This window comes from Lepus europaeus, chromosome 5, assembly GCF_033115175.1.
Source record: "Lepus europaeus isolate LE1 chromosome 5, mLepTim1.pri, whole genome shotgun sequence".
Lineage (NCBI taxonomy): Eukaryota > Metazoa > Chordata > Mammalia > Lagomorpha > Leporidae > Lepus > Lepus europaeus.
In genome coordinates this window covers 119,361,826-119,490,583 of record NC_084831.1, presented here as the reverse complement: position 1 = coordinate 119,490,583, position 128,758 = coordinate 119,361,826, and the positions used below count along the sequence as shown (strand labels likewise).

The window sequence follows — 128,758 nt, the reverse complement described above, 5'->3', positions numbered from 1 at the left end:
AAATCTTAGAAAAAAAAGAGAGAGATTCTAATTGGCTCAGCAGATAGATCAAAGCAAATGTGGGCTGGACCCACTTGTTGATGATTGTTGAAGAAAGTGCAGAGGAGGGGCAGGTGTTGCAGGACAGTGGGTTAAGCTGCTGCTAGGGTCACCTGGTTGGAGTCCACTTCTGATCCAGCTTCCTGCTTGAACCCGTGTGACCTACATAGGAGATCAGGATGGAGTTCAAGATTCCTGGCTTCCAGTTTAGCCTGGCCCAGCCCTTGCTGTTGCATGAATTTGGGGAGTAAACCAATGAATGGAAGATATCTCTCTCTTTTTCCTCTTTCCACTCTGCCTTTCAAGTAAATGAAAATTAAAAAAATAAACGTTTAAAAGCATAGTACAGGCCGGCACCGCGGCTCAATAGGCTAATCCTCCGCCTTGCAGCGCTGGCACACCGGGTTCTAGTACCGGTCGGGGCACTGGATTCTGTCCCGGTTGCCCCTCTTCCAGGCCAGCTCGCTGCTGTGGCCCGGGAGTGCAGTGGAGGATGGCCCAAGTGCTTGGGCCCTGCACCCCATGGGAGACCAGGGGAAGCATCTGGCTTCTGCCTTCAGATCAGCGCGGTGCGCCGGCTGCAGCACACCGGCCGTGGCGGCCATTGGAGGGTGAACCAACGGCAAAGGAAGACCTTTCTCTCTGTCTCTCTCTCTCTCTTCCTGTCCACTCTGCCTGTCAAAAAAATAAAATAAAATAAAAATAAAAGCATAGTGCAAAAGGAACTTTTATGTATTTGAGACTGTAGGAAATTGTCTATTCCTGACATTGTTTTTGTCTATCCCTTGCTTAAGGCAACAGTTTCAGACTTACTGTTGGAATAAACTTTTGTTCAGGGGAAAAAAAGAGTTCAAGTGGCAATTTTATATGCATTTGACCACACTAAAAAAGAATTCTGTCCACACTGCTGTTTCCAAAAATTGACAATGAGAAATTCACTATTTGACAAAAACCAAAGTAATAATGATTTAGACATGAATCAGACACATCGGAATTGAGGGACATTGTACAAAATAGCTACCTGTCAAAAATGTTAATGTCTTTTAGATATAGGGCTAAAGAACTCTTCTAGATTAAAAAATAATTAAGAATGGGGGGTTGGTGTTGTTGCTCAGCAGGTTAAGCTGCCACCTGTGTTGCTGCATCCCTCATGGGCGCCTGCTCAACTCCCAGCTGTTTCTCTTCCAACCTAGCTTCCTGCTAATGTGTCTAAGAAGGCAGTGGGAGATGGCCCAAATGCTTGGTCCCCTGCACTCACATGGAAGACCCAGCCTTCAGCCTGGCCATCCCTGGCTATTTCAGCCATTTGAGGAATGGATCAGTGGATAGATCTTGATCTCTCTCTCTATCTCCTTCTCTCTGTAAGTTTTTCAAATAAATAGATAAATCTAAAAAAAATAATTAATAGACTGCTTTCCCAGGTCATAACAGAGAGTTGGATCGGAAGTAGAGCAGCTGGGACTTGAACCAGTGCCCATATGGGATGCCGGTACTGCAGGCAGTGGCTTTACCCACTGTACCACAGCGCTAGCCCCAGGAAATTTTTTTTTTTTTTAAGATTTATTACTTATTTGGAAGGCAAAGTTACATAAAGAGAGAAAGATAGGCAGGGAGAGAGAGAATCTTCTATTTATTGGTTCATTCACCAAATGGCTGAAATGGCCCGGGCTGGGATAGACCAAAGCCAGGAGTTTCCTCTTGGTCTCCCTTGTGGGGGCAGGAGCCCAAGCACTTGGGCCATCCTCCACTGCCTTCCCAGGCCACAGCAGAGAGCTGGACTGGAAGAGAAGTTACCGGGACTAGAATCCAGCACCCATATGGGATGCCGGCACCACAGGCGGAGGATTAACCAAGTGAGCCACGGCGCCGGCCCCTCCACGGCCTTCTTAGATGCATTAGCAAGGAGCTGAATTGGAAGTGGAACAGCTGGGACTTCAACTGGCCCTTGTATATTGCAGGAAGTGGTACTGCTCACTGTGCCCTACTTTGATAGATTGTTGAGCAGTATCTTCCAAAGCTAAACAATTGCCCATTCCGTGATACAGCAGTTCCAACACCAGGGAGTAGCCAAGAGAAATGAGTACAGGAGTCCAGCAAAGGCATACATAAAAAATGTTTGCAGGAGCACCATTTCTTATAGCCAAAAAAAATTCTTGGTGGACATTGTGGTATAGCAGGGTAAACCACTGGGCACTCCTGCATACCATATCAGAGTGCCTGGAAGTGAGTCCTGGCTACTCTGCTTCAATCCAGTTTCCTGTTAATGCATCCTGGGAGGCAGCAGGTGATATTTCATGTACTGGGCTCCCTGCCATCTGGCTTTGGCTTGGCCTGGCCTTAGGTGTTACAGGCATTTGGGGAGTAAACTAGCAGATGGAAGATTCTCTCTCTCTCTCTCGCTCTCTCTCTCTCTCACACACACACACACACAATGAAAATAAATAATTTTTTTTTAAAAAATTAGAAGCAGCCTGAAAACCCATTGACATTAGAAAAGATGCATTGTAGCCACAGTCTGGAATACTATATGGCAGTAAAGGAAAACTCTCATTCCCAGTGACTTCATCTGATAGACATAATGCTAGCTGAAAGAATCCAGACACACTGAACACATGTGGTGTGATGTTGTGGGCATGCAGTTTCAGAACCTTAGAACTTGCCTGTTCCGATAGAATTAAGACCAATGGGCAGCTGGCAGAGGGTGTACCAAGGCACAGCCGCCAGCTGTCAGCCCATGCTGAGCAGAGCATGGGACAGACGTGACTCAGCGCCGTGGGGTCCCAGGAATGGCCCAGCACCTTCTGCCCAGTGCTGCTGGAGTTCCCCGTCTGCTAAGCAGCAGCTGAGATAAGAAGCAACAACTGTGAACTGGTTAGGTAGAAACAGCCTAACCAGTCAGTGGTGGGATTCCTAATATGATAGCACAAGCAGCCAGGATCATCCTTAGAATCAGAAGCAAGAAGAAACACAGTGGCACAAGCTCATAACTTGTTAAAAACAGCACCCAGGGCCGGTGTTGTGGTGCAGCTGGTTAAACCACTGCCTTTGACACCGACACCAGCACCGCATATGCACAGTGGTTGGTGTCCTAGCTGCTCCACTTCCAATCCAGCTCCCTGCTAATGTGTCTGGGAGAGCAGCAGAAGATGGCCCAGGTGCTTGTTCCCCTGACACCCATGTGGGAGAACTGGATGGAGTTCTTGGCTTCTGGCTTTGGCCTGGCCTGGCTCCAACCTGCAGCCATTCGGTTAGAGAGCCAGTGGATTTAAGATTCTCTTTCTCTCTTTGTATACTTCTCTCTTTCTCTCTCTCTCTGTAACTCCGCTGGTTCACTCTTCAAATTGCTATAATGGCCAGGGATGGGCCAGGCTGAAGCCGGGAGCCAGGAGTTTCTACCAGGACTTCCACGTGGATGCAGGGGCCTGAGCACTTAGGCCATCTTCCACTGCTTTCCCAGGCACATTTGTAGGGAGCTGGACTGGCAGCAGAACAACCAGGACTTGAAATGGCACTCGTATGGGATGCATTGCAAGCAGTGGCTTAACCTGCTGTGACACAACACCGGGCGCTACCACATACCTTTTGAAACAAGGTGGTGGTAATAAGTGGGAGAGAATGTTTCTTACTTTGAGTTTTCTTATTGCACTGATGACTTTAGCAGGACTGTTCTACTTGGTCTTTGTGGAAGGAACAATCCACAGAGCTGTACCAGCACCGCAGCCTCTGCTACAGCCTCATCACCACACCTGTGAATGTATCCTTCCACCTTTGGATTTGCACAGGGATTAAGCTCTTTGGGCTCTTTGGGTACAACAAGAACCAACGTGGTATGTAGATTAATCTGTCTTGGGCGTCCATCTCTGTAAGTCCTTCCACACGGGAGTACTGGAGACCCATTCATATGCAGGAAGGTGTTTTGATATCCTTCTTTTAGGTTCACCTATGAAAGGTTTAAGCTGTAGACACTTTCTCTGTTGGGCTCTTGTTCTGCCCTTGTGTTTTGCAGGTTTGGACAGAAGAAGCATTTTCTTTTCTTTTCTTTTCTTTTTTTTTTTTTTAAGATTTATTTATGTAATTGAAAGATTTACACAGAGAAAGGAGAGGCAGAGAGAGAGAGAGAGAGAGAGGTCTTCCATCCGATGGTTCACTTCCCAACTGACTGCAATGGCTTCGGAGCTGCACCGATCCGAAGCCAGGAGCCAGGAGGTCCTTCTGGGTCTCCCACGTGGGTGCAGGGGCCCAAGGACTCGGGCCATCTTCTTCTGTTTTCCCAGGCCAAAGCAGAGAGCTGGACAGGAAGTGGAGCAGCCGGGTCTTGAACCGGTGTCCATATGGGATGCCGGCACTTCAGGCCTGGGCATTAACCCCCTGTGCCACAGCGTCGGCCCCAGAAGAAGCATTTTCATCAACTGTCGTGTTGAAGATGCACGCTCCCAAGCATCATCTGATAATCACCTCATGTCTCATTCATCTCCAAGTTAGTCATCTGTAATTTTGTTTACCTTCAAAGTCTTTGGTGAACTCACATGTTAGGAAAGACTGAAAAAAATTCCAAAGGAACTATGGTAGCCTTATTGTAGAGAAATGCATTTGAATTGGCATGATATAAAACTACAATAAAATGGAAAATTCATGTACTTAAAATTTCGTGTGCTTATAAAAATTCTGAGTTTGTAAAATTACCTTCATTTCTTTGGCATCAAATGCTTATACTAATAATAAGAAGGGAGGGCCAGTGCTGTGGTGTGGTGAGTAAAGCTGCCACCTGCAGTGCCAGAATCCCATATGGGCCCCGTTTGAGTCCCAGCTGCTCCACCTCCATTCCAGCTCCCTGCTAATGCGCCTGGGAAAGCAGGAAGATGGCCCAAGTGCTTGGGCCTCTGCACCCATGTAGGAGCTCCTGGCTCATGCCTTAAGATGGGCTCAACTCTGGCCCTTGCAGCCTTTTGGGGAGTGAACCAGTGGATGGAAGATATCTCCTTGTCTCTGCCTTTGCCTCTCTGTAACTCTGACTTTCAAACAAATAAATAAAATCTTTTAAAAAATGAGAGGAGGGTGGAAAAAGAAAAAAGTCATAATAATAAAATAATCTTGATACTTTCTCATAAAAGAAGAATTAGGAATAATGAAAAAAGGAAAAAAAAAAAAAGAATTACCTCTGAGGGGTTGAGGGTGGGAAGAGGTGTTGGTTAGGAAGGCACATAGAGGAGTCTCTGAGGGGTGGGGAAAAATCAGATCATTTTCTGGGCAAGGATTCTGGATGTGTGAGGGTACTTCTAAAAGTTCATGGGAAATGTAATTAAGTTTGGTGCAATGGATTTTGAAATCTGCATGCATGGGGCCTTCAAAAAGATCCTGGAGAATTTAACATTGTGAAAAAAGCTACGCATGGATTTCAAAATTTTTATTTAATAAAAAAAACTGTTTGAGAGAGCCCCCATCTACTAGCTCACTCCCTGGGTGCCTGGAATGGGCCAGGGCTGGGCTGGGGTTGAAGCTGGGAGCCGGGAACTCAATCCAGGCCTTCACCCAGTTATCTCTGCCGCCTCCCAGGGTCTGCTTTAGCAGAGAGCTGGAGTCAAGAGTGAGAGGTGGGTCTCCAACCCAGGCATTCTGATTAGGGGCATCCTAATCCATGCCTCAACCACTAAGCCAACCCTCACCCCCTGGATTTTTATTTTTTTTTTTTTTGCACCAAAGTAAACAGATTTAAATTGTATTTTTCATGAGCTTTTTGAAGTACCTTTGTATGCAAATATAAAATTGTATTGAGTTGTACACTTTATGTATGTTTTACCTCAATTTTTTTAAATGGAGTAAATAAACCTAAATTGAGATACCATTTTTCATCTGTCGGGTTGGCCGAAATCCCAAAGTTTGAAAACAGCGTTGTTAAAATTTTGGGGAATTAGTCATAGCCATGCATTTCTGGCGGATGCACAAGTTGGTAAGTCCCATATGGGGGCAATTTGGAATAGATATAAAACTTATAGATGCGTTTTATATATTTTGACTCAGCAATACCACTTTAGGGTTTTGTTTTTTTTTCTTGCAGATACACTGTGTGGAACATGATATAGATAAGAGATTACATATTTGGTGTAGGTATGAGATGAAATATTGTATATAATAACATTAGACTGAACACACATAAATGTCCTTCAGGCAAGCTACTAGCTCATGGCATAGCCATAAACTTAATATTATCTGTCTGCCAAGATAATAAGGCTCTTTCCAAACTGATATGGAAAGAGTTCCAAGGTATATTGTTCTTGCTTTAAATTGTATTTATTTATGGGGCTGGCACTGTGATGTGGTGGGTAAAACTGTCTGCGGCACCAGCATCCCACATGGCCACCAGTTCAAGTCCCAGCTGCTCCATTTCTGATCCAGCTCCCTGATAATGGACTGGAAAAGCAGGGAAGATGGTCCAGGTGCTTGGGCTCCTGCACTCACATGGGAGACCCAGAGGAAGCTCCAGCCTCCCGCATTCAGATTGCCCCAGCTCTGGCTGTTGCAGCCATCTTGGGAGTGAGCCAACAGATAGAAGATATCTCTCTTTGTTTCTCTCTCTAGCTCTGCCTTTCAAATACATGCATCTTTTTTAATGTATTTATTTATTTGAAAGGCAGAGGTACAGAGAGGCAGAAGCAGAGAGAGAGTGAGGTCTCCCATCTGCTGGTTCACTCCCCAAATGGCCACAATGGCTGGAGCTGCTCCAATCTGAAGCCAGGAGTCAGGAGCTTCCTCCAGGTCTCACACACGAGTGCAGGAGACCAAAGACTTGGGCCATCTTCTACTGCTTTCCCATGCCACAGCAGAGAGCTGGATCAGACGTGGAGCAGCCCCGACTCGAACTGGCACCCATATGGGATGCCAGCACTGCAGGCAACAGCTCTATCCGCTATGCCACAGTACCAGCCCCTGACCCATTGAATTATATAAACTTTAGGTGACATAAAACTGGGCTCTTCCCTGGCTGGGGTCAGCTGGAGAGAGACTTGGAAAAGATGGTGAACCTTCTAGTGGCCTTTCTGGATAGAAATACTGTGTTCTTTGTGCCATAACCCTCTGTTCCCCATAGCTTGTATAGAGTCTTTAGTAAACAGGTATTTTTCACTTCAAAACTGAATAGAGATCAAGGTGAATGTGACTTGGATTAACAGCCACAATTTTATTTATTTATTTATTTATTTTTTGAACAGCCACAATTTTAAAGACCTGTGGAGGTAGTGGGAAGGGTTGTATGTGCGGCCACAAGTCCCAGATACACCTGGCCAATTTTGCCCCATGAAGGGAGGCAGGCTGTCCAAGGGATGTTGACAAATTAAGGAAAACTCATGGGAGCTCAGCTAGAATGGTAAAGAGTTCAGAGTCAGATCTTAGAGAAATCTCTCGAGAAACTAGTGATACCACATTGCTGGGACTCCAACATGGAAGAGAAGAAGGCAGGCACTGTTGTTGGAATAGAGAGTGCACAGTTCACGACAGTCTACTGTCCCAGTAGGCATTTGGGGAGTGAAATAGCAAAAGGGAGCTCTGTCTCTCTGCCTCTCAGAAAGGGAGGGAAGGAGGGAGGGAGGGAAGGAGTCCCTGAAAGTTTCCCACAGAACACTGATGACCACAGATATTTCACAAAGGGTTTCAGCCCTGTTGTGCAATTGGACTGCATAATCTCTACTTTTTCCTAACTCAGACTTTCGGGTCTTACCAGTGCTTCTTCCTAAGGGGGCCAATCAGAGGTTACATTTTGCTTCCACTTGCTCTCTGGATGCCACAAACTCCCTGCATCTGGCATTATGGTTTGCATAATGTAGATTGTATAATGCTAACACTTACCTAGTTCTTGCCACTTGCCAGTCAGAGTTCTAAGCATGGAATCAGAAGAATCAACTCATGTAATCTTCCAAAACAACCCTCATGAGGTAGATCTTCTTATGATCATTCCGGGGTTGTCAAACAGCAAGGTGAAGGTGAAGACAAGTTGACTATTTTGCCCCAAATCACATGGGTTATGTATGGCAGTGCTGGGATCTGAACCCAGGCATGCTGGCTGCAGAGTCCAGTGTCTGTCTGTCTGTTTCTCTCTCTTTCAAGATTTATTTATTTGCAAGGCAGATTTACAGACAGAGAGAGAGATGGAGAGAGAGAGATCTTCCCTCCGCTGTTTCACTCCCCAAATGGCTGCAATGCCCGGGGTTGGGCCAGGCTGGAGCCAGGAGCCAGGAGCTTCTTCTGGGTCTCCAAGGGGATGCAGGGGCCCAAGCACTTGGGCCATCTTTCACTGTTTTCCCAGGCCATCAGCAGGGAGCTGCATCAGAAGTGGAGCAGCCGGGACTCAAACCAGTGCTCGTATGGCATGCCAGTGCCACAGGAGGGGGCTTAACCTACTATGCCACAATGCCGGCCCCAAGAGTCCAGCCTCTTAATCAATAGGACACACCTGTCACTTGATAGAGGTGTGTAGTTTTCCAGTTGTAAGCACTGAGATCTACATGGTATTTCAGCCTAACTTTTGCCAACTGGGAATTCAGTGGGATGAGACGAGGCAAGCTGACTATACAACAGCAAAAGTATAACATATGTAGTCCACATCTGGAAGCCAAAGGCAGGCAGTCATACTGGCACAGCTGCCTCAGGTCTAGAAGGGGTGCTGCGTGACGAATGCACACGCTTGATCATGGAGTCTTTGCTTTGGAAAGACTCTTGAAGGGCAACCAGCCTCTCCACTTGCTTGTTGGCACCAATGCACGCCGTATGGAAGTGGGTGGGGCTCTTCCCTATCTGGACCCCTTCACTGCTTCCCTAACCTTGAATCTGAGTTGTAGTCAAGTGGGTGCCTGCCCCCCAGCATTGTCCTGGTAGAATGGGGTCTGGGAGCAGGTTCAGGGCAGGGATCCCTCCTCCAGGGCCTTCTTGCTTCTGCTTGTGCAACAGCAAATTCATCAGTGTCCTGGCCCTACATCTCGGTGGTAAACATCTCGCCTGGGATCTCATTTGCATTCCAACTCAATGAGATTAAATCTTCCTGGACAGCATTAGTTAATTTTTTTTAAACAGCTAACTAATTTTTTTGTTAGATTTTTATAGCTCCTGCAATGTAATTAACAAATGACGTTCGGGCAGCAACACTGGCCTCTGCTGCTAATTAGCTCTGCCCTGAAAGGTATAAATCATTTTAAAAAATTATTATTACTAAATGTACTGCTTATGATAAGTAAATTATCCAAGCTCTTTGACGTAGAGAAAACCAGGGATGGGGGTGGGGGAGGGATGTTTGCCTGCGGCTGGCAGCTCTCCTTTCTCCAGGCCCTGGCCCTGTGGGGCTGGTTGGACTAAGGTTCCCTCTGCACAGTCGCCAACTGGGTCCTCCTACCCCCAGCTGGACTTTAGTTTGTTAAGATTTATGTGAAAGGCAGGGTGACAGAGAAGGGAGAGATCTCCCATCCGCTGGTTCCCTCCCCAGATGCCTGCAACAGCCAGGGCTGGGCCAGGCCAAAGTCAAGAGCCAGGAACTCGATCTAGGTTTCCCATGTGGGTGGCAGGACCCCAAGTACGTGCACCATCACCTGTTGTCTCTTAGGTGCACTAGCAGGAAGCTGAATGGGAAGTGGCAGGGACCGTAACCAGGTTTGCATATGGGATGCATTAGTCCCAAGTTGGGGGGTGGCTTGACCAGCATTGCCACAACTCCAGCGGGGGACTGGCAGGGGCTGGGGACTACAAGGCCGGACTTCAGCTGGGCCGCTCCTCCTCCAGCCCAGCTGCCCTCCCAGCCGGCCTCCCTCTGCCAGGGGTGTCACGTGGGCCGATGAGCTCATGCGTGTGAAGGCCTCTGTCTACTGCAAGGCACCACTGAATGCCAATTATTACTGCTGTTATTCTTATCATCCTCCAGGGAAACCCTGTGCCCTCCACCCCTCGCAAGCCTCCGAGGCACCACCCCTGCTTAGGGGGGGAGGTGTTAGGACTACCTCGGCCCTCCCCTCCATAATGGCTTTCCCAGTTCTTCCTGGCTTCGGGGGGCCTTCCTCGGGAGGAAATCTCCGTTCCAGTGAAAGTTCTCCACCAAGCGGCTTCAAATCACCGACTCCTTGGGCCTCTGCTCACGCGCACAGGCCGACCGTCCCCTCCCAGTGCCCGCCGTGGAGCCAGGCTGCCCCGGAAGGATCTGACCGGCAGTTTCCGACCATTGTCTCGCTCCCTCGCGGGGGCTCCTCGGTCATCCAACTCCCCACCCGCTTCCCCGCCTCACCTCACCGCCTCTCCTCCCCAAACCCAAGTCCCTCGGGACCTGCCAGCTCCCCGCCCCGATCCAGCTGCGTGGGTCCCACCGTTCTGGGAGGTGTGGGAGCCAACATGGCCACAGGGGCCCACCAGGAAGTCGAGTGTGCTGCGGTTACCAGGGCAACCATCTTTCCCTTCAGCCCTTGCGGCGGTTTTCATCCCCAGCTCTTGCTGGGGGGAAAGACTTGACCACACAGGCTCCTGCTCCCAATAAATCAAGGGAGACTGGGACCAAAAAAGGGCGGGTAGGGAGCACAGAGCACCCGGAAGAGGAGTGAGCATGATACAGCCCTTCTTCTCCGGCCAGTCACCACTGGGCCGTCGGGGAGCAGGGCCTTGTCACCTGCACCTCCAGCTCTGGGAACCCACCCCCTACCTCCAGGCCCACTTGGCCTGGACTCCAGGAAGAGGCCTGTGGAGGTCAGCCAAGGGGCCTGTCTGCACTTGATGGATAGCCCTGAAGAAATGTCTGGCACTTTCCTTCCCCATGGGGGAGGTGAAGCTGCAGCCACCTCTCCCCCGCATTCCTGCCTGCCTGCCCAGGAAAGGGGTGGGATGGGTTGCTGAGCAGCTGGAGCAGGGCCCCGGGCCCAGCTGGGCAGCACTCAGCCTGCTCTCGCTCACGTCTGCACCGACATGTGGGATGGAAGGGCAGGGGACAGTCCCCGAAGCTCCACCTCGTTGGTAAGGAATCCTTAGGCTCCTGCACCCCTCAGGCTCTTCCTGTACTAGTTGTAGTATTCCTATCTCATACCAGCCCGTGGGTAAGGAGGCAGGTCCCAAGGTGTGGCACAGATCCAGGAGACCCCAAGGCTTTCAGGGGACAGATGAGGTCAAAGGACTTTCTATTTTATTTTATTTTATTTTATTATTTTTTTGACAGGCACAGTGGATAGTGAGAGAGAGAGACAGAGAGAAAGGTCTTCCTTTTGCCGTTGGTTCACCCTCCAATGGCTGCTGCGGCCGGCGCATCTCGCTGATCCGAAGCCAGGAACCAGGTGCTTCTCCTAGTCTCCCATGTGGGTGCAGGGCCCAAGGACTTGGGCCATCCTCCACTGCCTTCCCGGGCCATAGCAAAGAGCTGGCCTGGAAGAGGGGCAACCGGGATAGAATCCGGCGCCCCAACCGGGACTAGAACCCGGTGTGCCGGCGCCACAAGGCGGAGGATTAGCCTGTTAAGCCACAGCGCCGGCCCAAAGGACTTTCAATAACAGTCACGTGTGATTTACCTTTGTGAAGTGTTGACATTTGCATCAGAACTGCAGAAACAAAACAATGGGGGCAAAAGCGCTGGTGCCTTGACATAAATCAAGACAGTGGCACCAAACTGGTCATTATGTTCCTCACTCCCACGCTTTGCAAAGGCCAGTTTCTCTTTGGAATGTCCCAGATACAGCAGTGCAAGATTATTACTGTGTAATGGGTTTATTATTATCTTAAATGAGTTAATAAATAATAAGGATTGAATTTTAACACAGCTAACGTTGGTAGCTAGAGCTCACATACACAACCCTCTCTTTGAGGCCCTGGATGACTGGGTCCTTACGCTGAAACCCTCGAGCCCTTCTGGGTACTTCCTAGGCTGTTACGAGGTCTCCTCAAAGCTCCAGAGCCTGCACTCCCAGCTCGAGGTGCAGGGTGGACGACCTGGCAATTCTCTCCAAGAAGACACTCTCATGAGAGCCAAGGCCTTCATGGTCTCTGCTCGCAGCAGAAGCAGGGCCCACAGGCCCACAGGCCCACAGCCCCCCTCTCCCGTTCTGCAGTGTCCACTGTGGGGTGCGGGGGACAGGGAAGGGGCAGTGGGTATTTGGAGTTCGTGTGGGCTAGACCAGAAATGGACTCCCCACCCCTTGATTCACCTAGAATGGTCTCTTCATTTCCTCCCCCCAGGGTGGTCCTTTCCCCTCCCAGGCTGGGGGAGGTGACATGGGGAGGGGGGGAGGGCCAGGAATCCATAGCCCAGCCTGGGCCAAGGGGGGTGAGGAGCAAGTGCATGTGTCCACATGGGTGCCATGGAGTGCGACTGTGAGCTCCCAGCTCTCCCGCACCAGTCCTCTCTGAGGTCGTATCTGATGTGTCCACCGGGGTCAGCACACCTGAGCTGTTCAGACCACTTCTCCGATCCCTGGGCAATGGTGCAGCTGCTGGGGGTGAGGCTGAGGCTTGGCGCCTCTGTCACCCCGGCACAGGGCAGGGAGGTGTGGAGGACAGGAGGGCAGGAGGTCAGCCTCGGGTGCTGCTCCCCCGTTCCCCTAGGAGCCAGTAGGTCCGAACCTTGCCTTTGCCCTGGAGGGAGAAAGAAGAGGATGCTGGGGTGGGGACGGCAAGCGAGGCCCAGGTGGGAGTGATGTTACCCACTCTGGGGCCCCCAGGGTGCTGGGGCAGGGGCTTCATTCCCTACCTTCATTTCTACATCTCCTCGAAGCTCCAGCTCAAAACCCTCAAACTCCTCGAGGACAGCCTTGGTCTCGGAAGACAAGTGGATCTTCAGGGCTGGGGAGCACGGAGCGGGAAGGTTAGGGGTGCGGAGAGAGGAGCAGGGGCTGTGGGGTCAATAGACATTCTCCCTCCCTCCCTTGGCCCGGGAAGCCTTCTAAACTCAAAGAAGTGCAGCTCCTCCATGTCGTGTGTGTGCCCACAACGGCGTCGCCTTCACAACTCTACAGGTGCATCGTTTGCCTCCTTCAATTAAATTAAAAGTAAGGCCGGCGCCGTGGCTCAACAGGCTAATCCTCCGCCTTGCGGCGCCGGCACACCGGGTTCTAGTCCCGGTTGGGGCACCGATCCTGTCCCGGTTGCCCCTCTTCCAGGCCAGCTCTCTGCTGTGGCCAGGGAGTGCAGTGGAGGATGGCCCAAGTCCTTGGGCCCTGCACCCCATGGGAGACCAGGATAAGCACCTGGCTCCTGCCATCGGAACAGCGCGGTGCGCCGGCCGCAGCACGCTACCGCGGCGGCCATTGGAGGGTGAACCAATGGCAAAAGGAAGACCTTTCTCTCTGTCTCTCTCTCTCTCACTGTCCACTCTGCCTGTCAAAAAAAAAAAAAAATTAAAAGTAAGTATACGTAGGGCCAGCATTGTAGCGAACTGGGTTAGTCCACTGCCTGCAATGCTGACATCTCACGAGAATGAGTTCAAGTTCAGGCTGCCCCCTTTTACCATCCAGCTCCCTGCTAATGCATCTAGGAAAGCAGCAGAGGATGGTTCAAGTGGGAGACCTGGATGGAGTTCCAGGCTCCTGACTCCGGCTTCCTCCTAATGCACACCTTGGAAGGCAGCAGGTGATGGCTCAAGTAGTTGGGTCCCTGCTACCCACACGGAATTCCTGGACTGAGTTCCTGGCTCCTGGCTCCATCCCTGGCCCAGCCCCAGTCACGTAGGCATCGGTGGAGGGAACCAGTGGATGGGAGTGCTCTCTCTGCACCTCTCAAACAAATAAAAGATAAAGTGAAAACAAAAACCGCCAAAAGCAACTGAAACCGTCTGGTGTCCTGTGTTGCCAGCATTGTTTAGGCTCTGTGTTTTGTATTTTCACACCCCACCCTGTCTGCGAGACACCCATCTGTGAGTGCAAAGGCGGTATACAGCCCCTTATTGTAAAAGAGGCTTAGCATGAGGTGATTTTGCCCGGAAGTAAGCTGACCTAAGTGGTCTGAGCTCGCTGGAGGTGGGGCCGGCTGTGATGCTCACTCAGGTGTTATTAAAGGCCCTTTGACTTGCCCCATATCCCACTTATGACACAACCCCGCGGTGAGCCTGCGAGTATCCATCCTCGCTGTGAGAACTTGGAAGGAGACGAGGCTGGAGCCGAAACAGGCAGGGGCTGCTGCTCGCTGGCATTCCCCTGGCCGCCTGCCCTCCCCCGCTCTCTCTGGGAGGGCACCGTACCTTCCCCGTTAGACTCCATTCTTGAGGCCGTGTTGACCGTATCCCCAAAGAGACAGTAGCGGGGCATCTTCAGCCCTACCACGCCGGCACACACAGGTCCTGAGAGAAGCAAGGGAGGAAGTGGGGCCTGTCGCTGACGGTGTTAAGGGAGATGGGTGGGTGCTCCAGGAGAGGCAGGGGGTGGGGTATGAGGTCCCAGATCTGCGTGCGTGCTTGCGCAGCCCCAGCCCTTGGACTCCTGCCCCCACCGCCAGGGGCCTCACCTGTGTGGATGCCAATGCGCAAGCGCAGCTGCTCCTGAGGCCGGTGGCGGATGCGGAAGGAGCGCACGGCGTCCAGCAGGGCCAGGGCCATGCGGGCCACCTCGCGGGCGTGGAGCCGCCCATTCCGCACTGGGAGCCCTGACACCACCATGTAGGCATCTCCGATGGTCTCCACCTGTGCGGGCAGCAGAGCCAGTGCTCTCTTCCCCGTGCCTGCGGCCGCACCGCACACACCAGCTGCCTGCACGGTACTCACCCTCCAGCCTGCACTGTTTCCTGGTCTCCCTGTGCCGCTGTCTCTGCCCATGTCCCGGGTCTCTTCTCCTAAGACCCCACGTTATTCTGCCTTCCCCTCACCTTCTCTGACCTTGTCTGTCCCTCCCCCTCCTCACTCACACCCTCACCTTGTACACATCGAAGTTGTCAATGACAGCATCAAAGCAAGTGTACAGGTCATTGAGCAGGGTCACCACCTGGAAGGGAAGAGACGCCGGCCGGGAGTGAGGGGACCCCCACTCACCCATTCTGGAGGGAAAAGCAGATGAGGAGGGGCATGGAGATGCTAAGCCAAGCCCACCGGCCTGGTCTGACACCTGTCTTACCTGCATGGGCGTGCTCTCCGCCGACAGGGCTGTGAACCCCACAATGTCACTGAAGTAGATGGTGACGCTGTCAAAGGCCTCAGCCTGGACTGTCTCCCCGCGCTTCAACTGCTCAGCCACGGAGCTGCGGTGTGAGGGCAGGTGCGGGATCAGGGAGCGAGGTAGAGCCGGGACGGGGTGTGTGCGCGTGCGCACGTGGCGGGGGTGGGGTGTCACAGACCCCCCCCCCCCCCCAGGGACTCACTGCGGCAGAATCTGGTAGAGCAGCGCCTCGGCCTTGCGCTTCTCCTCCAGGTAGGCCTGTGTGCGCTCCTCCACTAGCTCCTCCAGGTTGTTGGCGTACTGTTCCATGCGCGAGAGCAGGTTGTCCAGGATGTTGCTGCTGTTCTCCCTGGGGAGTGGGGGCAGTGAGAGAGGAGCTGCACCCCCCCCCCAGGGCTCCCCCACCCAGGCTTAATGTCAGTCCACACAACTGCAGCAGCGGTTGGCGGCAGGGGTCCCTGGGGAGGGCCAGGGTCTGGAACACAGCAGGATGCCGAGAGCAGGGAAAGGGTAGGAGGAAAGTTCGGTTCATGTCTGAGGCCCCAGGGTCACATGTGAAGCCTTGGACACATCAGTAGTTGGTCTTTGTTGGACTTAAGTGAGTTAGTAAGAGATAGAGGCGGTGGAGAGGGATGGAGGGAGGGGCACACAGGTAGCGGAGGGGTGTGTCTGGAAAGGAGCCCCAGTGGGCACCATGGGAAGGGGCGTGCACGAGGCTGGGCTCGGAGCTGCTTGGGAGGCCCAGGAGATGTGGCCCGTTTCCTCTGCATGCCACTGCAAAGTCTGGTGGCCAGTGTGTCAGGTGGGTGGAGGAGCTGTGGGGACAGCTGGCCATGCAGTAGGTGCGAGAGGGTTGCCAGGCTGTGGTGGGCTGCAGCGGGCTATGCAGGGGGGAGCTGTGAGTGGGCTCCTTCTGCCCTGTGGCAGGGGGTGGGGGGGAAGTGGAAGTGTGGGGTGCACGGCGGCTACCAGTGGCGACCTGTTAAACTTGCGTAGTGTCAGGCGGATCTGCTGGAAGGGTGGCCGCTCCTGGGGGTCCTCGGCCCAGCACCGCTGCATGAGCTGCCCCAGCTCCTCCATGTGGCTCTGCAGGGCCAGGGAGGGCCGGAATGGGGGCTGCTCGCCCCGGGTCACACGCTCGATGATCTCTGTATCGTGGGGGAGGGGGCAGCTGAGGGGTGGGGTCGGCCAAGGGTCCAGTGACAGACTGGGGGCAGCCAGCTGGGTCAGGGCAAAGGTGGAGGAGCTGGGCAGGGGACTGGGCACTGGAGGCAATGGAAGGAAGGTCTGGGGCCGCTTCCAGGGGTCCATGTCGCTGAGGCTGGGGTTAGTCGAGACCACGGAGGGAACAGTGGAAAGCATGGTCCTCTTACCTTTGGGGCTGAGGTCCAGACCCTCCACGTGGAAGACCCCACTCCGCAGGGCAATCTCTTGAAGGATGATCCCGAAGCTGTAGATGTCACCGGCCTGGGAGCCGCGGGCGGGGGGTGACGCCATTCGCAGCAGCTCGGGCGCTGTCCATAGCTTTTCTGTGGGTCAGAGGTCAGGAGTCACAGAGGGGCAAAGGGGAGAAACAAGAAGCACGTGGCTGGGGCTGATCCGGAGCCATGGCATGGAGAGCTGGAAGAGGCCGCCTCCTTTCGCCAGGGAACAAAGGGAGCCTGCAGTTGGGAGTGGCATGGCCAAGCCCCGCCGCCCTGCTGGGCTGTGCAGGAGTCGGGGCTCACTGGCGTAGATGGTGTGTCCTTGCTCCGGCTCTGGGTCCCTGAAGCTCTCCAGCCCGTAGTCGGTGATCTTGAGCACAAAGCGCCCGTCCACCACACAGTTGGATGACTTGAGGTTCCCATGGGAGCAGATGGCCCCGTTGTGAAGGAACAGCATCCCCTGGGAGGGGCAGAGGTGTGGGCACGGGTGGGGCCGACACGGTGGCAGAGGAGAAGCCACCTGCCCGCCTCCCCCGGGGGGCCCTAGGGCTTACCTTGACAATGTCATTGGTGAGCGAGTAGCGGAACATCCAGTCCAGGGTGATGCTCTCGTTCTCCAGGATGTCCTGCTGGGCCAGCAGGAGTCAGACTGTGCCCTGCAAGCCCCCTGGGAGCAGGAGGAGGGTGCAGGGGGCCTATGGTGAAAGCTGGTACGCTAGGACGCTTTGGATTTACGCCAGTGCCAGCGCCCTCCCCTACTCCTGTTTTACAACTGGGGCCGGTGGGGGTCAGAAGGAGGGAGGGGCTTGCCCGTCGGGCCCAGAGCCAGGGCTTAGGACCCAGGTTTCTTGACACCCCGACACCCCTCTCACCTGCAGGCTCCCACGAGGACAGTACTCTGTGAGGATACAGATGTTGGGGGGATCGGTGCAGGCACCCACAAACCTGGTCAGGTGTTCGTTCTGCACATCCCGCATCTGCCGGGTGGGGGCAGCATCAGGGGCCTGATAGAGACCCTCACTCTGTTCATTTTCTGCAGAGCCCTCTCCCAGAATCCGCTGCCCACGCCCTCCTGAAGTGTCCACCCTCCAGGGGCCTCACATATGGCCCTTCTCCCCGGCCCCCCCAGAACCCCCCTGAGCTCCACACTTTCAGCCTCTGTGCCCCCCCAACCAGGGGGCGGTCCCCAGGCCACAGCCTCACTCCCCCACATTACATGCTTCAGTTCAAACAGGACTTTGCGTGTCAGCTCAATGCGTTTCCGGTTCACACGTTTCACGGCCACGAGGTTGCCCTGGGCCAGGAACGGAGACGGTCACTGCGTAGAGCCTGGTCCAGTGCCCCTGGAACACCAGTTGCCCACCCTGCCCCCAGGACCCCCCCGCAGCCCTCCGCCAGAGCACACCCCTGCCCCAGGCCTGAGGACCTGGTGCTTCCCTGGGCTCACCTTATAATAGGCTGTCTTGGCAAAGATTTGGAACTGGCCCTCTGTGGTTAGCAAGGATCCGTAGTTGGAGCCTCTCTGAGGAGATAGAGAGCAGAAGGGGCGCTCAGCCCAGCGCCCAGCCTGCACTGTGGTGGCCTGAGCTCTGGACTTCAGCTCCCCCCGTAATCCTCACTGGACCCTCTCTGCTGTGGCCTGGGAAAGCAGTGGAAGATGTCCCAAGCCCATGGGCCCCTGCACCCATGTGGGAGACCTGGAAGAAGCTCCTGGCTCCTGGCTTCGGATCGGCACAGTTCTGGCCATTGCAGTCATCTGGGGGTGAACCAGCAGATGGAAGACCACTGTCTGTCTGTCTGTCTGTCTCTGTCTCTGCCTCTCTGTAACTCTGCCTTTCAAACAAATAAATATTTTTTTAAAAGTTTTATTTTTAGGCCGGCGCCGTGGCTCAACAGGCTAATCCTCCGCCTTGCGGCGCCGGCACACCGGGTTCTAGTCCCGGTCGGGGCACCGATCCTGTCCCGGTTGCCCCTCTTCCAGGCCAGCTCTCTGCTGTGGCCAGGGAGTGCAGTGGAGGATGGCCCAAGTGTTTGGGCTCTGCACCCCATGGGAGACCAGGAGAAGCACCTGGCTCCTGCCATCGGAACAGCGCGGTGCGCCGGCCGCAGCGCGCTACCGCGGCGGCCATTAGAGGGTGAACCAACGGCAAAGGAAGACCTTTCTCTCTGTCTCTCTCTCTCACTGTCCACTCTGCCTGTCAAAAAAAAAAAAAAATTAAAAAAAAAAAGTTTTATTTTTGAGCCAGTGTGACGCTGCAGTGAGTTAAGCCACTGCTTGCAACGCGGCATCCCACACAGGAGCGAGAGTTTGGGTCCCGGCTGCTCTCCTTCGGATCCAGCTTTCTGTTAACGCACCTGGGAAGGCAGTGGGTAATGGTCTGAGCACCTGGGCCCCTGCCACCCTTGTGGGACACCAGGATGGAGTTCCTGGCTCCTGGCTTTGGTCCAGCCCAGCCTTGGCTGTTGCAGCCATTTGGGAAGTGAATCAGTGGATGGAAGATCTCTCCCTCTCTCTCTCCCTCTCTCTCTGTTGCTCTGCCTTTAAACTAAACAAGTAAGTCTTTTCAAAAAAAAAAAAAGTTTTTTAGGGCTGGCACTGTGGCATAGCAAGATAGCCATGGCCTGTAATGCTAGCATCCCCTATCAGTGCACTGGCTCAAGTCCCGGCTGCTCAGCTTCTGATCCAGCTCCCTGTAATGTGCCTGGGAAAGCAGAGGAAGATGGCCCAAATGCCTGGGCTTGTGCTCAGGGAGACCCAAATGAAGCTCCAGGCTCCTGGCTTCAGCCTGGACCAGCTCCAGCTGTTGAGGCCATTTGGGGAATGAACCAGTGGATCAAGTTCCATCTTTCTCTATGTCATTCTTTTTTTTTTCTCTCTGTCATTCTCCCCTTCAAATAAATAAATAAATATTTATAAAAAGTCTTATTTTATTTTTAACTGGACACATAAAGCATATATATCATGGGGTGCAATGCGATGTCCTGATATCCTCTGACCTTCGAAAAGCCCCTCCAGGGGAGACTCTGCAGCTCCCATCATCTTCTAAGAGTCTCAGAGCAGGAGTACGACTCACTCAGGGTCACACAGCAGGTAACAGTGCAGCTGGACTGGAACCTGCTCTCTACCCGCCCCCTCAGGCACAGCTCCTGGTACCCAGCTTTCCTCCATCACCTTCCCAACCCCCCAAACACCAGTGAGCTCACCCCGCTCAGGGTCAGCCGGCTGCCTGCGCTCCGGAGGTGCCGCTCCAGGCTGCTGGGCTGCAGGTCCTCCCAGCGCACCCGCCACAGCTCGGAGGCCAGCTCCTTCTCCAGATGCATCTTCCTGGGGCATGAAGCCTGCGTGTGAGCCCCGAGCCGGGTGGGGGCGCTCAGCAGCCCCTCCTCAGTGCCAGGGGACCCCTCCAGGGCTGAGCAATGGATGGGGGAATCCTACCCCCTGGGCTGGGGCATCAGGAGACCTGCCTTGATGGGAGCCTTGAGGCACTTAGCTCAGTGTCCTTGCTTGGAAACTGAGGGCCTTAACTACTGTAAGAGTGAATGAACCACGGTTGGTGGGGGTGCCAGGTGCCCGGCGCACGCTCCACAGACACTGATCCACCCGCCCTCCGGGCTTTCCCGTTCTGTAGCCTCCCTTGTCCCTCCACCTTAGCCTCCATGGGAAGGCGGGGGCAGGGGCTCATCCAAATGTGCTGTGCTCTGCGTTCAGCACCTGGGACACAGCTAGCCTCGCCGTCCCTGATCGACTACCACGGGCCACCTCCCGCCTGGCCGGCGGCGGGAGCAGCAAGGGAACCCAGTGCCCGGGCCGGAGCCCAAGGCCCTGTGATGCCATTCCCCCACTTCTCCGCTCTTCCTTGGCCTCCCAGCCCCCAGCCCCCGCAGCCTCTCCTAACCCGGGCCCCTTTCTCCTCCTTTTCTTTCCTCTGCATCCAGAGGCTGCTGAGTCTCTTCTCCCATCTTACCAGGCTTCCCTCTGGGTCCCTGCTACCTCCTCTGTGATGGGTTCTCCAAGTCTCTCCCTCCCCCTACACACACACACACACACACACCATTCACCCCATCTCCACGTCACTCACACACACACACACACACACCATTCGCCCCACCTCCACCCCGGCCACAGCTCACCTGTATATGAAAAAGGAGACGGTGAGAATGCTGAGCAGGGAGATACTGCCCACCACAGCCAGCACCTCCAGGGTGGAGAAGTGGTCTGCAGGAGAGAGTCCACATTGCAGCAGGAGAGATGTGGGTTAGACTGCAGGAGGCAGAAGCTTCTAATAGACAGTGAGGATGAAGGGAAGACAAAGGCAGGTGCAGTCTTTCCCCGGGAAACCCTCAGGGTGGGAGAGGAGTCCCGCCGGGACTGCCTTTGGGGGAAAAGGGTGCAGTGGCTCTGGATTGGCTCTGGATCACAGGCCGGAAGGCAAGGGCCAGTCACCTTGGTTGCAGGCTGGGTCCTCATTGTCAAAGCCGCATTTGGGGATGTCGGGAGGAGGGTACCCCAGGGGCCAGTACAGTTTGCGCCCTGACACGGCTACCAGCTCTTGGGAAGTTCCGTTGTAGTTCAGAGCAACCTACAGGACAGCAGGAGTGGTGGGTGGGCAGCGGCCTGAGCTCAGGCCCCTGTCTAGTGTAACAGTCTTGCCTCCTGCCTACCCCTTTTCTGTTTCCAGGGCCTGTAGCTGGCTGGTCAACATTTACCCAGACCCCACTGTGACTGGATACAAGGAGACCGCCTACCCATGCCCAGGGCATTAATGCGCAAGGATCTGAAAACTCCTCGAGGGATTGATAAAGGAAATGCCATACAGAACCCTAGCCCTACACTAGGAGTTTATGATCCTGGTTGCAGCACACAGAAAACAGGAAAAGGTCCCTCCTCCAGGAAGCCTTCCCTGGATGATCTACTCCTTAGTGCCTCGATCCCTTCTTGTTCCATGGCACGCCTAGAGCTGGGTAACGTGCATTCCTCGTGGCCCCTCGAGGGAGGGGGTCCTGCCTACCACAGGGCCGGCTGTGCTCCCTCTTCAGACACGGGCTTCACCCAGGGCGATGCCCGGAAATCCTCTCAGCCTGGAGCTGGGTCCTTTTGTCCAGGGTTCCTGAGTGTCCAGGTATGGAGAGTAACCGGATAAACAGATACCCACGGGGGCCAGCATTGTGGTGCAACATGTTGAGCCGTCACCTGTGACACCTACATCCCATATGGGCACTGGGTTCAAGTCCCAGCTGCTCTGTTTCCTACCCAGCTCCCTGCTAATGGCCTGGGAAAGCAGCTGAAGATAGCCCATGTACCTGGACCCCCACAACCCACATGGGAGACCTGGATGGAGTTCCTGGCTCAGTGCTTCAACCTAGTGCAGCTGCAGCCAATGTGACCATTTGGGGAGTGAACCAAGGATGGAAGATTCCCATCCTCTCTCTCTCTCTCCCTCTCTCCCTTTGTAACTCTTTCAAATACATAAATAAATCTTTAAAAAATGAAACAAAACCAGGGCTGGAGATGCGGGCAGGGGCGACGACACTGCGCCTTCGCCCCATCTTCTGGGCACACACACTTACCCGGAAGGCCCCAGTCTCAGGGTCCATGTCCCAAAGGGAGAAATCAGTGTCCCGATCTCCATTGCTGTCCATTTTCAGGTATCCCATCACACCTGTGGGCATAGGGGCTGATGGCTGTGCTCCGAGGGGATGGAAGTTCTGGGGTGCCCTACTTTGTCTCTCCAACCCCCACCTTCCAGGACAAGGAATGGCCGAAGTGGGGCACTTGGCAGGACTGTTTGGGGGAAGGAGAGGCTGAAGGAAGATGTGGAGGTTCCTTCTAGAATGGGAAAGAGAGTGGGGAGCACCTGTGCTGCTGGCCTCCAGCTGGGGCACCTGGGACTTAGCCCCCTGGGCAGTCCATTCCAGCCTCCTCCGGGCCCTGACCTTGGAAGCTTCGGTTCCACATCCGCTGCGTGATGTTCTCCCCGTCGGTGACAGTTCCCCCCTGTGCCAGAGTCTCGGCCACTGCCTGGAGGTAGAGAAGGAGCCCATCGTGGAAGGATGCTGGAATGATGTTCACCTGCAGAGACAAGCAGGGCTCGGCTGGGTGCGACGTATTCAGGGCACAAAGCGGAGTGCTGTGGGGGAGACAATGAGGGCTTGGGAGGAGAAAATGACACCACATCACAGAGATATTTCCTTACTTAAAAAGATGGCTTCGCGTATGCTACTGCTGTGTGAACCCTGCCAGGCAGCTAGAGCAGGGCATAAACCCCCCCCCCCCCCATTTTACCCTAGAAGACCTGAGTCTCCGAGGCTGAACTTGCTACCCAGCCATTCCATCACCAAGAGCGACACAGGGGCAACGGGAAGGGAGGAGGGGGACTTGGGGAATGCAGAATGCCGAGGGAACGGGACAGGGACTGACAGAGGGCCATGGAGTGGGGGCGGATGGTCCCCGACCCCCTCCTACCAGGCCATCCTCCACCGTGAAGTTGAACTGCTCCAGGGCCAAGTGTTTCAGCTGCGTCAGGAATTCCAAATACTCAGGATTATCTGGCTCTTTATATGTAATGATTTTGGCAGCCTGAGGAAGGGGTCAGATGAGAGAGGAGAGTTTGGAGCTGACTCCAGGCCCCCTGGTATCCTGAGACCCCAAGCTGCTGCATTCTGCTTAGCTCACGGTCAACCTGGGCCCTCCTGGTGCCTGCCCCTGGGCAGGGCACCTGGCCAGATGGCCTCTCCATGTCCCGGCTGGTCTAGAGTACTTGAACGTCCTCCCACCTCGAGCCTGGCTCCTATCGCTTTGTGCTGGCCCGGGGGCTTTCCACTCCACTTGCCCAGCCCTCTGCCCTCTGTTAGACCCTGACACTCACCTGAAAGGCCTGCCGGGCACTGACGTCCCGCCCATCCCCTCTCTCCCAGGGCCTGCGGGCAGCAGGGGCCCCGGCACCTTGCAGGCTCTGCCCAAAGATATCCAGGTGGAAGAAAACATAGTCTTCCCCGCTCAGGCCGGCGTCCAGGGCCAGCAGCATCAGAGTTCGGAAGGCTTCTGGCGAGCTGCAGATGTAGATGACTGGAAGGCAGGGAGTCAGAGAGAAAGAGAGAGAGAGAGAGAGAGAGAAGCCTGGGTCCCGGGCAGAGAGGCCCAGGGGAGAGCAAGGGCCGGGGTCAGACGTGGGCATGACCGAGCTCAGCAGTGCGCATGGGAGAACCGAGGAAGGGGAGGGAGGAGGAGGAAGGAGCAGAGATAGGGAGAGGGGCCGACCGGAGAGAGGTGGGGCAGGCAGGGCCTAGGGCTGGGGGAGGGAGAGAGGGCCAGCTGGAGAGGCCGGGCGAGCCCCGGTGCTTGGGAGAAGGTGGAGGAGGGGAGAAGGCTGTGGGGAAGAGAGACAATGGGGGAGAAGGAGCGACCGCCACCCGAATTGCTCCTAGGTGGTCTGGGCATTGTCTGGCCCCCCCTTAACCCCGGGGAGCTGGGGGAGCCAGACGTCATGAACCCCAATGGGGGTTCCGGGGTGGAAAGAGATCAGGGAGACCCAGACAGGGGAAAGCAACGCAGCCAGGAGCAGTAAGGGGAGTGGGGGGAGGTCGAAGAGCAGACCCTGGGCCGGGCGGCGCGGCAAAAGGAGGGCGGCTCTCACCTCGGCCTTTGCGCCGCACGGTCCGCAGCAGCAGCGTGTAGTGGTCGCGGTCGCCCTCGGCGAACTCCAGGTGGTCCACCGTGATGTTGAGGCGGTCGCGGACCCGCATGTACAGCCCCTCCACCACGAAGAAGCAGGGCTGGTCATCGCCCGGGCGATAGGCGTAGAGTACGAGCGCCCGGCGCTCCCAGCCCAGCCGTCGGTGCAGCGCCGCCACGAAGTCGCCCAGTTTGGCGTGGCTTGGCCCCGAGCGGGTGGTCAGCGCGTACTCGTCCTTGGAGCCGAAGCCCAGCGCCGGGGCGCCGGCCGTCAGCAGCGGCACCCGCCAGTGCGCGGTGAAGCGCCCTACCGGGGCGGCGGCGTACACGCAGCCCGGGCCGAGGAACACGGCGGGCTTGTGCTCCCACTTGAGGTCCACGGCGGCCAGCGGCGCGGCGGTGTCCGAGCAGGCGCCCAGCGCGTTCTCGCTGCTGCCCAGCACCGTGCGCACCGTCCAGCCGGGCAGCGCGTCCCGCCGCGCCTGCGCGCGGGCCAGGGCCAGCTCCACGGCCGGCCCCACGCGCGCCCAAGACCACGGGTACGAGGTGTTGGCCAGCGGCAGCACCACGGCCACGGTCAGGTTTCGCGCGTGGCTGCCCCGGAGCAGCAGCAGCAGGAACAGGAGCAGGCACTGGCGAGCGCCGGTGGAGCGCTGCGGGCCAGGCATGGCCTCAGCGGGCACCGCCGCGGGCGAGCGCTCCCACCATGGCCTCTTCGGTCCTCTCCGGGTCAGCGGCGCGTCCCGGGCATCAGGCGCGCCCGTGAGGGAAGGAACTGGACCGGGGCACGCTGCCCCCTGCAGCTGCGACGGTCACGGCCGAACTGTCCCGGGGACTGAGCGCGCGGCGGAGGGGAACGTGGAGGGGGCCGCGGAGCAGGTGGGCGCCAGGAGCAAGCCGGCTGGGCCGAGAGGACCCGAGCGCGAGCGAGAGAGCGAGAGAGCGAGAGAGCGAGAAAGCGAGAGAGCGAGAGGCGCGCGCGGGAGGGAGGGGAGCGCTCGTGGGCGTGCGTGAGCGCCCGCCCGAGGGAGTGCGCCAGAGGGGCGTCCGGCCGGCCCACGTCTCCGGCCACCCGGGGGGGACCGGCGAGGACCCAAGCCAAGCTGCGAACCCTCCCTCCCGCCGCTTCCCCTCCCAGGCTCCGTGACCGGAGAGCCAAGCCTGATCTTTAACTCCTTCCTCCCCACTCCCAGCCCGCGCGCTGCCCGCGTCCCGGCTGCGCCGCGTCTCCCTCCCGGGCGCAGCTGCACCACCGAGGGCGCCCCCGCCGGGCCGGCCTCGAGAACGGAGCGGAATCGGCGTGGAAGCAGCCCGGGGCGGCTGGCGAGCCACCTCGTCCCTGCCCTCCTGCCTGGTTCCCTGTGGGGGAAGGGGTTGGGCTCTCTGGGGGGCGGGGGGTGCGTGGCGGGAAGGTGACGGGTGTCTGGACGAGGCGTTAGGAGCAGAGTACGAGCCGCGTGCTCGCCGCCCCGTCGGTCTGTGGTTCTCGCTGCGCTCCACGCGGTGCGGATTAGCCGGGAAGGACCGGGCGGGAGGGCACAGTTAACTCTGCAGTTCCCTAGGGGCTGCAGGAAGCGGGCCGAGCCGGTGGGTGGCCGCGGCCAGGGGTGACTTCTAGGGTGTGTTTGTTTTCACGGGAGGAGGATTGTTAAAAAAGGATGGGGGGGCTGGCGTTAGGTGCCCGCAGCCCGCGAGGGTCTGGGGGACCCCGCACCCCTGGGCGCGGCGCGGCTCTCTGCGGAGTCAGCCTGCCCCCTGACGGCCGGCTGGAGTCACGGACGTACTCGCGCCCAGATCGGCCAACTCGCGTTCCCGCCGGGTCTAGCCCGAGGACCTCCCTTGCGTCCAGCCCCGGTGCGGAGGGCAGAGCGACGAGGACAGGCGGTCCGCACCTTTGAGGAGCTCCAGCGGGGCGACTTCCTGGCCGAGCGCCCTCGTCTCTGTTTTTTATCTGATTGCCCGCGATTAAAAACCAGCAGATGCATTTCTGAAAATGTTAAAAGCGTTGGCAGTGTGCAAGCAGGCGGCACGACCAGGCCCCGGGAACAAATGTCCATCCCCTCCCTCCCATCCCGGTTCCTACCGCCCGTGCTTCCCGCAAGTGCCTTACCTGAGGGCTGTCGTGGGAGTCGTGTGTTCTCAACCCTGCTCTAGGAGGTGAGGTAAGGCATGTAGAGTGACGGAGGACAGACACCGAAGAGGCAGTGGGCGACAGATCATGGCTTTGGGAAAGGGGAGGAGGCATTAGGTACTGGGAAAGGAAGACTGTGTGCAAATAACTGGGCTCTGGGTAACACGGACCCATTAAGTGAGGAATTGAAATTTGAAAGAGATACACAAGAGAGAGAAGGAGAGGCAGAGAGAGAGAGAGATCTTCCATCCGCTGGTTCACTCCCCAGATGGCTGCAACGGCCAGAGCAGCGCTGATCTGAAGCCAGGAACCAGGAGCTTCTTCCGGGTCTCCCATGCTGCAGAGACCTAAGGACTTGGGCCATCTTCCACTGCTTTCTCAGGCCATAGCAGAGAGCTGGATCGGAAGTGGAGCAGCCAGGACTTGAACCTGCTTCCATATGGGATGCTGGCACTGCAGGTGGTGGCTTTATCCACTATGCTACAGCGCTGGCCCCAAGAAGGAGGTTTTGGGAGATGACAGTTTGTTTGGTTTGGTTTTAAAGATTTATTTATTTATTTATTTGACAGAGCTACAGGGAGAGACCACTTCCTGTAGAATAAACCAAATGTAAAATGCCAGACCCTGAGTACTGAAAAATTAAGAAGCAACTGATAGGGGCAGGTGTTGGGGTGCAGCAAGTAAAGCCATCACATGTGACACTGGCATCCCATAGGGACAGCAGTTCGAGTCCCGACTGTTCCACTTCAGATCCAGCTCCCTGCTAATGGCCTGGGAAAAGCAGTAGAAGATGGCCTAAGTGTTTGGGCCCCTACCACCCACATGGGAGGCCTGGTTGAAGCTCTGGATCTCCTGGCCATTGCGACCATCTGGGGAGTGAACCAGCTGATGGAAGACCTCTCTTTCTCTTTCTCTGTAAGTGACTTTCAAATACATAATTAAATCTAAAAAAAAAAAAAGCAACTGATAGGTGTTAACAACAGATTAGTCTTGACTGAGGAGTGAGCATGAATTGGAAGAAAGCACAGAAGAATGTTCCTGGAATGAAGTATGGCTATACAGCCGTCAGCAGCATGAGAGCGAGAGAGTAAGATACACAGAGGATACCAGAGAAAGTCTAACACTTCCTTATGTAGAATCCAGGAAGGAGGGAAATAATAAAATCAATATTTGAAGAAGTAATAGCCAAGACATTTTTGGGTAAAGATTTATTTATTTACTTGAAAGACAGATTTACAGAGAGATCTTCCATTGGCTGGTTCACTGCTCAAATGCCTACAACAATTAGGGCTAGGCCAGGCCAAAGCTAGGAGCCTGAAACTCCATTCATGTGAGTGGTAGGGCTCAAATGCTTGGGTCATCTTCTGCTGCTTTTCCAGGCATGCTGGCAGGAAGCTGGATTGGAAGTGGAGCAGCCAAGGCTTGAACTGGAACCCATATGTGATGTTGATATCGCAGGCAGAGGCTTAACTCCCCTGTGTCACAATGCTGGACCCAACCAAGAAATTTTTTAAAAAGCATCAAAAGGGACAGGTGTTGTGGTGTCGTGGGTTGGGTTGCTGTTTGGGCTGCCTGCATCCCATATCAGAGTGTTTGATTATGAAGTCCCACCTCTGCTTCCAATCCAGCTCCCTGCTAATGAGCCTGTAAGGCAGTGCATGATGGCCCAAGTACTTGGGTTCTTGTCACTCATGTGGGAGACTCTGATGAAGTTCCTGGTTCCCTACTTCTGCCTGGACTAGTCCCAGCTGTTGTAGAAGATCTCTGTCTCTCTCTTTCTCTCTCTCTCTTATTCTCTGTTGTTCTGCCTTTTAAATTAAATAAATAAATGGATCACAGACTTTTTTTTTTTTTTTGAGTGGTAGAGCTACAGACAGAGAGAGGGAGAAACAGAGAGAAAGGTCTTCCATCTGCTGGTTCACTCCCCAAATGTCCACAATGGCTGGAGCTGGGATGATCCAAAGCCAGGAGCTGGGATCTTCTTCCAGATCTCCCACACGGGTGCAGGGGCCCAAGTGCCACTGCTTTCCCAGGCCTTAGCAGAGAGCTGGATCAGAACAGGAGCAGCTGGGACACCAACAGGCTACCATGTAGAATGCCGGTGCTGCAGGTGGAGGCTTAGCCCACTACGCCACAGCGCCAGCCCCTGGATCACAGACGTTAAGTCATGGATTCAAGAAGTTCAACAAACCTCAAGCAAAAACAGAAACAAAGAATTCCAAAACTGGACCCATCAGAGGGAAACTGCAGGAAATAGGAATCAAAGAGAAAAATCTGGAAGCCTGGTTATGGCTCAGCAGGTGGAGCTTCTGCTCGGGCGGGCATCCCACACCAGAGTCCTGGCTGCTCCGCCTCTGATGCAGAGCCCTGCTAATGCACCTGGGGAGGCAGCCGAGGATGCCCCAAGTGCTTGGGCCCCTGCCACCCGCGCGGGAGGTCCTGATGGAATTCCTGGTTCCTGGCTTCAGCCTGGCCCAGTCCTGGCCACAGGAACCCACAGATGAAAGATCTGTGTCTCCCGGTCTCTCCCTCCTTCTCTCTCTAACTCTGCCTTTCCATTAAATAAATCTTTTAAAAAATTCTAATCTAAAACCAGAAGTTCCACATCCAGTGAAATGAAGCCATTCAGACAAACCGAAAGCAGGAGCGAGTGAGCCACTGGCAGAGCGGGGCGCTGAAGCAGTGCTATTCCTGCAGGAAGTATTGTGTAGGGGGAGGGGGGCATGAGCGAGCTCCCAGCTACACTTAGTCCTGGTGTGTGCCTTTCCACGTGTAGGAATATAGCCGGACGTAAGTGAAGGTGAGCAGAGAGCAGGATTTATTTATTTTTTTTTTAGTTTTTTTTTATTTGACAGGTAGAGTTACAGACAGTGTGAGAGAGAGAGAGAGAGATGGCCGCTATGGCTGGCGCTGCGTGGATCTGAAGCCAGGAGCCAGGTACTTCCTCCTGGTCTCCCCTGTGGGTGCAGGGCCCAAGCACTTGGGCCATCCTCCACTGCCCTCCCGGGCCACAGCAGAGAGCTGGACTGGAAGAGGAGCAGCTGGGACTAGAACCCGGTGCTTATATGGGATGCCAGTGCCGCAGGCGGAGGAGTAACCAAGTGAGCCACGGCTCCGGCCCCAAGAGAGCAGGATTTATTGAAAGGTGAAGGGATGGTGCAGACACGGGTGCAGGCAGCCGTGTGAGGGAGAACTGCCCCCCAGAGTTGGAGTTTTCCTTTTTTTTATGGGCACAGTTCTATTTAAAAAAAAAAAAAAAAAAAAAAAAAAAGAGGTGTATTTAGTTAAAGTCAGAATTGCAGAGACAGAGCAAGAAAGAGAGGTCTTCCAACTGCTGGTTCACTCCCCAAATGGCCACAATGGCCAGGGCTGGGCCAGGCCAAAGCCAGGAGCCAGGAGCTTCCTCCAGGTCTCCCATGTGGCTGCAGAAGCCCAAGCACCTGGGCCATCCTCTGCTGCTTTCCCAGGCCACAGCAGGGAGCCGGATGGGACGTGAAGACAGACAGCATGGCAGAGGGCAGCTTAGCCTGCTACCACAGTGCCTGGGGAGCCGACCCTTTCAGGGCAGGGTGTGGGGTGCGGCTGCAGCCCGCGTGGTGAGCTCCAAGAAGGTGTCCTCGTGTCTGGTGCGTGATGGAAAGCGAGGCTTAGCTGCATGAGGGGGAGTGGGTGTGTTGAGCCCTCAGCCATGTTGAATCTGCCTGGGAGGTGATGGGAGTTGGGTGTGCCTGAGGCTAGGGTGTGGCAGCCCTCTGCTCCAGCTACCTGCCTCCCACATTGGGAGTGAAGAGCGTTAACAATGGGAAATCTAGATGACCATTAACTTAATAAACGCTACTGTTCTATGGAATTGAAGATATATTGGATCATACACACAGACGCCACACCTACCCAAGAGATGGGTGCACCTGAGCACCAGACTCTCACACAAGCAGCTTTATCCATAGTGGGGGCTGGGGACCGAGGCCCCAGGCCGGGCCCCGTGAGACCCCCAGCCACACAGCCCAGATTCCTGTCTTCCCCTGTGTAAGGATACAGCTGGGAGAAGGAGACAGAGGTGAGCAGAAAAGCAGGATTTATCCAAGGGTGACAGGATAGCACACACCCAGGCTGGGGTCCTCCTTTTCGGGGGTGGGAATGGTGCTCAGGGCCTGATGGAAGATCCAAAGGAGGGATCCTAGAAATCCTGGGATGTTCCTGCCTCACACCTTCACTTGCCAGATACATAGTATTTGCATTTAAATCGATGCCATCACTTGGGCTTTTTGTCCCTTCGTGTCTTCCTCAGCATTCGTTAATGTTGTTAATGTTGTTCCTCCCGGCGTCCCCTCTAGCTCACTGCAAGTTCCTTCACTCTGCTTTGCCCTGGCCGGGGAAGTAGGCCGTTCTGGTTCCTCTGATCAGGGGTTAGTTGGTTCTCCGACCTCCCATGAGTGGATTGTATGTATTCTCTTTTCGTCTGGCTTCTTTCGCTTGACACTGCCCGGGTTCCTCCATGTTTTTGCACTCGTCAGCAATCTGCTCTTGTTATATTTTCGTAGCACTCCGTTATGTACACATAGACCAATTTGTCATCCACTCTCCTGTTGATGAATTCAGTACGGCCAACTCGCCAAGACACGTGTAAATACCTCTGGGTTGTTTCCAGTTCGGGCCTCACTTTTCTGGGGACCACCACAATGGGTTGCAGCCCCCCCCCTCAGTGAGTGAGAGGGGACGCCTAGGAGGAACAAACATTAAGGAATGCTAAGGAAGACACGAAGGGGGCGTGGAAAGGAGGGACAAAAAGTCCAAGTGATGGCATTGATTTAAATGCAAATACCGTGTGTCCGTGTGGCCAGTGAGGGTGAGGCGGGATCACGCCAGGATTTGCAGGAGCAAAAAACAGGAACAGGAGGAGAAGGTGGAAACCCCCAATTTCTTGGCTCTCCTTCTCTGAGTTGTCATTCCAAGACTTTGTCAATTTTCCTTCTAACGCCTCAAGGCCTGTTTCTCCAACCTAGTCCATACTAGGGAAAGTACCTTTTACACGCTGGCGGTGGAGACAGAAGATGCGAGACGGTATTGAAGGAAGGAATACTGTAGCAGGTTGTGGAACTGAGAAATGAAAAACAAGGTTCCTAGCAGAGGATGGTTTCGATCCATCGACCTCTGGGTTATGGGCCCAGCACGCTTCCGCTGCGCCACTCTGCTTCCTGGTGGCCAGCTTTCCACTATTAATACAAAAGGCACTTCACTTGTTCGTCGTTTTAAAGTCTCTATCCAGCGCCACCTAGTGTTGGCTCAAAAAATTTGTAATTACTGTCACGCCTGTTCTTATTGGCCGGTTCCTGGCACGAGAGCCATTTTTTTATTGGTCCATAAGCCCGGTTCTCCAAAGCAAACCAATAAGCATAAGCGGCAGAGCAAGGCGGGAGCCAATCGCGGCGCGTTTTGTTGGGACACGCCGGCCAGACGCCTTTCCAGTTGTCTGCTTCTCTGAGGAAAGGGGCGGTTGGTGCGGCCTCCATTGTTCGGTGTGAAGGGCGCCATGAGGTAGGGGGAGCGAGGTGCTGGAAAGATTGTGGGTATCCGGCCGAAAATGTTGGGAAGGTGGGCCGAGAGGAGGCGGAGGACCGGGCAGGGCCCGCGAACTCCGGGGCCGGGGCCGGGCGCCGGCCTCCGCGGGGGCGTCGTGCGCAGGCCGCCGGGGAGCTTCCCCGCGTGCGGCGCCGGGTGTGCCCGGCCGGGGCGCTGAGCGCCGCTGTGGGGGCTGGCGTGCCCGGGTTGTGGGGTCTTTCTCGCAGGGGCGCTGCGGTGAAGCCGTCCGGCAGCAGGAGGTCACGAGCAGGGGGCGCCGGGCGCCGTTCGGGACGCGGGGTGGGAGGGGGCGGCGGAGGCGGCCGGCGGGAAGCCAGGCCGGGCAGTAACGTCTGTGCATTTCCAGGGGTGACAGAGGCCGTGGTCGCGGTGGGCGCTTCGGCTCCAGAGGCGGCCCGGGCGGAGGGTGAGTGCCAGTTTTTCTCTCTCCGCGCGTGCTAGTTTGGGTCACCTAAGAGGAGGATGGCGGGGTCCGAGGGTGTTTTTGTGCGAGCCGGCTGGGGGTCACAGCCTGCTTCTGCTGCGGGCCTAGGCTCTGGCCTTGCTCAGAATCCCACTCGGCCCTCCCCAAGCTGTGCGTCGTGTATCTCTCGCTTGATTGCTGTGTGCTGAATAATTTGAGCTGTTTGTCTTGTTGCAGGTTCAGGCCCTTTGTGCCGCATATCCCATTTGATTTCTATTTGGTAAGTGCTTTGGGTTGGTGAATGCGTCCTGACCCCTGGTCACCAGCAGATGTAGAAGTGGAGGCCAACATCCCCCTGACATGGTGGTCGCAGTAGAAGGGATTTGGGAACGGCCTTGGGGTTGTGCGTTAGCACACTTGGCAATAACCTGATTGTAATCTTTGAACAACTCATTGCATCTCTGGCTTATTTGTTACTATAAAGGTAGTAAGAACATACATTATGGCTGTTCTTCTGGGTCCTTGTTGGAAGGTTTTTTCAAAAGATTTATTTATTTGAAAAGTACAGTGTCAGAGAGAGAAATAAATATCTTGCATCCACTGTTTCATTCCTCATGGCCACCATAGCCAGGGCTGGGCCAGGCTGGAGCCAAGAGCCAGGAATTGCATCCTGGTCTCCCACATGGGTGACAAGGGCCCAGGATCTTGGGCCATCATCTATTGCTTTCCCAAGATCATTAGCAGGGAGCTGGTTTGGAAGTGCAGCAGCTGGGACTCTGTTATCAGAAGCCAGAGGCAGCTTAACCCACTGCACCACAAGTCTCCCCTCTGCTTGACATCTTAAGGAGTAAAAGCAAGTGTTGCAGAATTTTCTGTGTTCAGGTTTTTCTGTTGCACTAATAGAGGAATAAAACCAGTCTCTCCTGTATGTTGCTGGTGGTCAGTGGTTTATACTTGTTTGTTTGTGATTTAGTGTGAAATGGCTTTCCCCCGGGTCAAGCCGGCCCCTGATGAGACTTCCTTCAGTGAAGCTTTGCTGAAGAGGAATCAGGACCTTGCTCCCAATTCTGCCGAACAGGTGTGTGCTCCTGGCTCCCTTTCTGAGCTTTCTCCACGAAAGGGAAGTGGAGAATAAGAATAGGTTCCCTGAGCCTGAGGCCCACCAAAGCTTTCATTCTTGTTTCTCACTGTGGTTGGAGATGGGGAGCGAGGTGAGCGTCTAAACACATTGCGTAGGCATTTGTGTTTTCACTGGGGAATCTGTGTGTGGCAGCTCAAGACCAGAAGCACTGAGTTGTTTTTAGAACCTTCTGTTGACGGCTGTCAGCTTCCACAGAAGGGACCAGGAGAAAATATCCAAACTCGGAGAGATTGCTTACAACTTTTCATTTTGGGGTTTTACTGTTTTTCAGGCCTCTATCCTTTCTCTGGTGACAAAAATAAACAATGTGATTGACAATTTGATTGTGGCTCCAGGCACATTTGAAGTGGTGAGTTTCTGATGACAGCCCCAGGAAAGGGCGGCCTTGGTGATGTGCAGATTTCCTTGGCTCCTGTCTCTTAGTTTTTCAGTTGCCTGAACTTGGACAGGACAGTGGGATTCCTTTCTCTGTTAATACTGATCTTGGGGATACGGTTTGTGTTGATACCAGCCGGCCATGACAGGCCAGGCTTTCATGTGGTTTCTTGGGGTGGGGTTTTACCTTTGCTACTTCCAAGTCTGAGTAATAGGAAGCTGTTATCTGTGTTATCACAGAGTACTGAGAGCATCTAGGCATCTTCTGAAATGTTTTTTCCTGAAATCTCTTTCCCAACAGCAAATCGAAGAAGTCCGGCAGGTAGGATCTTACAAAAAGGGAACAATGACTACAGGACACAATGTGGCTGACCTGGTGGTGATACTCAAGATCCTGCCGACGTGTGAGTGTCTTTCTTGTGACAGTGGGAACGGAACGTGGCAGGTTCTGTGGCTTGAGGCCTAGGTCTTTAAAGCTCAGCTTTCTTGTGAGAAAGGATGTTTGGGTGAGAAAAGATTCTTTTTTCAACATGACAAAGGAGAAACTGGAGTGAGTGAAAGAATGTATGGCCAGTTCTGTAAGGCAGTGTTTCTCAAGTGGAGGGGGGTGGAGGGGAGGGGGGTGAGCCCATCCGGAATGTTGTCTTTGCCCCGATCTGAAAACCCATTCCGTACAACAGAAGGGTCCTGTTCGCTCAGCCTTCAGTTTCTGGTCAGGCCTTAGCTGCCCCTTGTTAAAGTATTCATTATCTGAACGGAGGGCAGAAATGGCAGTGTAAAACATCTCGCAGATACGGAGAAAGCATACGTGATTACGAGATTCTCACAGCACCCGTCTCGCTCTTTCTCACTCTAGTGGAAGCTGTTGCTGCCCTGGGGAACAAAGTCGTGGAAAGCCTGAGAGCACAGGATCCCTCGGAAGGTGGGTGTTTGTCCGTGAGTGTTGAGTGCTTGAACGGGTCCTGGTCCTGTGATCACATCCACACTTCAGACAAAGTCAGGTCAGGCTAGATGGGAGAGGAAATGAAGAATTTTATGCTCTAGAAGTTTCTAACGGGGGCCTTAGGTATTCAGAATCCATTTGGTCTCCCTTCTGAATCTCTAGGCCAAATTCTCATTCTGGGTTTGACTTTGGTTATTTAAGGGAAATGTGACAGTTAATGGCTTTTGATTTCTGTTTTAGTTTTGACCATGCTGACCAATGAAACTGGCTTTGAAATTAGTTCTTCGGATGCCACGGTGAAGATTCTCATTACAACAGTGCCGCCTAATCTCCGAAAACTGGACCCAGAACTCCACTGTTAGTTTTTTCTTTTCCCCCCTATTGCTGGGGAACTTGGGGGAGAAATTCAAAATACAATATTGTGGCTATTACTTAGCTTGTTGCTATTCCACATGAAGCCACCTGAGGACTGAAGGACTCGCTGAGTTTTGCTCTCCTTGTGTAATTTGGAAGTAGTTTTGCCAGCTTGCTGGTGACATTTTCAAAGACAGGATGGCCAGTAGTTGGAAGACTTAACAAGGACTGAGGGAGGGTGATAGGTTTTTTATATTTTATTTATTTATCTGAGGCGGGAGAGACAACTTGCATCCACTAAATCATTCCCCAGATGTCCCCAACAGCTGAGGCTGGGCCAAAGAACGGAGGAAATACTTGCAGATGGGGCTAGGTGGGAGAGGCCTCCCATCCCCTGGTTCAGTCCCCAAGTGCCTGATGCAGGGCTGATCCAGGGGCTGATCCAGGCCGGAGGTAGGAGCCTGGACCTCAGTTCACGTCTCCCATGTGGGTGGCAGGGACCTAGCTACTCGAGCTGTCACCACTGCCTGCAGGGTACACATTAGCAAAAAGTTGGCTTGCGGTGCAGAGCTGGGACTGCACCCCAAGCAACCGGTAAGGGATGTGGGCATCCAAGCAGTGTCTTGACTGCTGGGTCAGTTGCCCACCCAGTGTAGGCTTTGGAGAAAGTCACATCTTGCATCCTAGATTGTGGCTGGGGCCAGTTTTAAAGAAACAAAGCCCAGGTAGCCTGCCTTGCATCCAGGTTGTTGGTCTGTGGTAGTGGGCCTGAATTGCTTGGTGACAGGAGTGATTCCTCTTGGCTGTCATTCTTTCTTCTAGTGGATATCAAGGTGTTGCAGAGTGCCTTAGCAGCCATCCGACACGCCCGCTGGTTTGAGGAAAATGCCTCTCAGTCCACGTGAGTCCCTCTCTGGCCATTTGGATTAAAATAACCTAATTGGCAGTGAGTAGCAAGATTAGGAGAAAGGAGAATATATAGTTCTAGAAATGGCATAGTGAGCTTCAACTTCCTCAGGTGTGGAAATACGTGAGTGTACTACTTCAATCCTTGCATTACACCTTATTTTTATTTTTAGTGTTAAAGTTCTCATCAGACTGCTGAAGGACTTGAGGATTCGTTTTCCCGGCTTTGAGCCCCTCACACCCTGGATCCTTGATCTGCTTGTAAGTACAGAAGGCAACTGGAGTTCCTATGTAACAGCTATTCTCAGGCCTATCAGAATCTGAACTTCGGTGAAGAAGAAAACACTATGGTAGACAAGTAATCCAGAGTTTATTCATGGGGTTTCCAGAGTGTTAAGTGAATAGTTACGGGGTTACAGTGCCCCTTTGTCTTTTCATTACTGCTATCCATTATTTTGACAGTAGAACTGATTGAATAGCCCCTTCAGAATTTCTTCTGAACATGAGAAGACCTTAATGACCAGTTTCCTCATGATCTGAAGTTCTGCTTTGGCGCCTCACTCACCAGCTTTATCGTTTTCTAGGGGCACTATGCTGTGATGAACAACCCCACGAGACAGCCTCTGGCCCTAAACGTGGCATACAGGTACCGCGTGCTGCTCTGGGGTGTCTTTGGGGCGGCGGTTGTGAGCAGTGTTGTGTGTGAACTCCTCCCTGTGTTCCAGGCGCTGCCTGCAGATTCTGGCTGCAGGACTGTTCCTTCCGGGTTCCGTGGGTATCACTGACCCCTGTGAGAGTGGCAACTTCAGAGTGCACACAGTCATGACCCTGGAGCAGCAGGTACCGGGGCAGCTCCTGACACGGCTCTCCGCTCCACTCTTGCATGCTCGTAGTCGGAAGGCAGAGGGAATAATGGGATCTTGGGGGACTCTGAAAGACTGGTCCTGAGATGAAATGTCTTCATCTCTTTTCATGAGGATGCTGGTTTTCCTTTCTAAGTTACCCTCGTTGCTCTCCTCCTCCTTCAGGACATGGTGTGCTACACAGCTCAGACTCTGGTGCGAATCCTCTCGCACGGGGGCTTTAGGAAGATCCTCGGCCAGGAGGGGGACGCCAGCTGTAAGTGACCGCTGTTGGGCCGGGGTTTCCTGTGGAACTCTGGTTACAGAGACGCCACCACTCGGATTTCTAGATATCCACCTACCTAAGGGGCTTTTTCTCTTCTAGATCTTGCTTCCGAAATATCTACCTGGGACGGAGTGATAGTGACTCCTTCAGAAAAGGCTTATGAGAAGCCACCAGAGAAGAAGGAAGGCGAGGAAGAGGAGGAGAACACCGAAGAACCACCTCAAGGAGAGGAAGAGGAAAGCATGGAGACTCAGGAGTGACCTCCCTCCTACCCAGCAGGAAGACTGGGGCCTCCGCTAGCCGCAGTGGGGCTCCATCGCGGGGTTTCTGCGGGATAGGGGAGCCAGCCTGAAGAAGGAAATGCCATTCCACTGGGGTTTATATTGGCTTAGCAGGCAGAGGTGTCCCATTAGTGACCTGTGCCGTTCATCCGTAATAAAGCAGGGTGCCCACATTTCCTAGTACTTAGCTCCTGAAGCCCCTCCGAACCAGTACCTTTGTTGAAATGTTGTGAACTGTTAGTGTCTGGGAGTTTGTTTTGTTTTTTTTTTTTAAGAAAAACGATTAAAGTACTTCCTAGTAGGGCTCTTGGTCTTATTTTATCCTTGGCATGTGACAACCTGTTTGCTTCCTTTTAGGTTTTAAAATGCAGACCTCTGAAACCTTTCCATGTACCAGAGTAAACTGGAGTACTCATTAAGCATTTATTGAATTAAATGGTCTAGCAACACTGCTAGCGTTTTCAAGCCAGTGCAGGAGAGGGTGGAGTCGTTGTTCGCCTTGCCTTTGCCCTCTCACGGGGAGGGGACATGCTGCCCGGGCTTGTTAACCTAGGAGGCCTACTCTGCCCACTGAGGCCTGAACAGTGGGCCTCCAGTATGGAGAGGCCTCAGCTGATAACTGATTTGCATCCTTTGGGCACCTGAGTCCCACGGTATGCAGGTTTCCTGGGGCCCCTGCACAGATGGGTAAGCCTAAGTGCAGAGCTGCCTTCTACGGGGATTATCTCCCAGAATCCACTCATGTCTTCGAGCAAGGCAGCTGGAGGACAGTCCTTGTGCTATTCCCTGAAGCCTAGGTCTGTCTGCGCTTACTTGCTTGGAGAGCCAGGGGGGTAGACTCCAGAATCCAGCATGGCCCTCCTGCGGGCCGTCTCCTTGGCGACGCTGTGGTTCAGCCGCCTCAGCCGCTCCTGGGAGACAAGGAAGATTGGGATCAGAATTCCTGTGAGGGCTTTAAAGCTGAGCCCGCTAGGTGCTGAGAAATGTCTTGGTCCATCTCAGGTCTTCTCAAATACACATTAAAATGACAGCAACTGGCTGCTGAGAGAGAACAGCGAGTTTAATACGGTTGACACTGAGCAGCTCCCTGTCCCCAAGGATTTCAGAAATTAGGGATTTCCGACGTGTTGACTCAAAGCAGCGAAAGGGAACAGCCGTGGCAGGGAGCTCCTACCTGGGCATTCTGTATAATGTTGTTGACCAAGACCACCCGACGCCGCGCATTAAGTAGCTTCTTAACATAGGGGTCGAGATCCAGGGCCACCTTCTGGTCCTCGTTGATCCGGCACAGCTCTGGGGATAGAAGTAACATCTAATGGCTCATCTCCTGTTCTCGGGGAAAGCAGGCTAGTTAGCAACGGGAGGGGGAACGCCCCCACCGCGTGGGCTGCAGCCAGACTCGGGGCACCCCTGATGTCCTGGAAGCAGTGACAGAAACCCAGCCCACAGGTTAGCAACACAGAGTCAGGAAAGTGAGCTGGAGGCCCTAGGATGTAGGCGGGTGCGCGCTCACCTGTGGCTAGGTTGTCAATTTGCTCCCGGAGCTCTACCTGGCTCTCTCTGCAAGAGATGCAAAGCGCACAGGTAGTGGGGGATCCCCGACACCAGTTTCTACACGTACCTCTCACCCGCCTCCGCCAACCTGCGGCTTCGCGCTGGCTCTCCCCTGCCTCAAAGGCAGCTTTCCAGATTTACCGTCGGTCCCAGCTACAACCCAGCTCGTCGCCACCCTTTCTTGGCCTCGCCCCCAACCTTCCCTCTCGGCCACCTGACCGCGTGAACGTGAGAGTCGAGCTGCTGCACAGCGGGTCGCAGGAACTCGAGGAGTCCCTCGGCGAAGAGGTCGCGGCCTGAAGGCCCCGCAACCGGGGTCCCTGCCCCGGACACAGCCGCGGAACCAGCCGCAGCCATCACGACCTGCCTCCGCGCCCGGAACCTGCCGCGAGGGCCGCCGGGAGCTGCGGCCGTCCCGAAGTGCGTCGCGAGGGGGCGCCCGGGAAATGGCGTCTCCGGCGCTGGCGCTGGGCTTTATGGGAAATGGAGTCTCCCGAGTGAGCAGGGCGTGGAAAAAGGCCCAGCCCCAGAGTTGCAGCTCTCAGTAGGCCTTGAATTGGAGCGTTTTGAACGTTTTAAACACTGCATGTGTTTCCACTTTTCATTTTTATTTATTTATTTATGTGAAAGTCAGAGTTACACAGAGAGAGAAGGAGAGGCAGAGAGAGAGAGAGAGAGAGAGAGTCTTCCCTCCGCTGGTTCACTCCCCAGTTGGCCGCAACAGCCGGAGCTGAGCCGATCCAAAGCCAGGAGCCAGGAGCTTCTTCCATTTCTCCCATGCAAGTGCAGAGCCCAAGGACTTGGGCCATCTTTTACTACTTTCCCAGGCCATAGCAGAGAGCCAGGTTGGAAGTGGAGCAGCTGGGACTCCAACTGGCGCTACTCGCTACGCCACAGCGCCGGCCCCGCTTTTCATTTTTTCTTACCTGAAAAGCATTCTCCGGAGAGTGCACATGAACCCAGAGGTTAAGGTTCGCCCGGCAGGTATCACATCAGAGTTCAATTCCTGGCTCCGGTTCCTTAATCCCATTTCCCACTGATGCCTGACCTGCAGTCAGGTCCCTGTCACCCACACGGGAGGCCTGGATTGTGTCACTCGTGCTGGGCTCAGCCCTGGCAGTTGTGTGCGTTTGGATAGTGAACCATCCAATGGGAGTACTCTCACCTCTCTCTCTTTCTTGAAAATAAAAGTTTCCTTAATTTTATTTTTGGAGTATTAATTTTTGACATAAGGATAGCTGGGACTCAATGCTGGTTTCCCATAGTGGGTGGCAGTGACTCAAGTATTTGGGTGCATGTTAGCAGGAAGCTGGAGTCAGAAGCCAGGACTCAAATCCAGGTATTCCAATATGGGGTGCAGGTGTCCCAAGCAGTATTTTAACCACTGCACCAAATGCCCACGCTTGGTTTCCTTTGTAAGGACTTTCCAGAGAGGTTTTTTTTTTTGGACAGGCAGAGTGGACAGTGAGAGAGAGACAGAGAGAAAGGTCTTCCTTTTGCCGTTGGTTCACCCTCCAATGGCCGCCGCCAGGAGCCAGGTGCTTCTCCTGGTCTCCTCTGGGGTGCAGGGCCCAAGCACTTGGGCCATCCTCCATTGCCCTCTGGGCCATAGCAGAGAGCTAGCCTGGAAGAGGGGCAACCGGGACAGAATCTGGCGCCCCAACCGGGACTAGAACCCGGTGTGCTGGCGCCGCAGGCAGGATTAGCCCAGTGAGCCGCGGCGCCGGCAACTTTCCAGAGAGTTTGTAACTGTCCCTTACATTCTAGCATTCGCAGTGTCCCACAATGCCCTAGGACATGTGGAAAGATACGTGGGCAGCCATGTTCCTGGAGGGCAGGCAGAGATCCAGAGTTACGTGGGTGCCAGGATATTCATTTTTTTGTTATGTTTTTTAAAATTTTTATTTATTTTTAAAAATATTTATTTTATTTGAGTGGTAGGTTTACAGACAGTGAGAGAGACAGAGAGAGAGGTCTTCCATCTGCTGGTTCACTCCCCAGATGGCTGCAATGACTGGAGCTGCGCCGATCCGAAGCCAGGAGCCAGGAACTTCCTCTAGGTCTCCCACACGGGTGCTGGGGCCCATGGGCTTGGGCCATCTGCTGCTGCTTTCCCAGACCATAACAGAGAGTTGGATAGGAAGTGGAGCAGTCAGGATTCGAACCGACGCCCATATGGGATGCCGGCACTGCAGGCAGAGGATTAAGCTACTGTGCCATGATGCCAGCCCCAGAATATTCAGTTTTGAGCCTCGTCTTCAGGAATTAAGAAGGGCATGAGGATTTCTGTGAGAGAATGGCGGTCAGCAGCTGCAAACCTGAGACCCCAGCTGCGGTCACTTTAATGCTTTGCACACTTTTTGTTGTGTTGTTTCCTCTGGTGATTCGAGCTCAAGCAAAACTCTGAGGAGAGCTGGGGACCCCCTCCAGGAGGACGCACAGTGCAGGGAGTAGCTAGGGCAGCGCCGGCTCGCCTCCCAGTAGGCCTTGGGAAGACAGCCTAGGGGAGAGGAGCGGGTGAGGGCCTCCGTGCTCCAGGGCTCGCCTGGGAAGGGAGCACAGCAGCTGCTTCGGTCAGCAAAGGGCCTTGGCGGGAGGTAGAGCGCCCAGTGTCTGGACAAGTCCCCGAGTTGGGCCGCAGTCCTCTCACGTGCCTCTTCGAAGTAAGGTTGCCAGACTTAGAAAACAGAAAAAACAGAACACCTGGGATACCAGGTAAACCGACACCCATATGGGATGTTGGTGCTGCAGGTAGAGGCTTAACCTACTACACCACAGCGCCAGCCCCATAAAGAAACATTTTAAGGAGTGTTATTTTCAGTTTACAATGGATTTATGAGGGTGTAACACTATCGTAAGTCTAGCACCATCTACACTCCAGTTTGGGCCTCAGGTCACCATCTCTCACAATATTTCATTCCCCTTGACTTCAACTCAAAAATCTCTAGGCCAGACCCTCCGCCTAAGCCACTTCCAATGGGATTTATCTTCTTACTCCTTCCTGTATCTCCATTGGGAAAAGCCCCTTGTACTTTCTGCATTACTCCTAGTCTATGGGCTACCTGCCTCCATGTCCCTCCAGCAGTCTCAGCCCACTGATTCCCTTCCCACTCACCCAAGGAGGGGTAATGCCCCCCAGTGAGACCTGGGAATCCTGCCCACCATGGCCACTATGCTTGAGCTATGACCTCCTCCCGCTGTTTGCCACTAGCAGACGGGAACAGGCAAACACCTGAGAGGCTGGTGGTCAGGACACCTGCTGACCTGGCTGTGCCCACGCTGCCAACCCCCACCCCGGCCATAATCCTGGAGCAGCTGGTTTCCTTTGGGTGCTGTTGGAATTCCAGTGCCTGCGAGTCTTTGTTATAGATGTCAGGTCTGTCCTCATCTCCTGGAAGCTCTGGCTCTGCCCTCCCAGGCCCTCTTTGTTTTTAATTTGGAAGAATTTCATTTTACTGGAAAGGCAGAGATAGAGATCTTCCTTTGAATGGTTTAATCTCCAAATGTCTGCAATGGCCTGGGCTGGGCCAGGCCAAAGCCAGGAGCTCCATCTAGGTCTCCCTCGTGGGTGACGGGGCCCAAAGATTTGAGCCATCACTTACTACCTCCCAGGGTGCACATCAGCAGGAAGCTGGAGAGCCAGGACTTGAACCAGGCACTCCAATATGGTAAGTGGATGTCCCAAGTAGTGACTCAAGCCACTGTGTCAAACACAACCCCCCCCCCCGGACTTTCTTTTTTTTAAAGGAATGCTAGAATACTTTTGTGCATTCTGTAGTGGGTTTTGTGTGTGTGTGTGAAATTATTTAAGGATTTATTTATTTATTTGAAAGTCAGAGTTACACAGAGAAAGGAGAGGCAGTCTTCCATCTGATGTCCAATGGTTCACTCCCCAATTGGCCACAATGGCTGGAGCTGTGCCGATCCGAAGCCAGGAGCTTCCTCCAGGTCTCCCACACAGGTGCAGGGGTCCAAGGACTTGGTCTATCTTCTACTGCTTTCCTAGGCCATAGCAGAAAGCTGGGTTGGAAGTGGAGCAGTCAGGACTTGAACTGGTACCCATATGGGATGCCGGCACTGCAGGCCAGGGCGCTGGCCCCGATTCTCTTTTAAAATTTACTTATTTGAAAGAGTCATAGGAAGAGATCTTCCACCCACTGGTTTACTCCCCAGAAGGCCACAATGGCCAGGGCTGGGCTAGGCCAAAGCCAGGAGCTTCATCCAGGTTTCCCATGTGAGTGCAGGGGCCCAAACACTTGAGCCATGTTCCACTGATCCCCCAGGCTGTTAGCAAGGAGCTGGGTTGGAACTGGAGCAGCCAGGATACAAACCAGAGCCTGTATGGGATGCTGATGCTGCTATGCCACAACACTCGCCCTCTAGGGCCTCTCTTCTGACTCTCCCCTCCCCATCTGCAGAGTGGCTACTTAACTAAGGATGTCCACGAGGAATCCCTACTGGAATACACTGTGCTGGTTCAGGCAACACCATCACAGAGCCCTCCGCAGGAGGCCACCTGCACCCTCTCCCCACTGTGCAGCCTCGGTGGGAACCAGGACTGGTTGGGGTTAGCAGGGGATTTTCCTCGAATGAGAAGGGGCCCAAAGAAATGGTGTCTGGTAATACTTTACCTGGGGAGAACCTACGAATCAGGCCTCCTTAGGCCTGCCAGGTTCCAAGTGCAGAGGGACCAGGTTGTTCCTGATCTACTCTGCTTTTAGGAAGGGCAGAATTCTGGGAAGCCTTACCGGGTTTCCAGTGAACAACTGTAGGAGCAGCAATGGGCACATGCGCTGGGAAGGGTTAGGCCTGACTCCAGCTGTCTCACTGGCTGCTGCTCCTGAGAGGCTGCCAGCCCCTATGGATGAATTTTCAGGACTCTTCCTTGTCACAAAGCCCTGAGGCTGAGGGTGGGGTCCTGGCCTTGGTGATACTGAGGCCACTAGGGGCCTTTCTTCCTATTTTGCCTTTCTGTTCAGGCCAGGCTTTCCCTCTGAAATTAAACTCTAGAGGTCATGCTTTCTGTTAAAACTCAAAGGAGAGGGGCCGGTGCTGTGGCACACTAGGTGCTGCCAGCATCCCATATGGGTGCCAGGTTCTAGTCCCGGATGCTCCTCTTTCAGTCCAGCTCTCTGCTGTGGCCTGGGAAACCAGTGGAGGATGGCCCAAGTGCTTGGGTTCCTGCACCTGCATGGGAGACCAGGAAGAAGCTCCTGGCTCTGGATCCGCGAAGCTCCGGCCGTTGCAGCCATTTGGATAGTGAACCAACAGAGGGAAGACCTTTCTCTCTCTGTAATTCTATTATTATTATTATTATTATTTTTTTTGACAGGCAGAGTGGATAGTGAGAGAGAGACAGAAAGGTCTTCCTTTTTGCCATTGGTTTACCCTCCAATGGCCGCTGCGGCTGGTGCATATCGCTGATCCGAAGCCAGGAGCCAGGTGCTTCTCCTGGTCTCCCATGCGGGTGCAGGGCCCAAGGACTTGGGCCATCCTACACTGCACTCCCGGGCCACAGCAGAGAGCTGGCCTGGAAGAGGGGCAACCGGGATAGAATCTGGCGCCCCGACCGGGACTAGAACCTGATGTGCTGGCGCCGCAAGGCGGAGGATTAGCCCGGTAAGCCACGGCGCCGGCCTCTCTGTAATTCTTACCTGCCAAATTAGAAACAAACACTCAAAAGGCGAAAGCTTTAATGCAAGACTTTTCTTCACCCTTTGAGTCCCATGCACAAAAATTCTTTAGGAGCTGGCGCTGTGGTGCAGTGGGCACAGTGGGCTCTAGTCCCAGCCTGCAGCAGCGGCATCCCACATCAGTGCTGGTCGAGTCCTGGCTGCTCCATTTCCCATCCATCTCCCTGGTAATACACCTAGGAAAGTAGTGGAGGATGGCCCAAGTGCTTGGGACCCTGCACAAGAAGCCCCTGGCTTCAGATTGGCTCAACTCCGGCCACTGTGGCTATTTGGGGAGTGAACCAGTGGCTGGAAGACCTCTCCTTCTAACTTTCAAATAAACAAAAGAAAGCCCTTTAAGGCAGCTCCACGGGGCCTACATAACACATCGACCATGACTAGGAGTTGATGGCATCTTTGTGGATCCTATTTACTGCTCCTGTCCCCACCCTCATGCCCATCCATCCTTTTCTCCTTGTCCCTGGACTGCGTGTTCAGGGACCCAGCACTCCTGGTTGGGTTTCCAGCCAGGGTGTGGTACACGTTGGAGAGCCACTAAAGCAAGTTCAAGAGCCTCCACTCCTTCCCCTACATGCTCCTGGTAGCCAACATGGTGAGACACTAGGTGTTATCTGGGAAAGGCCCAGGTTCAAAACATTGTGTTGTAACTGTTTTTTGGTGCATGAGAAGGGAGAGGGCGGGGCCTCAGAAGTCTCCAAAGCCCAGGAAAACAATGGGGGGGGGGGCGGTTTGCTGTCCACAGAAGAGGCAGAGAGCAGGCCAGGCCCTCTGCCCAGGTTCCAGCCCTTCCCTGGTCCCTGGGCTCGCTCTACTTCCTACGCTGGCCTGGGGGACTGATGCTCAGCTGCTGAGGGTGGGCATTAGCTGGAACTGCCTGATGAGCCTTCAGGGAGCTGAGACGCTGGCACTGTTAGCACCCTCCAGTACCGGGAGGTTACCCAGTACAGCACTCAAGGCCCCAGTCTCAGCTGTCTTCCTGTCAATGCACTCTGGGAGGCACTGCTTATGGCTCGAGTTCCTGGCTCAATACATTTGGAGGATGACAGATCGGAGATCCAGCTTTCAAATACGCAAAAGCTATGCATGAATATTAAAAATAAAAACCTTTCGTATTCTTCCCACTACCCAAAGTCCAAGCTTCTTCTTTTTTGACAGGCAGAATGGACAGTGAGAGAGAAAGGTCTTCCTTTTTGCCGTTGGTTCACCCTCCAATCTTGGCTACCTCCTGTACTATTTGAAACCCACTGAACACTTTCCCTGCATGTATTCTTGTAGTCCACTGTGTCTGTACTTATTCGGTTTCCTTTTAAAAAGCGTATTTCTTGTTATCTGAAAAGCTGCGATATCTTTCATTCACTAGTTCTTCTCCCCCATGGGTGGCAGGGACCTAAGTACTTGGGTCACAATCTGCTTCCCCCCCTAGGCACTGAACTGCAGCAGGTAGGCCTGTAGGGCCCAAGGCTAGTGAGGGAGTTCCCGGTGCCCCACTGGTCACCTCCTTTCATGGAGACCTTCCCTAGGACAACAGCTTCCTATGAGGTGGGAGGGACCCTAGCATTTTGTTCTTGTTGCAGTTCTGGGGAATGTGGTAACAGCAGCTTCAATACCGGGGTTCAGCTCTGCAGAGTCACTAATACCCAGCTCTCTGCTCATACACAGAACACCAAGATGCTCCATGTCATACAGCTAGGATTCAAGTTTAGGTTGCCCTGACCCAAACTCCCTTCCTATCCCCCAATCTACATATCTTTCAGGATTTTAAGATGCCAGGTAGCCCAAAAGCAACTGACTTGGTTGTAGGTGATCAGGTTATTCTTTTCGCTTGTACAACTCAGAGTAAAAAGGCAGTGAGGGCCAGAGTCCAAGGACCAGAATGTTGTCCACCACCACCCTTGCTTGAGTTTGTGGGCCGAAAGGTCTACTTGTGGGGCTGATATTCTGTAGGGATTAACCAAAGGAGATCAAATTCTTCACTTTCTGCCCCAAAGGCACATTCCCTCTGGAATTCTAACATAAAGAAGAAAAAAAGGCCTCTCAATGAAACTAGGGGTAGGGTACACCAAGACATCATTAAAGTAGCCACAGCATTTTGAGAAGCCCAAAAAATAAGAGAAAATCCTGGCTGGATTTGAGAGAACAGTTTGTTATAATGAATCAGAAATACACAAGATATCACAGAACCTGGAACAGTTGACAGACTATGGTTGAAATTACTTAAATGTTCAAGGGAAATGAGAGGAGTTCAGACAGAATCAGTGAGTGGAGAAACCCAAGACTGGTTTGGAATAAACACGAGACTAATTGCTTTTCAGCACAGGTATTATTTTCTGATCCTCCCAGCAGTTAGTCTGCCACTGCTCTTCCATCCCTGTCCCTTCTGACGCACTGGCCAAACCAAATGGCTTTCTTCTTCTATACGAAGGAGTTAACCAGCTCAATCCCTTTGGAAATACAAAGCCAAGAGGAAAGTATAAATCTCCTTTGTGGGTAGAAAGGATCTTACCCAACCCAGCATGCCTAGTTACCATACGTGGTGTTACTGCACATGGTAGCAACTTCAATCAAACTTGAGCTGCTACCATATATAAACTGTTTTTTGGCCCTTGGCAATGTCAGTGTTCCCATTTTACTACACTGTATCATCAACACATTTCTGAGCTCCAGATGTTCTGAACACTTCTAAGAGGCTATTATACAGAACTTAATCTCAGAAACCTAGGCACTAGGGAGGAACAATGGCTCTTTCTAGGACTTTTTTGTGAGGGAACACAGATGAACTGAGGATATGAAGATTAAGTATATGGCAGGTGAAGGGAGGCAGAGGTAGGAAGAGGGTATCCTAGCCATAAGGCCAACACATTCATGTTCAAAGAGAAGTCTGCGAAGGAAAGAACAACAAAGAAAAAAAGCAAAGCCCAATCAAATCAAGAGAAAAAGGGTTTCATACAACACAGTATCAAAAAGTCAAAGGAAACACACTAAATGCACAACTGGTGGTAGGTTAAGTCCATAGCCTATTATGATAGGTCCTTCCAGCATCAATCAGGTTTCTTTTCAACTGTTATCTCAAGGTTATTTACAGATGTGGTGATTTTAGTAAGAGTCTCTCACACGACGGTGGGCAGGCTTCAATCATTGGTTTCAGGATCTGTCTGCGCCATGTACGCATCCAACTCAGCATCCAGGTGTCCTTTAGTTTTCGACATGTATGCATCCAGCTGGTTGTCCAGCTGCTCCTTCGTCAATACAGGGCGAGTAAGGGCGCCTCTCCCTCGTCCACGGCCTCGGCCTCGGCCTCCAAAGCCCCCTCTTCCCCGACCTATCATGCCCCGACCTGGCCCAAGGAAAAAAAAAAACAAAACAAGAGTTACAAGTAGGCTTAATGAATGCTATAGTAAATGCCCCTAAGAGTAGTGGAGCCTAGCTGAGAAAAGCTGAAGGGCAGGGTAAAGGAGAAATCTGGAAAAACACACACACTGGATAGAAAGCAACACATGGAAAGCACACATAATGAATTCCTTATTACATGCTCATCTCTAAATGCTACTTAAAATGTTATCCTATCAACAAAGGGAAAATAGCTGCCAATTATAATAATTAAAAAAATTAATCTTTCCTAAGACAAAGAATAACCTAAAGTTTGAGACCTCACTATCAGTTCCTTATTGAAATCCATTATAGATAACCCCATATAGCGAGACAGAGAGAAAGTGAAAGGGCACAGAGAATCAAGGGTGTGAAGGCAGATAGTTTTCAAATGAAGCTTTACTGGAGACCCTTCAAGAAAATTATCTCATCTCTTTAAACTTAGTGAGGTCTAACAAGCTGACTTCCCCATGTGTCAGAAGACTGAGGAGTTATTTTGACACAGGAATAATGTGAGAAGATGGAAAAAAACATTTTGAATGATCCTAGCCCCGTCTACCTCTGATTCTAGTCACCTTAGGACAATGTGGCTATTTGAGAGGTGGTTTCAATTCACTTAACAAAGCACACCCGCTTTTTTGAAAAGCTACTTTAGTCTCTGCCACCCCTGTGATGTCTCTTAGAAACCAAATCAAGATAATTCTGGAAACATGGTATTTCATCCCGAAACTCAAACTCCTTTGCAATTCACTCAATAAGCCAAGTAGCACATAATGGGAAAGCAAACAAGCCCTTGGTTATCAGATTTCCTACAGTTAATATTCCTTGGCAGCTTCATGGTCATAAATTATGGAAGACCCACCACACACTTTAAAAGGACCAAAGGAATATAAACAAGGGACCATAAGAACAGGTCTCCCCTTCCCCAACAGGTGTTGTTGGGAGCGTCTCACTAAGCTAAGTCAGAAAGCTCCCATGAGATTTGGCAGTAACACCATCACCACCACTAAGCTTTTCCAATCTGGGTCATGAGGTCACAAAACAAGTATCACCAAGTTTCTCAAAGGTATAATCATCAAGAGCCAGTGAGTTCACTGACAAGAGTATCATCTTACTGTCCACCTTGATCAGAAAGAGGCATCTAGGGTTCCCCACAGGCATGCTGAGCTTGGCTTCAGAGACAGTGCCCGGCTCCAAGTCTACCTCACCCTGCCTTCCTATTTGCACATCTCCCCCTTCTCTACTCTTATCTGATTCACGCTGGTGTTTTGAGCTATGAGGGGTGTGTGTGTGTGGTGATGATTCAGCAGAGACAGAAAAGATCCCAAACTATTTAGTCATTGTTATAATAAAATTTACATCTGCAAGAGTCTGGAAGACTACATATAATCTGGCTAATACACACCTGACTGGTTCTTGGAAAAATGAAAGACTTTTGCACTACCAGCATGTGAATTTGGAAAATAAGCCAGTTTCAAAAAACAAAACAAGACAAACATACAAGCTGCCTACGACTTGAAGCTGTGCAGAAAGGTGGCTCTGAGTTTTTAAGGGAGGAAAATAAAAGGGAGCTACTCTCTGAAGTTGGTAGCTGACTAACCTCTACCACCGATTCCGCCACGACCCATAGCTCCACGCCCTAGGCCCCCTCTCCCAGGACCTCCACGACCTCGAACACCACCTCTTCTTAAGCCCATTCGGGGAGCTACGGCTCGTCCACCTCGGAGCAGGTTTTGACCTTGGAGAGGAGGCACACAATGTATATGCAGGTAAATCCAAGAGAGACAAAGTAGATTCTGACCAAAGGAAGGCAGTGAGGGTTAAATGAGTAATTGAGTTAATTTTTAGGTTGGGTGGGGCAAACTACACACAGTGTGAGCAGATTAAAAAGCTGCTCTTTAATCAATTCAACAAGTCTGACCACAAATCCATTTTTGGAAGAAGCTGGGAGTTAGTAAGTACATACATTTAATACATATTTACTGAATAATCAGATAGATGCCTAGATTATAGATTTAAAATACGTGGTTCCTGCTCTTAACACATTCTTGTAGGAAAGAAAAACTATACAGGGCAGTATAATACTGCCCAAAACATGAGATACAAGTTAAATGCTATGGGTCAACTTGTCCTCTCTTCCAGATACAGCAGTATTTCATAGCACCAGGAGCAGAGATGGTTGGTTAAGATATAGGTCAAAAGACCAATAAAGTTCTTACATTTGACTTATTTCTAGAACGTCAATGTGCTTTTTGAGTCAAGCAGCAGCACGGTGTTTTAAAATGGAATGGAGATGACATGAATTACCTGTTATTACGCAGGTCATAGCCTCTCACCATTGCACATTATCAGAAAAGGAATGGTATCGATAAAAGACATGCAGCACTATTAAAAATACGCGATTTCAAAAGTTATTAATTATATTAATACAAAACCCAGGCTCCAAAGATGTTAAACAAATGGGTCCATAAGCAGCCCAAGAAAAAAGGGAAAGGGGTATAGCCTGACAATTATCAGGCATATGGTACTGACCTCGGAGCGACATCCCGCCCCTAAGTAGGGTTCTGGTGGCACGTCCCCCACGTAGTCCTCCTCTGGGCAAGCCTCTCTGAATTATGGGCAGGCCTCGTCCTCCGATTGCTCCCCTGGCCAGGGCCCCTATGGGTCGGCCTAACCGTGCCTGGATGTTACTCTTACCCAGGCGCTGCTTTAAGCTCTTCTGGAAGAAAAGGTGTTAAGGGATTGAGATCAAAAAAGCAATCCAGTGGGATTTGGCAATTCAAAGTGCAGAGAAAAAGAAGCAAGTGAGGTGTTTGGTGTGGAGGGATATAAACCTGCTGGGGGTGTCATAAAGATCCCAGACCAGAAGCAAACCTTTGCCTCAGCACACGGGATAGAAGTGGAACTGTGATCCAGAGCAGAACTCTCAGAAGCTTGTGTATGGTCCCATGAAACTGGCATCACTGTAAATTACCTCGCTAGTTGGGCCACAGAAGTCACATACTGCCAGTAGGAACTTGAGTTGTAATAAGAATATTTTACACAGTTCAGTCCTGGTTCTGTTTTTGAACCACAGGTTGACAATGACATGACTTGATTCATACCTGCCCAAGCTCTACCACTGTCTTCAAAGGCTTACTCAAACACCATAGAAGTTGATCACACTCTGGGCAAAATTTAAATTACAAGTTCATTTGAGTTCTTGTGACTTAAGAACAAGATTGATCTCTCAAAGAGGCCAGTGTGCTCCATTTTTTCCTCTGAGTATCTATCTCCAGACGGTCCACTTTTTACCTTAAGATGCAAATAAACACAAAAAAGTCAAACTTCCTTTCATTTCTTAAAATTTCATAATTCCAATCTACTCTTACAAACAGCTCTCTTAATCCAATATAATATCCTTTAATTAAAAATAAACATATAACTCATAATACATCTCCCGAGAGCCAGCCAAACTATGCAAGAATTAAGGCAGGTGAGCTTTAATCACAAAATTCAGGGCCACATGAAGGACAAGCACAGAAACAGAGATTTTCGATAATCTATTCCTCAGAATGCAACCATGAAGATCAATCTGAGAGAATTCCTATAAAAAAAGGGAGAACAGGAAAGCCTTGAACATAACCAAGGCCTGAGCCCTAGCAAACCTGTTTTTCTATGAAGTCATCAGTCACTACCTATGAAAAATCAGTTGTGCCAAGAGACCACCAATGATTTTTTTTTTTTTGCAATCATGTCCCTCAAATCTATGTTGTGAGGCATTATTAATTAGTTTTCTAGTACAAGATCAGAAACTGCTTCTAGTCAGGGAAGGCTCCACACAGGTGCAACCAACCAGTAAGGGCCTGTCCTCTCACTTCCCTGATCAGCACAGAATTATGAGGTCAGGACTACGTTCTACCAGTTCTTCCTAATGAGTCAGCTAACCTGCTGATATCCACTCTCCCAAGCTTTCAGTGCTGAGCTGTTCTCCCATTTCAACCTTTAGTTATCGCCAAGACTGGTTTCTAACACTGATGGGAACTTACGGATGTCAACTATACCATCCAGTTTCTACAAAGTTGTGCTATAAGGTAGCCACTAGCCACACTGGCTATCTAAATTAAATATAAGTAAGAAAAGTTAAGCTCATTTGTACTAGTCACATTTAGTTTAATAGCCACATGTAGCTAGTGGCCACCATACTGGACAGCACCACACTAGGAGCTACCTTCTGCACACCTGTACCTAAAATTTCTTGTTGAAAGGTCCTTTGGAATGATCTGTCAGAGGCTTTCCTCGGCAATTCTTATGTACTCTTGGAAAATGGTGGTGCCTTTTGTTGCTTTCCTGAGCCAGGGACAGATCGGATCACTTCCAAGGCTTACGGTAGCTGAAGCAGAAAGCCTTGTTTATTTTTGGTCAGTGAGCCCAATGGTTCAGGGTGGGGGTGGGAGGGAGTTATATTTAACTGCTGAATTTACGCACAGCCATGCAGCGCTACCAGTTAAAGTCCTTACAGTTGCATGGCACCGCCCTCCAGACGCCCAGCCACAGCTTGGACATATCCTTCCACAGCCACTGTCCGGACTTGCACATACAGTCTATGAATAATAAAGAGTAGGTTTTATTTCAGTTCTGAAAACTATTATCCCTACTGGACATTTTTCTTCTCCCCCCATTCTAAAGTTTATTCCTCATGTTTTTAAGCTCCCCGCCCCCCAATTTACTGGAAATTTGAAAAAGAATCCGCTGACTCTTAGTTACTCAGTGTTCTAGCTCTACTTTACTGTTTATAATTTTAGGTGCTGTGGACATGAGGGTCGCTCTCCTGTATCTTTTAGCACTAAAAACCTTTGACTAGGGCCATTTAGATTTCCTGTGTGAGGGGCGAAAGAATAAAATTATTTCCCTAGTTTGTCTATCACTTAGAAGTAAAGGATGTTTTAAAGATGATCCGAAACAGAAACAAACTTTTTTCATGGAAAAGGCCTTTCATCTACTTTAAGGCTAAAGGACCAGAAACAAAAGCGATTAACAGTCATTGATAACGCAAATGGGTCAAATAGATGGCAAACTCCCTAGAAGAGAAGACAATAAAGAAAAAGTTACGTATCAGTACCTGCCAGAGCTGGAATTCTCTGCACTTCTCTTTCAGAGAAGTTCCAGCTTTTGCCCTGAGTCACCTTGGAATCATCCATCAGGTTGACAGCCTCAGTGGACTGCCTGCCTTAGATCACAGCTGCTTCTGGAGCATCAAGACCCATTCTCTCACCTGCTTAAGTTTTAATGCTGCCTGGACAGAGGGTCTATTCTCCATCTGCTGGGCCAGTCTTCTGTTTCTGGCACTGGCTAGCTGCTGTTGTTGCTGCATCGAAGCCCGAATATTCACTGGCATCGGCTGTTTGTTCTTCAGCATATTAGTAAAGCTTCAAGGTCGAACAAAATGGATGTTTAAATAAAAGCTTTATTACAAAACATTTATTGGCATTTTCATGGCTTGCTAGACCAGGAGCTCCAGATCCCACGAACTTTTAAGTAAAGTGGTACACTTAGATCAAAGCTGAAGTGGGTTAAAGACTCCTCTGTTTTGACAAACTTGCAAGAATCAGAAACTCAGAAATGCAGCTAAGTGCAGCACATTCAATCCAAAGTGATAACAAGGGCTCAGGTAATGGCTCTCAGAGAAGTGGAAGGTATGAAAAACACGCAATAAGCAGATATGACAACAAGAGACAGAAGATGTAATTTCAAAGACAAACAAAGAAAGCTTAAACCTTGGAGGTTTTTTGAAAAGAAATATGAGACTAGAACACCTTCAAAACCCATGACAACACCATAGCCATAGCCATAGAAGTTATAGGAATGCCATCAATTTTTAAATATATTTGTCACTCAGTAACATGTGGATATGGATGATTAGTATATCTGGAGAGAGAAGTACATAGGCTCCAGAAAAGGCAAAAGGAGACATTGTAACCTTTTAGTGGTCCAACACTGGTTTAATAAAAATCACTGCTCAAAGGTAACTCAGTGAGAAAGTTCTCAGAGATAGAAACTGCCTTTAAATACCTTAACTTTTCTTAATGTCAAATGATCACTTTTTCTGTCTCCAAGCAGTTATTTTTGGAAATGATTAATTCAATCATTTAAGGGCCCATGAAGGCACTCCTTTTTTGTTCTTGTCATGGTTAAGTTTAATGGAATGGAAGAGAACAACACTTAACTGTAAAAGAATCCAAAGCAAAAACAAACTAAAAGCAGAATGGAAAGAAAAGTGAAATGGAGCAAAGCAAGTGCCTCTTACAAGGCCCAAGAATGACATTCGAGGGCCTTTGGACATAGTCACAGCTTGCTACCTGCCTCTTACAGGCCAGATGCAACACCGCTGGCCTTGGACTAGGCAGCAAGCCTACTGCAGCCAGGGTCCCATGCTCCCATGCTGCACAACCCCTGTATCAATGTGTTCAAAAACAAAAACAAAAACAAAAAAACTTGAAGAAAAGGGAGGGTGTGAGGAGTCTTTTTAAAATACATCCCACTGGATAAATATTTCAGACAGCTTAACATAAAAATCTACTGATAAGGGGTTTTGAAACAACCGCCCAATTTGTTTTGTGCACCACATTAGATGTAACTAAGAACAGAGGTCTGTAGCCTTCTGTTGATATTTAGCTTACAACTGTTTTTGTGCATTGGACCCCAGGGCCAATTTAAGTAATGTTTTCTTAGGAAGGAGCTGAAGTTGTTGTTGGCTGCCTCACCGCTCATTCAGAGACATCTTGGTGGTGCTTTTTAGCACAACTTTCGGCGCTGACTGAGCAGCCATCTTCAGATCCCGAGAATCTACAAAGGACAACAGCAGAACGAGCAAGTCAGAATAATGGCCACCTTATACAGGACAAGGCCCAAACCACCGAAAAAGCCTTACCACTGACTCAGGAACACAGGAAGCTACTTCAAAGTTCATGGGAAACGGAATTAAAAGGTAACTTTGCTTTGGTACGAAATTTTTTTAGAATCTATGCATGTAAGGGATCTATCCTGAAAAAGTTTATGGAGGGGCAGGCATTGTGGGTTCAGCTACTCCACCTCCAGAATAGCTCCCTGCAGGCCTGGGAGGCAGCAAATGATGGCTGAAGTATCTGAGTCCCTGCCGCCCATGGTGGAGAACCGGATGGAGATCCTGGTTAATGGCTTCAGCCTGGCCCAGACCTGGCTGGTGTGGCCATCTGGAGAGTAAACCAGCAGATGGAAGATCTCTCTTTCATATACTCAAATGCTAAAAAACAAAAAAACAAGTTTATGGAAAGTGTACTACAAAAGACTGCATAGAAGGCAAAAGTTATTTTGCACCAAAATAAACATCTTTCGACTCAATTTTCCATAAACTTTTAAAAAGTACCCTCAAATCAAAGCTCACTTCAAGTTTATATGACAAATTATTCAATTTCAAGGCCACAAGGCATGTAATATCTGCCAAATGGTCCAAAATGGCAGAAACAGCTCAAGGTGGTGCAAGAGAGTCTGGCTTTTGATCTAGACTCGTCCTTTTCAGCCTGTTTTTCCACAGGGGGCTTTCAAGAACCAGATGCCTGGGCTCGGACCGATCAAACAGCAATCTGATGGTGGAGGTCTGGGGCTCATCCATGGGGGCGTGGGGGGAGGGGTAACTACCCAGGTGCTTCTAATGAGTAGCTGAGGTTGACAGCTGCCGGTTTAGACAGAAAATACAGGCATGCCTAGTCTCAAAATCGGTTTCCTATTCCAAAGTCAGAGCTTAACAACGGACTAAGGATCTGGAGAAAGGAACAGGAAAGGTTCCCTAAACGGGCATTCATCTGGGAGCTGGCTCCCAGGGAGCCCTCTACAGAACTTAACCCCAAGGACGCCACTGTTTCCAACACACCCGGAATTCTCTAGTCCTCAAAGCCCTCTCAAGACCGCCAACTTTGCTCAACTCGTCAAACGATCTTTCCTTTCCTCGGTACCCAACGACAGCCTCCGTGAACCCCGCCGCGGGGTCGCGGCCGGCGCAGCCCCTCCCCCCTCCGCGGCCCCGCCCCCTCCCCGCGGCCCCCGCAGCCCACCGCCCCCCAAGCGCGTCCGCCAGCCCCTTCCGCTCCCCTCCTCTCACCACAGAGACGCACCGAAGGAAACGGACGCCAGTGCTCCTCCCGGGGCTGCCAGCACGGCTGCGGCAGGGCGGGCCGGGGACCGGCCGAACCTCAGTAATTGACGGTGGAGGGGCTCCGGTTAACTAGCTGGGCGGTTGGGTCAGATGCGTAAGTGGTAGACTGCGAGGCTAGTCCGTGGCTGTTGGCTGGCTGTGTCGTTAGCCGACCCGCCTGATCGCCCGGCCTGCCCTTCCCTGCCTTCAGTCTGTGCCACCACAGCTGCCGCCGCCAACTCCCGCTCGCTCTCCAAAACAAAATGGCCGCCACGCCCAGTGCGGCATGGGACCGGCTAAAATGGCGCCGACGCAATTGCGTCAGACGTTGGATCCGCGCACTAGTAGGGGGCGGGGATTTGCCACGCCCTGCGCAGAGCTCGGGGGCGGAGCCCTGGGTGGGAAGGAGGGGCTTTAGCGTTACACGCTGGCTCCGCCCCCGGGGGCGTGGCTAGTGGCTTCGCTATTCTAGCGGGCTTTAACTGCGACCTCCTGGAGTTGTCAGCGGCCCTGCTCCCAAGAGAGGTTTTAGTCCCGTTGGGAAAGAGTTCGTATTCCTTCGGGCCTTTCTCCCCACGCCCTTGGCTAAGGCACCATGTCTAAAAATCTTAAAGCGGAACCTGCTTTGGTCTCTGGCAATGCCAGAGCCGGGTGATTGGCACTGGTGGCTTTCCCCCGCGCCCCGTTCGCTGTTTGGGTCGTGAAGTGCTGCAAAGGCAGGGCAGGCCAGTGCTGGGGGCACAGCTCCTGCCGTCCGCCGCAGCCTCCATTGCCCGTCCGTGTTTTCCTCTTCCCCCACTTGGCTGTTTTTCAACTCTCCTCTGATCAGGTCCCGGATCCCCCTTCCCCGCCCCTCCCTGGGAATTTAGTGCAGACCTATAAAAGGATTTTCCTTATGGCCACACAATCACGTGCTCAAACGTTGGAGGAAGGAGAGAAAGAGCACACAGTGGGGGCTTCCTCTGCCCTCGCTCTGGGCCCTGAGTTGTATGTGTGCATTTTTAGTGGGTCTCTCTCCTTGCTGGACTTCACCCAGTGAGGGTGACGATGGTGTTTATTTTGCTCACTGCTGTATCCCCAGTTCCTGCACAAGGGAGGACCCCCCGTAAATATCTGCTGAGGATTGAAAGGAGATTCTTCTGTTTTTACAGCTGGGAAGCAGACTGGAACCTGGAACCCCACTGAGCATTAAGGCCGATGGAATGCACGTGACCTCCCTCCAAAATAAGTGAGCGAAACCCCGAACGAACGTAACCCCGAACGAACGTCTGCCCTTCCGGACCCACAGGAGACAGGCACCAGACGGCTGGCAATAGAGGAGCCTTTAATGAGAGATGATGCTGCTTGGCGCCCTGGGCGTGTGTGGGAGTGTGAGGTGGTAGCCGGGTGTAGGGGCAGGTCTGGCGGGACGGAGCGGTAGGGCGCTGCCCTCTGGGGCTGTCTGCTCAACTGTTCTCCCAGAAGAAGTTGTTACAGGCCACCGTGAGAGCAGCCACCAGCACCACGTACTCCTGGAAGTCCACCTCCCCGTCTCCGTCCTCATCCAGTTCCTTCATCACCTTGTCCACGGCATCTCCGTCCTTCTGGGCCTGTGGAGGGGGAGAGAGTGGCAGAGGTGTCCAGCACCGAGTCCAGGGCCAGAGGGTGGTGACGGAGAAGGACGGGGTGGACATGAACAAGCGGGAGAGCTACGGCTGACTGGGTCTCCTCGGCTGCCCACAGAATGCATCCTTAACCTGGCACAGTTAACGGTGTGTCAGTCTTTCCCTCCCAGACGACGGAAGCCTTATTACTGATGAATCTATGTAGGGCTTAGCACTTAACAGGTGATCTGTAAACCAGGCGTTTTGACTTCACCCGGGTGTGAGGGAGACTGGGAAAACCCAGGAGAGAAGCACGAGAGAGGAGAGAGATGGCTGGGCTGAGGTGAGGTGGGGTGGAGAGAGAGACCACAGGGAGGTGCCCACTTCCTGCACCCCTCGCCCACCCCGCCCCGGACGCCCACTCCGTGCTCACGTCCAGGAAGCCGGAGAGCTCCGTCTGCAGCAACTCCTTCAGTTCTTTCTTGCTCAGCTTGTACTTGTCCCCCTCCTTGCCCGAGTGGGCGTGGAACACATTGATGAGGGTCTCCATCGCCGTCTCCAGCTCAGAGCCCATTGTGGCGGTGCACCTACCCCCCAGGCCCCCCAGAGCGAGGCAGTGAGCCGGGGACCAGGTCTAGGGTGTCTGGGGTTTGAGTGAGGGAAGCCTTCAGGCCTGGCCTTGGTCCCACAGCTCAGAACAGCCGTGAGATTGGAGTCCTGTTGCTTCTTTCTCTGAGCTTGTACCCTGTGGGGAGACCCTGACACCTAAATTATCAGACCTGTGCTCTGTAGCCGAGCCAGAGAGCCAGGGTTGGCATGGAGACAGCCACTGGTGCTGGTGGGCTCCAGAGGCCTCCCGTGGACACTCGCAGTGGCTCCTGGCTGCCTGGGCAGAGGCTGCGGAGGGTGGGGCAGGCAGGATGGTCACAGGACCAGTCTGGCTTCCTCTGGCTCCGTTTTCTATTTTTACCCTGGACCTTGCCTGCTGAGTGCAGCCAAGCTCTTCTGTGGGGGGCGGTGGGCTGGGGTCTCCTCTACAGCCTACTCTGCCACCACCCTTAGCGTTTGGCAGTCTCTTTGGTACTTCAGTGGACCTGATGGCGGGAGTGGCAGCTGGCTCGGGGGCCCCCAGGCCTCTTGGGCAGGGAGTCTCACTGCTTTCCAGCCTCCTGCCAGCAGCAGGGCCCCCCTTTGGTCCTTCAGCTCATTCTCCTGAACAGCCTTTGGGGCTGCTCTGGGGCACACTTCCCACGATCTCCAGGCTCTGACTTCTCTGTGAAACCATCCCGCCTCTGGGATGGGCGATGGGAAGGGAAGGAGGAATGTGCAGGCCTTTGCCCAGGCTCCAGGGCTCCCAGGGAGGGGAAGAGGAGACCTAGAGGCCAGCCTGACTGATGGGGGACAGTGGGGCAGGGGCTTGGCACTAGTATGTTGGGAGAGGGAATGGGCTGAGTGCATGAGGTCTTTTGAGTTCAGGAGGCCTGGGGGAGAGCAGGAGAGTGGAGGGGAGTATGGTGGGGAGAGGAGAATGCCAAGCCAGGTGGCCCAAGGGGCAGCTCAGATGTCTCAGCTCAAATGTCGCCATCCTTCCCTGGGCCTGGGGGACTGGACCATGAATGGGCCCTGATCGGATGACACCCCAGTTCCTCAATGGGGCCCTTGTGAGTGTCACCTGAACTCTGGACATGAGAAGTGGTTGTCACAGAGACACAGGGGAGATGGAACCCAAGCCGGGGCTGATGGAGGGGATAAAAGGGTGCCCCAGGGAGGGAGGCCGCTGGCTCAGTTACCAGCGCCATCCAGGAGGGGCCTAGGATTTTATGTGGGGGCGGTTCTGAGAGGGCCTCGGGTCAGGGCAGATGGGAAAACTTGAGAGGAAAGAATTGGGGGGGAAAGGGGCTGAGAAAGGGAAGGGAGCGGGGTGGGCACGGTACCCGAGGACCCCTCTTCCTGATGTCACATGGGTCATGTTCTGCCACCTCCAGACTTCGCTGGGCTTTGAGCTCCAGGCAAGGTCAGTGGGGGTGGCAGAAGCTGAGGCTGGAAGGGAGGCAGCGACACACCTGTTCTGCTTTCCTCTTCTAAGCCCTGGGGAGCAAGACCCCCGGCTGAGGCCCCTCCCCTGGGAGGCTGAGGGAGCCTTGGAAGGGGGCCCAAGGGCTGTGGGAGGCGGGCCCTGGAATCTCAGTGGCACGTCCCCCCTTGGCTTCCTCACTCATTGGGCTCCCAGCCCCCACCACCTCCCAAACCTCATCTCCCCCAGATCCCAAACGGCCCACACCCTGACCAACTGCTCCCAGACCCACAGTGCACCACAGTGCACCACAGTGCCATAGGCCATGGGCTCTTGGAGCCCCTCTGAAGCCCCCTGCCCCCAAGCGGGCCAGGCCAGAAACCCAGCCCGGGGTGGGGCAGGATACTCACAGTCAGCCTGAAGTGGGAGCAGGTTCCAGCCAGAGGGCCAAGGCTGCAAATGTGGCTCCCGGACCGTGCGGGACCTGTCTTCAGCCGGCCTTCCTCCGCCCACCCTGCCCGCCGGCTCCACCCCTTCATGGACAGACACCTCGGGGGCAAGGGGCCAGGAGCGGACACAGGCGCCCTCTGTCTCCCGGGCTAGAACAGGCTGCCCTGTGTCTTCCCTGCGGCGGCTGCCGCCACCCCCCTTCTCTGCTCTCTTGCTGGGCACAGGAGGAAGCAGGCGGGAGAAGACCTGCAGCGGGGCCACTGCTCTGTCGCAGCGCCAGCTCAGCTGTGCAGCTCCCGAGGCTCCTGGGACCGGCGGAGGGCAGATTCTGCCGAGGGGGTCTCAGCCTAGGCGCCTCCGCCCGAGTCTCCCTGAGCGGACCCCCTAATAAGCAGTTCAGTCTTGGGAGCCTCCTTGAGGGGTTTCAGCTTTCAATGTGAGGATACCCCAACGGGGGCTATCTCAGTCTGGGCTGCCCCGACGGAGGCCTTGGGCTGCGGGGTCCTCGGTGGGGTTCCCGTGCTGGGCACCCCATCGGCAGTCGCCTCCCCTCCCCTCCCCCACCCGACGTACACACTGCGGGATAGACATGGGGGTGTGGTGTAGCGCCCCCAGTCCCGGGAAGGAAAAGCCTCGTGAAGACCCCGGCTGAGCCGGGTCCGTCCAGGCGGCTCCGGGCAGCGCCCCCCAGCGAGGGCAGGTGGGGCTGGGGGCGAGCCGGGCCCCGGGCCCGATTGCACGGGGCTGGAGGCGTGATTGGGCGGTCCTCGGAAACTTGACCCCGCCGGCTGGGGAGTGGCTCTCGCCTCCTCCCCCCGGTGCTTATAAACCTCAGCCCTGCGCTGTCGCTCGCCGCCGCGCCCAATCTCTTGGTCCTGGTGAGTTGCATCCCCCCCCCCCCCCAGCCTTGCGGGGAGCCTGGGGAGCCTGTTTTCTTCCTGGACTCCTAGCTCTCTCCCCCGGAGCCAGGTCAGGCAGGGATTCAGGAAGTGGCTTGGGGAGAACCAGCTTCGTGTCCGCAGGAGTGTGTGTGTATGTGTGTTGTGTTTGGTTGTGGTGATGTGGGGGTGCGGTGGACCGAAGAGGGAGGGAAGAGCTGCGTGTCCCCTTCCTCTGGCCCTCCCCTGCCCGCCCGGGGCTGTGAGCGCCGGTGCCAAGCCCTCCCTGGGCAGGGAGTCCGCTGTCACCAGAAGGCTCTGCCCCTGAGGAAAGGGAGGCTGGGGAGCAGAGAAGATGGGGCTGACCGCGCTGAGCCGGCCCTGACCACAGCTGGACGTGTGCCAGACCCTGGGCTTCTCTGTGGGGAAGAGCACCCACCCCCAGCGTTAGCAAGCTTTGGCTTGAGGCTTTCAGGCTGGGCAACACCAGGAGGGCAGAAAACCCACAAAATGGACCCCAGACTCAGAGGACTCCAAAGAAGGACCCCAGACTGAAAAGATCCTCCCAGATGGAGGGGTCTCCGTAGTGAGTTGCCAAGACACAGGCGCTTTATCTTTTTTTGTTTGTTTGTTTGAAAGGCAGAGAGAGCCCGTGGGCCCATCTGCTGGTTCACTCCCCAGATGCCCACAGCAGGGAGAGGTCTGGGCCAGGCTGAAGCCAAGAACTGGGAACTGCATCTGGGTCTCCCACTTGGGTGGCAAGAGCCAAGTGCTTGTGCCCTTACCTGCTGCCTTCCAAGGGTGCACATTAGAGGGAAGCTGAAATTGGAAGCAGAGCTGGGACTCGAACCCAGGCACTCCCATATCAGATGTGGGCATGCCAAAGAGTATCTTCTTCTTCTTCTTCTTTTTTTTTTTTTTTTTTTTTTTTAAGATTTATTTATTGGGGCCGGTGCTGTGGTACAGTGGGTTAAAACCCCAGCTTGCAGTGCCGGCATCCCATATGGGTGCCAATTCTAGTCCCGGCTGCTCCACTTCCCATCCAGCTTTCTGCTATGGCCTGGGAAAGCAGTAGAAGATGGCTCAAGTCTTTGGGTCCCTGCACCCGCATTGGAGTCCTGGAAGAAGCTTCTGGCTCCTGGCTTCGGATCAGCTCAGCTCCGGCTGTTGTGGTCATTTGGTCTCTCTTTGCCTCTCCTTCTCTTTCTGTGTAACTCTGCCTTTCAAATAAATTAAATAAATCTTTTTTAAAAAGAATTATTTTATTTATTTGGGAGGCAGAGTCACAGAGAGAGGTAGAGCAAGAGAGAGAGAGGTCTTCCATTGCGCTGGTTCACTCCCCAGTTGGCTGCAATGGCTGGAGCTGAGCTGATCCGAAGCCAGGAGCCAGGAGCTTTTGCCAGGTCTCCCACATGGGTGCAGGAACCCAAGGACCTAGGCCATCTTCTATTGCTTTCCCAGGCCGTAGCAGACAGCTGGATCAGAAGTGGAGCAGCCAGGACTTGAACCGGCGCCCATATGGGATGCTGGCACTGCAGGCAGCAGTTTTACCTGCTATGCCACAGCGCTGGCTCCCCGCCTTTTAATAAAATGATTTATTTATTTATTTGAAAGGCAGAGTTACAGGGAGGCAGAGGCACAGAGAGAGACAGAGAGAAAGAAATTTTCCATCCACTGGTTCATTCCGCAGCGGCTGGTGCTGAACCAGGCTGGGGCAGAACCAAGATGAAGCCAAGAGCCAGAAACTTCTGGGTCTCCCAGGGGGCTAGCAGGGGCTCAAGCACTTGGGCCACCTTCCACTGCTTTCCCAGGCACATTAGCCAGGAGCTGGATCGGAAGTGGAGTAGCTGGGATGTCGATGCTACAGGGTTAACCCATTGAACCACAGCGCCTGCAGTGCCGGCCCCCTAAACAGTATCTTAACTACTGTGCCAAATGCCTGCCCTGGGCATGGGCATTTAAAAAATATCTCCAGACACAGAAGAAGGGGCTTCTGGAACCGACCCCCGCGGCCACCTAGACTCCCAGACTGCTGCCTGGCCTCCTGCCGCAGGCTCAGCTCCCGTCCCTCCCTCTGTCCCCATCATGCGCCCTGCAGGCAGAGGCCCGAGGTGGCAGACACTGTGGCTTGTTCCTGGGCCCCAGGGCTCCCTGACTCATCCCTTCTGCTGCTTCCTGGCCCTGCAGGTCAGCCCCTTGACATCGTCAGCTGCAAACCCCCCTGGGCCTGATGGCAGCCGAGCCACTGACGGAGCTGGAGGCGGCCATCGAGACGGTGGTCACCACCTTCTTCACGTTTGCAGGGAAGGAGGGCCGGAAGGGCAGCCTCAGCGTCAATGAGTTTAAGGAACTGGTCACCCAGCAGTTGCCTCACCTGCTCAAGGTAGGCGGAGGCCTCTGGGACTAGACCGTGTGAGCCGGGCTTGGTGGCAAAGCGGTGTTGCCAGGTTCCATGGCGTGACCACAAGACTGCCGGTGTAGATGGGATGGTCCGAGTCTTCTTGCCTGGGGGTATGTGTGTGTATATGACTGTGGCAGTGGGCACTGGGCTTTGCGCTCTCCCACCAGGTGACGCCGTTGGGTTCTCTGTCTGTCTGCTCTGTGCCTTCCTGGTCTCGTTTTCCTACACAGGACTGGACCCAGAGCTGGCTCCCAGGAGACTCATAGACCACAGAGCTAGCAGGAGGCTGAGAGAAAGCCGAGACCTGACCCGTCTCTTCTTGTTTATGGAGACTCGGGCCCGGGGTGGGCAGGGGCTTGTCCAGTGTTAAAGCTCAGTCACCTTTCTGGAGTCACAGGCTCTGTGTTCAGGGGTGGGGTGGGGTGGGGTGCAAGCAGCACCAGTAACACAGCCCCTCCCCACTGCCCCCCCTGTGGGAATCTCCTCCCTTGGTGTCCGATAGGTCCACTCCTCCTCCTGCCCACGGGAGGGTGTGGGATTTAAATTTGTTTATTTTATCTCTCTTTAAGATTTATGTATTCATTTGAGAGTCTGAGGCAGAGAAAGAGAGAGAGAGAGGGCTTCCACCCGCTGGTTCACTCCCCAAATGGCCACAACGGCTGGCAGGGCCCAGGTGAAGCCAGGAGCCAGGAGCCTCCTCTGGGTTTTCCACATGAGTGCAGGGGTTCAAGGACTTGTGTCATCTTTTGCTGCTTTCTCAGGTACATTAGCAGGGAGCTGGATCAGAAGTGGAGCATTTGGGACTCAGACCGCTGGCTGTATGGGATGCTGGTGCTGCAGGTAGTGGCTTTACCTGCTACACCACAGCTCTGGCCCCTGGGATTTAAATTCTATCAACTTTGGGTTTGCATATCATTCTAGGCTAGCAATTTTCTTCACCTCCTCTCTGAGAATTCTCAGGCACATAGAAGTGTGGGAATATGGATTTTTCTTTTTTCTTTTTTTTTTAATTTGACAGGTAGAGTTATAGACAGTAAGAGAGAGAGACAGAGAGAAAGGTCTTCCTTCTGTTGGTTCACTCCCCAAATGACCGCCACGGCAGGCGCTGTGCCTATCCGAAGCCAGGAGCCAGGTGCTTCTTCCTGGTCTCCCATGCGGGTGCAGGAGCCCAAGCACTTGGACCATCCTCCACTGCCCTCCCAGGCCATAGCAGAGTGGAAGAGGAGCAATTGGGACTAGAACTCGGTGCCCATATGGGATGCCGGTGCCGCAGGTGGAGGATTAACCAAGTGAGCCACGGCACCAGCCTCTGGATTTTTATTTTTTTATTTAATTTTTTTAAAAAGATTTATTTATTTATTTGAAAATCAGAGTTACACAGAGAGAGGAAAGGCAGAGAGAGAGAGAGGTCTTCCATCTGCTGGTTCACTCCCTAATTGGCCGCAATGGCCGGAGCTGGGAAAATCCAAAGCCAGGGCCAGGAGTTTTTTCTGGGTCTCCCATGTGGGTGCAGGGGCCCAGGGACTTGGGCCATCTGCTGCTTTTCCAGGCTATAGCAGAGAGCTGGAAGTGGAGCAGCTGGGTCTCTTTATGCTTTTTTTTTTTTTAAATTTTTTTTTTGACAGGCAGAGTGGACAGTGAGAGAGAGAGAGACAGAGAGAAAGGTCTTCCTTTTGCCGTTGGTTCACCCTCCAATGGCCGCCGCGGTTGGCGCGCTGCGGCCGGCGCACCGCGCTGAACCGATGGCAGGAGCCAGGTGCTTATCCTGGTCTCCCATGGGGTGCAGGGCCCAAGCACTTGGGCCATCCTCCACTGCACTCCCTGGCCACAGCAGAGAGCTGGCCTGGAAGAGGGGCAACCGGGACAGGATCGGTGCCCCGACCGGGACTAGAACCCGGTGTGCCGGCGCCGCAAGTCGGAGGATTAGCCTAGTGAGCTGCGGCGCCGGCGCAGCTGGGTCTCAAACCGGCGCCCATATGGGATGCCAGTGCTTCAGGCTAGGGTGTTAACCCGCTGCGCCACAGCGCCGGCCCCGATTTTTATTTTTTTTAAAAGAGATTTCATATATGGGGTTGGCGCTGTGGTGTAGCAGGTAAGCTGCTGCCTGCAGTGCCGGCATCCCATCTGGTTGGAGTGCTGGCATCCCATCTGGCGCTGGTTGGAATCCCAGCTGCTCCACTTCCGATCCAGCTCCCTGCTTTGGCCTGGGAAAGCAGTAGAAGATGGCCCATGATGCAAATGGAAGGGGAGAGGGAGCGGGAGAGGGGAGGGTTGCGGGTGGGAGGGAAGTTATGGGAGGGGGAAGCCATTGTAATCCATAAGCTGTACACTGGAAATTTATATTCATTAAATAAAAGTTAAAAAAAAAAAAAAGAAGATGGCCCATTTATTTGTATGAAAGGCAGAGTTTCAGAGAGAGAGAGAGGGGGAGAGAGAGAGAGAGAGAGTGTCTTCCATTACTGGTTTACTCCTCGAATGGCCACAACAGCCAGGGCTGAGCCAGGCTGAAACCAGGAGATTGGAACTCCATCCAGGTCTCCCATGTGGGTGGCAGGTCCCAGGCGCTTGGGACACCTTCTGCTGCCTTCCCAGGTGCATTAGTAGGATAGGACACGGAGTAACTGGGACTCCACTGACACGCATATGGGATGCTGGAACAGCCCTGGGTCCTCATTTTCCTCCTTCAGCTCAGGTCCTGGGGCTCATGGTTATAATCACTTGCTCAGCTCCCCTGATTCTGCCTCTGAGTTGTCTGGCAGACTCTCGACCCTGGTTAAACTCCACATTTTGCCCACATTAACTTTAAAGATTTATTTTATTTATTTGAAAGAGTTACAGAGAGAGAGAGAGTTCTTCTATCTGCTGGTTCACTCACCAGATGGCTGCAGTGGATGGAGCTGAGCCGATCCCAAGTCAGGAGCCAGGGGCTTCTTCTAGGTCTCCCACATGGGTGCAGGGGCCCAAGGACTTGGGCCATCTTCTACTGCTTTCCCAGGCCACAGCAGAGAGCTGGATTGGTAGAGGAGCAGCTGGGACTAGAACTGGCATCCATATGGGATGCTGGTGCTTCAGGCCAGGGCTTTAACCCGCTGTGCCACAGTGCCGGCCCCTAAATCCACCATTCTGAGAGCAGATGTTCAGTTTAGGGGTTAAGATGCTTTGTGTCTGGGGCTGGTGCTGTGGTGTAGCAGATTAAGCTTCTGCCTATGGCACCGGCACTATATGGGCACTGGTTCTAGTCCCAGGTGCTCCACTTCTGATCTAGCTCTCTGCTAATGGCCTGGGAAAGCAGTGGAAGATAGCTCAAGTGCTTGGGCCCCTGCACCCATGTAGGAGACCCAGAAGAAGCTCCTGGCTCCTGGCTTCAGATCGGCCCAGCTCTGGCCATTGTGGCTAATTGGGGAATGAACCAGCAGATGGAAGACCTCTCTTTTTGTCTTTCCCTCTCTCTGTAACTCTGCCTCTCAAATAAATAAATAAATAAATAAATAAATATATATTTTAACAAATAAACTCCTGGCTTCAGCTTGACCCAGTGTAGCCGTTTGGGGAGTGAGTGAGCAGATAGAAGATTTCTCTCTGTCTCTTCTTCTGTCTATAACTCTGCCTTTCAAATAAATAAATTTAAAAAATAGTGGGTTAAAGATGCATGTGTCCCACATTGGAGTGCCTGGTTTAATTCCTGGTTCTGACTCCGAGTTCCTCCTAACGCAGACCCTGGAGGGCAGTGGGGATGGTTCTAGTGTGGGGGTTCCTGCTGTCTCCATGGGAGACCTGGATTGCTGTCCAGCTCCTGGCTCCCCCCCCTGCCCAGCCTGGCCATTGTGGGCTTCTGGGGAGCGAACCAGTGGATGGAAAATCTCTCTCCCTCTCTCTCTCTGTCATTTGCCTTTCAAATAAATAAATAAATACATACATACATAAATAAGTAAATACATCTTTGGAAAGAAATAAATGTGTAGCCCGGACTAAGAGGGGACCTGGGCCGTGCCTGGCAGTTCTACACAGTTCCCCATGTTCCTGCTCTTTCGGGTAGGTATCTCACAGCTTCTGCTTTCTCACATCATCCCTCTCACTGAGAATTAGGAGCCATCAGGAAGCTTCTTTGTGTCCCACCTCTCCCAAACCCACCAGCCCATCAGCAGGTGCCTTTCCTTCCTTCCTGTTACCCCACATTTGTCTCCCTCCCACCCCTCCCCTCCACTGAAAGACTTTCCTCTCACCGTGTCCCCTCTCTGCTGGATCCTTCAGATCAGCTTACGAGGAGAGAGCTCGCTGTGACAGCTCCTTCGGAAAAACAAAGGCAAAAGAAAGCCTGCCCAACCCTGTGACACCCACCCCCACCGGTTCCGCCATGCTTGCCCCATGCATCTTGGCTCTCCTGGACAGCAGAGCTCCTCAGAAACAATGAGGGCCATTTACACTTCGCATCTGCTCTTGGCCCAGGGTGTGCGTCCCCCAGGGCTTCACTGGCCTTGGGCTTCCGTTGATTCAGATTTCTGCTCACTCGGCAGATCCTCAGGTGGTCTTCCTTCACCCCGCATCACAAAGATCGCTCACGCACTTTCCCCCTGCTTTTCTGCTCTTCGGGAACACACCCATCGCAACTTGACCTTAGGGCGTTTGCCCACTGTGTCACCACCAGTGCTTGCAGCAGGGTCTGTGGCTCATAGGCGCTCAGTAAAATGTGAATACAGTGCTTCAGTCCTGTTTGCTGCACCAGGTACTACAGACCTGGGGGTGGGGGGTGCTTATCAACAGCAGAAAAGCTCTGGGGGCTGCAGGTATGAGGCCAGGGCGCCAGCACCCGTGGCTTCTGGTGGGCACCCATCCTCTCTGGGTATAGTCTTCTTGCGCTGTCCTCACTTGGGGGCAAGGACCCGAGAGCTCTGTGGGGTCTCTCTTACGAGGCACGGGTCCCATTTATGTGGGCTCCACCCTCCTGACCCAAAGTTCTGCCCATTTGGAGGCTAGGATTTCAACAGGAGTTGGGGCGGGGCAGCACAAATATTTGGTTAATGATGGGTGAATAAAATTGTAAAAAGAGAAAAGGAAAAAATTGAGTAAATGAGTACTTTTTAAATATAAAGATTTATTTATTTACTTGAAAGAGTTACACAGAGAGAGAAGGAGAGGCAGAGAGAGAGAGAGAGAGGTCTTCCATCCACTGGTTCATTCCCCAGAAGGCCTCAATGGCTAGAGCTGGGCCGATCCAAAGCTAGGAACCAGGAGCTTCTTCGGTTCTCCCAGTGGGTGCAGGGGCCCAAGGACTTGGGCCAGCTTCCACTGTTTTCCCAGGCCATAGCAGAGAGCTGGATCGGAAGTAGAGCAGCCAAGACTTGAACTGGTGCCCATTTGGGATGCTGGCACTGCAGGTGGCAGCTTTACATGCTGCGCCACAGTGCCAGCCCCACGAGTATATTTTTTAAGAGACATTTATTTGAACGAATTACAGAGGGAGGGAGGGAAGGAGAGAGAGAGATCTTGCATCTACTGGTTCACTTCCCAGATGGCTGCAATGGCCAAGGCTGGGCAAAGCTGAAGCTAGGAGTTTCATCCGGGTCTCCTATGTGGGTGTAGGGGCTCAAGCACTTGGGCCATCTTCTGCTGCTTTCCCAGACTATAGCAGAGAGCTGGATTGGAAGTGGAGCAGCCGGGTCTCAAACTGGCGCCCACATGGGATGCTGGCACTGCAGGCGGTGGCTTTAGTCGCTATGCCACAGTGCTGGCCCCTACTACAAGTAGCTTTTTAAAGAATGTAACAATGTATGTGGGATACTTTTCCCTTAAAAATGAATCACTGTATTCTGTTTTATAGGTTAAAGCAAGTTCACCAATCTTCTGTTTGATGAACACTGTATCCATTTTTTTCCCTTTTTACAAATATCCTGTTTGTGTATATATATATATATATATATATATATATATATTTTTTTTTTTTTTGACAGGCAGAGTGGACAGAGAGAGACAGAGAGAAAGGTCTTCCTTTGCCGTTGGTTCACCCTCCAATGGCTGCTGCGGCCGGCGCATCGTGCTGATCCGAAGCCAGGAGCCAGGTGCTTCTCCTGGTCTCCCATGGGGTGCAGGGCCCAAGCACTTGGACCATCCTCCACTGCCTTCCCGGGCCATAGCAGAGAGCTGGCCTGGAAGAGGGGCAACCGGGACAGAATCCGGTGCCCTGACCGGGACTAGAACCCGGTGTGCCAGCACCACAAGGTGGAGGATTAGCCTGTTGAGCCACGGCGCCAGCTGTTTGTATATTTTTGCACACTTGGAGGAAATTTACTATTATAGGATAAATGCCTGGCAGTAGAAATATTAGGTCAATAGGCAATATATTAGATATTTTTAGTTAAATATTTAGTTAGTTAGGCTGGCGCCGCGGCTCACTAGGCTAATCCTCCGCCTTGCGGCGCCGGCACACCGGGTTCTAGTCCCGGTCGGGGCACCGGATTCTGTCCCGGTTGCCCCTCTTCCAGGCCAGCTCTCTGCTGTGGCCAGGGAGTGCAGTGGAGGATGGCCCAAGTACTTGGGCCCTGCACCCCATGAGAGACCAGGAGAAGCACCTGGCTCCTGCCATCAGATCAGCGCAGTGCGCCGGCCGCAGTGCGCCAACCGCGGCGGCCATTGGAGGGTGAACCAACGGCAAAAGGAAGACATTTCTCTCTGTCTCTCTCTCTCTCACTGTCCACTCTGCCTATCAAAAAAATTAAAAAAAATATTTATTTAGTTAGTTAGTTGAAAGGCAGAGTTAGAAAGAGAGAGAAAGAAAGAGAGAAAGATCTGTTTGCTAGTTCACTCTCCAAATGGCTGTAATGGTGGGAGCTGGGCCAGGCTGAAGCCAGGAGCCAGAAGCTTCTTGCAGGTCTCCCATGTGAGTGCAGGAGCCCAAGCACTTGGGCCATCTTCTACTGCTTTCCCAGGCCATCAGCAGGGAGCTGGATTGGTAGTGCAGCAGGTGGGACTCCAACCGGAACCCATATGGGAGGCTGGCACCCCAAACAGTGGCTTTATCAGCTATGCCAATAGTGCCAGGCTCCTCAAGTTCATTTTAAATTTTTATGGATTTTACCCATTTTCCTCCCATTGAGGTTGTGCCAGTTTACAAAGCCGCCCACCTTGCATATGAATGCCTGGGTCCTTGCCCAGAGTGGGTGTTGTCAAACTTTTAATTGGCCAATGCCATAGGTGAAATTGCTATCTTTTTCTGATTTACAGTTCTTCAATTCTGAGTCAAAGCAAACATTAAATTATTTTAAAAATTGTTGATTTATTACACAGAGAGAATGAGACACAGAAGCAGGTACTCTAAAATGAGATGCGGGTGTCCTAACTGGCATCTCAGCTGCCAGGCCAAGTGCAGTTCCCCTAAAATAATTTCTGATAGGCTGGTGCCGCGGCTCACTTGGCTAATCCTCTGCCTGTGGCGGCACCCCGGGTTCTAGTCCCGGTTGGGGAGTTGGATTCTGTCCCGCTTGCTCCTCTTTCAGTCCAGCTCTCTGCTGTGGCCCGGGAAGGCAGTGGAGGATGGCCCAAGTGCTTGGGCCCTGCACCCACATGGGAGACCAGGAGGAAGCGCATGGCTCCTGGCTTCGGATCGGTGCAGCGCACCGGCCGTAGCGGCTATTTGGGGGGTGAACCAATGGAAGGAAGACCTTTCTCTCTGTCTCTCTCTCTCTCTCACTAACTCTGCCTGTCAAAAAAAAATAATTTCTGATGGATATTTATGTTGCTTATTCTGTCCACTGCATCTTTTTTCCTTTGATCAAAACGTTTTTCATATTGGTTCACTAGAATTCTTTGTTGAATGGAGAAATGAGCTTTCTGCTTAGTACGTGTGGTACAAATGTTTTCACTTTGGCCTTTGACTTTGTTTTTGATAGTTTTTGCCATCTAAAATGTAAAACAATTTAAAGAATTTATTTAGCTATTTGAAAGGCAGAGAGAGAGATCTTCCATCTGCTGGTTCCCAGATGCCTGTAACAGCCTCAACTGGGCCAGGCTGAAGCCAAGAGCCCAGGACTTCCACATGGTTGATGGAGATCCAGGTATTTGGGCTGCCACCTGCCGCCTCCAAGGTGTGCGTTAGGGGTATAGCTGGGTAAGCCACCACTTAGGTGTTAGTTTCAGGTCTGACATCGTCACTTCTGATCTAGCTTCTTGCTAATGTATCCTGAGAAGACAGATGATGGCCCAAGTGCTTGGGTCCCTGCCATCCATGTGGGGGACCTGGATAGAGTTTCTGGCTACTGGCTCTGACTTTTGTGGGCTTTGGGAAATGAATCAGCAGATAGAAATGCATTCTCTCTCTCTCTCCCCAGGGTTCTGCCTTTCAAGTAGGTGAATGAATAAATACATAAACAAACATTAAATATCTATATAGTGTGAAAAAGGAATCCTGTAGATATTTAAGTGGGATTTTATATTTTAGGAAAGTTGACATCTTTATACGATTGAGTCCTTTTCTTTAAGACAAAGGCATGTTTCTGTTTATTCAAATTTTCTTTCTTTTTCTTTAATGATTTATCTGTTTATTTGAAAGACTGAGTGACAGAGAGAGTGAGCAAGATATCTTCCATCTGCTGGTTTACTCCCCAAATGGCTGCAGCAGCTGGGGCTGGTCCAGGCTGAAACCAGGAGCCAGGAACTCTATCATGGTCTCCCACATGGGTTCCAGGGGCCCAAGTTCTTGAGTCATCATTCACTGCCTTCCCAGGAGTATTAGCAGGGAGCTGGGTCAGAAGCAGAGCGGCTGGGACTCCAAACAGCACTTTGATATGGGGTGTGGGTGCCTGAAGCAGAGCTTAACCTGCTGCGCCACAATGCCGGCCCCATTCAAGTTCTTTTATAGCCCTGTGGTGTAATGTGAAGTATATTTGGTCTTTGTTCAGCTCCTGTCCCAGCTTCTAAAAGCTTTGGCGTGTCCTGAGTGCCAGGAGGGTCTCTGTTGCTGTTCATCCCGAGCCGCCTTTAATCACACCTGCGTGTTTGCTGGAGCCGGGGCTCAGGCTGGGGTCCCGAAGACTCAGGATGGGGCTGGTAACCAGCAGCACCAGACAGTAGAGGTTAGCTCTTGGCTGGGGCAGTGCTGGGGTGAAGCTCTGTAACACTGCCTGAACTGCTGGATTTGGTGGGCTTCTGGGCTACTGGCACATCCAGAAAGGAACGGAAGCTGTATGACACCTCCCCTGTGCCTTGTCCTCTGCTGGCTGCCTCTTAGTGTCCCCTGTGATACGGGTCCCATGCAGTAAATGGCATAAGCAAGCATTTCCCCACTGCTGTGAGCCAGCCTCGCGAAGGTGGAGCCCTGAGGAGGAGGGGGGGGTGTCACAGCCTGCAGCTGGGGCCTGGCGTCCGCAGTGGGGACGTCTTGAGGGACAGTGCTCGAAGCCTGCGGGATTCGTGTCGGGGGCAGGGGCGGAATGTCAGTACCGTGCTGGATTTCAGGACCTCAGTTGGCAGCTGCTGGAGACTTGCTGGGGCGGGAAAGTCACTCGGGGTTCTGCAGGTGTTAAGAGTGTTCTGTGTTGGGGCCCGTGTTGTGGGTAGCGCATTAAGCCGCCACCTGTGACTCTGGCATCCCATGTGGGCCTAGGCTCGAGTCCCAGCTGCTCCACTTCCAATCCAGCGGATGAAGATCTCCAGCTGTTCCTTTCTCTCTGTTCTTTCTCTCTTTCAAATAAATAAGTGAATCTTTTTAAAAGATATATTTATTTTTTTGAAAGGCAGTTATAGAGAGGCGGAGACAGAGGCAGAGTGAGAGGTCTTCCATCCTCTGGTTCACTCCCCAATTGGCCACAACTGCCGGAGCTGCGCTGATCTGAAGCCAGGAGCCAGGAGCTTCTTCCAGGTCTCCCACACAGGTGCAGGGGCCCAAGGACTTGGGCCATCTTCTACTGCTTTCCTAGGCCACAGCAGAGAGCTGGATCGGAAGTGGAGCAGCTGGGACTGACATTGGCATCCAAATGGGATGCCAGCACTGCAGGTGGTGGCTTTACCTGCAGTGCCACAGCACCGGCCTCAATAAATATATCTTAAAAAAAAAGGAAAAAAAAAAAAAAAGCATTCCGTGCTGAGTGTGAATGGAGAGAAAAAAACTGCACTTGTTCCTTTACAACCCCTTTGCAGGTCTTTTATTCAGTGAGGCTGGATCTCTACATTTATGCCCAAGTACTTCATATATTATTTATGTATTTGAGAGGCAGAGAGACAGATTCTGTCCACTAGTTCACTCTTCAAATGCTACAGTGTACCCCCAGCGGGGGACAAGACTGGGAGCAGGGACTTTAGACCAGGTCTCCCACGTGGATGGCAGGGACTCGATCACTTGAGCTATCACCTGCTGCTATCCCAGGGTTTGTGCTAGCAGGAATGCTGGACCCAGGAGCGGAGCTGGGACTGGAACCCAGCAACTTCCTGATGTGGGGCACCATTGTCTTAACTGCTAGGCCGAACACTTGCTCCCCACTTTCTAAAGCAATTTTAAATGGAATCTTTCTCATTATATGGTCTAACTGGCTAACATTCTTTTACTAAAAGCTATTGATTTTTGTGTACAAATATTGGAACCACACATCTGATAATTTCTATTAGTTTTTTTTCGGGGAGGGGTTAGAAATGAGAGCGCTGAGTCAGACAGTCCGGTTCAAAGAATGCAGGTCCCAGGGTCTGGTTTGCTATCTTCGGTTCGTTATTTAACCTTTCTGAGCCTTCGTTTTTCTTTGCTGTAACATGGACTCATCGCAGTACCATTTGCATTCGATTGGTGGCGCATTTATTCAAGCCCATATTAATTGAGCGCCAACTGTGTCCTGTCGCTGACCTAGCCTTTGGGTTGTGGTGAGCAACCGTGTGTGTGTGTGTGTGTGTGTGCTGGGCGTTCTCCCAGGCGTTGGGATTGCAGTGCTCATGGAGCCTTTCCTTCTGGTGAGTTGTGAGGAACAAATGAAATTGAGTGCATCACGTGGCATAGAGCCTGGGATCATGCAATTGGGAGTGGTTACGCCAGCTGTCCTTGCCTTCACTGGCAGTCACTTGCTTATAGTATCCTATTTTATTTTATTTTTAAAAAGATTTATTTATTTATTTGAAAGGCAGAGTTTGAGAGAGAGAGAGGGACAGAGGGAGAGCGAGAGATCTTCCATCTGCTGGGCTAGGTCACTCCCCAGAATTGGACCAGGCTGAAGCCAGGCGCCTGGAACTCCATCTGGGTCTCCCATGTGGGTAGCAGGGGCCCAACCACTTGGGCCATCTTCTGCCATCTCCCCAGGTGCATTAGTTGGGAGCTGGATCGGAAGTGGGGCAGCTGGGTTCCAACTGGTGCTCGTGCGATATGGCAGCATCACAGTGCTGTGCCACAATGCTGGCACCATCTTTTATTTTATTTGAAAGCCACACACACACACACACACACACACTCACACACACACAGAGGGAAAGGGAGAGAGAGGGGGAGAGACAGAGACGGAAGTTTCCCATCTGCTCGTTCGCCTCCCTAATGCCGGCAACAGCAGGAACTGGGACAGGATGAAGCCCAGAGCAAGAGACTCAACCCAGGTCTCCCATGTGGGTGGCAGGGACCTAACTGAGCCATTGCCTGCTACCTCCCAGGGTGCACGTTAGCTGGAAGCTGGAATTGGGAGCCAAACCAGGACTGGAACCCAGGTACTCTGACACGGGACATGGACGTCCAAGCGATGCCTCAGCCACTCGGCCAAACGCTGGCCCCCGAGCTAACCCTGCCCTTCCCTTTGGTGTCTCCTCAGGATGTGGGCTCCCTGGATGAGAAGATGAAGAGCTTGGATGTGAACCAGGACTCGGAGCTCAAGTTCAGCGAGTACTGGAGACTGATTGGAGAGCTGGCGAAGGAAATCAGGAAGGAGAAGGCTCTGGAGATCCGGAAGAAGTAGAGCTGGCTGGCCGGCCGGGACGGGCGTGGGCAAGCAGGACCCGCTGCCCCCAATAAAGTTTCTCCCTTGGAACACAGTGCTTCTTATTCACACCTCACTCTGATGTCTTTTCTTGAGACCGGGGGGTGGGAAAGCTCTGCCTGGACCCGAGGCTGGGTTTGAAAACGATGAGCTCACGTGTCCTGCAGCATCTTGCACACAGTAGGTGCTCAGTAAATAAATGGTTGATGAACGAATACATGAGAAGTAGAGACAGACCTGGGGCAGTGATGTGGCTCCTGCCCTGCAAGGGGCCTCTGGGTGTCAACCACACAGGCTTGGCTCCCTCTTTCCAGGTTCCTGGGGTTGTCCACTGAGCGCTGATGTGACAGCAGTGGTGCTAAACTCTTTTTTATTTTTTATTTTATTTATTTATTTTTTGGGCAGGCAGAGTGGATAGTGAGAGAGAGAGAGAGACAGAAAGAAAGGTCTTCCTTTTTGCCGTTGGTTCACCCTCCAATGGCCGCTGCGGCCGGCTCATCGCGCTGATCCAAAGCCAGGAGCCAGGTGCTTCTCCTGGTCTCCCATGCAGGTGCAGGGCCCAAGAACTTGGGCCATCCTCCACTGCCTTCCTGGGCCATAGCAGAGAGCTGGCCTGGAAGAGGGGCAACCGGGATAGAATCCGGCGCCCTAACTGGGACTAGAACCCAGTGTGCCGGCGCCGCAAGGTGGAGGATTAGCCTGTTAAGCCACAGCGCCTGCGTGGCTTGACCCGTGGTATTTTAGTTAATTTTAGTTAATTCTGTGAGCCCTTTGAGGTGGGTACCATTTTTAAGTCTTGTTTTACAGATGAGGAAACAAACAAAAATGAGAAATAGATTTTCGAGAGGTCACAAAGACAGGACTGGGTGGACCTGGGCTGACATGCCAGAGCCCTGGAGCCGGGATTCCCTGGGAGCCTCTTCCCCGCCCTCCAGAGAGGCACAGGGTGTGAGGCTCTGCTCAGGCACTGTGGGTATGGTGCTGCAGGGAGCAGAGCTTTGGGCTAGGGGCTGCCCTCCCTGTTCTTCCTGGATCCAGGGTTGTGGTTTGCACCTCCCGCCACCAGGGGGCACAGGGGCTGGGCTGCTGGTCAGGGCTGGCACTGCTGTACCCAAAGCTGTCCGTAGCGGGGCAGCTCATGGAGGCTGAGACAAGCTCCCATTGCTCACTCGGCAGGGATCCCACATGGATGGTCGCCTCCCATCTAAGAGCTCCTAGACGGAGACGTCAGAGGACCCCCACTCCAACCCCCAGGGCACACACACACAACGACAGTCACTACAAGGGACCCCAGGCCGAGGCAGTCACAGAAGTCCTCTGATGGAGAGACCCTCAGAAGGGTCCCTGGACAGAAGCCCTGCAGAACTCTTGGAAGGAGACCCTCTTGCAAAGCCCCCTCTATTGAGACACTATGGAGGGCCCCTGAGGAGTCCTGGGAGGTGGCGCAGGGACAACTGTTGGGAAATAAGCTCAGATTTCAGAGTTTAGAAAACAGCCCCATGACGTCAGGATTCAGGCCCCTGAGGGCCACTTGGGTTGGTCCCAGTCCCTGGACCCGCGATGAGGAACCCCTGGGATGTGGTCCTGGGTAGGGACTTAGGGGTGGTGTTGCTGTGGGATTCTGAGGGAAGTGAGTGCCAAGGCTCGGCCTGGCTCTGGCTACCAGACTGCCCTTCCTGGGCTCCCTCCTCCTGCCCTCCCCGTTTTTCTCTTGGCCACCTGGACTGGCACAGGCCGGACTTGGATCTGTGCGGGCCAGAGTGTCACCATCCAACTGCCCAGGTTGGGAAGAGTGAGTGTGTGTGTGTGAGAGAGAGACTTGGAAGGCTCCATCCAGAGGGCCGCTGGGGACCTCTCCTGCCCCTCACGGCCTCCGTCCTACAAGCCTCACCTTAGCCCCTCTCCCCCTTTCTTGGATACTGACTCAGGCTGGCTTCACTTCCCGGCCCCGCAAGGCCCCCAGGCGGATCCCACGGATCCCACAGCATCTCCAAGCCTCCTTCCCTCCCTCCCCAGCCTTTCTGCTGATCCCAGGCCAGGGGCATCCCAGACCCAGCCCTCCACACTCCCTCCTCCTGCCAGGGGTGGGGACAGGCCCTGGAACCTCTCTGGCCAGTGAGGGGTGGGGCTCCCACAGCTGGCTCACTGCCTGGGCGGCTGCAATGGCAGGGGTGGCTTAGAGATGAGGCCCAGCCCCTTGCCTCCCCTCCCTTCCCCCAGGTATAAAAGCTGAGCTCAGGTGAGCTGGCTCCTCCCGTCCCGTCTCAACGGCTGCCAGCAGGTAAGGAGGCCCGAGGTTTTCACTCAGAAGGGCTGCCCCTGTCCCGGGAGCACATGGAGCCTCTCCTACCCTCGGCTGCCCCCGGGAGGGCTGGGGACCAGGCTCCTGGAGGGTGGGGGCGGAGGGAGCGTGTTTCAAATACAGGTGGGTGGTTGGCAAAAGTGGAAACAGCGAGGCCAGGGCAGGGCCCAGGGGATTCCCTCTAAATGGGTTCTCCTGGGCGCTGTGCCTTCATGTCGTGGAGCCCCGGTAGGGGCTGAGCCTGTGTGGAGTCCTGTCCGAGCCTCTGGGTGAGGTGGCCCCCCTCACCTGAGGCTCCCCCTCCTCTAGGCAGATCATGAGCCATCAGCTCCTCTGGGGCACTCTGTAGGACAGCAGAACTCTCCAAGGGACCCAGCGCAGCGGGCACCATGGGCCAGTGCCGGTCAGCCAATGCCGAGGTAGGCCTGCTCGCTCCCAGCCTTCCTCTTCCCACACTGCCCTCCTGCCTCCACTGACTTCTGCCCCTTCCTCTGGCCTTGCCCTGCACCCCAGCTCTGATGCCCACACAGGGTGATGCAGATGGAGTCCTCCTGGCACTTGCTGGAACCTGCCCTGCCTGGGGGGGCTGGGGGTAGTGGGAGGAGAGCCTTGCCCAACCTCTGGCTTGGGGCAGAGGCTGCTGTGGCTTGGAGGCCGGGGTGGGGATGAGGGAGAGGGTTCTGGGCTCTGGAGTGGGCGGGCGCCCCGTGTGCCTTCCAGCTATCTCCTGCCGTGCCAGGGAAGCAAGGTGTCCTAGAGTAAACTGGGTGATGTGCCCTGCCCTCAGGATGCCCAGGAATTCAGTGACGTGGAGAGGGCCATTGAGACCCTCATCAAGAACTTCCACCAGTACTCCGTGGAGGGTGGGAAGGAGACACTGACCCCCTCCGAGCTCCGGGACCTGGTCACCCAGCAGCTGCCCCACCTCATGCCGGTACTGAGGGACTGGACCCTTGCCCCAAGCCACTGCCCAAGACCCCACCCACACAGGCACTGAGGTCCTGGGCCAGCCCCTGGGGAAGGGTGGGGCCGGTGGATCTGCAGGTGCTGCCTGGCTGAGCTGCGGTGTCTTCCCTCCCCAGAGCAACTGTGGGCTGGAAGAGAAGATTGCCAACCTGGGCAACTGTAATGATGCCAAACTGGAGTTCGGAAGCTTCTGGGAGCTGATTGGCGAAGCTGCCAAGAGTGTGAAGCAGGAGAGCCCCGTACCTGGGAGTTGAGGCTATCCCCCTGGGGTGCCTGGGGGGTGTTGGGAAGAGGGGACCTTGAGAATGTGAGCCTGGGAATAAAACTTCTCTCTACCACCGCCCTGTTCCCCAGCCTGCAGCGCCTCTCACCTCTGCCAGGTGTGGGTCCACAGCAGTCTGCCCCAGGAGCTCTGTGCTCTTCCCCCTGGGTGCTCCGTGGGGTGTTCACTGGCGGGAGGCATGGCTGTAGGCTGGGGCTGGAGATGGGGGGACATTGGAGGGCAGAGAGGAGAGGGCTGTGGGACATAGTTTGGAGGCAGGGGCTGGGGCTGCGGCTGGAAAGATGGTACTGAAAAGGGTCTTTGGGAACCAACCCTCCCAACCTCTTCCCTTCCTGTCCGTCCAGTGCTGTCCCTGTCTGCCTCCAGCCCTGCCCCCACTTCCTCCCAGGGCTCCATCCCTGGGCTGGGGCAGGGAAAACGGGGAGCAGGATGGGAGGAGAGGATGAGGAGGGAGTGCTTTTGGGGTGAGAGGACCAGCTGGGTGCTTGGGCATTTACGGAATGATGGTTGTTTTATATCATTTGATTAATAAAAAATAGAAAAAGTAACAAATGTTGTCTTTTTTTTTAAGATTTATTTTATTTATTTGGAAGAGTTACAGAGAGACAGAGAGGTCTACCTGCTGGTTCACTTCCCAAATGGCCGCAATGGCTAGAGCTGAAGCGATCCAAAGCCAGGAGCCAGGAGCTTCTTCTGGGTCTCCCACATGGGAGCAGGGGTCCAAGAACCTGGGTCATCCTCTTATGCTTTCCCAGATGCATTAGCAAGGAGCTGGATTGGAAGTGGAGCAGCCAGGATTCAAACCAGCACCCTTATGGGATGCTGGCGCTGCAGGCTGGGGCTTTAACTCACTGCACCACAGAGCCCGGTCCCACAAATGCTGATTGGATGCTTCTTCCTCCAGACTCCACAGACGAGAGGGTGGCAGTGAATTAGGACTCACTTTTCACCTGTACCTGGGTTGGGGATGGTACCAGGCCTCACAGGTGGTAGAACCAGTCCTGTTCAAGGCATGGGCTGCCCTCAGCCACAGGGCTGGTCCTCTGGCCAGAACTGAGGCCTAGGGGACACACCTGGGAAGGACATGAACCCAGGTGTCTTGGCCTGGGTTTGCATCCCAGCTCTGCCACTTAGTGTCTTTGATACTCTGCGCGTGCCCTAGGGTACCAGTCTCCCCACCTGTGAAATGGGGATATGAAGGGACTTCCTCACAGGCTGGTTAGGAGGATGAACATGGGGCACCCTGTGAAGAACTTAGAGAGTCTGACACACAGCTGGTGCCCATGAGTGGGGGCCAGGGAGCCCCTACTCTGGGGTCGGGGCTGCCCCAGGACAGGGGGAGGTGGAGCTGCCAGTCTCCTGGGGTACCTAGGGAAAGAGTTCCCAGAGGAGTCCTCCTTTGCGCCTGGGAGGTCTTTGTGATGGGTGTGTGTATCAGGAAAGCTTTCTGTTGGGCTGGACTGGAGATGGGAGACCAGGAAGCCAGCCTCTGGGCGCTGATGACCGGCTCTGACCTGAGCCCATGGAAATCAGGCACTGCTCCTGAAATCCCAACAATGGGAGGCCTGGAATGCTCACTGCGCTTGTCTGTTACTTGGCTCCCAGGAATCCAGGTGAGAAGGGCAGGTGACAGGTGACAGGTGACAGTGCTTCCCAGTCTCCTCTGTACCTGGTTGCTTCTGCTCCTGCCCTGCAGAGCAAGGAGGGTGGGGTTGGGGGAGTGCCAGCTTCCACCACTCCCTCTGGGGTGGGGGTAGAGGGGTGTGATAAAAGGTGTGTATCCCTTTAACAAGGGCCCAACCCCAGGGCCAAGTCAAAAGGGAGCTCAATCACTATCTCCCCACCGGAGCCAGCTCAGCCAGGCAGGGCCGGGGAGGGAGTGGGACAGATTCTGGGAGTGCAGCGGGGAGGAGTCCTGGCTGGGCTGAGCTCAGGGGAGCCGCTTGGCAGTGCCAGAGCCCAGGCCCCAGAGCTCTGCTGGAGAGGAGGTGGACAGAAGAGGCAGGTGAGCACCCCAGGCCTGCCCTGGGAGGGACCCCGTGGGCTTGGGAGGCCAGGAGAAGGGACAGAGAGGGGGACTGGGGAGAGGGGCCTGGCCGAGGCCGGGCAGGAAGGTTTTGTTAATTATTAACTTTCCTCCAAGGCTACTCTGGGAATGGGGAGTCCTGGGGGCTGGCAGAGGCCTTCCAAGGAGTAAACAGGGTGGCAAGACCCCCTCTCGGGGCCAGCAACTGCCTGGGCTCCTCTCCAGGGGCTGAGCCACTGGGCAGAGCATTTGGGAGCTTTGCCCGCAACGGCTCCGTCCTCCCCAGACAGAAATGGGCAAACGCACACTGGTGGGGGGCTGAGGGGTAGCCAGGCCTTGCCGCAGGCCTCACCGTGCCCTGGGAGAGGTGATGGGGCCCAGGGAGGGCCCAAGGAGGCCGAGAACGCGCGGGCAGCGGGGGCAGGGGCTGAGGCGGCCTCTCTTCCACCCCGCGCCCTGGGCAGGTCCCCGGAAGCGGGCCCCATTGTGCTCCCGGAGCTGTTCCTTGGGAGGGACCTGGGTGAGGTTCTGGGGAAGCCTGGGAGCTCCCCAGGAGAGGGTGAGGGAAAGGGGCTGACTCTCCAGCCCTGCAGCTTCTTCAGCTTAGGATCCAGGCAGGTCGTGGCTTGAAGCCTTGCTTGGCAGAGGCACCAGGTGTTAGGAGGCTGCCCCTGCCCGGCAGGTTGTGGGGGTGAGGGTAGGGGGGCTGGCGAGCCGGCTGCAGCCTTTCCCCACCCACTAGAAAAGCGCTCTGTGCTGGTGAGGCCAGGGGAGCCGTGTGTCCGTGTGTGTGTGCATGTGTGTGTGTGTCCGTGTGTCTGTGCGTCTGCTCCCAACTTCTCCGACTTCACTGGTCTCAGAGAACTTTTCTGAGGATCTGGCTTCTTGATACAAAAGCAGCAGGGGGTGGGAGGTAGCTGGCTTAACCAGGGGTGGCAGCGTGTCTTGCTCTGTGTGTGTGTGTGTGTGTGTGAGAATTAGATGCAGGGAGTCCTGTGAGGCAGGGAGGGCTGAGGCAGGTGCACCTGTGTGAACCCTGCGCCTCGTTCAAGTGGAAAGAAAGGTCGAGAGGGAGCAGGGTGCAGGGCTGCGGAGACTGGGGAGATGGGTTTGGAACAGTCTTGCAAATCGAGACAGCAGTGCCAGCCCAGCCGGGATTGAGCCTCTGTGTATATCGAAGGCAGTTGGGACACACCAGTGGGTCAAGAGGGAATGACTGAGAGAATGAATGAGTGAATAAGTGAATCAATGAATGGACAAGCACATGAATGATGGAGGCATGAGGCAGGTGGAAGGGGCAAAGAGGATGGGCCTTTCAGCTTGGGCTCTGGAGAGAACAGGGGCTTGGGGAGAGGAGCCCATAGGCACAGCCCAACACTTGGGAACAAGCAAAGACCCCAGCATGTCATGGGAAGAGAACGTCAGCTTTGCAGGGGTCAGGGGCTGGAGGCTGGAGAGGTGGGGGTGGCTAGCAAGCACTTGGAGGGGGTGGAGCTCCGCATCTGGGGGTGGGAGGGTGGGGCTCCAGTGGCTGGGATCCAGGGGCATGGTGTCAGGGCAATTTGGGCTTTTGGAGAAGTCAGCAAGCTGGGCAGAGGTGGGCGGGGTGGGGGTGAGAGCCTCCTGGTTGCTCAACGATGAATCAGCCCAGGAGAAGACAAAGAGAATATTGGGGGAGGAGCAGGGGCCAGGGCAGGAAGGCCCCTTGGAGGACACGTGGTCCCTTCGGTCCCCCTTTTTTGGAAGGCTTGGTATACACTATCCCTACTCTGTCTCCCAGTCAGTTGCAGGAACCACCTCCTGCCCAACCTTGCTAGGAAGGGGCTTCTGGGGCAGCACACCTGTGCCACCCCCATGCTGGAGCCCCATAGGCCTAGCTGGTATGAGGACAGGCAGGCCAGAGGAGCAGGTGGATGTGGGATGGGGAGGGTGGCAGCACCTGTCTCCTGGCCCCCAGGGGAGGGAGGGAGGAGGAGGGTAATGACACCTCATGGTCCCACTCTGATACCCTTCCTCAGAAGCCCCAGGTCCAGATGGTTATCTCCATTCTTGTCCATTTTAGAAGCAGGTGAGGAAGGGTGGGTTAGTGGGAGGAGAGCCTAGCAACCGCATGCCAGAGATGCTGACAGTGCCTGTCTGGTGACCAGCACCCCTGAGAGCAGGCGGCCGAGTCATCCCTTGGGTGCTCACCTCTGGTTGCTGCTGCCCGAGGCCAGGTAGGGGTGCGGCATGGTGTTGAGAAAGGGCAGGAGGACCCTCTTCTGGCCAGAGAACCAGACTCCAAGGAGGTAGACAGCAGGAGAGTGGGCTGACCGGTGGCGACAGGCACCGAGACATCCAGTTCTTTCTCTTTCCCTGTCCCTGTCCCTGGCTGTTTGCCAAAGGATCCCTCAAGAGCGAGCGAGGTCCAAGCTGGTTAAGGGTGGGGGCTTCTGCGAGTTCTCCCCTACTGCCACTGCCGAGTTGGGAGTGGGCGCGCACAATCCTTCGTGGCATGGACGCAGTCTCCAGAGTGCCCAGCAAGGCTGCTCAGGGCAGCAGAGTGGACAGCACACGGCTTAAAAACTTGCTCCTCATTTGTGAACCTAAGAGTGTGTGAGCAGCTGACCAAGCTTCCAGCAGGCAACCATGCAGTGATGCATGCAAATAATGAGTATGGGAAAAAGGATGGTTTCCTGTAGTTCTGGCTCCAGCCTCATCCTTCCAGCCACAGACCAGAGTGGTCAGGGAGGGAGGGGGGCAGGACTTCCCGCCAGAGCCCCCTCCCTCCCAACTCCCCTTCTTGCTTGCAGCCTGGCTTCCTCCCCTCTCCCCCAGCCTCAGTCTTCCACCAGAAAAGGCTTCTTTAAAGAAAAGGCTCAGCAAGGTGGTCACGGGCCTTGGCTACCTGGGTGTCGGGGTTGCAAGGAAGCGGAGTATTTATAGAATATCCACCATGAGCAAGGCCCTGGGCCAGGCTGTGTGGCCACCAGGCCGTGTGGCCGAGGGGAGATGCATGGATTAAAAGCAGGGCGGTGCTTGTGTATCCAGGGTTTTAAAAACAGTTGTCACCAAGTCTGCGCATCCTGCCATGTGGCTGAGAAAATACAGCAGCTGAGTGTAAAAAAACACTATGCTTGGCTCAAGGAATGAGACAAGACCCAGAGACTGCGGCCACACCAGTGGTGTGGTGCTGGCGGGGCATGCAGACACTGGGCCTGTGGGAGGCAGGGGGCTCGGGTGCCCAGGGCAGGGTCCAGGCAGGGCCGAGTGATGGGCAGGCATCCGCTGGGGAGAGAGGCCAGGGTGCTGGGCACGATGGCTGGGGCCTGCTCAGGCCCACGGTGGCTCTGTCCCTGTTGTGTCCGCCTTCTCTGGCCAGGACCAGCTGGCAAGGGCAGCTGGAACTCATTCCTGGGCCTGGGGGTGGGAGGGGAGTCTGATTTGCCCGAGGTTGACTTGGGGGGGCTCTGGGCATGGGCGGCGACTCGCAGACTGGATCCGCCTGCTCCCCTCATATCCTGTTATTGAGAGGGCTGGCTGTATCCGCTGGGCTGTGAGCGCCTTTGTCCTGGGGTGAGGGGGTGACGCATGTGGCCTCTGCTCTGGCAGCTGCTGCTGTGTCCAGGGGCTGGCAGCAGCTGGGGCACAACGGGGCCGGGCTCCTGCTTAGGTAAGGGCATGGGGGCTGCCCACGGGTCCCCCTGTATATTTAGGGGTGGGGACGAGGGAGGAGAGGCTGGCAGGGTATGGCGGGTGGGGTGTGGCACAAAAATATGGTAGGATGAATTAGAACTTTGTCCTTTTTCAGAGAGGGGCAGGGGGCAGCTGTGGCTTGAGACCCTGGACTCACTTGTCTGGGAACCTGGAGCCCAGGACCCTGCCTTCCACGGTGTTGCCTGGAGCTGGGGTCCCCTCTGGTCCTGAGGGCATGGAGCACCCCCCCCCCCCCCACTCTCCTTGGCTTCTTTCAGCAGATCCTGCCTTCGATTGCCCTCAGGGCGGGGGCTCTGGGGGGCCAGGTGCAGAGGAGGGGGTAGGGCCCGGCAATGACTCTTTCCTCCTCTTCCCAGCTCCGGCTCTCACCAGGGCTCTACCGGCTCTCACCAGGGCTCTACCGAGCCTGGTGCCTGCGGCTGGGGAAGGGCTGTGAAACCTGCTGAGGCAGTCCAGCTGGGGCACCTGCCTTAGCCAAGCCAAAATAGTTCTCATTCCGGGGCCCACCCCTGTGTGCCCCGACCCCTGCCTCCTCCCTGCTCCGGAGGACCAGCCGGCCTGGGGTGGTGCTGGTGGTGGTGGTGGGGAGGGTCCAGGGCACCAGGTGGGCACGGGGTTGGGGGAGGTTAGTCTTCTCACCTCCCCTGCTCCTGTTGCTGCCCAGGCCCTGCGGGAGGTGAGCCGGTGCCATGGCTGAAGAGGGCTACACGGAGCTGGAGAAGGCTGTAGTGGTCCTGGTGGAGAACTTCTACAAATACGTGTCCAAGCACAGCCTGGTCAAGAACAAGATCAGCAAGAGCAGCTTCCGCAAGATGCTGCAGAAGGAGCTGAACCACATGCTGACGGTGCGTCCCCCACGCAGGCAGGCCCGCCTCGCTCCCGCGCCCTCCCTCCGCGCCTCACCTTAGGCCAAGGCCCTTGCAGAGCTACCCCCAGCCCAGGCGCTCAAAACCCGCGCCCTCCCTCAGCGGGCCTTTTCCAAGGACGGGTCCTGTGTGGGCTCTCTCCAGGCTGCCACCGTCAACGTGGCTGACTCTGCTTCCTCCCCAGGACACAGGGAACCGGAAGGCCGCCGACAAGCTCATCCAGAACCTGGACGCCAACCACGACGGGCGCATCAGCTTCGATGAGTACTGGACCTTAATAGGCGGCATCACCTGCCCCATCGCCAACCTCATCCGCCAGCAGGAGCAGCAGTGCAGCCCCTAGGGGAGCCCCGCCAGCCCCGCGAGGCCCCGCCCCAAGCCCCGCCCCGTGCCCCTCCCAGGGCCCTCAGCCCCCCACCCCTCGCCCTTCTCCGCGTCCTTGCTGAACGCGGTGGAGCGGGGATGTCAGGACCCCTCTGTGAGTGTCTCAGCCTGGGGATGCCTCCCCGGGGGTCTCCGTCCCTGGAGCCAGCAGACCCCAGGTGCCTCTCAGTGAGCTCTCAATGCTGTTTGGGGACCCCAAGGGTTTCCTGACCTCCTAAGCCCACCCGCCCTCCGGCGTCTGACTCCTGGTCTGGCGTGACCGCCGGAGGTCAGCTGGCTGGCCGACGTGTCCATTCCACTGGTGGCAGCGGCAGCGGTCGGAGCCCCCTCTCCCCGTCCCGTGAGCCCTCCTGGGTAGAGAAGCACTTCCGGGGCTCCCCTCCAGCGGCCTGAGAAAGAGCCAAGCAGGGCAAGCCTCCGCCTCTGCGCAGCCACCAGATGATGGAAATAAAGGCTGGGTTTGGAGTTTGTATCTCCCGCACCTGGTCCGTTTGTGATGCTCATTAAAACCCTCCCACGTCTCCTGAACATGGTGGTCTGTGCCCTGGGCCCCAAAACAAGGTTGGGGGGGAGCGGATCTCACAGAGAAATCCCAAAGGGAGAGCAAGAAGGAAGCCAGGGGCTCCCGGACCCCAGCAGGCGCTGTCGGCCCTGGGAGCAGTTCCCTGTCTCCTGCTCCATGACGTCACCCGCTCTAGGCCCTCCCAGCCCAGTCTCAGACTCACCCTCACCTTTTAGGCGCACCCGAGGTCTCCTTTCACCCTTACTGCGATTCAGTGAGAGAGGGACCCTGAGTCATGAATTCTCATGCAGAGATTCTTCCAATACACGGAGGATGTGTGAGGTGGAGAAGCAGGGGTGCGAGGGAGGAGGGATATGGGAGGCTGGGACCTGTAGCTCCTGGAGGGGTGGATGCCAGTTTCTCTGTTTCTTCCCTGCTCCTGCAGCCAGGGAGGTCCCAGCCTGCAGAGCGTGGGATCGGTGGTTTCCAATCGCAGGCAGTGTGCCCCAAGGTTTAAGGTCTCCTCAGACACGCACTGACATGGTTTTACTGGGATCCACTCACTGGCCCCCAGCCTTGTGAAGCTGCTCTGTCCCAGAACGACTGGCAGCCCGGGTGTCAAGGGGGCCTCCTGCCCCACTGCCTCTCTCATCACCCTCCTTAATTAAGGACTAAGGGCATGCCCTTTACCTGTGCAGAAAATTTCTCTGCTGCCTTGACTGAGTGGTGCAGATGAACACATTTCAGGAGGTGGTATTCTTATCTTCTACCTATCTCTCCACTCACCTGCCATTCATCTACCCACCCATCTATTCATGGATGGATCAATTCATCCATCTATTCATCTATAGATCAATCATCTATCTGTAAATATATATTCATCCACCCATTATCATCCTTTATCTATCATCTATCAATTATCTATCGATCATGTATTATATATCAATATATTATCTATACATCATCTATCCATTCATTTACCAATTATCTATCAATCACCTATCATCTATCCACCCATTCACCTATAATTCATCTATCCACCCATGTATCATCTATTAATCATTTAACCATCCCTCCATCCATCCATCTTTTATCTATCAATTATCTTTCATCTGTCTATCCACCCATTCACCCATCTATCTATCTATATCTATCATAGGGAAAACAGATGACGCAAATCTCCCCTCTTGAAGTGGACATTACAGTTGCACATCAGGTCTCTATAGCTTTCTCATCTTGAGTGACAATGACTGTAACTCAACAGCCATTGAACACCTCTGCTTCCCCCTCACCCACTAACCACTGTTTTAATAAGTTTCATTATTTTAGACATCTCTATCTCATCTAAGTGGAATTGACAATATTTGTCTTTTTGTGATTGGCTTAGCTCACTTAGCATAAAGGTGTAATGTCCTCAAAGTTTATCTAAGTTATAGTATATGACAGAGTTTTTTTGTTTGTTTAAGATTATTTTATTTATTTGTCAGAATTACAAAGACAGAGGGAGGATCAGAGAGAAAGAGGCATCATCCAACCACTGGTTCACTCCCCAGATGACTGCAACAGTCTTGGGCCAAGCTGAAGCCCAGAGCCAGGAATTCCTTCTGGGTTTCCCACATGGGTGGCAGGGTTCCAAGTACCTGGGCCATCTTCCTTTACCTTCCCAGGTACATTAGCAGGGGGCTGAATGGGAAAAGGGGCAGCTGGGACTTGAACCGGTACACATCTGAGATGCTGGCATTGCAGGCGGTGGCTTAATCCATTGTGCCACAACATTGGCCCTCCCCTTTTTGTTAAAAGAAAAAAGGCTAAAAAAAAAATTAAAAAAAAAGAAAAAAGGCTAAATAATTCTCTGTTTTATATAAGCTATCTATGTCTACTACATATACACATACTAACACATTTTCTGTATCCATTCAACTGCAGATGGACATTTAAGCTATGTCTACATCCAGGCTATTGTGAATAATCCTGAAATGAACATGGATTTGCAAACATCCCTTCAAGGTCTTTTTTTTTTTTAAGATTTATTTATTTGTTTGGAGGGCAGAGTTAGAGAGAGAGAGAGAGAGAGAGAGAGGTTTTTCTATCCATTGGTTCACTCCCCAAATGGCCACAATGGCCGGAGCTGAGTCAATCTGAAGCCAGTAGCCAGAAGCTTCCCAGGTCTCTCATGCTGGTGCAGGGGCCCAGGGACCTGGGCCATCCTCTATTGCCTTCCCAGGCCATAGCAGAGGGCTGGCTTGGAAGTGAAGCATCTGGGACATGAACTGGCACCCACATGGGATGCCGGCCCTGCAGGTGTTGGCTTTACCTGCTTAGCCACAGCGCTGGCCCCAAGATCCTGTTTTTTATTCTTTTGAATATAAAGCATACTCAGAATTCAGATTGTGGAATAACAGGTAGATCCACTTTTAATTAAATTTTTTTAAAAAAATATTTTTATTTTATTTGAAAGAGAGACAGACAGAGAGATCTTCCATCTGCTGGTTCACTCCCCAAATGCCTGCAATAACCAGGGCTGAGACAGGCTGAAGCCAGGAGCCCAGAACTCAGTCTGGGTTTTCTACGTTGGTGGCAGGGACTCATCTATTTGAGCCATTACATGCCGCTTCCCAGGATTGCATTAGCAGGAAGCTGGATCAGAAGTGGAGGAGCTGGGACCTGAACCAGGCACTCCAACATGGAAGGCAGGGATCCTAAGTGATGACCAAAGTCTTGCCTTATTTTAAATTTTTGAAAAAAAATTTTTTTTTTTTGGACAGGCAGAGTGGATAGTGAGAGAGAGAGAGACAGAGAGAAAGGTCTTGCTTTGCTGTTGGTTCACCCTCCAATGGCCGCTGCGGCCGGCGCATCACGCTGATCCGAAGCCAGGAGCCAGGTGCTTCTCCTGGTCTCCCATGTGGGTGCAGGGCCCAAGGACTTGGGCCATCCTTCCCGGGCCATAGCAGAGAGCTGGCCTGGAAGAGGGGCAACCGGGATAGAATCCGGCGCCCCAACCGGGACTAGAATCTGGTGTGCCAGTGCCGCAAGGCAGAGGATTAGCCTGTTAAGCCACGGCGCCGGCTAAATTTTTGAGTTTTAAAAAATGTATTTATTTGAGAGGTGAGGGAAGGGGAAAGTGGGGAGGGGAGTACGGGGAGGGGAGAGAGAGAGAGAGAGAGAGAGAGAGAGAGAGAGAGAGAGAGAGAAACATGAGAAAAACTCCTGTTCTCTGGTTCATGCCCCAATTGCCCACAGTGGACAAGGTTGGTGGGACCTGACGCTGGGGTCTAGGAGCTCGGTGCAGACCTTGCACATGGCTGACAGGAACCCAGTTACTGGGGCTATCACGGCTGCTTTCCAGGGTCTGCATTAGCAGGGAGCTGGAGCCCACTGTGGGGTGTGGGTGTAACTCAGTCGGCCGTTTAACCCCCAGGTCAGAGGCCCACCCCCATCTTTAACCTCTTGAGAAACCTCCGTAGTGTTTTCGTGGCAGCTCCAGCATTTGACAATCCTGTCAACATGGCTGAAGGTTCCAGTTTTCCCATGTCCTTATCAATCCTCCTAGAGTTTTCTGGGTTGTGATGGAATGAGAAGGCCATGCCAAGATGGCCGCTGGCCAGCGAGCGTCAGTTACTCAGGAAATGGCTTCGGAACCCACCTGGCAACAGAGCCTGCCTGGCAGCAGGCAGTGATTGGTTACGGCATAACCCACCCCTTGACCGGATTGGCTGCCTTGGCTATCTGAGCTGCTGTACCAACTGCGGCTGCTCGCCTCTGGCTCGCTTTCACCTGACTCTCGACTCCTGGGGTCTGTGTGGTGACTCCGCGCCTCTTGCCCCCACCGCGCTTCTCCTCTCAGAATGAATCCACAGCAACACTGGGTTTTGCTTTGACAGTGTCCATCCCAATGGGTCTGAGTGATATCTTGTTTGCAGGAATTTAGTGAGACAACCAAGGCTGCTTAGCAGCAGTTCATTGCAAAGTTTTGTTTTACAAAGGAAGGACTGTGCCTTTAAGAAGCAACACCTAAGCCCCCTCCATGCTGCTCTGGCTGGAGGTCTTTGACCCTAATAAATCTTTGTAAATCTCAAAAAAACAAAAACAAAACAAAACAACAACAACAAAAAAACAAAAAAAACCCAAAAACAAACAAATAAACAAAAAACACCCAAAAACAAACAAAAAAAACCAAACACAACTGTTGCACAGAGGTTTTTAGGTTTGATGTAGTTGCATTTGTTTATTTTTGCTTTTGGTGTCATGCAAGAAATCATGGCCAAGATCAATTTTTTTTGAGGCGTTTTATAGCTTCAGGTCTTACATTTGGATCATGAGATGAAGGTCTAGCTTCTTCCACACATGGATATCCAGTTTTCCAAACGCCATTTGTTTAAGAGTCTGTTCTTTCCCTATTGTGTAGTCTTGGCACCCTGTGGCCGTATTCATTTCACCATACTCATCAGTTACTTCTGGGCTGCCTATTCTGTGCCATTGGTTTATATGTTTGTTTTTGTGCCAAGGCCATACTATTTTGACTAATGTAGCTTTGTAGTATTTTTTTCCAAAAAGATTTATTTATTTACTTGAGAGGTAGAGTTAACAGACAGAGAGAGGGATTGAGAGAGAGAGAGAGAGAGAGAGAGAGAGAGAGGTCTTCCATTGTTGCTTCTCTCCCCAAATGGCGGCAACGGCCTGGGCTGGGCTAGTCTGAAGCCAGGAGCAAGGAGCTTTCTCTGGGTCTCCCATGCAGGTGCATGGGCCCAAGAGCTTGGGCCATCTTCCACTGCTTTCCCAGGCTACATGCAGAGAGCTGGATCAGAAGAGGAGCAGTTGGGATATGGACCAGCGCACATATGGGATGCCGGCACCATAGGCAGAGGCTCAGCCTACTAAGCCACAGTACGTCAGATTTTCTATTTCACTTTCTCAAGGCAATTTCTAATTTCCTTAGTGACTTCTTCAATCCATTGATTGTTGAAGAGTGGATTGTTCAAATTCCACATATCTGTGAATCTTCCAGTTTTCCTGATGCTATTGATTTCTAGTTTCATTCACTGTGATCAGAAAAGAGACTTGGTGGGATTTCAGCTATCTTAAATCTGCTGACTTGTGTGATCTTCGGCATGTGATCGCTCCCGGGGAACATTCTGTGTGTGTTGAGACTAACATGCGGGACTGGTGCTGTGGCGTAGCGGGTAAAGCCACCACCTGCAGTGCTGGTATCCCTTATGGGCGCCGGTTCGAGTCCCAACTGCTCTGCTTCTGATCCAGTTCTCTGCTGTGGCCTGGGAAAGCTGTAGAAGATGGTTCAAGTTCTTGGGCCCCTGCACCCATGTGGGAGACCCGGAAGAAGCTCCTGGTTCCTGGCTTCGGATTGGCACAGCTCCAGCCATTGTGGCCATCTGGGGAGTGAACCAGCGGATGGAAGACCTCTTCCTCTTTCTCTCCCTCTCTTTCTCTCTCTGTGTAACTCTTTCAAATAAATAAATAAATAAATCTTTTTTAAAAATACAGTGAAAAGGCAGAATAATAATATTAAAAAAAAGAATAACATGCATTGTGCTGCTTTCAGGCAGACTGCTCCCTTCATGTCTGTCCAGTTGGACTACAGTGTGCTCAAGTCTGTTGCTTTCTTACTGATATTCTGTCTGGTGTTTAAAAAATAGTTTATTATGGCCGGCACCGCAGCTCACTAGGCTAATCCTCCGCCTGCGGCGCCGGCACCCCAGGTTCTAGTCCCGGTTGGGGCGCCGGATTCTGTCCCGGTTGCTCCTCTTCCAGTCCAGCTCTCTGCTGTGGCCCAGGAAAGCAGTGGAGGATGGCCCAAGTGCTTGGGCCCTGCACCCGCATGGGAGACCAGGAGGAAGCATCTGGCTCCTGGCCTTGGTTTGGCTCAGCGCGCCAGCTGTAGTGGCCATTTGGGGGTGAACCAACGGAAAAAGGAAGACCTTTCTCTCTGTCTCTCTGTCTCTCTCTCTCACTGTCTAACTCTGCCTGTCAAAAAATAATTTATTAAATATTAATCATATAATTTAATATTATATAATATTTATACATTAGCATAATATTACATTGAATAATTTATTTTTTTATTTGAAAGGTGGAGTTGCAGAAAGGGAGAGGCAGAGGCAGAGAGAGAGAGTCTTCCATCCGGAGGTTCACTCCTCAAATGGCCACAACGGCCGGAGCTGCACAGATCCAAAGCCAAGAGCCAGGAGCTTCTTTCAGATCTCCCACCTGGGTGCAGGGGCCTAAGGACTTGGGCCATCTTGTACTGCCTTCCCAGGCCCTAGCAGAGAGCTGGATTGGCAGTGGAGCAGTCGGGATACGAACCAGTGCCTGTATGGGATACCGGCTCTCCAGGCAGTATCTTAACCCACTACGCCACAGCACCCACCCCCCCGTCTGGTTATTTTACCATACATGCCTATTTTAAATGAGTGATGTTTAGGTTTAACTGAACACAATTAAAACAGTCTTAACTGTTTTATTTAAAAATCTTACTAATTGGAGTGGATGTTTGGCCTCGTGGTCAAGACACTGATAAGACGCCTGATCGAGTGTCTGGATTTGGTTCCTAGGTCCACTTATGACTCCATTCTACATTAATGCAGACCCTGGGAGGTGGAGGTAATGGCTCAGGGGTTGGGTTCCTGCCACCCGTGTGGGAGATCTGGGTAACATTTCTAGCTCCCAGCTTTGGAACTGCTCCACTCATGTCTGATGTGGGCACCTGGGGAATGAACCAGTGGATGGACACTCTCTCTGTATCTCTGTCATGCAAATAAATAAAAAAGGTTGCAGTTTCTGGGGCTGGCATTGTGGTGTAGCAGGTTAAGCTGCTGCCTGCGACACCAGCATCCCATATGGGCACTGGTTTGAGTCCCGGCTGCTTCATTTCCAATCCAAATTCCTGCTAATGCACCTGGGAAAAGCAGTGGAAGATGGCCCAAATGCCTGGGTCCCTGCCACCCATGTGGGAGACCTGGGAGAAGCTCCTGGCTCCTGACTTTGGCCTGGCCCAGCCCTGGGCATTGCAGTCATCTGGGGAGTGAACCAGCAGATGGAAGACTCTCTCTCTCTCTCTCTCTCTGTAACTCTGACTTTCAAATAAATAAATAAATAAATAAATATTTTTTAAAGGCTCCATCAGTTTTCTTTTTTTTTTTTTAAGATTTTTTTAAATTTATGTGAGAGGTAGAGTTAGAGAGCGAGAGAGAGAAAGAGAGAGAGAGGTCTTCCATCCACTGGTTCACTCCCCAAATGGCCACAATGGCTGGAGCTGCATTGATCCGAAGCCAGGAGCCAGGAAATAAATAAATCTTAAAAAACAAAAAACAAAAAACAAAAACCTTAGCCGTCAGCTTGAAAATTATGCAAGGCAGTACATAGTTTTATTATTTATTTATTTATTTATTTATTTATTTATTTATTTTTGACAGGCAGAGTTAGACAGTGAGAGAGAGAGAGAGAGAGAGAGAGAGAGAGAGAGAAAGGTCTTCCTTTTTCCATTGGTTCACCCCCCAAGTGGCTGTTATGGCCGGTGCTGATCTGAAGCCAGGAGCCAGATGCTTCCTCCTGGTCTCCCATTCGGGTGCAGAGCCCAAGCACTTGGGCCATCCTCCACTGGACTCCCGGGCCACAGCAGAGAGCTGGACTGGAAGAGGAGCAACCAGAACTAGAACCCGGGGTGCCGGCACCGCAGGTGGAGGATTAGCCTAGTGAGCCCCGGTGCTGGCCAGTACATAGGTTTAAAGATTTCTTATAAAGACTTGAAAAAATCCTATTAGAAGCCAACTGTGTGGAGACAAACCACTGCTTTAGAGTGTTAGGATATCTGCACAGCGGGGCGGGTGCTAGCTGGGAAAGCCGCCTGGGAGAAGGATGAGTGGGGCGGGGGCAGGAGGCAGGAGCGGGCAGGCCCGGGCTGGGGGTGCAGGGCGGAAGGGGACGAAGAGCCGCTTAGAAGACAGAGGGCACTGACGGGAGCAGCCAAGGCCCTGGGGTGGTGGCAGGGATCCTGGAGGCCTGTGAGCTGGAGGATCCCAGGGGCAATCCTGCAGGACCCTTCCTGCTGTCTCTTTCCCGCCGCTGCCGGCAGGCTCTTCAGGCGTTTTCCCGTGCTTCACACAGTGCCTGCTCCCCCCACCCCACTCGGCGTTCCCATCATTTCTTCCCAAGGCAGAGGGAAGGTGAGGAGGGAGGAGAACGTCATGTCTGTGTCAGAGACTCTCCTAGGTGGGCTGGGGGAGGGGCAATCCCAGCCCTGTCCACTGTCCAGGACCCCCTCTGCCTCCTTGAGACAACGGGCTGCACGCCCCCCTTCACTGCCCACAATCCTTGGCAGGAGCCCAGCGCTGACCCCTATCTAGACTTCAGAACACCTGGAAACAGGCTGCTGTGTGACCCCAGTTAGAAGCCTGTGGCTAGGGCTCTAAGCTCTAAGCTTCTAGGCTCTAAGCCTAGAAGGCTGGGGAGGGAGCTGGGCTTCCCTGGAAGTCAGAGCACAGGGCTGGGAGCAAGAGAGATCCCAGAGGAGTGACCGTGACCACAGGGTCAGACCGCGCAGCCAGAGGCCTCCCTAGAGAGCCTTGGGGTGACAGGAGGGCAGCCTTCCTCAGCCGGGACTCCGAGGACCAGACAGCCTGAGCAAAACAGAGGAGAGAGGACCAAAAGCAGGCTCCCCTGAGGCTTTGTAGGACCCCTCTGTAGCCACATTTGTCATTCTTTAGGGTGAGATGGTGGCTGATCTTGTCACATCAGAGTAGGGGTCCTAAAACCAGCGGTGTGAGCTCTTGTTCTTCCTCCACATCTGGCTTTATTTTCCATTTAGAGTCCTTGCAAATTTCCTTTTGAAAAACTGAAAAATTCTTCTTGCTACTCCTGTGCTAAAAGTTTTAAAAACCACTTTAAAAGATGATTTATTTTATTTATTTGAAAGGCAGAGTTACACATTAAGAGAGAGAAATCTTCCATCTGCTGGTTCACTCCCTAACTGGCCACATGGTCAGGGCTGGGACAGATTGAAGCCAGGAGCCAGGAGCTCCCTCTGGGTCTCCCACATGGGTGGCAGGGGCCCAAGCACTGGGGCCATCTTCTGCTTTCTCAGGTACATTAGCCGGGAGCTGCATCAGAAGTGGAGCACCAAGGACTTGAACCAGTGCTCACACAGGATGCTAGAGTTGTAGGCAGCGGCTTAACCCTGCTGGACCACGACTCCTGCCCCTAAAGCTGCTTCTATTGCCAAGTCTTATTGGCTTCTCAAGCACCCTGAAAACTGGGAAGCATGACCCACATTTCATGATGGATATGGAGGTGACACGGCTGACCCAAAGCACAGTGCTGGTGCCTAGGAGACTTGAGATGCAGGCCCTACTTCCACTAACTGTGCAGACCGCCCGGAGGGCACAGATTCCTGTCCCACGTGGAAGTGCCTGGTTCAAAACCTGGCTCCACTCCTGACTCCAGCTTCCTGTTAATGCAGATCCTGGGAGGCAGCAGTAATGGCTCATGTAGTCAGTTTCCTGTCACCCACGTGGGAGACCTGGATGGAGTTCCCAGCTCCTGTTTTCAGCCCAACCTAGTCCCAACCATTGCAGGAATTTGTAGAGTGAACCAGCAGATGGGAGCTGTCTGTCTGTGTCTCAAACAAAACAAAACAAAACAAAACAAAACAACTTAAAAATAGCTCATTTGAGCAGGTGCTATGATACAGCAGGTTAAGCTGCTGCTTGGGACAGCCACATCCCATATCAGAGCTCCAGTTCAAGTCCCGGCTGCCCTGCTTCAGATCCGGCTTCATGCTAATGCCCCTGGGAAGCAGCAGATAATGGCTCAAGTGCTTGAGTCCCTGGCACACACGTGGGAGACCCAGATGGAGTTCTTGGCTCCTGGCTTCAGCATAATCCAGCTCTGGTTGTTGTGGGAATCTGGGGAGTGAACCAGTGGATAGAAGATTCTCTCTCTCTCTCTTTCTCTCTGACTTTAAAATAAATAAATAAATCCTTAGGGAATTAGCTGCTTGCTGTTGGGTATTTACTCTATTGGGTGCCATTCTGAGTATTCTGCATTTACGGACCTGCTAAGCCCAGGACCCTGTGAAGTAAGCACTACTACTACTTGCACTTGATAGGTGAGGAGACCAGGGCCCAGGAGTCACGTCACTTGGTGAAGATCGTGGAGGTAACTGATTTCAGAGCTGCTGCTCTTAACCACAGTTGTCTCCTGACTGGGGCTAGGCCAGTCCGAAGCCAGGAGCCAGGAGCTTCACCCAAGTCTCCCATATGGGAGGCAGGAATCCTAGCACTTGGGTCATCACTTGTTGCTGTCCCAGGCCTTTAGCAGGGGGCTGGGTCAGAAATCGACAGCCAGGGCATGAACCGGTGCCCGTATGGGATGCTGGCATCACAGGTGGTGGCTTCACCTTCTGTGCCACAGCGTGTGCCCCTCCTGTCTTTGGAGGGCACTTCCGCTTGTTCCCTGTGCTGCAGGCCTCCAGCCCACGTTGTCACAGAGCCCTGCTCTCACTGACTTCAGTCTTTGCTCAAAGGTCACCATCCCAGTGGAGCCTCTTTTGACCACTTTGTTTAAAATTGAAACCCCTTCTTGGGCTTGCATCCCTAGCTCTCTAGTTCTGCTTTATTGTTATTATTTTTTTAAAGATTTATTTATTTGTTTGAAAGGCAGAGTTACAAAGAGGCAGACAGAGGCAGAGAGAGAAAGAGAGTCTTCCATCTGCTGGTTCACTCCCCAGATGGCCGCAATGGCTGGAGCTGTGCCGATCTGAAGTCAGGAGCCAGAGCTTCTTCCGGGTCTTCCACATCGGTGCAGAGGCCCAAGGACTCGGACCATCTTCTACTGCTTTCCCAGGCCATAGCAGAGAGCTGGACTGGAAGTGGAGAAGCTGGGACTTGAACTGGCATCTGTATAGGATGCTGGCACCGCAGGCGGTGGCTTTACCTGCTAGGCCACAGCACCGGCCCCAGTTCTGCTTTATTTTTTAACTTAGCACCTACAGCCTCTTAAATCCTGTGTGTTTTCCTCCGAGTCTATTGCTTTCCCTCACTGTGATGCTCGCTGTATGAGGGGAGATTTCTTTGTCTTCTTCACCTGGTGTCTGTCCCAGTGCCTAGCACACACAGTAAGTGCTCAGTATTCGTGGAGCAAGTGAACTTCCGCATGGATGTTTCACAGTGTCTGAGACTTACTATGTCCAAAATCCTGTTGTCCACTTTTCCTCCTGATCTGCCCCCACCCCTAAATTTATCACTGTCTCAGTCGTGCTGAAGAACCAAAGTGACTCCATTTTTAAACAATAAAAAAAGCAGCCTCCGTTTCCCATAGCAGACCCGGGTCCTTGTAAAAGCAGGCATTCAGGCATTCTGAAGATATCAAAGCTTACCAGGGACAGCTAGCTCGGTAGACCAAGGACAGCACAGTAGAGATTGCTGAACAAAGTAACTCCCTGTACCCAGAGCTCCCATGCTGTAAGCCCCCGCTGTAACTCCCTGTACCCAGAGCTTCCATGCTGTAACTCTTTTTTCCTGCTGATGTAGCCCTTTTTTCCTTTAAAAACTCTCCCAAACAAAGACGGGGCCTCACTCCTTCCTCCGCTGTGCCGGTTGGTTGGATGGGGTCCCTGTTGCAGCTTGTACTCCCAAATAAACCTTGCCTTTGCAGTTCGGTGTGATCGACTCTCTGGGGGTCTCTGCGGGGATCTAACGATCTGGGCACAACATATTTTTGGTGCCCAACAGTGCTACCAGCTGTTCAAGTGAAACGCTAGATGTTGGGGCTGGTGCTGCGGCGTAGTGGGTAAAGCCGCTGCCTGAGACTCCAGAGCCCCAGATGGGCGCCAGTTTGAGTCCTGCCTGCTCCACTTCCGATCCAGCTCCCTGTTAATGCACCTGGAAAAGCAATGGAAAATGGCCCAAGTGCTTGGGCCCCTGCACCCACGTGGGAGACCCAGAGGAAGCTCCCGGCTTCTGGCTTTGGCCCTGCCCAGCCCCTGCCCTTGTGACCATCTTGGGAGTGAACCAGCAGATGAGAGATCTTTGTCTGTCTGTAACTCTGACTTTCAAATAAATACATTAATTTAAGAAAAGGATTATTTGTAGTCCTTCAAAGGGAACATGAACGAACTCCTGAACTTCAGAGAGCTTTTCTTCCTGAGCAGCGCTCCTCCCTAAAAGATCCCCGCCATAAGGCAGCTCCGCACATTGGCATGCTGGACAGGTGCCTCCAAGGACTCCGCCGGCGGTGGGAGGAGGCAGGTGGTGCATCCATGCTCACCCCACTCCCCGCCCCAGCCCACCGCTTAGGACAACTTTGAGTGCATCTGAAACGCTGCTGCGTGCAGTACTTTCGGTTTTGTAACCATGGGTTCCATGTGAGTTTAGCCTCCCTCCTCCGAATTCCGGGTTCACAAACAGAACTTTGGCCTGGTTTCCTTTGTTTGGCTCATTTGGCTGCTGGGATTTCAACAGGCTCTCGCTTCTCTGTGCCTTGAGTCCTTTCAGCTGTCCAGCTCCTGCTGCTTGGCAGGGAGGCAAACCCTTGGGTCACTCATTCTTCCTCCTGGGCCCTGTAGCCATGGCTCCACTGTTGGCTGCCCTTGCCGGTTCCATGGGGACATCTCAGGCTAACCGGGGTTTCCTCCTTCACACACAATGTGTTTCTCTCCATGAATGCACTCTCTTTCTAAACAAATTACATTTTCCTACTGTGTTAATGATCAAATTAAAAACTTTAAGGGGTTTTTATTTGAAAGCCAGAGTTACAGAGAGAGGGGGGGAGAGAGAGAGAGAAGGGATCTTTCATCCACTGGTTTACTACTCAAATGGTAGCAAGGGCTGGAGCTGGGCCAGGCTGAAGCTAGGAACCAGTGTAAGACCCCTGCTAAAAGTAAATATTAAAATAATATTATAGTAAAGGGTTAAAAAGTTTAGCTGCTGACAGCAGACATCCCTTAAAATAACTGTGTCTCCACCTGCCTGCAGAATAACCTTGGGAAACTGCCTTGTGAAACTGCTCTGTGTAACTGTCTCACGCGATAACACTTGCAGAAGTCCGGAAAAGAGTTGCAATAAGGTTCTGTGACCATTGTATAAACTTACCCCTTCCCTCACTAAAATCGCAACAAGAGTTTGCCCTTTAAAATAGCCAATCACCAAATGCCCCGCATACATATGTTAATCAGGTGGCTATTGTCTTTAAAAACTGCCGCAACCCCTGCTTGGGGCTCTCTCGCTCTCTCCACTGCCTGTGGTGCTGGGGAGCCCGTTTGCGCAAACGTCTATTAAATATCCTCTTGCTTTTGCATCTACTGGGCTGGAGTTTTGGGTCTTTGGGCGACCACCCGAGCGCGTTGGATTCCCAGATTTGGGGTCCTTCACCAGGAGCTTCTTTCAGGTCTCCGACGTGGGTACAGGGGCCCAAGCACTTGGGCCATCTTCTGCTGCTTTCCCATGTGTATTAGCAGGGAGCTGGACTCAAGCAAGTGCCCATATTGGATGCCAACCCCCGGATGAAATATTTCAAGTCTACAGAAAAGGATAGAAAATAACATAGGCCGGCGCCATAGCTTAACAGGCTAATCCTCCGCCTAGCAGCGCCAGCACACTGGGTTCTAGTCCCGGTTGGGGCACCGGATTCTATCCCGGTTGCCCCTCTTCCAGGCCAGCTCTCTGCTATGCCCCAGGAAGGCAGTGGAGGATGGCCCAAGTCCTTGGGCCCTGCATCCGCTTGGGAGACCAGGAGAAGCACCTGGCTCCTGGCTTCAGATCAGCGAGATGCGCCGGCCGCGGAGGCCATTGGAGGGTGAACCAACAGCAAAAAGGAAGACCTTTCTCTATGTCTCTCTCTCTCTCACTATCCACTCTGCCTGTCAAAAAAAAAAAAAGAAAAAAAAAAAAGAAAAGAAAATAATATAATATCTAGTGATCAGCTTTACTGATTTTGAATTTTTCTATGTCTGCTTGAGATCATGTGAAAATCAATCAATCAATCAATCAAAAGCTTAGAGGCCCAGTTGAAGGCCTCCGAGTACAGTCTCATATCGTACGCATCCTTTTACAGCCTCTATCTTGAGTTATGTGTTTATGAGTCCCTTGACGAAAACATTTTGATCATATATTTCTTAGTGATATATTATATTATTTAGTACTGCATGTTTTTTGCACTTAAGAAGGTAGAGCTCCTTCTGTAGCTTTCTCTCTTGTTTAAACAAGAGATTTATCCATATGGATGGAGCATTCATTTTCACCATTCTATTATATTTTATTGTGTTAATATATCCCAATTTACTTATTTAATTTTTCAAAAGATTTATTTATTTATTTACTTGAAAAGCAGAGTTACAGAGAGGCAGAGAGAGAAAGAGAGAGAGAGAGAGAGAAAAAGAGAGAGAGAGAGATCTTCTATCTGTTGGTTCACCCTCCAGATGGCTACAACCACTGGAGCTGTGCCAATATGAAGCCAGGAGCCAGGAGCCAGGAGCTTCTTCCAGGTCTCCCACTTGGGTGCAGGGCCCAAGGACTTGGGCCATCTTCCCAGGCACATTAGCAGAGAGCTGGATCAGAAGTGGAGCAGCCGGGACTCCAACTGGTGCCCATGTGGGGTGCCAGCACTGCAGGCAATGGCTTTACCTGCTATGCTATAGCACCGGCCCCTACTTCTTTAATTTTTGAAAACAATTGTCTGTTTATTTGAAAAGTGGAGTGACAGAGAGAGAGGGAAAACAGAGAATGATCTTCCACCTGCTGGTTCCTTCCCCAGATGGCTGCAACGGCCAAGCCTGGGCCAGGACCAAGCCAGGAGCTGGAAACAACATCTGGGTCTCCCGCATGAGTGGCTAGGGCCCAAGGAGGAGGGACATCATCTGCTGTCTTCCCAGGCCATTAGCAGGAAGCTGGGTCAGAAGCAGAGCAGGTGGGACTTGAACAGACACTGGCATGGAATGCCAGCATCACAGGCGGCGGATTAATCTGCTGTGCCACAACTGGGTGGAGGGTCTCCCTAATTTAGTTATCCATGGTCTAAATGATGGTCATTTGGGCTGCTTTCAGTTTCTTTTTGTTGTTGATTTATTTTAAAACTATTTTGTTATCAGGGCCTGCACTGTGGTGCAGAGGGTTAACACCCTGGCCTGAAGCGCCGGCATCCCATATGGGTACCAGTTTGAGACCCGGCTGCTCCACTTCTGATCCAGCTCTCTGCTATGGCCTGGGAAAGCAGTAGAAGATGGCCCAAGTCCTTGGGCCCCTGCACCCATGTGGGAAACTTGGAAGAAGCTCCTGGCTCCTGGCTTCAGATCAGTGCAGTTCCAGCCATTGTGCCAATTGGGGAGTGAACCATCAGATGGAAGACCTCTCTCTCTCTCTCTCTGCCTCTCCTCTCTTTGTGTAACTGACTTTCAAGTGAAATAATAAAAATAAATCTTAAAAAAAACTATTTTGTTATCTGTTAGTTTAAACATTCAATTGCATTATAGTCATAAAATAATCTACATAATAATGTCATTGAGATTTTTCAAAGCTTCCTTTATAGCCAGGAACATACTCAACATTACACATGTGTTAGAAAAGAATGTGGGGCTGGTGTTGTGGCATAGCAGGTAAAGCTGCCACTTGCAATGTCAGCATCCCATGTGGCCACCAGTTCAAGACCCAGCTGCTCCACTTCCAATCCAGCTCTCTGTTACAGCCTGGGAAAGCAGTGGAGGATGACCCAAGTCCTTGAGCCCCTGCACTCATGTGGGAGACCTGGAAAAGGTTCCTGGCTCCTGGCTTCGGATGGGTGCAGCTCTGGCTGTTGTGGCCAATTGGGGAGTGAACCAGCGGATGAAAGACTCTCTCTGCCTCTGCCTCTCTGTAACTCTGCCTTTCAAGTAAATCAATATATCTTTTTTTTTAAAAAGCAAAGAATGTGTATTTTCTCTTTGTGGGTCCACACCAATAGCTTGAATTTACCAGGGGCATTATACAGCCACTTTACGCCTCTGCTATGGTTGTCTCTTTGATCAGCCAGTATCCAAGAAGAGAGTTCTACCAGGTACCCCAACTGCAACCAACTTACCTGTCTTCTAGATCTTTCATCAGTTACTGCTTTATACATTTTGAAGCTCTATTAGTGGGTGCTTTTATGTTCTCAGTGTTTGTATTCGCTTGTGTTATGGCCCTCTTTTTTTTAATTTTTTTAAAATTTTTTTCCACGTGGGGTATAAGTACACAGTGACTCCTGTTGCTGATTTAACAATTTGACACTCCTGTTCATGGCGTCAGTAATCTCCCTAGGCTCTAGTCATGAGTTGCCAGGGCTATGGAAGCCTTTAGAGTTCGCTGACTTTGATCTTATTCTGATAGGGTCATAGTCAAAGTGGAAGTTCTCTCCTCCCTTCGGAGAAGGGTACCTCCTTCTTTGATGGCCCCATTCTTTCCACTGGGATCTCACTCACAGAGATCATTCATTTAGGTCTTTTTTTTTTTTTTTCCATGATATCTTGGCTTTCCATGCCTGCTATACTCTCATGGGCTCTTCAGCCAGATCTGAATGCCTTGAGGGTTGATTCTGAGGCCAGAGTGTTGTTTAGGACGTCTGCCATTCTATGAGTCTGCTGTGTATCCCACTTCCCATGTTGGATCTTTCTCTCCCTTTTTGATTCTATCAGTTAGTATTAGCAGATACTTGTCTTGTTTGTGTGATCTCTTTGACTCTTAGACCTATCAGAGCTATCAATTGTGAGCTGAAATTGATCACTTGGACTAGTGCGATGGCATTGGTACATGTCATCTTGATGGGATTGTGTTGGAATCCCCTGGCACATTTCTAACTCCACCATTTGCGGCCAGTCCGATTGAGCATGTTCCAAATTGTTCATCTCCTCCCTCTCTTTTTCCACTCTGAAATTTAACAGGGAGGCCCTCTTTTTTAAAATATGTTTTTTACTTTGCTTTCCCTTTTGTCAAATATTAAAATTACCCCCTAATGTTTCTTACAGTTCACATTTGTTTAGTGTATTTTCTCCTTTCTGTTTGTTTTAAATATTTGAAAGCATTTGCTTTAACATTTATTTATTTGAAAGTCAGAGTTACAAAGAAGGAAAGGCAGAGAGAGAGAGAGAGAGAGAGAGAGAGATATCTTTCATCGGCTGGTTCACTCCCCATATGGCTTCAATGGCTGGGGCTGGGCCAGGCCAAAGCCAGAGCCAGGAGCTTCATCTGGGTCTCCCATGTGGGTGCAGGGGCCTAAGCGTGTGGGCCATCTTCCTTTGTTTTCCAGGTGCATCAGCAGGGAGCTGGATGGGAAGTAGAGCAGTGGGGACCCATATGGGATTCCGGGACTGCAGGCAGTGACTTTACCTGCTACACCACAGTGCTGCCCCAGCATTTTTCTTTTCTTTTTCTTTTTGATAGGCAGAGTGGACAGTGAGAGAGAGAGAGAGACAGAGAGAGAAAGGTCTTCCTTTGCCATTGGTTCACCCTCCAATGGCTGCCACGGCTGGCGCGCTGCGCCGGCGCACCGCACTAATCCGAAGGCAGGAGCCAGGTGCTTCTCCTGGTCTCCCATGCGGGTGCAGGGCCCAAGCACTTGGGCCATCCTCCACTGCACTCCCGGGCCATAGCAGAGAGCTGGCCTGGAAGAGGGGCAACCAGCACAGAATTGGCGCCCCGACCAGGACTAGAACCCGGTGTGCTGGCGCCGCTAGGCGGAGGATTAGCCTGTTGAGCCACAGCGCTGGCCAGCATTTTTTTTCTTTTAGGTGTTTCTCTTGCATGCAACATGTTGCTGAACTTTTTTTTTTTTACTACAGTCTCTGCACTGTGTCTTGGGGAAATGCATTGCTTTTGCTCACCCTTGTCTTTTATTTTATTTTATTTTATTTATGTTTTTGACAGGCAGAGTGGACAGTGAGAGAGAGACAGAGAGAAAGGTCTTCCTTTGCCGTTGGTTCACCCTCCAATGGCCGCCGCGGCTGGCGTGCTGAGGCTGGCGCACCGCGCTGATCCGATGGCAGGAGCCAGGTGCTTCTCCTGGTCTCCCATGGGGTGCAGGGCACAAGCACTTGGGCCATCCTCCACTGCACTCCCGGGCCATAGCAGAGAGCTGGCCTGGAAGAGGGGCAACCGGGACAGAATCCGGTGCCCCGACCGGGACTAGAACCCGGTGTGCTGGCGCTGCTAGGCGGATTAGCCTGTTGAGCCATGGCGCCGGCCTCACCCTTGTCCTTGCCATCTGATTTTACATTCTCCATACACTGTGCTTTTGTTGTTATTAACTTCGTTTCTTTCTTTAGAGTCTTAGGTTTTTAAAGCAGCACGCTTTTTGTTAGCATTGTAGTTGTTATAACTTGACCTCATGCTCCTTTGTATAATTTTTACGTGTAGTCATTGTACCTCCCTTAACAATAAAGCGCTTTCCACCTTCTGAGAGCCCTTTATTCTTGGTCCTTCCTCCTTCGCATCGCTGTACAAAGTTCAGGCCTGTTACTACTTCTGCTGTAGGTCTGCAGCCAAAGGCCAGACAGATAGAAGCCTTGTCTTGCAGGTGCTCGGGTGGGTGGGGTGGGGAGGGGTAACAGAGGTCCGTGCCCAGGCCTTTCTCTTTCCTCCCATTTGACTGACAGAGCCCAGCTGCAAATACTCCACAGGGGCTGGAGACTCCGCTCTCTAACCGGCCTTCCCACTCCCTCCCTCCCCCTTTCCGTTTCAGGTCATCAGCTGTGTTCTATTGCCAACTGCCTCTATTTCCCGGACTGCAGGCACTATCCTGTCCCCTTGGAGATCTATATCTATACCTGTACCTGTACCTGTACCTATACCTATTTGTATATCTATATCTATTCCTGTATCTTTAGCTATATCTAATATCATCTGTATCTATATATTCAAGCGGCAGAGAGAAAACGAGAGAGAGTACACGCCCAGGAGTACCTCTATCTTCTGGATCACTCCTCGAATGCCCACAATGGCTGCGGCCGGGCTGAGCTGAAGCCGGTTCTGGGAACTCAGTCCAGGGCTCCCACGTGGGTGGCAGGGACCCAGCCACTTGAGCCATGACCACCACTTTCCAGGGTCTGCATCAATGGGAAGTTGCATTTGGGAGCTGGCGGATGGAAGATCTCTCTCTCTGCCTCTGCCTCTCTGTAACTCTGCCTTTCAAATAAATAAATAAATCTTAAAAAAAGACCTTAAAAAATATGGATACTTTAAGGCATTTAGTGTGCATTATTTTACTGCAAGAATGAAATAGCAGTCAGTTTTTGCTCTATATTCTTCATAGGTCAAGACATTTTTTCCTATTCCTGGATTACTAAGAATTATTATGAATAGGTATTGAGTTGATTATGGCATAAATTAAGATAATCACTTTTTAAAGATTTATTTATTTATTTGAAAGGCAGAGTTACAGAGAAGGAGAGGCAGAGGCAGAGAGAGAGGTCTTTCATCTGCTGGGTCACTCCCCAGATGGCAGCAACTGGCCAGAGCTGTGCTAATCCAAAGCCAGGAGCTTCTTCCAGGTCTCCCATGTGGGCCCAAGGACTTGGGCCATCTTCTACTGCTTTCTCGGGCCATAGCAGAGAGCTGGATTGGAAGTGGAGCAGCTGGATCTTGAACTGGTGGCCATATGGGATGCTGGCACTGCAGGCAGTGGCTTTACCAGCTATGCAATAGCACCAGCCCCCATCACATGTTTTTTGAAAGGCACACACACACACAGAGAGAGAGAGAGAGAGATACCTTCTATCAGCTAGTTTACTTCCCAAATTCTTTCTTTCTTTTTATTTTTTAAATTTTTTTATTTTTTGACAGGCAGAGTGGACAGTGACAGAGAGACAGAGAGAAAGGTCTTCCTTTTGCCGTTAGTTCACCCTCCAATGGCCGCCATGGTTGGCGCGCCGCGCTGATCAGATGGCAGGAGCCAGGTGCTTCTCCTGGTCTCCCATGGGGTGCAGAGCCCAAGGACATGGGCCATCCTCCACTGCACTCCCTGGCCACAGCAGAGAGCTGGCCTGGAAGAGGGGCAACTGGGACAGGATCGGTGCCCTGACCGGGACTAGAACCTGGTGTGCCGGCGCCGCAAGGTGGAGGATTAGCCTATTGAGCCGCGGCACCGGCAACTTCCCAAATTCTTATAACAGCTGAGGCTGGACCAGGCTAAAGCCAGGAGGCTAGAACTCAGTTCAGGTCTCCCACATGGGTGGCATAGAGACCCAAGTACTTGGGTCATCTATTGCTGCCTCCCAGCGTGGGCGTTAGTGGGGAGCTGGCACATAGGTGGGAGAGCCAGGACTGAAAGCAGACACACTGATGTGAGATGCGGGCATCCCAAGTGGGAGATTTAACTGTTGAGACAAGCCACATCCCCAACCCCTTCACAGTTTTCCTTCCTTTCTTCCTTTTTTTTTTTTTTAAGATTTTATTTATTTATTTGACAGGTAGAGCTACAGATAGTGTGTGAGAGAGGTTTTCCTTCTGCTTGTTCACTCCCCAAATGGTTGCAAGGCCGGAGCTGCGCTGATCCGAAGCCAGGAGCCAGGAGCTTCTTCCGGATCTCCCACGTGGGTGCAGGGGCCCAAGCACCTGGGCCATCCTCTACGGCTACCCCAGGCCACAGCAGAGAGCTGGACCAGAGAGGAGCAACCAGGACTAGAACCGGCGCCCATATGGGGTTCTGGTGCCACAGGTGGAGAATTAACCTAGTGCACCACGGCGCCGGCCCCCGGTTTTCCTTTCTTACATGGTTAATTGCTGGCCTTGGTATCTGGGGTGATGTACTTAGTACACAGCTCATGCTGTGTGTAGCAGATACCAAGGGTGACAGTGGCTTGAATGATAGAGGGGTGTGGTTCTTGGTCCTGTGCTGAGTCTTGGCTGGTTTGGTCGTTCTGCCATGTGTATGGTCTATAAGGGGCATCCATTTTCTTTAATGTTTATTTAGTTATTATAATCTATTCACAAAGCAGAGTAACAGAGAAAAACGGAGATCTCCCATCTGCTGGCTCACTCCCCAGACATTTGCAACAGCCGGAGCCAGGCACTCCATCCAGGCCTCCTCCCGCACGACTGGCAGGCTCATCTGCTGCCTCCCAAGGTGTGTGTTAGCAGGAACTGGAAGGGGAGTTGGCACGCCTGAACAGGATGCGGGCAGCAGCGGAACCTGCTGTACCACACGCTCACCTCCGTGCATCCCGATTCCAAGGAGCAGGGTGGAGGACTGGCGTGTCCTCTGCCTTTAAGGGCATAAATCAAAAGTTCCATGCGTCATCTCTGTCTACTTCCCTCGGCAGGCAGGGCGTAGTCATGGCGCTACACCTGGTTGTGAGGAAGGCTGGGCAGCGCGGCCTCTATCTGAACTTCAAGGCAAGTGTTCTTTTGTTGTGGGAGAGAAAGGGAAAATAGACAGTGCAGGAGGTAGCAGTCTCCACCCCTGAGGTTACTGTGCACCTGCTACCTAGGGAAGGGGGGCACTATTTCTGAAAATACAAATTTGTGTAAGTTTTTTTCTTTTCTTGGTTGTTTGGTGACCTTGCCTATGGGTTTGTGTTACTTGCAACTTTTATCTTATATGAGTAGATTTATACTACTAAATAACTGGTTTTAAGATTTATCTAGTTGAAAGGCAGGGTTACAGAAGGGGGGGGGAGAGGGAGGGAGGGAGAGAGAGAGAGAGAGAGAGAGAGAGAGAGAGAGAGAAACTCCCCAAATGGCCACAATGTCTGGGGCTGAGCCAAACTGAAGACAGGAGCCTTGAACTCCATCCGGGTCTCCCACGTGGGTGGCAGGACTAGGCTTCCTGGCCTGGATGCTCCTCCACGTGGCTGGTTCCTGGTGCTCGGTATGAACCCAGATTTACCCCTCTCTCTCGTGGATAAAGCTCTCACTCTTCTATGCATCTTTCTCACTAAATAAAGGCTTAAAATGTACCATGCTGCCTCGTTTATCTGTGACGGTATTTAGAATTCTTCTCTAAATATTAGGCAAGAACTCTCTCGGGCTTATTAATATTGGGGATTTATTAATAAGCATATGGTGATATCGTATGGCACCCCAAATTCCAGTAGCGTATGCGGCATCCCACATGGCGCTTCTGAGGAACTCTAAGGGGCCACATTCTGGTAGAGATTTTAGGGGTCATCTCCAATATCACAAGTACATGTCTATCTCCCACCGCTTCCCCAGGTACATTGGCAGGAAGCTGCATCGTAAATGGAGCAGCTGGGACCCCATGTGAGGCAGGCAGTGGCTCAATGCGCCATGCTGCAATGGCAGCTCCAACAATTTCTTTTATTTATTTATTTATATTTTTATTTTTTTTTATTTTTGACAGGCAGAGTGGACAGTGAGAGAGAGACAGAGAGAAAGGTCTTCCTTTTGCCGTTGGTTCACCCTCCAATGGCCGCCGCGGTAGCGCGCTGCGGCCGGCGCACTGCGCTGTTCCGATGGCAGGAGCCAGGTGCTTATCCTGGTCTCCCATGCGGGTGCAGGGGCCCAAGCACTTGGACCATCCTCCACTGCCTTCCCGGGCCACAGCAGAGAGCTGGACTGGAAGAGGAGCAACCGGGACTAGAACCCGGCGCCCATATGGGATGCCAGTGCCATAGGCAGAGGATTAACCAAGTGAGCCACGGCGCTGGCCCCCTAGCAATTTCTTTAGTGGCTATAGGTATTCAGGTTTTCTCTTTCTTAGTCAATTTTTTTTTTCCTCTGTGAAGCTGCCTGTTTTATAGAGTTTAAGAAATTTCACTGTTTATCTGGCGAAGCTTGGTCCATCTGGCCTAAGGATGCACTACTTCAAGACAATTCTGCTTTTGCTTTTGCTTTTCCCAAGTGCCCCAAGGTCCTTATGAGTTCAGCTCCGATTTTTACCTTAATTTCCTGGCGGTGGATTTCCATGCTAGCCATGTAAACCGAAACCCAAATCTGCATGGAGGCGGACCCCTGCCAAACTCTCTCTAGGAAAGCAAGAGAAACACAGACTTCCCTTGACCTCGGTGCGTTGGCGGGGATTTTCCTGCAGCCGGTTCTGGGGGTCCCTGGGGGGATCGCTTGCTTCACGGAGGGGCTTTCCAGGGCGCAGTGGCGGACAGAAGCGGCACCCAGCTCCCCAGTTAGGCAGCGGATTCTGCCTAACTGAAGCCCTGTCCCTCTCCGTGGCCGACGGCCGGCGGCAGTGCTGACTCCCGCGCGCTTGGTCTGTGGTCTCCCGTTGCTTCCGGCTTGCAGGATTTCCTTTACTTTCACACAAGTTTAGTTATGGATGAAAAAGCGTTTCACTGTCCTGCTTTAACCAGATGGGAATTGGAAGCCTAACTCCTTGTCCTTCACACATGAACTCCATCAGAATATGTCTTGGTTTTGCTAAATCTGGGTCTTTTTTTTGTTTGTTTGTTTGTTTTCTTGGAATGTGGTCTGCCCATTAGATCTGATGAGCCAAATATTTATTTTAGATGATTTTATTCTATGTTTTGACCTTTTCCTCAGGAATACCAATTGCATATGGTTTGCTTTTCCTGTTTTCCATACTTCTCATTCTTTCCACAATGATGTGTTACTGTTGAGCTCTTCCATTTCATTTCTATCATTTTCTTACCCTTATTCATCACGTTCTTTATTTTATCTTGCATGGCACTTATTTATTCTGAAATATGGCCTTCAACTTTATATATTTTTTCCTTTTCCCTATTATTTTTCTCCAATATCTGCCATTTCTCCACACTCCTTTTATTTTTTAAAATATTTATTTATTGGGGCCGGCACTGTGGTACAGTGGGTTCTAGTCCCAGCTTCGCGTCTTCCAATCTGGCTCTCTGCTGTGGCCTGGGAAAGCAGCAGAAGATGGCCCAAGTCCTTGGGCCCCTGCACCTGCGTGGGAGACCTAGAAGAAGCTCCTGGCTCCTGATCGGCTCAGATCTGGCTATTGCAGTCATTTGGGGAGTGAACCAGCAGAAAGGAGGACCTCTCTCTCTCTCTGGTTCTACCTGTCTCTGTAACTCTTTCAAATAAATAAAATAATTCTTTTAAAAATTTATTTATTTAGGCCGGCGCCGTGGCTCAACAGGCTAATCCTCCGCCTTGCGGCGCCGGCACACCGGGTTCTAGTCCCGGTCGGGGCACCGATCCTGTCCCGGTTGCCCCTCTTCCAGGCCAGCTCTCTGCTGTGGCCAGGGAGTGCAGTGGAGGATGGCCCAAGTGTTTGGGCTCTGCACCCCATGGGAGACCAGGAGAAGCACCTGGCTCCTGCCATCGGAACAGCGCGGTGCGCCGGCCGCAGCGCGCTACCGCGGCGGCCATTAGAGGGTGAACCAACGGCAAAGGAAGACCTTTCTCTCTGTCTCTCTCTCTCTCTCACTGTCCACTCTGCCTGTCAAAAATTAAAAAAAAAAAAAATTATTTATTTATTTGAAAGGCAGGGTTACAGAGAGAGAGAGAGAGAGAGAGAGAGAGAGAGAGAGAAGAGAGATGTCTCCCATCGTTGATGAATTCCCCAAATGGCTCTATGGCTAGGGCTGGGCCAGGCTGAAGCCAGGAGCCAGGAGCTTTGTGAGTGCAGGGGCCCACACACTTGGGCCATCTTCCACTGCTTTTCCTGGGTGCATTAGCAGGGAGCTGGATTGGAAGTGGAGCAGCCGGGACTCGAAGTGATGCTCATACGGAATCTTGGTTCTGCAAATGGCAGCTTAACCTGCTACACCACAGTGCTGGCCCCCATTTCTCTCTTCTTTACCTGACTTTCTATATAATCTTTTCTTTGAAACTTTGTACTTCCTTTTTTTTTTTTTTTGAGATAATGTTGTATGAGGTTTTTGTTTGTGTTTTACTTTTTTTTAGATTATGGAGAATAGTTTTCAAATTCTTGAGTTTCTTTGGGTATATCTCCTTTTGTTTTATTTGAAAGGCATGGAGAGAGAGAGAGAGAGAGAGAGAGAGAGAGAGAGAGAGATCTCACATCTGCTGGTTTACTTCCTAAATGTCCCCAAGTAGCTAGGGCTGAGTCAGGCCAAAACTCGAGGCCAGGAACTCCATCCAGGTCCCCATGTGGGTGCCAGGGACCCAAGGACTGGAGCCATCATCTGCTGCCTCCCATGGTGCCCATTAGCAGGAGGCTGGGCTCCCCAATGGAGCTGAGTGTCCCCAGTGGTGACTGAATCTTGTGCCAAACACTTGTCCCTCATCTTTCGATAATTCTTCATTTTCTGCTCATGTTCTTTTCTCCTTTCCTCCCACTTTTAAAGGAGCATTTCATTTCAAGGCAAAGCTCCCCAGGGAGCCCCTTTCTGGTCATTGCTGAACTGGAGTGGACTGGTTACCTCCTGTAGGTGCTGGGACGCGGGGGAGGGGGCACATGATGAGTGTGGGGAACCCGGCTCTTCAGTGTCACAGCAAGGTCTCCTCTCCTGCTTCACCCCAGCTCACCCCTGGCCGGCGCCTGAGAGGCCCTGTCACAGGCAGCAGGAGGGTCACCCAGAGGGTCTCCTCTGAAGCCGCCCTTCCTTGCTGTGCGGGGATTTGGGCCAGCACACTGCAGCCTCTCCACCTCAGCCCCAGGGCTGCTGGAGGCTCGGCTCAGGGCATGGGGAGTTCGCTTCCTCTCTCCTTGGATGCCCTTGCTTAGATCCACACCTAACCCTCCGCCCGGAGCCCTCGCTGATCTGTGGCTTGGAGTTACCTTGGGGGTTTCATTCAGCGTGGTCTTTACCCCTCTCTGTTTTGTTCCTATTCTTAATGAAGTTTCAAAGTGAAGAAAAAAAGTTATACATTTCCATTCGCCCTCTTGTTGGGGAGTTCCTCAGTCACTTTTTTTTTCTTTAAATATTTATTTATCTATTTATTTGAGAGGCAGAGACAGAGAGAGAGAGGTCTCCCAACCGCTGGTTCACTTCCCCGGAAGCGACACTGGCTGGGGCTGGTCCAGGTTGAAGCCAGGAGCCTGGAGCTCCATCAGTGTCCCACATGGGGGACAGGACCCACGTGCGTGGGACACCTTCTGTATTAGCAGGGAGCTCAGTTGGCAGTGGAGCAGCTGGGACTTGAACTGGGGCTCCGATATGGGGTACCGGTGTTGTAGGCGACAACAGTGAGTGTTAGCTCACTGCTCCCCTCCCTGCCACCCTCCTTAGTCAGCTTTAAGACCTGTCTTGGATTATGTTGCTCATTAATTAAAATTCTCCCATGACTTCCTGTGGGATTTAGAGTAAAACCCAAGCTCCTTCCATTGGTCTCCAAGCTCTGCGACACCACCTGTGCCCTTCTCTCCCTCGCCACCTGTGCCCCACCCACACTGGTCTTCTTTGGCTCCTTTCATACCCCCAATTTTTTCCCATTTCTGAGGCCACTGCCTGGAATGCTCATGTGCTCTATTCCTCAGGCGTGCACCGTGGCACAGGGGGTTAAGCCCCAGTCTGTGATGTCGGCACCCTGTATGAGTGCCTGTTCGAGTCCCGGCTGCTCCACTTCCGATCCAGCTCTCTGCTATGGCCTGGGAAGGCAGTGGAGGATCGCCCAAGTCCTTGGGCCCTGCACCCACATGGGAGTCTTGGGTGGAAATCCATGCTCCTGGCTTCATTCTGGCTGGGCCCAGGCTGCTGGGACCATTTGAGTAGTGAATCAGCCGATAGAGAGCTTCTCTCCCTCTCTGTAACTTTCAAATAAATAAATAAATAGATAAATCTTTAAAGAACAAAAGGGCTCCTGCTCAGCAAACCCTTTCCTGTCACCTGTCATCTGACACAGGTGGGCGCCCTCCCCTCGGTTCCCTTTCACTGCACCTGTTTGTCGTCACCCCTGGCAGTTGCCATGGTGGCACGAATGCATTTCTCTCCTCTGCTTCATGTTGTGCTCCCCGGGGACAGCGAGGCCGTCTGCTTTTATTCCAGTCTGCTCGCAGGGCTGCGTGCACGCCAGCTGTTGAGTGCCTGAGTAAAGAATGAATCCGAGTTGCATCAGTAGGGCCACGCTGAAGCGTGTGAGGGATCTGGCGGTGAGCAGAGAGACCCAGAATAAAGGCTCTTTAGCAAGTGACTGGCAGAATGGGCAGCGGTGACCAGAATGGATGAAGCAGGAAGAGGCTGGAGTCCCGGAGGAGCCTGGTCAGGAGGTCTCCGTCCCAGCACAGGCCGGGGGGAGGCAGCAGCTGCAGGCAGAGAGAGGAGGGCTTGGCTTGGCTCTAGGGGAGATGCAGCAGCCCTTGGCGTGCGCTCAGGGGGACTCTGCCTGGCCAGACCTGGGGTCCACGGAGCAAGGCAGAGGTGATGCCCGTTTGGGGCTTGGATGGTGGGGTGGACAGCCGGTTGGGAGAGCAGTGAGGTCACTCAGAGCGCCTGGGACTGTGCTGGTAGAGCTGGTTGAGGGAGGATTCAAACCCTGAGACCTTAGGAGCTGTCTCAACAGGCAGTGTGGCTGCTGTGAGAACGAGGGAGGGGGAAAAAGGAGACAGAGGAAGCAAGCAAGAGAGAAAAGATAGAGCACCAACGTCACCCCCCAGCTAGGGTAGGGGGAGGAAGACAATCAGGGAGTGGCCAGAGAAGGCGCTCTGGGCGGGAGAGTTGTAGAGGCAGGGTGACTGCGGAGTGGTGCAGCCAGGCCAATCTGAGGTCAAGTCCTGACTCCAGCCTGATGCCCTGAGCTTCCTGCCACTGTGCAGTGACTGGGAGGATTTCATTAGACACTAAGTGTACAGAACCTGTTGACACGCCTCTTCCAGTCAGCGCTCAGTGAGCGGCTGTCTTTTTCCTCCCTCAGATCGGATGTCCGGCCAGCAGCTGGGCAGGCTCCGAAGGTCACTCCTCCTCCGGGGTCATCTTCTTTAGAGGGATTCATTCTTGCTCTTGCTTACAGTTGCACAGTAAACTCAAACATTCCGGGAATCGGCTCAGTTTCTTCTCAGAAGGACCCTCCCTTTGAGAATCCAAATGAGAACCAGAGGCATGCTGGATCACAGAGCGCCTGCGGCACTGCAAGTGGATGGCGAAGGGTTGACATGGGGGCACGGCTACGCTGTGCATCTGCCCCATGGGGGATGGGCTTCACATGAAATGGGGCACGGGGAGGCATTGAATAGGCCAAGCGAGGTTGTCACCAAACTCTGCTAGCTTTCAAGCTGGACCTGGGTGTTCTGCCAATTATAATGGGGAAAATATGATGATCATTTCCAAACCAGGAGAAATAGGAAGCAAACAGATTATCTCAATCTTGAGGATTATTTTCTCTCTTTTTCTTAAACTGTTAACAGCTGATACCAGCAGATGACAAAAAGAAGATGCTAAAGATAAATAAATACTGACGATGGAGAAACAAGCCTGGGCTACAGTTGTTGCCATCTGGGGTTTGGCTCATGTTTTATCTTGCTGATATGTCTAATGGTCTCATGTTGGCCATGACATCGGTTCTAATTATGTGTGTCATAGTTTTTTCTTGTTCTTCTTTACAAAAAAATTATTTATTTGAAAGGCAGAGTTACAGAGAAGTAGAGGCAGAAGCATAGAGAGGTCTTCCATCTGCTGGTTCACTCCCCAGATGGCTGCGACAGCTGGAGCTGCACCAATTCAAAGCCAGGAGCCAGGCGCTTCTTCAGGGTCTCCCATGTGGGTGCAGGGCCCAAGGACTTGGGCCATCTTCTACGGCTTTCCCAGGCCATAGTAGAGAGCTGGATCGGAAGTGGAGCAGCCAAGACTTGAACCAGTGCCCTTGTGGGATGCTGGCACTGTAGCAGTGGCTTCACCCGCTACACTCCCGTAGTTTCTTCTGTCACTGCATCCAGTAACATTCAGGAGTCTCGCTATGCACCTTACACGAGTCAGCTCTGCTCATGTGAGGTGGGCAGTGGTCCTTCAGCATGACACAAGTGGAAACAGATGCTTTAGGGTCAGGGTAGTTAATGTCTGTAAGGTCACATGGCGTGTGCAGTAGCTTCCTTCCTTCAGCAGGGACCCTTGACCATGGGGCTGGGCATCTCACCCACACTGGCCAGTCATAGCACTCCATTTCCCTGGTGACAGGGGACCCATGGCAGAGTATATGAACCAAGCAGGGCCGACCAGTGCTCTTCCCTGGATTAATATACACATCCTGGGTTTACAGAGCAGGAGCATGGTCTGTGTCCATGTTCTTCATTTCACGGAGAGGCGCTGCCCTACCACAGTAGGCGAGAAGCCCACGTGCAAAGAGACTGACAGTGGGACAGATGCGTGGAGAAGTGGCTGGCGTTGAGCCCGTGTTGGCCCCCAAGGCTTTGGTTCATTGACCTTATGCTTTGGACTTGAGTTGAACTTGTGTTCAACAGCTCTTGATGAACAGCATTAGAGTTTGGTGGAGTCAAGATTCGAATCCAAATTCCAAAGTCTTAACTCCTCCTAGTATCACTCACTGATCTCTTGAAAGTCTTCCTTTCAGCCACTTCCTCTTGAGCAATAGCTACGCTTTTTAAAGTCACCACTCACCCTCCTGAGTCATCTTTCTTTCCTGAAGCTGCCCTTCCTGGCTTCCTGAGATGTAGGAAGTTCTGTCAGGACGCAGCCGTCAAGCTGGGTGTTTCTGGGAAGGTTGTTGAGCGCTTTGATTTATGTGGATTCCTGTTAGTGCAAGTTTCACCAAGTGGCGCTGTCTTCTCAGCCCTCTGTTTTGGCAGGTGGTGGCGCCTGGCTCCAGACTCAGGTCTGCCTGACACTGGGCTGCCAGGCCCCCAGCCAGCCTCTGGCACTGGGGAGCCATCAGGAGTTGGCAGCCACGGTGGAAGCATCTCCGGCTCTCGTCAGGTGTCAGGGGTCAGAACTCAGGAATTGTTGGCCCCTGTGCACGGATTCTGTAAATCTTCTTCCAGTGTGAGTGCCTCATCTGAACTTCGGAGAGAGGAATAGCCACCCCAGAGCAGAGGCAGCCTTCTCTGAGATCCTTGTTAGTGTCAATGAAGCCATTGATGCGAATGAGAAATGTTACATTCCCATTGGCCAACAAAAACTGAATATTAGTGGTGGGTTCCAAGCTGTTTAATGGAACAGCAGACAGATTATTTTTGTTTTCAACTCCAATACTCTTTGTTTTAGAAACCGTTTTTGGTGTAGCACTTCCCAGTCTGTCACTCTGTACTGGGAAGGGTTGGCACTCAGACTTCATAGGCATACGTGTTTTACTTTTTAAAAGTTTAAGATTTCATTTATTTATTTGAGAGGTAGAGCTACAGTCAGAAAGAGGAAAAGACAGAGAAAAAGGTCTTCCATCCACTGGTTCACTCCCCAAATGGCTGCAACAGCCAGAGCTGGGCCAATCCGATACCAGGAGCCAGGAGCTTCTTCTGGGACTCCCACATGGGTGCAGGGGCCCAAGCACTTGGGCCACCTTCTACTGCTTTCCCAGGTCTGGAGTAGCTGGGACTTGAACTGGTGCCCATATGGGATGCTGGCATTGAAAGCAGAGGCTTAGCCTACTATGTCACAGAGCCAGCCCTACACAATCATTTAAAAAATATTTATTTTGGGGCTTGCATTGGGGGTTACCACTTAAGCCCCTGCAGCACCATGCTGGCCCCATATTTCATTTTTACTCACCTTCAACTTCAGCATCTGGCTCCTCTTTATCAATTATCCCCTGTGATACTGCAACTAATTCCCCCTTGGACAGTGCTTGCAAATTACTGACTTGCATCATTGCAATAATGTATTTTTTTTAAAGATTTGTTTTATTTATTTGAAAGGTAGTGATACAGGGAGTGAAGGAGAGAGAGAGAGAGAGAGAGAGAGAGAGAGAGAGAGAGAGAGAGAATCTTCCATCTGTTGGATCACTCTCCAAATGGCTGCAATGGCCAGGGCTGGGCCAGGCTGTCAGGAGCCAGGATCTTCCTCTGGGTCTCCCACATGGGTGCAGGGGCCCAAGCACTTGGGTCATCTTCTGCTGTTTTCCCAAGCCATAGCAGAGAGCTGGATCTGAAATGGGGGACTCGAATCAGTACCCACATGGGGTGCCGGCACTGCAGGTGGCAGCTTAACCCTCTACGCCACAGCGCCAGCCCCCCTGCTGGCTTTCACAGGACAAAGGTGGCAGAGGCAGTCGGGGGCTGGATGCACGGGGGGGGGGGGGGGTTTGCTCCTGACCAGATGCCCCTGTCAATGGTAAGAGCAGGGCCAAGAAGCTGGGGGCATGAATATTGAGGTTTCTGATCTGAGGGGGCCACCAATTATTCACACTTCCCCCCTACTTTTAAAAAAAGATTTATTTATTTGTTTGAGAGACAGAATTACAGAAAGAGAGAGAGAGAGAGAGAGAGAGAGAGAATCTTCCATCTTCCATCAGCTGGTTTACTCCTCAAGTGGCCGAAGCTGGGCTGATCTGGCTTGTCTGGAGAGGTGCAGGAGGACAGAGGCCGGGGGCTGGGGGGACAGCACTCTGGTCCCCACCAGCCTTTCACCAAGCACCTGCTCCAAGGCAGGGAGCGGGCGCAGCAGGGTGGATAACCGCATCTAGTTTCCAGGAGGCCAGTCCGCATGCGTGAAGAGTCCCAGTTAAAGGAGAGAGCTGAGGGGAAGACCCCTCCCCTTCCCAGGGTCCCAAACGGAGGAGCCTTCGTCAAGGATCATGTATCCGAGGCCCAGAAGTCTGTTATCCAAGACCGTGGATGATCTCGCTGCCAGAGTAGCCGCGGCCAGGGAAGACGATCTGAAGCTAAAATCAGAAACCCAGGTTCTCGGAGGTTTGATGGAGAACCCAACTGACACAAAAAGAAAGTAGGGGATTGATGGTCCTTTTGTTTCACGGAACTGCCACTGACCTTATATTTTTTTCTTTAAAACTTCGATAGATTCCCAAAGTTCCAGGACCTTTATCTGTGGCTTCACTGAAGGTTTATGAAGATAATGTGAGACATAGGCGAATTCATTACCGAACCGGTGATTTCCCCAAGTGCATGAAAACGTGCAGGTGTATTGTGGAGACTTGATAATTGGAATTGCATAGTTATGACACCCAAAGATGAACAGTTTTTTTGAATTTACTTTGATTTATAGGCTCAGCAATGTCTTTTATTACAGGCTTAGTAAGATACACAAGAAAAAAACACCACATTGTGAAAAGTGACCAAAATCCTGTCCCGAGTGCACAGTGTTACGCTCCTGTCCTCCACGGTTCTCTCCACTTGCCTCTCCCTCCCCACCACCTTCCAAGAGGGAGACAGTTTCACGTTTGTAAAAGTGGTTCTGACAGTTAATCATCTGTGACAGCAACCTGAACTCCAATTGTTGAGACTTTGCCTAAACAAGAGACTCAGCTAGGACTTGTCATTCGTGACGTTTAGAAATAAGAGGACTGCTGGGTTTCTCTGTAATCGAGTCAAAACAGGTGGAGGCTGAAAAATGGCTTGTCTTTGAGAGTGAGTTGTCAGACTTGTTAATAATGTCCTTTTGTATGAGACAATCCATTTGGTATCTGTACAGTCACATGTGTGTTTTAAGGTAGAAAATTTTGAGGAAAAATAGGGTTTACTTTGGTGTGGGGGCCAATGCTGTAGGTTAAACCTCCTATATGGGTGCCTGTTCAAGTCCTAGCTGCTCCTCTTCAGATCCAGCTCTCTGCTATGGCCTGGGAAAGCAGTAGAAGATGGCCCGAGTGCTTGGGCCTCCGCACCTGCATGAAAGACCTGGAAGAAGCTCCTAACTCCTGGCTTCGGCCTGACCCAGCTCCAGGAGTGAACCAGCAGATGGAATACCTTTCTCTCTCCCTCTCTCTGTCTGCAAACATACCTCTCAATTAAATAAAAACTTAAAGAAAAAAAAATACTTTGATGAACAGTGGTAAAATAGCTCCCAATGTTCTCACTGCCGATTTGCGTTGTCTCTGGCACAGAGTAGATATTTTGGGGAGTAAATATGAAAATGAACTGTTTAACCTTATCACCACCTGGTATGAGAACTTACAAATAGTCTGGTCTCATGGTTTATTTGTAGCACTCAGCAGATCAACTTGTAATTCCTTGAGTATATTAGTATCAGAGTTCTGAACAAATTGGGAGACTTTTATATGTGTACTAATTGATGATCTCGCTTAGTCTTTTCTTACTTGGTCTCCCAGAATTTTCTGTAAACTCAACTACTTGGTTTGCAGAGTTGCCATCATCCTTAAACAAGTTCTAAAATCTAGCTTGTAGATTGCTCGGCAAGGGAATCATCAACATCAGAGTAATGTTTAAATATTGCAGGGAGAGAGGAAAGCTGATATAGTGTATGACGATAAGATTTGGCTACTTGTAATCAGAACAATCATATGGATTAGTATAAGATTTGATGAGTGACGTTAGCTGCAGGAATATATAATGGTTACACTACATTTTGTCTCCCTTTTGTGACCTATTGACAGATGTTTAAATTGTGTTGCAATTCTTCCTTGCTGTTTAATAAAAAGCTGTGGCAGAAAAGAAAAATGCAGTGAGGTGAAGCGCCCAGGAGGCACACCTACCAGTGTGTGTGCAGGTGCATGTGTGTGCTCCAGGGTGCTCGGAGTGGGGGATGCTGTCCGGAGGGGAGGGTCTTCGTGCTGAGCTGAGCAGGCAGTTAGGAGATCAGCAGGTGGGTCAGCTGAGGAGGGGCTTCCCAAGAGAATTCGGCTCCTGCAGGGGCTCGGGGGCAGTGGAGCGCCAGTGCCCGGGGCGGTGCAGCACGCTGGCTCCCACTCTGAAGGTGACAAGTGTTCAGTCAGTGTTGTATCTGGGCAAGGACTGCTCAGCTGTGACTTCCGGAAGATCCCTCTGGTGGCAGCCCTGGGAAGGGGTTGGTGGGGAGCCAGGGTGGAGGCGATAGGAGTCTGGGAGCAGGATGATGGGACAGAGCCTAGGGCAGTTAGAAGGGGGAAGCCACAGGACAGCTGGGCAGACAGCCGCTGGGCAGGAGAGGCGGGAGGGGGATGGCTAAGCTTCCAGTGTGGGTCACTGGGTGGATGGTGGTGGGCTTTTTGTTTTTTATTTGAAAGCGAAATCTCCCTCTTAATTTTTATTTATGCTATTTACTGGAAAGGGAAAGGGATCATCCATCTGCTGGTTCACTCCCCAAATGTCTGGAACAGCCAGGGCTGGGCCAGGAGCTCCATCAAAGTCTCCCACATGGATGGCAGACACCCAGGGACTTGAGCCATCGCCGCTGCCTCCCAGGGTGCACGTTAACCGGAAGCTGGAATTAGAAGCAAGGCTGGGGACTGGCCCTCTGGCGTAGCAGGGTCAAGCCACCACCTGCAACACCAGCATTCCATCTGGGCACTGGTTGGAGATCTGGCGGCTCCACTTCCAACCCAGCTCCCTGCTATTGTCCCTGGGAAAGCAGCGGGGGATGGCTCAAGTGCTTGGGCCCCTGCACCCACGTGGGAAACCCAAAAGAAGCTTCTGGCTCCTGGCTTCAGATCAGCCCAGCTCTGGCCATTGCAGCCATTTGAGGAGTGAATCTACAGATGGGAGACCTCCCCATAACTTTGCCTTTTAAATAAGTAAATAAATCTTAAAAAAAAAAAAGGAAGAAGAGGAGCCGGGCCTTGAACCCAGGCACTCTGCCGTGGGATGCGGCATTGCGACTGAACTGTTGCACCCCATGCCCGCCCCTAGATGGTGATGTTCCTTATGGCACCGGGGAGGCCTCCGGGAGTTCCGGGAGCCAAGGCAGGTTTCTTCTACGGTTATTTTAAATCCCGGCCTGAGGGCATTTGATGGCCAGGGGAAGAGATGCGGGAAGCAGAGAGGTAGAGAGGTAGAGAGAGAGAGAGAGAGAGAGAGAGAGCGCCTTTGTCCACTGGTTCACTTCCCAAATGTGGGCCAAAGCCCAGAGCCGGGAACTCAGTCCAGGGCTCTGACACGGGTAGCTGAGGCCCAGTTACCTGAGCCGTCACCTGCTGCCTCCGGGGATGGGCACGTGCAGGAAGCTGGAGCGAGGAGCCGTGCTGGGGGCTGAACCCAACGCCCGCCCGATCGCTAATCAGGTGAGCGCCCGGTGATGCACAGAAAACACCCTGCACACTGTAGGTGCTGCACAGCAGGGGGTGCACAGACCCACCCCCAGGGGCTAGTCCCGAGTGACCGGGCCGGTGGGCAAGGCGGGGTGGTGGTGGTGGTCACGCCGGAGGGCACTGCACTGGGTCTCGTGAATAATGCAGTTTGGTGAGAGATTTCAAAGCTTATTTTTGCGCGCAAAGGGGTAATAAAGAGCTCTTTCTGGTGACGGCATCTGGGTTCAGAGATGCGGCCACGAGGTCACCCCTGACTCAGAGCTGACACCGCCGCCGTCAGGACTTCCACCTGGGTCCAAGCTCCTTTCTGCAGGGAACCGTCGGGTCCCAGGCGAAGGCGGTGGGGGAGATCCTGGCAGCGCAGTCCCTTCTGTCCCACACCTTAACCCCCTCCTCTCCGACCCCGAGGCTGTGAGCACACTTCCGAGGTCTCGGAAGCTCACCTGGGCTTTCCAGCAGGGACTGCCCGGGAAAGCTCTTCTGTGCGGGGCAGGTGTGCGGGCGTGGGCGTGGGAAGGCTCCCTGGGGATGAATCAGCACCGCCGCCTCCTGGGTGAGTCAGCAGGAACGCGGCCCGGGGAGGGCTGGCCGCTGGCGGGCCGGCACCACGGCCCCGGGAACCGGGAGAGCGGACGCCAGCGCCGCAGCCACGCTCCTCGACCACCAGGGGGCGCAAGCCCGTCGGGCAGAACCCAGCAGGCCGCCCGCGCGAAACCGGCGCTGCGGTGGCGCCACGCAGCTTGGCAGGGTCACCGCCTTGCGTGTCCCACGGCCTTCCTGTATCCGACTTCGGTGCCTCGTAGAGGCACTGTCCCAGCCGGTGCAGTGGGGTGGGGGTAGGGGTGTCACTGCGCCCAACTGTCTCGTCCTGTGCTGGGGCATGGAGGTGCCCAAGATCCCGGCAAGTTCCAGCAAAGTAGTGTAGCTGGCACCAGCGTGAGGCGCGTGGCCGTCTGACGGGCCTGCCTGTTAGCTTCAGGCCCTGGTCACGGCTGGCTTCAGGGGCTGCCCTGGTGTCTGGCGGAACAAGGACAGGAGCCTCGGCCATTTTAGGTCCTGAAAGTGGAGAAGATGCCATTTTACCCCTTACCCTGGCCTTCTTCCAAGAGACACGCCCTGTGTTGTTCCCCACCCCACCTCCTGCATTCTTCTCCCGGTTTGAAAGCCAGTGTGGAAACCAGAAAAACCTGTAGGGAGAAACGCACCTCTCTAACCCTTAGCCCACCCCGAGCTAGGTAAGGCCTGGCCCACTGAGGTCTGGCTCTCTGCCACGTGGCAGGTGGTCACCCACCTCTGCGAATTTATTTTTCTCGAATAAATTCCTCTGGGCTGTGTGTCTGTCTCCTGTCTCCTCTGTGTTCTGCGCCCCTTTTCCTTACAGTCAGCCCTCCCCTCCGCCTCTGTTTTCCCTGTCCCCCCCAGCCCCACCCCTCTTTTGCTCTTTCTCCCTCTGACTGCTTCTCTGACCTTCCCCGTTCTCTGGGCTCCCTCACTGGTCCCCGGGGAAGGAAGCTTCCTGCAGTCACTCCACGGAGCCCTGATTTCCACCCCGGGGTCTCAGCAGCACCCTGGGCCCCGGAAGAGACCTTGCTGTTGGGTGGTGTGGTGTCAGGAGGCAAGAAGGACCCTAAAGAGTGCCCCCTGCCCTTCGGTAACCATCAAGCTGGCTGGCACCAGGGGTGGGCTGCTCCCTTTGCTCATGCCGGAGGAGTGAGACCGGGTCCCGGGGTGGGTGAGCTCACCGTGAGGGGGCGAGGACGAGAGAAGACAGATGCCCGAGGACGCAGGCCGAGGGCGGGGGTGGGTGGGGTGGGGGGAGAGCCCTGCGTGGGACAGGCAGGTGGAGGCCTGGTCTGGTGGGACCCTGGAGGGCTCCCTGAGGTCCCTGGAATTTAGCTGGCCTTTGCAGGGTAGGTAGGCTCTCCACGGGAGGAGACGTGGCATGGGTGCGTGGGGCACCTTCTGAGACCCAGGGCCTTGGCCCTCGTTGTGTCCTGCCCCGCCCAGCCCAGGGTCCGGTGGTGAAGAGTCTCTGTGCTAGTGCTCTGGGGCCCAGGCTTCCGGCTGCTGCTGCCTTGGCCCCAGGGGACAAGGGCGGTGCTGGCTGAGTCACTGCCTGGGCATCTGAGGCTGGGTGAGTCACCTTGGCCTGGGAGGGGGAAGAAGCTGCTTCGCATCTGCTGGGGGGAGGGAACTGGGTCCACAGGAAGGGCGGTGCCCAGACGGACGAAGAGCAGAAGGACCCTGGGCGTGTGTGTGTGTGTGCGTGTGTGTGTGTATGCGCGTGTGCGCTGTTCTCCACCCAAGTCCCTCCCGGGGTGGGTGTGGGGTGGGGGCATGTAGGGGTGGGAGGAACACACCCACCTGCCCTCCAGGTTGGAGCAAAGGAGGCCCAGGTGCTCCTGTTCCCCCCTCGGCCCCTCCCGGCCTCCTTACATGTCACACAGCCAACATTTGTTTCCCAGCTGTGTCTGCACGCCGAGCAATCCCATGGCTCCCTGCGAGGTGCCCTGAGCACACCCAAGGCACTGCCTTTCCTCACCAAGAGGCGCGTGGTGCCGGCCATTAAAAAGAACTCTGGGGAGGGCATTTGGCGTCGTGGTTAAGTCCCTGCGCCCCGTATCACCGTGCCTGGTTGGAGCCCCAGCTGTTCCGCTGCCAGTCCAGCTTCTTGCTAACGCACACCCTGGCGGGCAGGCGATGGCTGGAGTGCCTGGGTCCCTGCCACCTTGTGCAAGACCTGGATCGAGTTCCTGGCTCCTGGCTTTGGCCTGGCCCAGCTCTGGCTATTGCAGGCATTTAGGGAGTGAACCAGCGAATGGAAGACCTCTCTCTCTCCCTCTCTCTCTCTGTCTTTTTATCTCTCTGTGTCTCACTGCCTTTCAAATTCAATGAAAATAAATCAGTAAAAATTTAAAAACCCCATGTTTCCCGCACCCGACATCACCTCCTGTGCTCCCAACTACCTTCTCTAGCTCTCAGCTTTCTCAAGGTGGCCCCAAGCTGTTCTCGCCTGTCTCTCTGTGTCTCTCACATACGCACACACAGTGCACATACATGAACATATACGTACACACATGTGTAGGAGTGCAGGGCGCAGGTGTTCCCGCCTCTCTGTTGTGTCTCACACACTTGTACACACACGTGCACCTACATGGGCACACATGCGTAGGAGTGCAGAGCTCAGGTGTTCCCAGCTGCTCCGGGCTCTGACACTGGGGAGAGCCGACCCAGGATGTCACAGAACAAGAGCCTCCACGCCCCGTGACAAGGCTGCCAGGACACCTCCTGCCCCCTGCTCTGGCTCGGGTGGGCTCCATGATGCTCTTGGCCTGGCCTAGAACCTCTTCCAGCTGGAGGCAGAGCTGGAGAGAGAGCGGGTGGGGCGGCAGGAGGCCAGCTCTGGTGGGAGCGAGTTAGGACAAGTTTGGTTTCCTTGAAACGCCAGTTGGAAGCCAATGAAGGTGGGGCCTAAATCCCCACGGGCGCCTGGCCGCTCTGCGGTCCTCCCTGGTCTCTCTGCCATGTGGGCGGGGTGGGGCGGGGCGGGGAGGACCCCCGTCTGGGCCTGGGTCTCCACAGTGTTCTCATGCTGGCTCTCTTGGTGGGATCAGCCTGGGGCCTCTCTGGATATTTCCTATTTGAGGGACCCCCCGTGAAGTGACAGTTTGAGGGGTCCGTTTCCAGCTTCATCAATGGGTTCTCGGCTTAGAGGTTGCTCTGAGGCTGTCTCTCAGGGTCTCAGTCTGGGGGCCCTTCTCTGGGGGTCGTGTGAGGCGTTTAACGCCAACCCTGCTTGTTTTTGCGTTTCATAATGTCCTAGATTCTAGCAGGACTAAGGACAAGAGACGGGTCCTGGGCGCTGGGTCCTGCCTGGTCCGGGCCCCGCCCACTGCTGCCTCCTCCCTCCCACCTCACTGAGGGCAGGGCTGGCAAAGGAGGGCCGGCGGCTTTCCCTGCCTTTGCACCAGCTCCTCTGCCCTCACCCTGGGACCCCTGCTAGCCTTTGCTGGCTGACCTGAGCAGCTTAGAGATGGGGCCTGGGAAAGGGTGACCTCTGAGGCTTGTCCTTGCACCCCCAGATTCCACCCTCATCCCCAGGACGCTTGACTTTGTTTCCTTCTGAGCCCAGCGGAATCCTTCCTGGTGGGGAGGGAGTTCAGTTGCCTTCTCCCCCGCCCCGGGCAGTGGCCCCACAGAGACAGGTGGTGCAGTCCAGTGCCCACCTCCTGGTGCCCTGGTGCCCAGCAAGGCGTGCTGCAAACTCCTGCCACTGACTGTCCATTTCTCTGTCCTCACTGGCCCTCTCAGGGGCTTGCAGGGGCTCTCTGCCTAGGCTGCCTGGCGGGCAGGGAGAGCTGAGCCCTGTCCGTGAGCCTGTGGGGTCTGGTGTGGAGGTGGAACTGGGGTCAGCTCAGTGATGACCCCGCTCCCTCTGGCTCTCAGGAGAAGGGGGTGAGGAGGCGCTGACAGTGTTGGGCAGCCTCGAGGACCACGGTGGCCAGCGGCCAGTGGGGACTTCCAAGGTTACCATGTCATCCAGGGCTCCCTAGGCCGGCCCTGAAGCAGGGCTCAGGACTCCCGGCCCTGCCCCCCCTGGAGGACTCTCCATTCCTTTTAGTTTATTTATTATATTTCTGCAAAACAAATGGCCTAATTCAAAGATATTTTACAATGATCTTTAACCCATTAGATTCCAAGTTTTCAGTTATATGAATATTTCAATGACATTTACTTTTTTTATTTTTTATTTTTTTTACAGGCAGAGTGGACAGTGAGAGAGCGACAGAGAGAAAGGTCTTCCTTTGCCGTTGGTACACCCTCCAATGGCCGCCGCGGCCGGCGCACCATGCTGATCCGAAGCCAGGAGCCAGGTGCTTATCCTGGTCTCCCATGTGGGTCAGGGCCCAAGCACTTGGGCCATCCTCCACTGCACTCCCTGGCCACAGCAGAGAGCTGGCCTGGAAGAGGGGCAACCGGGACAGAACCGGTGCCCCAACCGGGACTAGAACCTAGTGTGCCGGCGCCACTAGGCAGAGGATTAGCCTATTGAGCCGCAGCGCCAGCCTTCAATGACATTTACGCAGGTGTAGTAAAATATGTGAGAAATTATAATTAAAGGTCATATATTCTTTATTATCATTGAGAATGAATGAAAAGACAGATTGTCCTATAAATAGGACATACATCATGATACGTTATCTCTCTCTCTTTATATATATATAACACCTCATTCTATAGATAGAACATTGGGCATATATATCTTTTCATAGATTATATAGTATACAAATAAGTGATTTTTTAAAAAAGATTTACTTATTTATTTGAGAAGCAGAGTTACAGAAAGGCAGAGGCAGAGAGAGAGAGAGAGAGAGAAAGAGAGAGAGAGTCTTTCATCTGCTGGTTCACTCCCCAAATGGCTGCAACAGCCAGAGCTGACTCAATCCAAAGCCAGGAGCCAGGAGCTTCTTCTGGGTCTCCCATGTGGGTGCAGGGCCCAAGCACTTGAGCCATCCTCCACTGCTTTCCCAGGCCATAGCAGAGAGCTGGATTGGAAGTGGTGCAGCCGGGACTTGGACTGGTGCCCATATGGGATGCTGGCACTGCAGGTGGCGGCTTTACCTGCTACACCACAGCACCAGCCCCTGAAATGCAGCTTAAGAAGCATCACAGCTTTGCTCTGGGTCTCTTGCCATGCTCACTTTGAGATACGCGGTCTGCAGCCGAGAGCTCTCATGATCTGAGAAGCCCAAGCCACACGACAAGGCCACGGTGGCCACTCCAGTGGTAGTCCCAGCTGAGCTGCCCACTAACAACCAGCTTCACGTTCCAGGCAGATGGAGTGGGCTACCTTGGCTGTTGAGTTAATTTGAACTTTCAGGTGAGTTCAGCCTCAATTTCTATTGATACTGCGTGAGAGATCCCACTGAGAACATCCACTTAAGCCCAGTCCATCCACAGAACCAAGAAAGACAACACATTTCTGTTTTAAGCTGCCCAGTGGTTCTCTGTGCAAGCAAGAGCTAAGCAGAACAGCATCTCTGAGCCTCTGGCCCCAGCCGGAGCCATCTCACCAGCCTTGTTAGTGTAGGAGGCGTCTAAACGCCGGGCTGTGTGATCTACTACTGAATGGGTTCCTAACTGGTAGGAGAATTTGGTAACTAGAAATGGAATCCGGCGGAGAAAAAGAACCTGCCATGTGGAACCGGAGGAGAAGCCAGGAATAAACAGTGAGGACTGGCAATTGGGAGGCCAAGAATAAACAGTGAGGCTGGCGACTGGGTGGCCTTGGCATGGGAGGGCCACACACCTAGCTGCACCTGACGTTTCTGAGAGGGCCGAGTACATAGCAACCCTATGCTGTGGTCTTGGGCGAAATGATGGAGGAAAATCAGAATCTTGACATGAGCTGAATGAACTCACATTAGTGCTAACCTTCTAAAAGTGGATATAAGAAGATATATACAGCCATCCCAAAAGCAGGTGCACCGCCTGTGGCCTGTAACCTGACAATAGGTCGCTACAAGGAAGCTCTGTGGGGTCCATCAGACAAATGCCTGCCCCTGAGCAGGCACTGGCACCCATCACCATAGCTCACGGCACTGGTGGCGAGGATCCGGTCTCCACCCTGAGAGTCCACCCCTCCCTCCTGTTGTACCTGGAGCTTTCTCTGTGTGTGAAATGATATAAGGCACAGCTCTGGCCTTGGGCAGAGTTCCAGAAGGAGAGGCAGGGCCTCAGTTTCCAACTGAGCTAACCAGCTTGCTGGGCAATTGGAGTTCTGTCAGGGGCCAGCGTTGTGATGCAGCAGTGGGTTGAGCTGCCGCGTAGATGTTGGCACCTCGTACCAGAGCCCCAGTGTGAGTCCCAGCTGCTCTGCCTGCCAGTTCATCTCCCTGCTAGTGTTCCTGGGAAGGCAGCAAATAAGGTCCCAGGTATGTGGGCCTCTGCAGCCTGCGTGGGAGACCCAGATGGAGCGCCAGGCTCCCAGCTTCACCCAACCCCACTGTTGCAGCCATCTGGGGAGCGAGCCAGCAGATGGGAGACCTCTTTCTCTTTCTGTCTCTGTCACTTTGCCTTTCAAATAAATAAATAGATAAATCTTTAAATAAGATATGATTAACGCACAAAATGGTTTATTGAGTTCTAAACTAAAAGGAATGAAAAATAATTGATGAACAGGTCATGAAAATCACTTATTTGAGGGCTGGCGCTGTGGCACAGCAGGTTAAAGCCCTGGTCTGCGGCACTGGCATCTCTATGGGTGCTGGTTAGAGTCTCAGCTGCTCCACTTCTGATCCAGCAC

General features: G+C 53.0%; 8 protein-coding genes and 1 non-coding gene across 18 annotated transcripts; 4 read left to right on the top strand and 5 right to left on the bottom strand.

Annotated features, from left to right (window-relative positions):
• Positions 1-11,212: 11,212 nt before the first annotated feature.
• NPR1 (natriuretic peptide receptor 1) lies at positions 11,213-25,240 on the bottom strand. Of its 3 annotated transcripts, none has more exons than XM_062192288.1 (22): positions 24,181-25,240; positions 23,413-23,612; positions 23,010-23,123; positions 22,481-22,616; positions 22,115-22,206; positions 20,991-21,126; positions 20,678-20,762; positions 19,751-19,871; positions 17,994-18,068; positions 17,763-17,840; positions 17,419-17,550; positions 17,101-17,172; positions 16,850-17,006; positions 16,496-16,651; positions 16,102-16,270; positions 15,325-15,471; positions 15,081-15,204; positions 14,883-14,951; positions 14,479-14,653; positions 14,216-14,314; positions 12,731-12,822; positions 11,213-12,615 (listed from the first exon to the last, which is right to left on the bottom strand). In XM_062192288.1, the coding sequence occupies exons 1-22, from the start codon at positions 24,884-24,886 to the stop codon at positions 12,553-12,555; spliced, it is 3,198 nt and encodes a 1,065-aa protein (XP_062048272.1). In that variant the 5' UTR covers positions 24,887-25,240; the 3' UTR covers positions 11,213-12,552. The 3 variants fall into 3 exon arrangements, with proteins under 3 accessions (XP_062048272.1, XP_062048273.1, XP_062048275.1); XM_062192289.1 differs by having other exon boundaries at positions 17,419-17,523; XM_062192291.1 differs by lacking the exon at positions 17,763-17,840 and having other exon boundaries at positions 17,419-17,523.
• A 6,230-nt stretch (positions 25,241-31,470) lies between these two features.
• TRNAM-CAU (transfer RNA methionine (anticodon CAU)) lies at positions 31,471-31,542 on the bottom strand. The gene has a single exon. It is a non-coding gene; the product is annotated as a tRNA-Met (tRNA).
• Positions 31,543-31,780: 238 nt separating this feature from the next.
• Positions 31,781-37,526, top strand: ILF2 (interleukin enhancer binding factor 2). The gene is made up of 14 exons (XM_062192286.1): positions 31,781-31,884; positions 32,276-32,335; positions 32,570-32,612; positions 33,306-33,410; positions 33,745-33,822; positions 34,150-34,252; positions 34,705-34,770; positions 35,032-35,148; positions 35,968-36,046; positions 36,225-36,312; positions 36,636-36,697; positions 36,777-36,891; positions 37,080-37,170; positions 37,279-37,526. Exons 1-14 carry the CDS (start codon positions 31,880-31,882, stop codon positions 37,437-37,439), a joined length of 1,173 nt encoding a protein of 390 aa, XP_062048270.1. The 5' UTR covers positions 31,781-31,879; the 3' UTR covers positions 37,440-37,526.
• Positions 37,527-37,864: 338 nt separating this feature from the next.
• On the bottom strand, positions 37,865-39,401 carry SNAPIN (SNAP associated protein). The gene is made up of 4 exons (XM_062192287.1): positions 39,229-39,401; positions 38,974-39,020; positions 38,635-38,753; positions 37,865-38,371 (listed from the first exon to the last, which is right to left on the bottom strand). Exons 1-4 carry the CDS (start codon positions 39,369-39,371, stop codon positions 38,270-38,272), a joined length of 411 nt encoding a protein of 136 aa, XP_062048271.1. The 5' UTR covers positions 39,372-39,401; the 3' UTR covers positions 37,865-38,269.
• Positions 39,402-46,830: 7,429 nt separating this feature from the next.
• Positions 46,831-56,511, bottom strand: CHTOP (chromatin target of PRMT1). Of its 8 annotated transcripts, XM_062192280.1 has the most exons (8): positions 56,203-56,505; positions 55,145-55,334; positions 54,817-54,898; positions 53,328-53,481; positions 52,573-52,656; positions 50,606-50,792; positions 49,674-49,811; positions 46,831-48,041 (listed from the first exon to the last, which is right to left on the bottom strand). In XM_062192280.1, exons 3-8 carry the CDS (start codon positions 54,879-54,881, stop codon positions 47,836-47,838), a joined length of 834 nt encoding a protein of 277 aa, XP_062048264.1. In that variant the 5' UTR covers positions 54,882-54,898; positions 55,145-55,334; positions 56,203-56,505; the 3' UTR covers positions 46,831-47,835. The 8 variants fall into 8 exon arrangements, with proteins under 8 accessions (XP_062048264.1, XP_062048263.1, XP_062048262.1 ...); XM_062192279.1 differs by lacking the exon at positions 55,145-55,334 and having other exon boundaries at positions 56,190-56,505; XM_062192278.1 differs by lacking the exon at positions 55,145-55,334.
• A 1,018-nt stretch (positions 56,512-57,529) lies between these two features.
• On the bottom strand, positions 57,530-60,362 carry S100A1 (S100 calcium binding protein A1). The gene is made up of 3 exons (XM_062193632.1): positions 60,230-60,362; positions 58,239-58,392; positions 57,530-57,811 (listed from the first exon to the last, which is right to left on the bottom strand). The coding sequence occupies exons 2-3, from the start codon at positions 58,377-58,379 to the stop codon at positions 57,668-57,670; spliced, it is 285 nt and encodes a 94-aa protein (XP_062049616.1). The 5' UTR covers positions 58,380-58,392; positions 60,230-60,362; the 3' UTR covers positions 57,530-57,667.
• A 697-nt stretch (positions 60,363-61,059) lies between these two features.
• S100A13 (S100 calcium binding protein A13) lies at positions 61,060-75,529 on the top strand. The gene is made up of 3 exons (XM_062193630.1): positions 61,060-61,147; positions 63,335-63,530; positions 75,314-75,529. Exons 2-3 carry the CDS (start codon positions 63,378-63,380, stop codon positions 75,455-75,457), a joined length of 297 nt encoding a protein of 98 aa, XP_062049614.1. The 5' UTR covers positions 61,060-61,147; positions 63,335-63,377; the 3' UTR covers positions 75,458-75,529.
• A 2,640-nt stretch (positions 75,530-78,169) lies between these two features.
• S100A14 (S100 calcium binding protein A14) lies at positions 78,170-79,000 on the top strand. The gene is made up of 3 exons (XM_062193629.1): positions 78,170-78,199; positions 78,568-78,714; positions 78,863-79,000. The coding sequence occupies exons 1-3, from the start codon at positions 78,170-78,172 to the stop codon at positions 78,998-79,000; spliced, it is 315 nt and encodes a 104-aa protein (XP_062049613.1).
• A 1,885-nt stretch (positions 79,001-80,885) lies between these two features.
• Positions 80,886-86,529, top strand: S100A16 (S100 calcium binding protein A16). Its single transcript, XM_062193628.1, has 3 exons — positions 80,886-81,034; positions 85,416-85,596; positions 85,802-86,529. The coding sequence occupies exons 2-3, from the start codon at positions 85,441-85,443 to the stop codon at positions 85,958-85,960; spliced, it is 315 nt and encodes a 104-aa protein (XP_062049612.1). The 5' UTR covers positions 80,886-81,034; positions 85,416-85,440; the 3' UTR covers positions 85,961-86,529.
• The last annotated feature ends 42,229 nt before the right edge of the window (positions 86,530-128,758 follow it).

Excerpts from the sequence above, each read along its gene's own strand:
- S100A13 (XM_062193630.1), top strand. The coding sequence starts at position 63,378 with ATGGCAGCCGAGCCACTGACGGAGCTGGAGGCGGCCATCGAGACGGTG. Across the intron at positions 63,531-75,313 it reads AGTTGCCTCACCTGCTCAAG|GATGTGGGCTCCCTGGATGA; the intron begins GTAGGCGGAGGC and ends GTGTCTCCTCAG.
- NPR1 (XM_062192288.1), bottom strand. The coding sequence starts at position 24,886 with ATGCCTGGCCCGCAGCGCTCCACCGGCGCTCGCCAGTGCCTGCTCCTG. Across the intron at positions 23,124-23,412 it reads GTGCCCGGCAGGCCTTTCAG|GCTGCCAAAATCATTACATA; the intron begins GTGAGTGTCAGG and ends CCCCTTCCTCAG. Across the intron at positions 16,652-16,849 it reads AGGACACACCATCTACGCCA|AAAAGCTATGGACAGCGCCC; the intron begins GTGAGCCCCGAC and ends TCTGACCCACAG.
- SNAPIN (XM_062192287.1), bottom strand. The coding sequence starts at position 39,371 with ATGGCTGCGGCTGGTTCCGCGGCTGTGTCCGGGGCAGGGACCCCGGTT. Across the intron at positions 38,754-38,973 it reads AATTGACAACCTAGCCACAG|AGCTGTGCCGGATCAACGAG; the intron begins GTGAGCGCGCAC and ends TTCTATCCCCAG. Across the intron at positions 38,372-38,634 it reads ACATTATACAGAATGCCCAG|GAGCGGCTGAGGCGGCTGAA; the intron begins GTAGGAGCTCCC and ends CTTGTCTCCCAG.
- CHTOP (XM_062192279.1), bottom strand. The coding sequence starts at position 54,881 with ATGGCTGCTCAGTCAGCGCCGAAAGTTGTGCTAAAAAGCACCACCAAG. Across the intron at positions 53,482-54,816 it reads AAGATGTCTCTGAATGAGCG|CTTTACTAATATGCTGAAGA; the intron begins GTGAGGCAGCCA and ends TCGACCTTGAAG. Across the intron at positions 49,812-50,605 it reads GGGCGGGATGTCGCTCCGAG|GTCAAAACCTGCTCCGAGGT; the intron begins GTCAGTACCATA and ends CTCCTCTCCAAG.
- S100A16 (XM_062193628.1), top strand. The coding sequence starts at position 85,441 with ATGGCTGAAGAGGGCTACACGGAGCTGGAGAAGGCTGTAGTGGTCCTG. Across the intron at positions 85,597-85,801 it reads AGCTGAACCACATGCTGACG|GACACAGGGAACCGGAAGGC; the intron begins GTGCGTCCCCCA and ends CTTCCTCCCCAG.
- S100A1 (XM_062193632.1), bottom strand. The coding sequence starts at position 58,379 with ATGGGCTCTGAGCTGGAGACGGCGATGGAGACCCTCATCAATGTGTTC. Across the intron at positions 57,812-58,238 it reads AGCTCTCCGGCTTCCTGGAC|GCCCAGAAGGACGGAGATGC; the intron begins GTGAGCACGGAG and ends CCCCCTCCACAG.
- S100A14 (XM_062193629.1), top strand. The coding sequence starts at position 78,170 with ATGGGCCAGTGCCGGTCAGCCAATGCCGAG. Across the intron at positions 78,200-78,567 it reads GCCGGTCAGCCAATGCCGAG|GATGCCCAGGAATTCAGTGA; the intron begins GTAGGCCTGCTC and ends CCCTGCCCTCAG. Across the intron at positions 78,715-78,862 it reads AGCTGCCCCACCTCATGCCG|AGCAACTGTGGGCTGGAAGA; the intron begins GTACTGAGGGAC and ends TTCCCTCCCCAG.
- ILF2 (XM_062192286.1), top strand. Across the intron at positions 34,771-35,031 it reads AGCACAGGATCCCTCGGAAG|TTTTGACCATGCTGACCAAT; the intron begins GTGGGTGTTTGT and ends TTTCTGTTTTAG. Across the intron at positions 36,047-36,224 it reads GAAAATGCCTCTCAGTCCAC|TGTTAAAGTTCTCATCAGAC; the intron begins GTGAGTCCCTCT and ends TTTTATTTTTAG.